Source organism: Lissotriton vulgaris, unplaced genomic scaffold, assembly GCF_964263255.1.
Source record: "Lissotriton vulgaris unplaced genomic scaffold, aLisVul1.2 SCAFFOLD_228, whole genome shotgun sequence".
In the NCBI taxonomy this organism is placed as follows: domain Eukaryota; kingdom Metazoa; phylum Chordata; class Amphibia; order Caudata; family Salamandridae; genus Lissotriton; species Lissotriton vulgaris.
Genome location: NW_028252959.1, coordinates 1,945,048 through 2,089,226, shown reverse-complemented (window position 1 = coordinate 2,089,226; position 144,179 = coordinate 1,945,048).

The window sequence follows — 144,179 nt, the reverse complement described above, 5'->3', positions numbered from 1 at the left end:
TTGTACCGTATTTGTCTCATCATATGATGGATTGGTTTTTTCAGACTCTTGATCTTCTCTTTATACTGTTGTGCAACATTTTTCATGCTGCTGCAACCCAATTGCGACGGTTGCTTCGGTCTTGTAGAGAAGCTTGCCATGTTTGAAGTAAAGTGCTCCCATTTCTCAATCTCATTACAGCCAGTTCTCGAGTGGAAAAGCTGACTAGCCTTTTCCAGTGTGCTTCCATTGGTTGCTACTGAGTATTTTATACTTTTGTGGTTTATTGTATGGACTGACTCTTTGGGCACCGTGGATAACTCGAATTTAGGCTTGATATTATTAAGAACAGTTTCTTGGGGGCAATGATCACTGTCTGCTTTTCCCCCTATATGGAAGGAAACCATGTGTTGAAATAAGGATAAGGAGATAAAAGTATAATCTAGGGTTGTATTGATTCTAGTTGAATGAAAAGTAGTAGCTGGGGGGTTATCTTCAGTAAATCTTCCATTTAATGCTCTAATGTTAAAAGCTTTGAGATCCTGTAATATCTGCTCATCCAGTTTAGTCTGTTTCAATATTTGGGATTTCCCTCGTAGTGGTATGTCCCAGGCTGAATTTTGAGTTAGGTTCTCGTCATCCAATGAGATTCCCATAAGATTGAGATTGAAGTCCCCGGTGATGATAAGATCTGTTGATGGTAATTCTTGTATGCAATCCTCCAAGAACTTACATAGTTCTCTAGCTGCCTTTGATTTCCTTTTTGGATGGACATAAGTGTTGGTCAAGGTGAGATTAGTTCCCCCACTGCTTATTTCTGATTGAGAGATTTAAAGGTTGACTGCCATTGTATCAGAGGAAGTTGGTCCAACTTCTTTGACCGCATGGGCACATGTGGCTGAAACATAGGTTACTAAACCACCTTGAAGGTGGCCGTATTTTTCCCTCCGTATTGCACCAGTAAAAAAACGCAGGAATCCATGAAGGTGCGGGGGGTCTGCTTGCCATGTTTCTTGTAATGCCAAAATGTCAAATGACCTTATGTAGTTGATAAAGTAAGGATCATTCATTTTGGAGGCCAGACCATTGACATTCCATGAGCATATTCTTAGATGATTGTCCTCAGTCAATCGCAAGTGTGAGCCTGTTTGTCAATTTAATTCGTGTTTATTGTTCTGGCGATCCATCTTAGGTCATTTAGCCTGTTGGAGATAATGCCCCATCGTTAGTACTGATAGTACTGTGGTGTTGCAAATTTCTTACTCCACTTGTCCCTACTGCACCCCTAAGTACCGATATTCAGTGCTTGACTGCAGAAGCCTGTTCTCCCTATATAACTACAGGAATTAATAATTCCGGGTATCTTGGTTTTATGTAAGGAGTTAATGTTATCCCCCAGTTTTTTAATGTTTCAGACTCTGCGAGTATTTTGTGTGCGATTAATGAAGTTGTCCATATTGCTTTAGTTTTTTCGCCGCTTGATACATCATCACCTATGAATTCGATTGTAACCAGATCTACGGATGTCACATCTTCCAAGGAGGGAATGTGAGATAGAAGCCGTAAGATGTTGCCTCTGTTCAGTATGTTGTGCCTACCTTTCGATATATAATCTGGACTCAACCATATTGCGTTTGTCATGCTTCTTGAGTCTCCTGGGCTCCAAGACTTTTTGTTGGATTTGTTCGATTGAGTAGGTTCACAACCATTTGTTTCTAACAGGGATTCCTGATTTATGGGCACTGCTACTTCATCTCTTTCTTTGTGTTGAATTGTTTGTTGTCCTCTTAAATGTAACAATTGGCCCTTCTCTCCTTGCCCCGGGGCATCTAGAGTAATTCCCAATTCTTTTGTGGGTACATATGATTCATCTCTTTGTGTCATTCTCCTATGTGTAGATGTAGTCGCTTGTAAAATAGAGGCCAGTTTGCTGTTTTTTGCCTCTATAAGATTACCTCTTGTTTTTTTCTGGCATTTTAGTCAGTGTCCGTTGGACCATTTCGTTCTCAGGCCTTGGTTCCAAGGTTCCTTCACTGACTGTTGTTTTGTAGGCAGTGGGATAGATTTTAGTATCACTCTTTTGTGATTTATTCAGCTCAATTTTAGATTGTGTTTTTTCTTTTTTTTTTGTTACTTGGGAAGTCAAGTGGGTCCCTTCCTGAAGCGTATCTTCTTCTTCCTCATTCTTTGCAATCCCAAGGATTTGCGTTTTCTCAGTTACGTCCTTCACATTGTTGGCTGACTGTTTACTGTTTTTGTACTTACTGCATTTCGTTCAGGGGACCCACCTATGCTTATATCCTTACCGGACTCTAGTTCGCTTTGTACTGGTGGCTCTGACGTCCCAAAAAGACGCTTGAATCCTTCTTGATTTAAGTTTGTTTTTTGATTACAGCTTTTCAGTTTTTTTGCTCACCTTTGTTTTGCGTTCAATGGGTTATCTACTTTATCATCCAATAGATCTTCGGGCAACTGGCCTTCTGGTGTTTTGATTTCTTTAGCATCTGGATCTCTAGACGTTTGAGCCTGGTCTTCCTATATCCCATGGCCTCCCATTTTTTTTTACTTTAGTTGGTACTGTATTTATCGGATCACATGTTTCATCTTCTGTAAGTCTCTCCAAAGATTCTTCGTCTGGGCCCTTCGTGGACTTTTTGATTTGATAGCCCAAGTTGTTCAGCATTGCTAGGAGAGAGGCCAATGTGTCAATAATAGGACCGCATCCACAACTTAAGTTTCCACCTTGCGAGTTGTCATATACATTTTGTAGAAGTGTATTTTATGCACCCAATTTCCCATCGATGGCAACTACAAAGACAGCCAAGGTATCTAATAGCGTCAGTTGGGTGTCCATTTCATCGGATTGGTAATGGAGAGCCTCTACCAAGAGTTGCAATGTTTTTAGCAAGCTAGGTCAAGCACTTTCCTGATTTATAAATTTGAATGGTTCTTCTTGGTTTACTGGATTTTTGTCGCATTTTGTTCTCCTTTACATTCCCCCTCCTTATGTTGATCATGGTTACGTTCAGGTGACCCTCTTGAAGTGTTCCTTGTGGGCTTACTCCTGCGTTTATCCTAGGAATAGGCGGCCATGAGATCTTCCCACTCTTCTTTTCCCAGGTATGAAGAGATTTCTATCATTTGTGCAGAGTCAATTGTTTTCTTGCCCCCTGTTTCTTCTGCTCCCGCTGTATTTGGCATTGGGGTTAGAACTGTTGCTTGTTCATTCTGATGAAGAGATGGTGTTAGAACTACCTGAGAGATTTCTAATCCTCTCCATTCCTCTCTTGCCGTTGTTTGGTCAGAGCTTTGCAATACACATGTTGTTGGAACATCAATTGTGCCGCAGTTTACAATGTTGTTAATGGTTTGCGTCGACCTTCTGCTGCCCACAGTGTCGTTGAGGTTTAGTTTTTCCTCTATATATACTCCCAATGTTCCTAGCGCTTCCATAGGTCTGTGTACTTGGATTAATCCAGTGTCAATTACCTGCTCCTTATCAGTGATGTTAGTGTCATGTGCCATCCGAGATTTATTACAGTGTGGAGTTGATGTAATTTTTAATGCGCTGATGGCTGACATAGTATTAATCATGCTAGAACTTCTATTTTTATTATTAATTCTATCTGCGCCAGTAAATTGTATCGCCTGTATTGGCTGTGCTGGCTGTTCTGGCAGAAGTGGTGATTGAAGGCCCTGTACTTTTCTCACGTTTGGAAAGATAGCATCCCCTGCATTCTTTAAAAAGCAGAATTTTGAATATATTTTTGGCTGGAACGAGGACTGGCAGTTTTTTAGTACATTTGGTTTGTTGATTATTTCCGAGTCTGGAGGCTGCCCACATTTTCGCATCCCTGAAATACTTGCTTCAGCACTTAATTCAATTAGGGAGGCATCCTTCTGTTTTGTCTGCCTCGTTTTCTCCGATGGTTCATCCCTTGAGCCCTCCAGCATCTTGGAGGTTCTCTTTCGCTTCTTTGAGCCTCCTTTAGCCATTGTACCTCCTCGAACCCGGCCTGACCGCAAACTGTTCTTAGGCTGTTCTTTGTCGTTCCCTAACAGTTGACACAACTATTTTGTTTCCTGACACTTGGTGTCCTATGTCTTTTGCAAAACTTGTGTTGAGTTTGGGTGGTAGTGATATGGAAAAAGCAAAGGTAAGGTAAGGTGAGGTAGTTGGTAGATGTTGCAGTTGCAGTATCAGTTGCAACTGTAATTGTTACACTTTCCAACTGTAATTGTTACAGTTCTCCCAGTTAGTGCAGCTATAACTGTTCTTACAGGTAAAACAGTTAATGCAGATACTTTCAGAGCTTTTCAGAACCTGGATAGGCTCTCTGCTTACGTCTGTTTTCCGCAATATCCCCAGTAAAATGCACAGTGCACGACATCTGGAGCCCCACTGTGGTCCCTGGGTGGCTCTATTGACTCTCTTGGCCGCTCACCGCTCATGGCAACATAACTCCTTGGTCCTTGGTCCCTCTCGCTCCCTCCCCTACAGCGGGGATCACTAGGATAGTTGGCGCTATCGCTGCTTAAACTCTCTCATCCCGCTGCCGCTGCAGGAGGTGTTTGCCAGCTTCCGCTTTCCACTCACGGTCTGTATCTGGCGTCTGGCGTCCGCTGTGATTTATAGTGGTTTTGGTGGGGGCTTGATGGAGTTTTGGTGGAATGGAGTTGACTTTTGCTCCCCTTCCTATCGACTCTGTGGAGTGGCTCCTGTAGGTTTTCCTGTCCCCCTCCCCCCACCCCCCAGGCCACCACCTCGCAGATCTGGAGCTTGTTCTGAAACAGGCTGAGAGGGCACAGCCGTGTCAGCCTCGCTACGGTGGGCCGCCTCCACGGGAGGGGCTCAATCCGAAGACACCGCAAAGACACCGCAAAGACACCGCAAAGGCCCACTCTGACGCGGCCCCAATGCAGTCCCCAGCTCTCAAGGACCACAGGGGTGAAGTGACAAGGTGGAGAAACAGAGTGCTGGGCACACTGGAAGCCACGCCAGCCGCTGGGCAAGCACTCCGCTAATAGTGGATGCGATTCCTCACACTTACCCTCTGCCGCATGTCGCTGCTGCTGCTGCCCTCAAAGTCCTCAAGCTCTCAGAGTCCCACAGGCGTTGTCCTGGAGTTGTCCTGGGTTTTTCCTGCAGTTAGCCACCCATGATGTTACAGTTGCTGCAGGGTGTAAGGCTGTAAGTAGGAGGAGCTCCTCGCACCACGCTCCTTACGAGTTATGCGCAATTCAGCCCAATTCAGTCCACTGTGTAGGGCAGGAAGATCCCGCCACTGGCGCTGGCGCAGCTCAGTGGACTGGGAAGGTCCAATCACCAGTCACGGGAGAATTGCGGCAAACTGTGGCAAGATTAGGGCTCAACCGACAACCAGCAGCCGGGAGACCAGGAAAACAGAGTCTGCTGCTCGGGTCCGGGAAGCTCCCGTCGCTTGCCGCCGCTTCCCTCCTGCTCGCCTGCTTGCACAGGCTCAACGGAAAACACAGACTGGCTCGAAGTACACCACTGGCTCGAATCCGGAGAAACACTAGAGCCCTCATAGATGCCATGAAAAGTAAGAATAGATCCCAAATTAAATTAAACAGGACCCTTTATCGAGACAGCACTAAATTCGCTAAGAAGAACTGGGAGCTTGAGAAATGGGATGCTCTTAAAATAGCACTCTCAAATAGAGACATGAAGACGTTCTGGTTTCTAGTGCGTACACACAGTGGCATAGAAAACTCAGTCTTAGAGCCGAATATTGCTGCAGCTGCATGGAAATCTCACTTCCAAGCTCTGTATTCTACCGAGGTAGCCATAGAACCCATAAATGAAATGTCTGTAGTAATCCCAGGGACTCTCATTGAACACCCCCATGGCTTTACTTTAATAGAAGTTTTAAATGCAATCAGGAAGCTTCCCCTTTGAAAGGTCAACGGACTAGACAAGATTCCTGGGGATATATTTCGGGAGGAACCTATTATATGGGGACCCTACTTCTGGGCAATATTTAATGCCATTCTGAATGGCAAGAAGATCCCGGACACCTGGTAAGGGGTTGAAATTTCTCCACCAGTGTTTAAGAAGGGCCCCTCTCTCCTGCCCACCAACTATAGGCCGATCAGTCTGATTGACGTCACTCAGAAATTATTTGCTAGGATTCTCCTCGAGCGACTCCACTCTTGGATGGAAGAGCATGAAATTCTGAGTGCGTATCAAGTTGGTTTTCGGAAGAATATTTCCACTATTGACCAAATCTTCAGGCTCCAATTATTATACTGGAAGATCATGTCATGACCATGGCTGCCTCTATTTGATATTCGTTGATCTTAAATCGTCCTTCGATCTGGTCATCCCGAGCCAAACTGTAGGAGGTTCTTGAACAACTAAGTATCCCGCCCTACCTGTTGACATTGATCATGCGACTGCACGCAGGTAATTTTGCCCAAGTAAGGGAAATCCGGGGAACTGACCCCGCTTCCCAGTCAACAGAGGCATAAGGCAGGGGTGTGTGCTGGCCCCTTCCCCTTTTTATCTCTTTATCAATGCTTTGGTGGCTCAATCAAATGATGTAGTGGACAACGATGCCCCAAAGCTGGTGCATGGTAAGGTGCCAGCAATGATGTTCACGGATGACACCTTGTTGCTATCGAAGTCCCCCATGGGCATCCAAAGGATTCTTGACAGTTTCTTTTTTTTTTGTAAAAACCAGAGGCTGGGGATTAATACATCAAAGACCAAATTTATGGTCTTTAACCCAGCCACAACATCTCGTCCAAATACCTCCTTTAATGGGACTCTGTTAGAGCGGGTGACTGTCTTTGACTACCTTGGTGTCATGTTCTCCAAAAACATTTGAATGGGGCCCGCACCTAGACAAGGAAGCTTGAGGCTAGTGCAGATGGTTGGGGAAATTGCAAAAACCTTTAGGAACTCCTCATATAAACCACCTGGCCTAGTGGCTGAGATATATAAAGCACAAGTTAGGAGTGTAATGTATGGGGCGGAACTCTGGGGTCACTGTCCCTCTGGTGGATTGGCCAAAATAGAGAATACATTTATGAGACAGCTCTTGAGCCTACCGCCAAGCACTCCTCTTGTGCCCCTATGCCTGCATCTAGGAATTAGACCTATCGCGGAGGAGATTGGCCTCAGGCCGCTGACCTTTGGCATAGACTTTGGGCGACCCCTGAATTAGTAGTCTACCAGTCTGAATTTAAAGGATTATGGGACTCCCAGGGGCGGGAAAATAACCATGGTTTGTATATATAAAAGATGTATGCACTAGACTAGGCATTTCTTACCTATCGAGTAACCCAGAGGAAGTGTCCTCGACAATTCCACGACTAGAACTAGTAAGAGCCTATAGATCGCTCAGACTAGCCAATATCCAGGGGAACACTAAACTTGGGCACCTAACTGCTGACCTCTTAATATTAAAGCCCAGTACCTTTGTGAGCCTTTTCTGGATGAAATACAATCTTCCAATGCAGGGAAGCTATATATCCAGTTTAGAATAGGGAGCTTGCCTGTTCATGCTTTCACGAACAAATGGACAAAAACTCCCTCCCTTGGTTGTCCTGTTTGCAATAGCCCAGACGAGTCGGACATTCATGTTCTTTTTTTTTCCCTGGCTATAAAATAGCCAGACGGAGTTGGCTCGTGCCACTCTGTAGAAATCTGGGGTGTAGGCAATGTTCAGAGGCCTATAGAATACTGAGATCTGATACTCACCACACCACAGTTTTTGCCGTGTCCCGATTTCTCAATTCTAAGTGGCATAGGCGTAAGATGTTGTTAAATCTACCACAGCAACCCTAAATAATTCTCTTTGTACGTGTCTCATCTTAACTTTTTAACTTTTTTTAAAAACCTGCTTTTAATTGTTTTTATTCTCTGAACTATTGCTGTAATGACTCGACTAACTTAAAATGCATTGTGGCTATCTTTTATAATTTGCCTTTGATGAATTTTTAATAGTGCTCAAATTTAGCTATGTATGTATTTTGTATCATCTACTTTTTATGGTCTGCATTGACCGAAATAAAGTTTGTTGAATGAATGACTGAATGAATAATAATAATAGCATTAATATATATATATTTTTTTTCCTGGAACAGGCACAACGCATTTTCTCTACTACTGACTCAAAGTACTTTTGACTCCTAAATCATTCACATCCCTTCATTCAAGGAGATGGGACCAAGATTCAGTTGCCTTTCTACAAGAGGAGCGAGGTATATGAATAAAATATGAACTAGAGTCTGAGGGGATTCTCCACTTAGCGGGCATGCATTGCCATGTCATAATTGTCACCACTTTTCAGCTGTTCTCAAATTTTTCCAACAGGAATTGTAGCCGCTCTAACCGCAAGTATTGTGTTTTAGATCTGGTCCAGTTTATCAGACAGAAATCATTGTATCTGTAGTTCCACACAAAGGCCAATTACATATAGACCAAATTCCAAATTCCCCAGTTGGAGTTTATCTTGGGCAAACGAAGAGAGTCTAGTATTTCATTTAGCCTGCTCTCTTTATACGTCAAGAAATTCACATTGCCCCAGTAGCCACTAAATCATGGTGGCCTGTCCTAAAATGCTAATACTAACCTATCTGGGTCTTCCTTTCATCATATACAATCATAATCTCAGACAAAGGTGGTTTTACCATAGAATCATCAGTTCTCTGTGCATTTTACCTGCCTATCGAAATTTTAATATCGATCTGCCAAAGTTTCATAAAGATAAGTATATACGGAGTAGAGATTCACTATTCTTAAAGCCACATATCTGTACCTTGTTGATATATTTACATCTTCAAGGTATACAGATGCAGTGGTTAGAACAGTACATCTGTATTTATGCAATCTATGAATAGAATGTATTGTGTTAACGTCCAGTTGTCTACTCACTCTCTCAAGGAATGCTACAGAACCACAAGAGAGGTGCTGAGTTTGCATCCAAGACCTTTACAAATGGAACAAGAGTTTGACTTTCAACTTTTTTCTCCTGAAAGAAGCCTGGGCAATCGAGGTATGCCAGTGGACCTTGTTCTCTCAGGTACCATTAAGCTGTATTGTACTGCAGCCTTTATATAGTGCTCGTACACCATATAGGGTGTGTGGTTGGAAGAGCATTGCCTTTGACCTATGTGAGAAGTGTTTCCATGTTGTGTGTGGTGACCATCAAGGTGAGGTTGTTTAGCAGTGTGGTGAATGAAAGAAATGTTTGGAATAGAAGAACAATTTTGTATTTCAGATATGCTGGTAGCACTAGTTAGCTCTGCAGGTTCTTTTGTGGTCTTTGAAGTTATTATGGGAGATTCCAGCCATGTTTCTGTATTGATTACTACATCAAAACCGACCACGCTACAATCTTATGGGGCTGGTAAGGTATTAAGAAATAGAGTGTCGAAAACCTGCCTGGATTAACTGTGAAACGGTCCTCCTATGAGATCAGCATGGCAGGGAGATACGTGCATGTCGCAGTATATATCTTCTGGGTTCTGCATGTCACACTAAGTTAGAGTTCTCCACTGGCCAGCATTGTTTGGTTGATCTTTGTATGGATATGAATGCTAAGGTGATTAATTGCAGCATAGAACCAACCTGAGTTCATTCCATCTTACGTCTATTTATCTATTCTCAAAGGGATGGGTGCTCATCCTGTATTTTATCTTGGTTGCAAGCGAAAATGAGACTCCTGGGTATTTAACATAGCAACAGTCGGGGCGTGGTTTCGCGGCGAACCAACATGGCCGCTGGCTAGGGCAGTTCTGAGGACTTCCCTTCGTACCTCATCAATCCGTTATATAAATCCGTGTAAAAGGTGCTATTCCTGAAACCGGAGAGAAAGCAGTGACCAATAACGAAGCCCTGGGCAAAATCGGTAGCTGTGGGCCAGAGATATCCGTGTCGGCGCCTTGGAGCCTACGACGAGGGAAAGCCGGGAGCTCAGGTGAAAGTGACCACCGTATAAGACATCGAGGGTGCCGGCATGCCCTCCTCCCCCACCCTCGGGGGGCCGCAGATCAAAAATGCTAGGCTCAGGCAGTGCCTCTGAACACCCCCAGGGGCCGTAACGACACAGCCCTGCGCTCCTGACCAAGAATTGTAGCCTCTTAGCGAGACCTATCTCATCGGAGCAGGGCCTCGTTTGTCAGTGCAGTGGGCCCTGGGCGTCCACCAGTAACGAGAAGACGGACCCTGCAGCCCCACTGGTGCATACTCACCGGTAACTGAGGCCGGATTCACCACAGCTTTGAGGCCCTTTGTCAGCACGGGGCGCTTCCCAGCAGGAGGGACGCGTTTGGGCATGTGCCCATCTGTTCCTTGCCTTGGTACACTGTTAAGCGAGGGCATTGCCTTGAGCATCCTTGCGCAGTGCGCGTTGGCCTGACGCAACTGCATTTATGGCAGAAAGGACCCCGCAGGGCCAGTGAGACTCCGGGATACAGACCTCCTGGTGAGACCACGAGAATACTGTGCCTAAGCGGGCCTGCCAGGGGCACTCCCATGAGGTTCTTGTACATTGGCCAGACCGGGCATGTCTGAATTGAAAGACCCTAGAAGCTGGTGGCGCCTGCGAGGGCTCTGTCTCGATAAAGCTGCAGTGACACAGGAGGATCTGGAGTGGTGAGGGTGAAGCGGACGCCTCTCGATTGCTACGTGGCCATTGCTACCAGCTACATGAGACCACGGGGAGGGGGAAAATCCCCCTGCTCCCCCCCCCCACCCTAGCACATCTTTAACCCCTGCAACTGGATGGATGAGCACCATCAATTATGGCTAACGGCATCCTGGGACAATAGACACAGTCAGATCCTGTGTTGGCTTGGTGGCCTGGAGTTGGGGCAACCCCGCAGCTTCCATAATACACATATATCGCCGCAGGGACTGAGACTAGTGCCCCTACAGCCAGCAGCATCCCGGGAACCCCTAAAGCTCGCATTTGGTTCACGGTCCCTGCCTAGCAGCTGGATAAGACAGATAGGACCCGGTTAAAGATTCCCATTAGCACGCAGTTGGCCCTGTACTTCTAAATAGACCTTATCATGTCCAACGCAAAGGGCCCCAGAACATCTCAGCAAAGTAGGCTTGATCGCTATACTTGTACCAAAGCGGACCTCCCCGAGCAAAAGGGAGCTGGCGACGAGGCACAGGGCGGCGCTGAGCTGGATCCCACTGAACCTACAATGAAGGACTTGATGGCAGCCATTACAGGGGTCCGCACATCTATCAATACCCTCTCCTCGGAAGTGACACTGGTCAGAGCTGATCTCACAAAACATCGCGAAAAGGTCAAGCAATTGGATTTTCCCACTGCTAGCCTCGTGGAAGACACTTCGAAATTGCAGACGAATGTCAGGGAACTCCAAGCATTTCGTAAGTACACAGAAGACAAGCTGGACGACTATGAAGGGCGCTTGTGACGCAATAACATTCGCGTTCTTGGGGTTCCAGAGAAATCGGAAGACCCTGCTGCAGACCTCTTCATTGAAAACCTTATCACAACAAAGCTGCAACCGAAGGGCCTATCGAATCTGTTTGTAATTGAAAGAGCACACAGGGTGCCGGGGGGGTCATCCAAAGCCGGGAGCCCCCCCGTCCGATACTGGCCCGACTACCCAACTATAGAGACAGCGATACCATACTCCAGGCAGCAAGTGTTGCTCCTCCGATACACCTGGACAACGTTTTTAATGCGTTGACGCTCATTCCTTGATTTCAAGCGCAGATTGCGTGAAAAAGGACTAAAATATGCTATTCTCTTTCCTGCAAGTCTGATAATTCAGATCGATGGTAAAACCCGCTTCTTCGACCTCCCAGAAGTGGCCTCTGACTGGTTGGACAGCCTGAGAACCTCACCGGACAGAACCACAGATGACCACTGAAACAAACGATGGAACTTCAAGGGAAGACGTTCGGATGACTTTGCACCTGCCTGTTTTCTCCACCAGTTGGACTATAGCGGCGAACAATAGACACATCTAAACAATGGCCTATCTACCGCAGTTCTGACCCCTCATAATGTGCGGACTGGGTATTCATCATTTACTGCACCTATACTCTGTAACGGTAGGAGGGGAAATGACGGGGGCCCCACGTTCTTTTTTTAGCAGTATTATTGGGCGACAGACACTCTGCATTTAAAGGATCATTGGCAGTTTTAGGCCTGGAGGGCAGGGGAGCAGGGTGGGGGGTAGTTGGGAGGGATTGTTTTTCTTGGTTTGTTGTTTTTGGCGTTATCTCGACGGCGCAATGCATAAATATTATTACAATAATAGTGACCAGCCTGCTTGTCAATGGGAGTCCAGTGCAACAAAAAAGTTAAAATCATGAATAGGAATGTTAACGGACTGGGGAATAAAATTAAGAGAAGTGTTGTATTACAATATATAAAGAGACTGTCACCTGACATAGTACTACTCCAAGAAACACACCTCATAGGCAACACGTGTAAAGCAATGCACAGATGGGGTTACTCAATGGTAGCACACAAGGGCTTGACATCTAATTCTAGGGAGGTAGGCATAATGCAAAAGAAGTCATTCCCTTTAGCACTCACCTCAACTTGTGTGGATGATCGGGGCAGATATAACAGGGTCACAGGAACTTGGGAGGGCCGCATGATCACCTTTAAGTCCATATACGCACCTCCAGGGCTGCAAGCAGTGACATTTACAGACCTTAGCGCTGTATTACTCACTCTGCCTGAAGGATACCTAATACTTGGCGGCAATTACAATTCAATAATATTGGGTTTGCTGGACAGACACCCCCCTTGTGAAACCCTTCAGGCTGCACGCTCTTTCTTCAGTTTTTTAGAGGCGATGGGACTAGTTGACGGGTGGAGGGTGTATAATCCGGACAAAATCCAACACACTTTCCCCTCCAGGGCACACAACAGTCTCTCCAGCCTTGACTACATAATCGTTCCAGCTCCACAAATAGCAGATATTCATGAGATCCAGCACATGGCCAGAGGTACTTCTGATCACTCGTCCCTATGGGTCCACATAGTTTTAGACCACACACAAGTGGGACGTGTTGCCCCTATTAATCCTTGGTACCTAAAGGAGCCCAAAATACGGAAATACCTAAATAAATCTATCAACGATTACTTCTTGGAGAACGAACACACAGTTGAGTCCCCGCAAACTTTGTGGGAAGCCTTCAAAACAGTTGTACAGGGGTAGACCCTCTCCCTAATCACTTTGCGGCCCACTTTCGAACAGTCTATGGCTCGGTGGCACCATACCCTGAAACAGACTTCTCCGACCTTATTAAGGACATTTCCCTTCCACGCTCCCAGACGCAGACCGAACTTTCTTGGACAGTGCCCTGACCACTGACGAAATAGCAACTGCAATAAGAGCGTTACACCCCAGAAAAGCTTTAGGCCCAAACGGTATCCCAATCGAACTTTACAAGCTCCGTCCAGATAAACTGGCCCCTTATCTAAAGTCTATGTCCGAAGATAGCCTTGAACAGGGATCACTGCCATACGATCAGAGAATAGCCACCATAGTTACTATCCACAAACAAGGTAAACCCAAAACTGACTGCACCTCCTTTAGGCCCATATCCTTACTAAACGCAGAACCTAAAATCTTAGCTAAAGTACTCGCCACCAGACTGATTAAGGTTATAAGGGACTTAGTGCACCCAGATCAATTGGGATTTATGCCCAGAAGAAATACTGGTTTGAATTTACGTAGATTGCACAGGGTCCTGGGCAGGGTGCCGATGATACGTGAGGATGCAATCATAGTCTCCCTAGATGCCACTATGGCATTTGACCCGCTGCAGTGACCCTATCTATTTTCTGTGCTTGCTGAATTGGGGTTTGGACCCGCTTTTTGCCGCTGGATGCGACTGTTATACAGTGCGCTGATGGCCCAAGTAGTTGTAAATAACAGAAAATCAGAGCCGTTCACCCTTAGCCGGGGGACCCGCCAGGGGTGCCCCCTTTCACCTTTATTGTTCGCTCTGGCCCTTGAACCCCTTGCGGCATGGATCTGTAAGGATGTGATGATACGTGGCATGCGCTGGTCGGCAGACTGGGAGGACCGTATCTCTCTGTATGCAGACGATATTCTTCTGTATCTCACGTCCACAAAAAGATCCCTGATTGCAGTATTCGATATCCTGGACATCTTAGTCAGATATTCTGGGTTTCGAGTAAACTGGCAAAACTTACTGCTATATGTCCTTTGGGGGGATCCCCCTCCCCTACCCCAAAACTGTCCTATACCAATAGTTCCAGAAGGATTCAAATATCTGGCCATATATTCATTTCTCTTGACTCCTCAGTCAGATTTGCTCGTAACTTGGCCCCCCCACTACAGATGCTCAGAAGTGATATAGCACACTGTAAGTCACTCCCGCTCTTCCTATTGGGCAAAGCTGCCTTATTTAAAATGATATCCTTACCCCAATTCCTATATGCCCTGCAGAACTCGGCTGATCCTGTCCCAAACTCGTATTTTAAGGAGATTGAAGAGCTCCAGCTAGACCTTCTTTGGGGAGGGAAGCCGCGTATTGCTTTGGGGAAGCTCATGCTCAGCTGGTATGACGGTGGTATCGGCTTACCTGACATCAAAAAATACTACTGGGCGGCACACCTTATGGCAATAAATCTCAGCACGTATGGTCGCTCCGATAACCCGGGGTTTTTTATGGATCGCTGGCTCCTTCCAAACGGGACCTTTTCCCGGGCACTGTACTCTAAGCCAGGTAGATATCCGCTTGCTGGCCCCACAAGCCACACAGTCAAAACTTGGCACTCTGTAATCAAGTCACTCGGGTTGGCACAACAGATTGACTCTTGCCACACCTCTGTGGGACTCGCAGGAACTTGGATACTTGGGTAAATCCAAGGGCTTTGATAAATGGGACCTAATCGGTATCTCCCATATTAGAGACCTTTGGTGCACAGAGGGAGTGAAGCCCTATACAACCCTCCAAACACAGTACGCTCTGGCGAACTCCGAGATTTTTCGATACTCACAATTCCGTCACATATTACAAACAGTATTGCCTAGCACCTCAACCCTGCCGGATGCCTCCCCACTGGAGGATAGGTTGCTAGACGACCACCTGCCTGAAAATTCCATCTCCCTGACCTATCGAAAACTCATAAATAACATGGAGGACCCCCTACTGGCGATACAAAACAAATGGACTGAGGACGGAATCGAACTAGACGATGAAAGTTGGCAGGAAGTGGTCTCCTCCCATAAAACTGTTTCAATCCCGGCATGACTCCGACTGGTGCAACTAAAGATCTTACATAGAATTTATATAACCGGTCCCCAATTGATACACCTGGGAGGGCAGATGGACGGGTCTTGTAGGCTGGGGTGTACGCATTTGAGCACGTTCATGCACATATAGTGGCACTGTGAGGCGATCCAAGAAAATTGGCGCAATATACATACAATCATGAGTGAAACCCTGGAGGTAGAAGTCACACCTAAAGCGCCCAGATGCCTTCCTAATATCTGGGGACCCACCGACCTCAATAATTACACCATGCAATGGGTCACACTTGGCTGAATGATAGCCAAAAGAAATATAGCGCAACTCTGGGGAGTCTCACATGCGCCCAAGGTGGCTGATTGGGAGAGAGATCTGGACTGGTGTATGCTGAGAGAAAAGACAGTTTATGTAGCCCGGGGCTGCCCCCATAAATGGTCCAAGGTTTGGGCCCCCTGGAATGCATATTGTGGCGATATTTGTACCCCTCCATGTGATGCTGATAGTGATGTCCCCCCCCCTCTCTGTGAATTCAGACAACTTGAACTACTGTATTTGTATGCTTATCTGATTGCACTGTAAATCCTTTATTGATCATGGTGAAATTGTACCTTTATGTCGAGAATGTTTAATAAAAACATTTATTTAAAAAAACCATAGCAACAGTCCAGAAGAGGGCTAAGTGGCCTTGGGTGGCCATCCCATCTTTAAAGAGGGTTGGATGAAGGCTATGGATGCAGCAATTATAACAAGCATTGGAAATGCAATAGGGCTCGCATTAGGAAAGTTTGAGCTATTGGTCTTATAAATGAATTTTTTTTTATTTATGTATTATTTTTTAAAATAGCTACATTAATAGCTTTGTCATTTACAATGCCAATAGTTATAACTTTCACAAATGTGACACCTATAGCATTTGTAATGCAACATGTTTTGTATTTACGTGACTTAGATGTATTGATATTACAAATAACAATGGCTTTCAATTTTTTTAAATAATTAATACTTAAATAATTTATTTAATTTGTAATGGCAATAGCTTAAACTTTTGTAAATAACTTTTGTGAAGATTATGTTCAGTGTTTTTTATTGTGACGAAAATCCAAGAACATAAGTGAAATATTAACATCTTTTTGTGACTTGTAATAAAGCGTGAAAGCTTGAAAACAGTTTGAAACATTGAAAGAACATATTTGAACCAGTGATGCTGTGGTTGCGCTGAGTGATGCTGTGGTTGCGCTGAGTGATGCTGTGGTTGCGCTGAGTGATGCTGTGGTTGCGCTGAATGATGCTGTGGTTGCGTGCATCGGTGGAGCTTAGTGGGTGCATTGGTGGAGCTGTGTGGTGGGTGCATTGGTGGAGCTTAGTTGGAGCATCGGTGGAGCTGTGTGGTGGGTGCATCGGTGGAGCTGTGTGGTGGGTGCCTCGGTGGAGCTGTGTGGTGGGTGCATCGGTGGAGCTGTGTGGTGGGTGCTTCGGTGGAGCTGTGTGGTGGGTGCTTCGGTGGAGCTGTGTGGTGGGTGCTTCGGTGGAGCTGTGTGGTGGGTGCATCAGTGGAGCTGTGTGGTGGGTGCCTCGGTGGAGCTCTGTGGTGGGTGCCTCGGTGGAGCTGTGTGGTGGGTGCTTCGGTGGAGCTGTGTGGTGGGTGCCTTGGTGGAGCTGTATGGTGGGTGCCTTGGTGGAGCTGTATGGTGGGTGCCTCGGTGGAGCTGTGTGGTGGGTGCATCGGTGGAGCTGTGTGGTGGGTGCATCGGTGGAGCTGTGTCGGTGGAGCTGTGTGGTGGCTGCATCGGTGGAGCTGTTTGGTGGGTGCATCGGTGGAGCTGTGTGGTGGGTGCATCGGTGGAGCTGTGTGATGGTTGCATCGGTGGAGCTGTGTGGTGGGTGCATCGGTGGAGCTGTGTGGTGGGTGCATCGGTGGAGCTGTGTGGTGGGTGCATCGGTGGAGCTGTGTAGGTGGAGCTGTGTGGTGGGTGCATCGGTGGAGCTGTGTGGTGGGTGCATTGGTAGAGCTGTGTGGTGGGTGCATCGGTGGAGCTGTGTGGTGGGTGCATCGGCGGAGCTGTGTCGGTGGAGCTGTGTGGTGGGTGCATCGGTGGAGCTGTGTGGTAGGTGCATTGGTGGAGCTGTGTCGGTGGAGCTGTGTGGTGGCTGCATCGGTGGAGCTGTGTGGTGGGTGCATCGATGGAGCTGTGTGGTGGGTGCATCGGTGGAGCTGTGTGGTGGGTGCATCGGTGGAGCTGTGTCAGTGGAGCTGTGTGGTGGGTGTATCGGTGGCGCTGGGTGCATCAGTGGAGCTGTGTAGGTGGAGCTGTGTGGTGGGTGCCTCGGTGGAGCTGTGTGGTGGGTGCTTCGGTGGAGCTGTGTGGTGGGTGCCTTGGTGGAGCTGTATGGTGGGTGCCTTGGTGGAGCTGTATGGTGGGTGCCTCGGTGGAGCTGTGTGGTGGGTGCATCGGTGGAGCTGTGTGGTGGGTGCATCGGTGGAGCTGTGTCGGTGGAGCTGTGTGGTGGCTGCATCGGTGGAGCTGTTTGGTGGGTGCATCGGTGGAGCTGTGTGGTGGGTGCATCGGTGGAGCTGTGTGATGGTTGCATCGGTGGAGCTGTGTGGTGGGTGCATCGGTGGAGCTGTGTGGTGGGTGCATCGGTGGAGCTGTGTAGGTGGAGCTGTGTGGTGGGTGCATCGGTGGAGCTGTGTGGTGGGTGCATTGGTGGAGCTGTGTGGTGGGTGCATCGGTGGAGCTGTGTGGTGGGTGCATCGGCGGAGCTGTGTCGGTGGAGCTGTGTGGTGGGTGCATCGGTGGAGCTGTGTGGTGGGTGCATCGGTGGAGCTGTGTCGGTGGAGCTGTGTGGTGGGTGTATCGGTGGCGCTGGGTGCATCAGTGGAGCTGTGTAGGTGGAGCTGTGTGGTGGGTGCATTGGTAGAGCTGGGTGGTGGGTGCATCAGTGGAGCTGTGTGGTGGGTGCATCGGTGGAGCTGGGTGGTGGGTGCATCGGTGGAGCTTAGTTGGTGCATCGGTGGAGCTGTGTGGTGGGTGCATCGGTAGAGCTCTGTGGTGGGTGCATCGGTTGAGCTGTGTGGTGGGTGCCTCGGCGGAGCTGTGTGGTGGGTGCATCGGTAAAGCTGCGTGGTAGGTGCATCGGTGGAGCTCTGTGGTGGGTGCATCGGTGGAGCTCTGTGGTGGGTGCATCGGTGGAGCTCTGTGGTGGGTGCATCGGTAAAGCTGCGTGGTAGGTGCATCGGTGGAGCTCTGTGGTGGGTGCATCGGTGGAGCTCTGTGGTGGGTGCATCGGTGGAGCTCTGTGGTGGGTGCATCGGTGGAGCTCTGTGGTGGGTGCATCGGTGGAGCTGTGTGGTGGGTGCATCGGTGGAGCTCTGTGGTGGGGGCATAGGTGGAGCTCTGTGGTGGGTGCATCAGTGGAGCTCTGTGGTGGGGGCATAGGTGGAGCTCTGTGGTGGGTGCATCAGTGGAGCTGTGTGGTGGGTGCATCGGTGGAGCTGTGTCGGTGGAGCTGTGTAGTGGGTGCCTCGGTGGAGCTGTGTGGTGGGTGCCTCAGTGGAGTTGTGTGGTGGGTGCATCGGTTGCATCCCACACTCATTGTTTCAAGATAAAAGTATGCAACTTGCCACCATGCTTGAAATGCACGCAGAAAGAAAGCTTACTAGTTAGAAAGTATTAGGCAGAAATAGGGTTCGCAATAGGTCTCGCATTTGTTAAAGTTAGAGCTGTTGGCGTAGACAATGACGATGTTTCTTACTTTTTGTTTTTTTAATGTGGAGTAATTATATTTGCATAGCGCCATTTATATTTCCTTCTGCATTTAGCCATATACATTTGTTTACTTTATGTTTTGAAAAAAAATGAAGCTGAAACTTGTTTATTTCCAAATTTATCCAAGCAATCCATGCACAGTCATACTGGGATGTTTGATGGGTTGTGGCACTATAAGTAGCTGTCCGTAACATAATGAAAACTATTCCTAACAAAACATTAGCATTGTAATACAAACACACGTGGATGTCAAAACCTATTTAAGCTTCTTTAGAAAAACACTACGGGCAGATTTACAAGTCCCTTGCGCCACTTTTGCGTCACTTTTAACATCGGAAAAGTGACGCAAAAGTGGCGCAAGGGGCTTGTAAATCTGCCCCTATGCCTTTTTTCACCCCCACCCCACATGCCATCCTTCAAATCAAGCATTATGAATAATAAAAAAATACATATTTGACATTGTTTTTCATATTTTAAAATACACATAGCCTGATAATTAACTCTCTGTGCCTATCTGTTAAAATCGGTATTGCACCGTTACATCGCAACTTTTACAACGGGAGTCTATTACAACGCAACTTTTACAACGCTGGTTCCATTACATCGCATGCCTTTACAACGCATGACATTACATAGCAGATGCTATTACAACGCATACCATTACAACGTAAGTATAGGTAAGTATATAATTTTTTTAAATTTTATTTAATATTATTTTATTAATTTAATGATTATTAATTATAAATAAATATATTTATGTTTTTTTATATTATAAATTAAATTTATTAATTTAAGTAATTTTAAAAATAAGTATGAGTATAGGAGTATATGTTTTGGGGTACTGAGGTGTATGTTTTGGGGTGTTTGCGTATTTTTAGGTTTCAGGGCTGGGTTTGGGTTTTGGGGTACAGGGGTATTTTTAGGTATTAGGGCTGGGTTTGGGTTTTGGGGTACAGGGGTATTTTTAGGTTTTAGGGCTGGGTTTGGGTTTTGGGGTACAGGGGTATTTTTAGGTTTCAGGGCTGGGTTTGGGTTTTGGGGTATAGGGGTATTTTTAGGTTTTAGGGCTGGCTTTTGGTTTTGGGGTACAGGGGTATTTTTAGGTTTTAGGGTTGGGTTTGGGTTTTGGGGTACAGGGGTATTTTTAGGTTTTAGGGCTGAGTTTGGGTTTTGGGGTACAGGGGTATTTTTAGGTTTTAGGGCTGAGTTTTGGTTTTGCGGTACAGGGGTATTTTTAGGTTTTAGGGCTTGGTTTGGGTTTTGGGGTACAGGGGTATTTTTAGGTTTCAGGGCTGGGTTTGGGTTTTGGGGTACAGGGGTATTTTTAGGTTTTAGGGCTGGGTTTGTGTTTTGGGGTACAGGGGTATTTTTAGGTTTTAGGGTTGGGTTTGGGTTTTGGGGTACAGGGGTATTTTTAGGTTTTAGGGCTGAGTTTGGGTTTTGGGGTACAGGGGTATTTTTAGGTTTTAGGGCTGGGTTTTGGTTTTGCGGTACAGGGGTATTTTTAGGTTTTAGGGCTTGGTTTGGGTTTTGGGGTACAGGGGTATTTTTAGGTTTCAGGGCTGTGTTTGGCTTTTGGGGTACAGGGGTATTTTAGGTTTTAGGGCTGGGTTTGTGTTTTGGGGTACAGGGGTATTTTTAGGTTTCAGGGCTGGGTTTGGGTTTTGGGGTACAGGGGTATTTTTAGGGTTCAGTTTTTTTAAAAAAACGACTTTAAATAAATTAAATTAATTACATTATTTAAATTAAATTAAATTAATTAAATTATATTATTTACAATTTATAAATTAATTAAATTACATTAATTAAATTAAATTAATTACATTAAATTAATTTCATTTTTTAAATTAATTAAATTAAATTATTAAAATAAAATAAAATTAATTAATTTATTTTATTTACAATTTATAAATTAATTAAATTACATTAATTAATTTAAATTAATTAATTTAAATTAAATACAATTTTAAAATTAATTAGATTAAATTAATTATAATAAATTAAATTAATTTAATTATATTAATTCCATTTTTTTAATTTAATTTAAATTAATTAAATTATTTTAAATAATTTAATTTAATTACAATTTATAAATTAATTAAATTACATTAATTAAATTAACTTAATTACATTTTTAAATAAAGATATACTTACCTATACTTACGTTGTAATGGCATGCGTTGTAATAGTATCTGCTATGTAATGACATGCGTTGTAAAGGCATGCATTGTAATGGATCCTGCGTTGTAAAAATTGCGATGTAACGGTCTGCGTTGTAAAATAACGCGTTGTAACGTCATACATCCGTTAAAATCAGTAAAACAGAAGAGCTTTCATTACTTTGTTGGCGTGACTGAACAGCCTGGTAGACGCTATGCAGAACATATCAAAAGGAATTACGCACACTATTATTGAAACAAGAATTGAACCTTGTTCAGGTAGGCAACATCAAAGCCACGGCTCTATTTTCAAATTAAAAGAATCTTGAGCAATGTACATATCTGTTTCGATAAACATGACTGTAGCTTTGAGAGAGATAAGAATGAAACACTCCCGAAAGTGTCTGCATTGCCACGGGTGAGCACATTCCACCTGATAAGGTAAGTCTGTTAGCTAAGAAACCCTCTGCACAGATTACTCTCAACTTCAGGCGAAAGGCTGCAAATCTAGTAAGGGAGGTCAGTGTGTTAACGCGCCATATTCAGGCTGTTTGTGAATTGCAGGTGGCTCATATGACATGGAGACTTCTCAGGTGGTTAATGCACCTGCAGCAGAGATCTGAGTACCAGCGGCAGGTTACAAATAAGAATTCTATTAAGGAAGCACACAAGGTTAATGAGACTGCGGCTGAGACATGAATTCTGTAGCTCACGGGTTCTACCTAGAACAAGCTAGCTCAGTAGGCAACAGTCAAAGAAATCTGTATGTAGCCTATAGGCCGCAGTTTAGAAGTGCAGTGTGACAGCTCAGAAAACTGTTTAGACACATGCATGTCATCTTCAAACCACTTTTTAAAACTGAAAGAGACAGCTGATAGGGTTCACCAACCAGCCACACATATTGTTGCATAAACTGCAGGCTGTACAACAGAATTCTAGGTAGAAGATGAGGAAGGCTTGCAAACCATTCCCCAAAGGTTCAGGGTTTTACTTTCAGTTATACACCTCAAAGGGTTAATGCAGCTTCAGTGGATATCTCTTTGTCATCTACTGGTTAAAAGACTCGTAAGACAACTCAGTGGGTTAATGCACATGTCGTAAAGATCTGCATGTATCCTGCAAGTGACAGCATCCAATCCAATAATGCAAACATGAGCGCCATGCCTTTGGCCAACGAAAGCACACACTGAGAGCTGAGAGAGCGTTTGGTTTGTGGCTTGCACAATTTCACTTGTCAGAGATGTATAATACTGGACATCTAAATTTAAAGTAGTAAAGAATGCCGGGGTTGACAATTTAAGATCACTTCTTTGGAGTCAGGATGCACGGATTGATTTTTATGCATGCTATCGCTGTGAGCAGATTATGCAGTGACGGAGGCATTTTTGAGCTGCCAAGCACAGACCTGAAAGCCACTGTTGCCCAGAAACTAAGAATTGGAAAATCGGTTCCCGCTAGGTACTGCGTGTCATGTGTGTGTATAGAAAGCGCCACATCAGCCACTTCCAAGCTCTGTACACACACATGAATTATAACCCAGCGTCTTGGAACTCACCTTCTCAAAGCCTTCTAAAAGACAAAAGAGGTTCATTGAATTTGATCCGGTGGTCGACAGATCTCACCCACAGTGGAAAACCTGCTAAACTAAGCCACTGTGTAACAGAGGTGTCTGCCAGGGCACCTTGCTCACTGCCTGCCACCGACTCACGTCACGTTGTTACGTGCTATAGGACACCTCATTATTGCACTGCATTATAACTTATAACTTATGCTGACAAAAATGCCCTGCTGTCGGCGGTCGAAGTACATAAAGACCAGTATAAAAACGGTGACTGAGAAGAGCAGCATCCCATGAGTGGTGTGTGCAGTGGCTGCCAACATTGTGCAAAAAATAAAGTGAAAGCGTGCAGTAAATAACATGCCCTCGGCATTGCTGTGGTGGGGAGGGAGGTGGGGGGCGTGGAGAGGCAAGAAGGGAAGAATAGGGGAGAGTAAGGGTGACGAGACGCACGGAGAACATCAGCATTTGATGTGCCGGCCGGCTGTGGGCAGTGAATAATTAGGGGAGGAGAAATGCCAGATCGCACGCTGGGGTAAGCTTGTGGAGGGAGGCTGGGGGCTTTGATGCTGTGCATGCGCTTTTTCACGTGCACAGCATCAAATCGCCCGTTTAGTTAAGCTCTGGATAAGCTCCAATATGTCTCGACATCTGCAATGCTTGCGCATTGGCAGAGGTCGAGCCCTAAAAACTGTATTATGATGTTCCAGGGTTTTGTATTGGCGACGGAGAAGTGTTTTATTTTTTTCTAGGAACAGTCAGATTTTCACATCTCAAGTAAACTTTATTTGTTCTTGAGTGCAGCAGATCGTGGCTGAGAGAGAGATGTCCAAAGTTTTGCAGCTTGAACCAAATATGAATATCCTCTTATGTATTCTTTATTGTAAGGCTGTACATTGGTATGATGGACTAGTCTGGAATGAAGATGTCTGGTTTTTAGTACAGTTTAAATTTGATTTGAAGGTGTAGTGCTTCATTTCCTTGAGAGCCTCTGTGCACTAAGTATAGTGCTTTGAACATAAATCGTTTTTCTACTGGTAGGCAGTGGAGTCCTCGTAGGATCTGTCACATGTTTCCTGGGATGTAGATGGAGGAGTGGTTTTGCTTCATCATAGAAGACTATCCTTCCAGTACGCAAACTATGCTTTGATATAGTTTAATAGGTTTCCCACTCTGTATGTGTGCAGTACAGTGCAGTTCACATGGAAAGTTGGAAAAGAGTGCTGACTTTTCAAAACTTGCTTCCATTTTTGTGGTACATATATGAGTCTATAAATGTTAGTACATAGGGATTTTCATCAAAACCTATGGGTACTTAGTCAAGCTCAAATCGGAAACCAGCTGTATATGTACGCACATTGATTGTCGCTAGGGGACCCAGGTACAATTTATATTGGTTATCCATTTACCACCAATGGTCCCATATGTAGTTTTTTTTTAAAGTCGAAAATAGTTTATTAAAAAAGGAAGAAAAATAACATGAGTAACAATGATTGGTAAAGGCATACAAAAGCACCTATACATTACGAAAGAGTAATCCAAAACTGGTGAAGTATAAAACAAAACTCTAAAGAACAAATTAGCATTTTATGAGAGATTTTTGTTTTTGGGGAACGAGGGGAAGAGAAGATGAGAGAGAAGAAGAAAATAAGGAAAAAGAGGAAAAGAAAGAGAGAATGGGGTCCTCATTTCAGGGTGTGTAGTGTAAGATATTATTAAAAGCATCATACAGGCTAATATTTGAGGTACAATATAACAAATAAAACTGTCTGTATTTCATTGAGGATCATAACTATTGATTGAAACTGGATGGGTAACAGAGTGTCTGGATAGAAAGGACACAAATGGCTGCCATAGCCGATCCTGTTTGATCATGAGAGGAATGGAAGTATTATTTGCTCGATCAGGTCTATAACTGTAGCAGATCATATTTCACCATCCAGTATACGAGATTTTAGTAGCATCCTTCCAATTAGACGCAAAGATCTGTAATGCAATGGCTATAAGTAGACCAACAAGCTTTCCAGCTGTTACTTGAGAGTGCCATATTTGTGATGAACTTCCTAGAAATATATATAGCTTTTCAAACAGAATATTTATGGAGCAAATATTGGATACTGTACCCCATACCTGTAACCAGAAAGCATGCACACTTCGACATTCGAAAAACATAAGAAGAACATTGCTGTTATCTTTTTGACAAGACCAACAATTATTATTAGATGAAAGTATTAATCTGTTGAGAGAAGTAGAAGTAAAAAATAATCTGTTGTAAAAAAGGAATGTTTGTGTAATGCTAGCTGAACGTGAAGTGTATTCCATAAGAATTGTGTTAATAAGATATTAAGAGATTTAAAGAATAACTGTGGGAGAGTAACAGGAAGCATGGATTAAAAAAAATTAAGAATGGATATCATCATCATTTTGATGGTGGCTAAGCTTCCCCACCAGGATAGAAATAAAGTAGACCAACGGGCACAAATATCCATTAGTTTTGACTGCATTAAGATTAACATGGATAGTTTCTTTAATAGAATTAGAGTACAAAATACCTAAACATTTAATGTGTTTAGAGTTCCATGAGAAACCTGAGTCTGAGAACATTTCTGGGAAACAGTATTTGATTAAAGGCATAACTTCCGATAGAGAAATATTTAATTTGTAACCCAAGACCTCAGAATATTCATACAGAAGACAAAAGGATTCAGGTATAGTATTCTGAGGTTTAGAAATTTAAAGAAGAATATAATCTGCATAAGCAGTAAATTTAACTTCTACACCATTTTGTTTGTAACCTGAAAAGGCAGAAGATTGATGGATATTTTTTCAAAAAAGGTTCCAAAGATAAAATAAAAAGAAGAGGGGGATAAGGGGAAGCCCTGTCATGTACCATTATGTAGCTGATAGTACTGTGACTGGGTACTGTTAACATAGACAGAGGTAGAGGGGGCAGAATATCATTTGAAAATATATTGAAGTATATGAGGACTGAAGCCATGACAACGTAATTCTCCAAACATAAAATCCCAATTTGCATGATCAAATGCCTTTTCTGCATCTAATGTTATTGCGGCTATAGGCGAGAGAGATTTGGAAGATTAATAGATGATATTTAGAAAAGTTCTGGAATTATCTGAGATATACCTCTCCTTAAAAAGCCCAGACTGTTCCTTGCCAATAAGGTCTGGAATGAGTTCGTTAAAACATAAGGCCAATACTTTTGGAAAAAGTTTACAATCAGTATTTGTCAAGGAAATAGGTCTGTAATACCCACAAAACGACAGGTCTCTATCAGAAGGGTTAATACTATAAAATCCACCAATGTCATTCAAGAGTTTGATATAAGGAAACAGGTCTTGTGTATTGAGGGTGACAGTGTTGTAGTGGGCCGGAGATGATCATTAACCCCTTCGATGCGGCCGCTTTTTTTCCCGTGTGCGGCCGCCGGCCGAACACGGGCGGGCCATGACGAACCCCAGCCGTCATCAGCACACGAGCACCGTAGTGCATGACGGCTGGGGTTCGTCACCAGCATGGAAGGGGTTAAAATGTAGTACTAACATGGATGGCTATTTGATCTTGTAGACTCTCCTTTTACAGTCAAAACTGATACCTACTTATGGAAACATTCCCCATGCAGATCTCTTATGAAGCCTGATATCAAGCTTGTGCATGCAGAGGGAAGTAGCTTGGACATGGGTATTTTTTGTGGGTGAAAATATATTCAAAGAACAGCAAGTCAAATTAAGTATTTATGTAGCATACAAAGAACAGTGTGCTCTTGGTTGGCGTCATCATGGTTACTAGCCCATTCAATTGGATATCTGTGCATAATATCAGGTGTCACTGGTTAATGATGGCAGTATTCAGATAATTTTGGGACAATTCAAGGAAATGTACCAAGATTTATGCATGAACTATGTAGAAACCAGATGTCACACCAGTAAAACGTAGGGTTATACATGGTTAATTTTCAGTGTGTCAGTAGGCACCAGTGTCCTTGAGATGTAGGTCTGCTTACTCTAGTTTATTTTATTGATGGGGTTGAAAATACAGTTGCATCACATTCTATAACTCTACAAACCACTAGGGGCCTCATTAATGAGGTTTTGCCGTAAGGCAGCGACGCAGGCCTTGTTGCTGCGCTGCCCTACGGAAAAAGAAAAGGGCAGGAATGCACCATATCTATAAGATGCGGCGCATTCCTGTCCTTTTCCCCAGAGACAGGGCACAATGGGCGGCTGTGCGCCAACACAGGCACCTTTGCACAAAGGTGCAAGGGTGCCTGTGTTGTGGGGATGATTATTTTTGTACAGGAATGGACACCTTCCTGCACAAAAACAATCACGAGAGTCTTTTTCCTCTCTAGGGCTCTGGCTCTGCATACACTGCGCATGCAGTGTCGCGCAGCGAGAGCCCTATTCCTGGCGTTTTGAAAATGGACCTTGAAATTCCACATAGCTCGTGCGTGTGGATTTCCAAGGTCCATTTTCATTGGCCTTTTCGTGCGTGCTGTTTTTAAACAGAACACGCAATAGGCCATAGGCGGTCGCGTAGCTCCGCCTATGGCCTATTGGTGTCTGGTACGCGCACCAGAGGCCATATGTTTTGAATTATCGCGGCTTGACAGCTGCGATAATTCAAAACATATACTCGCAGAGGCGCGCGCGCACCACTCGCAGGCTTTTTTTTTTGTAGTTCGCGATCGCTTTCGTACGCTTTCACTTCTCATTTCTTCATAATTTGAGTCAGGTGCTCTTGCCACCAGACATAAACGTATGAAGTGGGCCCCACAGATTCTTTTTCACCTGGATCCTTTAAAAACTTAAGACAAGCCTACAGCAAGTAAGAAGTAGCAGCCCACGGTCTGACTGAAATAACGAGCGAGGAACAGAGTCTGAACTCTGCTCAGGGGCACAGAGTAAAGATCAGGAGCCAGAGTTCTAATCTGGGCAGTGATTGAGGAATAGTAGTGGGACTTGTCTTCCAGCACACACAGGGAGTGAGCAGCCACTCCCCTAATTATAGCAGTGGCAGTGAGTAAGGCGTCGGAACTGTAGTGATCTTCTGGGACTGTGAGTGAGCAACAGAGGCATGAATTCTGCGCTGCGCAAAGGGGGTGAGCGAGGAGGTGCTGGAACTCTGCTCCAGTTGTTATAAACAGAGGGGTCCCCAACAGGTGTGGAGTAGGTGAGGAGCATGGAAAATCAAGAATTTTTTTTTAAAAATCAAAAGAAAAATCAAACTTGTTCTAGAGATGCAGTGTTTTATTCACCATGCATTCATGTCATCATAGTCGAGTTCTTTTTCTTAAAAAGATCAAATTACACAAGTGATTCTCATTTGTTCGTGTGCCCATAGAGAGAAGGAGAAGGAAGGGGGGAATGAAGTAAAGTTAACAAAAAGATTGTGACTCACTTTACATTCAATTGAGACAAAGAACATACATTGAAATTCATGTATAAATTCTGAATGATCCCCATCCAATCGGGGTCATATGCAATATACAAAAGTCTAGAAATTTTCAAAAAAGTCAAGCTCCTATGAAGCCGTATAAATCACGCTGGTGGTAGGAGTTGAAATGGGGTAGATAGCAGTCTACGTTTCGACCCAAGGTGTTGTAGGATAGTTGATCCTTACAGTGCGGGTCTTCTTCAGGACATGTGGGGGTAGGGGGGGTTGGGCAAACCTCCTAGGGTAGAAGAAAAATTAAAAGTCAAAACTACTTACTACAGGGCTGCGAGTCCCTATCAAAACCGTAGCGGGAAAATGCCGCCCGGGAACAACGTTAAAAACACTGAGGGCTAACCATGAAAACATATTATCTGCAAATGTGCAGTACATTTACCTGCTGTGAATTACAGGTCGGAGGGTAACAGGAGTGATCAAAAATGACTGCGGATCATAATCTGGGGAGATCAAAAGATCGTAGAGGAAAGGTCAGAATCGTTACGTTGAAACAATTCAGGAGTCGGAAAGGGAACAGATGCGGATTTTACCTTATTTTCAAAAAACGGCTGGGCTAATTCAACAGTCCGTATCTGAGAAAGGAAATGAAGGACCAATGAGTTATGCGTCCCAAGACGAGTGCAAATCGAATATACATTTTGTGGAGAAGCTTACCCGTAGGCACAAGTCTTGCCGTGTCGTAAGGGGTGTCTCGAGGTTGATGGCGTCTCCCGTAACCAGGAAGTAAGACGGGAGGGAGCGTGGGCTGGGCTAATTCAACAGTCCATATCTAAGAAAGGAAATGAAGGACCAATGAGTTGAACGTCCCAAGATGAGTGCAAATCGAATATGGAAGTAGGCTTACAGGTTAAAGTGGAGCCAGCAATCTTTGTGGACGTCCCCAAATTCCGGGAAGGTTTCAGCTTTGTCGCGAACAACTGTTCGCGACATTGGATGGTGTTAGGAATCGAAACCGCCAATGAACAAATCGCCATCTTAACAAAACAAATATCAGATATGAAGGCTGAAATAACAAGTGATTCAACCCTGACTAACTCAAAGGAAGCTCTCACCAAACTTGTCTCCACACTACAAGACTTCGAAACAACGACTATAAAGAAAAAGTTGGAGAAACTTGCCCGAGATCTGAAACTATACGATAAGAAAAAAACGTACCCCTACCTCCAGGAGGAATACTACCGGCAAGACTCGCAGGGTAGATTCACCAACCGAGGACGAGGTGCCTATAGAGGGAGAAGAAATTTCACTACCTTCTCGGACTCGTCCTACAGCTCCGGAGAGGACTCTGAACAAGCCGGCCCCAGTGGATCCTATCGATACCAGGAAACATACGGCCCTTCTTACCAACCTAATTCTTTTTTAGGACAGGGTGGATGGAGACCCCCCCGGGGCAGAGGCAACAACTGGAACAGAGGGTCTGGCAGGGGACAACAGAATCCGAGAGAAGAATGGGACTCCGGCAGGGGAAGAGGGACGAAACAGGTGAATTTCCCCCCCCCCAGGAAGAGCACGGGGAGAGATCGACCCGCAGAAAGAATTACAGATGGTGAGGACTACTCCGTCTCCTGTGATTAACATCTCCAAATACACTCTGAAGGAGGAAGAAATGAGAGTGCTCAGTCGCGGTTTATCATTTGTACCTACCGCCTTACCTAACATCTTTACCACCTTGGCCGAACTTCACAATTTTTTCAGAAAAATTAGACATAGATACTTTTTCCAAGATAGACCAATCCAACGACTCTCCTCTACCACTGGCCTTAGAATTCCATCAACCTTTGTTTCCCCAACCTACGCCATGACCCAACACATCCTGGCCTATGAGAGCCTCGTTATACGTGATGTAAAGAGGATCCTTGATGAAAAGAAATTTATCAAATACAATATTAGCAAAGCAGAAAAACTTGCTCTAATATCCTTGAAAGATAACAAGACTGTGGTCGTGAAACCCGCAGACAAGGGCGGTGCAATTGTGGTTCAGGACGTGGATAACTACAAGAACGAGATCCTGAGGCAACTAGGAGATGGAATCAGCTACAGGAGACTGCCCGGTGATCCGTCAAAAGAATTGGCAAGGGAAATACTTAGAACAACACAAGAGGGCTTGGATCAAGGTTTTCTATCGGACCAAGAGTTTGGATTCCTTAACCAGAAAGACCCACGGATACCGACAATTTACACCTTGCCGAAGGTGCACAAAGACCTGAACCAACCACCAGGACGACCTATCGTCTCCGGTTGCGGCTCTATACTGGAACCCCTATGTAAATATATAGACTTTTTTCTAAAACCACTGGCCGAAGACACTGCAACCTACATTCGGGATACAACACATACAATCAACTTAGTAGACGGATGCCCTTTTGACTCAAGACAAGAACTACTTGCGACATGTGACATTGTGTCGCTCTATACTAGCATACCTCAAGAAGAAGCACTTGTTGTGGCCACACTTGCGCTGAACAAAAGAGTGGCTCCTGTCCAGGTTCCTACTTCATTCATCATTTCACTCCTTAGAATTGCCATGATGAAAAATTTCTTCATGTTTCAGAACCTTTTCTACCTTCAGACCAAAGGGGTGGCTATGGGGGCAGCATTCGCGCCGGACCTAGCCATAATTTTCATGTCAACATATGAAGAAACATTCGTGTTGAATGATATCAATCCCTTCAGACCCAACATACGTATGTGGATGAGATATATAGATGATATTCTCTTAATCTGGACGGGAACAGAGACAGAAGTTAAGGATTTCTTCATCTGGCTGAATAGGAGGTCACAAGATATCCAATTTACCATTCAATTTGATAAAACAGCTATCAATTTCTTGGATATCTCCATCATCGCTGAGGAGGATGTATTACATACAACCCTATTCAGGAAGCCGACGGAGAGAAATTCATTATTCCAATATTCCAGCCATCATCCACGAGGTCTGAGGGACAATCTGCCTTTTGGGCAATTCCTGCGAATTCGCCGCAATTGCAGCAGGAAAGAGGATTATATGGAACAATCTGAAATCCTTACGGTACGACTGACAGAACGCGGCTATCCGAAACGCCTGATCAGAAAAGCCAGGAAGAGAGCATGGTTCAATCACCGGGATGTCTTGCTACAACCCAATGAGCAAAAACGAAATATGGAAAAGCGCCTAATTTGTGTAACCACTTTTTCCACTCAGAGCAACTCAATAAAGAAAGCCATCAATAAACATTGGAATCTAATTTCAGAGGACCTTGATAGCAAAGACCTACCACTACACTCCTTCAAAAAGGCTAAAAACATTCGTGACCACGTGGTCTGTTCACTCCTTGATACCGTGAATGAACCCACCATCACCTCAATGTGGAATCTCCCACCTATTGTGGGTCACTTCAGATGTGGATCTTGCAAAGCATGCCCTGCGACCATACAGACTAAGGAATTTATTCATAAGCAACTACGAGTAACACTCAAGTCACACACCAACTGCAACACCACCAACGTGGTATACTGCATTATATGTCCATGTGATTTACCCTATGTTGGACAGACACAGCAACGTGCCAAAGTGAGGTTTCTCCAACACTGTAGCAGGGTCAAATGTAAGGTACAAGGAGCCCCAATGGTAGAACATTGTATTGAAAAAAACCATTTACCGGAAAGCCTGAGGTGGGTCATCCTAGAGCAGGTCAAACTCGGCCCAAGGGGTGGTAATATAGCCCCTGTTCTGAATGTCAGGGAACTGAAATGGATCAATTTTTTCGACTCTGTAAAAAATGGGTTAAATGAATCTGAAAATACCTTTGCTCAACTGGCTAATTTTTGATTTTCAAATTTGTATTTTCAATCTATCATCAGAAATCTGTCTTCGAGCCTTGACTATATTCTGAGTAGCTGTTATGCATTTAACCGCCCTGTTGGCAGGTTCATGCTGACAAGTGAAACTTTTTATCTAAACTTTTTATCTTGACTTTAACATTTGGATTACAGCATAGCGTGTCTGTGTAATTGCACTGTTGATATACTGTTGCAGATAGGCGATCTAGATATATCTTTGATTGTTTTCATATTCGGAATGGGTTACGCATCTAAACCGCCATGTCGGGCTGGTTCATGCAATCGAGTATCTTTGTTAAAACGCAATGCATTACCCGGAAAGGTCCCATCACGTCCCAAAATCACTCTATAGAATCTATTTTACCTCATCCCAGTTTGGATGCATCTAACCACCATATCGGGAGGTTCATGCGGCCGAGCACCCAGAAATAGGGTGGCCTTTTGCTGACAAACACAACAACTCGATGACTCTGTATACCAGGATGGTAACCTGGCAACCGCTGTGGAGTCTTTTTTCCATCTCCATTAGTAGCATACTTAAGGATTACCACGCCTCCTCCCGTCTTACTTCCTGGTTACGGGAGACGCCATCGACCTCGAGACACCCCTGTCGACACGGCAAGACTTGTGCCTACGGGTAAGCCTGTCCAAAAATTCCATATTCGATTTGCACTCATCTTGGGACGTTCAACTCATTGGTCCTTCATTTCCTTTCTTAGATATGGACTGTTGAATTAGCCCAGCCCACGCCCCCTCCCGTCTTACTTCCTGGTTACGGGAGACGCCATCGACCTCGAGACACCCCTTAAGACACGGCAAGACTTGTGCCTACGGGTAAGCTTGTCCACAAAATCTATATTCGATTTGCACTCGTCTTGGGACGCATAACTCATTGGTCCTTCATTTCCTTTCTCAGATACGGACTGTTGAATTAGCCCAGCCGTTTTTTGAAAATAAGGTAAAATCCGCATCTGTTCCCTTTCCGACTCCTGAATTGTTTCAACGTAACGATTCTGACCTTTCCTCTACGATGTTTTGATCTCCCCAGATTATGATCCGCAGTCATTTTTGATCACTCCTGTTACCCTCCGACCTGTAATTCACAGCAGGTAAATGTACTGCACATTTGCAGATAATATGTTTTCATGGTTAGCCCTCAGTGTTTTTAACGTTGTTCCCGGGCGGCATTTTCCCGCTACGGTTTTGATAGGGACTCGCAGCCCTGTAGTAAGTAGTTTTGACTTTTAATTTTTCTTCTACCCTAGGAGATTTGCCCAACCCCCCCCACCCCCACATGTCCTGAAGAAGACCCGCACTGTAAGGATCAACTATCCTACAACACCTTGGGTCGAAACGTAGACTGCTATCTACCCCATTTCAACTCCTACCACCAGCGTGATTTATACGGCTTCATAGGAGCTTGACTTTTTTGAAAATTTCTAGACTTTTGTATATTGTATATGACCCCGATTGGATGGGGATCATTCAGAATTTATACATGAATTTCAATGTATGTTCTTTGTCTCAATTGAATGTAAAGTGAGTCACAATCTTTTTGTTAACTTTACTTCATTCCCCCCTTCCTTCTCCTTCTCTCTATGGGCACACGAACAAATGAGAATCACTTGTGTAATTTGATCTTTTTAAGAAAAAGAACTCGACTATGATGACATGAATGCATGGTGAATAAAACACTGCATCTCTAGAACAAGTTTGATTTTTCTTTTGATTTTTTAAAAAAAATTCTTGATTTTCCATGCTCTTCACCTACTCCACACCTGTTGGGGACCCCTCTGTTTATAACAATTGAATGCCCAGGTCCCTCTGACTATTTGGGTCCAACCTTGTTGTTTGTAATATGGAACTCTGCTCCAGGGCAGTGAATGAGACGTAGGTGCCTAGGCTCTACTACGTGAGCTGGGTGTAGGAGCCTCAGCCCAGCTCTTGGGAAGTAAGTAAAGCATAAGAGCCGACTTCTGCCACTGAACAGTAAGTGAAGGTAGGTGCTGAACTCGGCTCTATATTAGTAGGTAAAAAGGTAGGCGCCTAAACAGAGCTCTGAAGCAGTTAGTGAGTGAGGTCAGGAGCCAGAGTTCTCTTTTGGGGCAGTGGGATAGATATACAAGCTTGGGTTCATTGCTGGCGCGGTGACTGAGTAGTAGTAGCCCACGTTTTCTTCTTGGATAGTGAGTGAGGTGTAGGCAGAGCTGCTCCGCAGCGACTGACTAGGAGAGTGAGTTCTCTTTGGGGGCTTGGAGTGAGGATCAGATGCCAGGGCTCTATCTGCGACGAGGAGTGAGGAGCAGGAAAGCAGTGCGGCAGTGAGTGAAGATAAGATGTCAGGGGTCTACTGGGGCTGAGAGCGAGGAGGAGAGTGAGTTCTTTTTTGGGACAGTGAGAACTAGATGTCAGAGCGGTACATGGGAGAGCTCTACCATGGACAGTGAGTGAGGAATAGATGTGAGAGCTCTACCGGGGACAGTGAGTGAGTAGGAGAGTGAGTTCTTTTTTGGGACAGCTGCGAAGTGTAGGTGTCAGAGCTCCATCTGGGACATTGCAGCAGGAGTAGAAACCCCATTTCCGTCGTGAGGACATAAGCTTGCACTCTTGAGAATAGGGGTCCATGCGTGTGCCCAGTGGTGCGGTGGGGGGGTGGCTCTGCATGTGCTACCTGAGGGGTCCCCAAGACCCAATCCACTCTGCAGTGTGAGGAGGTGGGGCAGTGGCACCTCCACTGCAACTCACACCAAGGACTGTAGATTCTGGGCCACATTTCCTAACAAGTGGTGCACCATTTTACTGGGGACCGCGCCCCAAGCACATACTGTAACACTGGGACAGGGCAGCGGGGAGGGGCACCCTCCTGCCACAGCACAATCCCCTCTGCAGCCCCCAATATGGTGCTGCGCCTCTGGAAACCACCCTCCTGCAGAGTGAGAGTGACTGCAGAGTGAGAGTGACTGCATGAGTGAGAGTGAAAGCATGAGTGACAGCAGAGTGAGAGTGACCAAGAGTGAGAGTGACAGCATGAGTGACAGCAGTGAGAGTGACAGCAGAGTGAGAGTGACAGCAGAGTGAGAGTGACAGCATGGGTGACAGCAGAGTGAGAGTGACAGCATGAGTGACTGCAGAGTGAGAGTGACAGCAGAGTGAGAGTGACAGCAGAGTGAGAGTGAGCGTGACTGCAGTGCTTTCACTGGGCACAAACACCACCAACCGTCAGTGCACGCTTTCACCGGGCACAAACACCACCAGCTGTCAGTGCAGGCTTCCACCAGGCACACACCACCAGACGTCATTGCACGCTTTCACCAAACACACCCACACCACCAGCCATCTGTGCACGCTTTTACCAGGTACACACACCATCATCCGTCAGTGCACGCTTCCACCAGGCACACACACCTCCAGCCGGCAGTACACGCTTCCACCAGGCGCACACACCACCAGCCATCAGTGCACAATTTCTACAGGCACACACACCACCAGCAATCAGTGCACACATCAATTGTTAACGCATCCACAATTAACTATTGTAGCAATCGCAGTATGGTGCACTTTACTTTTAAACATATTCATCTAAAGCTCAGCGTGCCACCATTGCTACAATTCCAATCCAACCCACATAATTCCACTACACACCACATGCATACACTCCATTACACATGGCTAAAAGACATTGCTATTTACAATGCCATTAGCTCTAACTCAAATAAATCCGAGACCTATTGCATTTCCAATGCTTGTTATGTGTGCTGCAGAATGCAGCACACATAGAAAAAGGAAAAACAAGGAGAAATAAAGATATTTCTCCTTGTTGTGCCTCACTTACCTTATGCCTCCCCTGGGGAGGCATACGTTTTAGGCACTGCGTCAGATTTATGATTTCTCGTAAATCTGGGGCAGTGTTAAAAAGGCATGGATGTTGCTGGGAACGCCCCCAGCAACAGAAATGACTCACCCCTTTAACTCAGAAAACTGAGTTTGGCATAAGTTAGGTATGTATCGACTGCACTATGCTGTCATTCCAAAAAGCAATGCATTGACCTTTGTGATGCTCATAATATTTCAAGGATATCTTTTATAATGGCATATTGGTGAGTACCAAAATTTGTTCGCTCAGTCACAAAGTAATTATGAACAAAAGAACTGGGTAAAGGTGTCTAAGCACAATTGCACCTATCCTAAGTGCTGCCTTATTTAATTTTGTTGGTGCCACGGATCGGAGATTCTATATCCCCTAAATCTCCCAGGACAACAAATTGTCCCAACTTTCAATTCAAACAAATTTTGATCCAGCACACAAATTTCTTTTTCAATTATACAATAGTGACCATAGCTTATCAATCACAGTAGTGCCACTACAAAAGACGCCACGCGGTGGAGCCGGCCGAAATTCACTAATAAAATTTCAACAATTACTGGGCCATCATACCCGAGCGATTCGATATTGAGACTACAGTGCTCTTCACTACAAGAGAATAAAACCTATGAGGAAGTAAGGAAGATTCCCCTGAAGATACCTAGTATATATTGGACTGGACAGAAAGATACATTTCCACATGTTAATATTAGAAGAAGAGCTTTCTTTATTTGCCCTGAAGACGTCTGTGGAGGACGAAACGCGTTGGCTACAGTGCTTTATGAAGATTAAATAAAGATTGAACTTCAAAACAACATCACTGATTCTGCTATTGAATGTTTCACTACTGTGATTGATAAGCTATGGTCACTATTGTATAAATGAAAAAGAAATGTGTGTGCTGGATCAAAATTTGTTCGAATTGTCAGTCACAAAGTAAGTAGCAATTTCATTACTCAAGTTGTTTTCTTAAGTTATCAATCTAGGTATAACAGGTTTCAACGTGCATGTGCTTTTCCCAGCACTGGTGTTCTTTAAATAGCTATTTTTAATGTCTTCCTCACCAGGAGACTTGCTCACAGTAGTGTAATGTGACACTTTGAAAAGGTATAAGGTCAACATTTTCTTTTAAGGAAGCACAACTAAGCCCACAGTATGCAAATCGGCCTTTGTTCTTGTAGAATGATTACACACTTTATTTTATTATAACGTTTTTGTGTTAGGTATTCAACATTAAGCATTGCTTGTTGCATATATTTGATACTACTAATATGCACACTCAGCTCCCGGGAGCTATTATATATTGTAATTATCTGATCATCTGAGTATGGCTATATATCATAAACCTTTCACGTACCTCAAAAACACACCCATGAGAGGCCTTTGTTATTCGAGTTGAGTCTGGTTATATGTTTTTAATCCATTATGTCAGGCCAAGTTTCAATTGTTTTTACAATGTTTCCCTGTGAACATATGTTTGGGATTAATATAGTAATTGTTCTAACCTACAAAGTTTTAAAATTGAGAATTAGATTCGATATGGAGGCATTTTGAATTGAAGATTTGTATGTATCATAATGTTACACAGCAGTGTGCAGGTACTTACGAACTGATCCTTGAGCTGCACAGAACCACCCTCTTTTGTATTTGATGAACCTTTCATTGACTGAATAATCCATACTTTATCATTGGTCAAAATATAAATACATACCTCTGTCTTTTCATCTTCTCTCTTGCACCGGTAGCTGCATAATTCCAAATGGTGTAACCCTGTGGAGCAAGCAATGTTGTTGAGGTGAGTTGCGTCACCTGTAGAGAGTTGGACTCTACAATATCTTTAACAAAATGGTGCATTTCTTCTCTCTCCGTGCACTGGCATACCTTGTTCTGGATACCCTTGAGCCATAGAGCACGTTTTTATTTTTCCAGTAAGAGTTCCCTTCCGGCCCCCAAAATATCCTTTGTGTCTTTTCCCTCTATATATGTGTGCATTCGAAGGCATCCCACATGAAAAGTAGAAATTATGTGGTGATATACATATATATTTTCTGGGTTTTTGCTCAAACCCATACCAACAATGTTTTGGAGATATGGCTGTGTCTAGAATTCTGTGTGTGTTTGCATGGGAACATCCATGGCCCACACATGGGACTGCTCCCTGACGAAAAGTAAGGCACAGCAGCGCAATTGGCTTTCCCAATCCCCATCCCTTTTTTTAAACACTGTAACACAAATAGCCTTTTGTTTGTATTCGTAAAGGTCAGAACTTTGTTTTAGGGTTAGTCTGTATTACAAAATAAACACTAACCCAGATCAAAATATTTGTCAATCTTGAAGCTAATGTCAGATTTGGATACATTTACATACTTACTATAATTGCTGTTATTTTCAATGTGTGAAATAAGTATAAATATTGATATAATCGTATGGTAGATATCTTTATAATATTGTCCAAATTGATAGAACTCCAAACATAATATTTTACTATTTCTTATTTTTCAGAGGAAGAACATCACTCTCTATAAAAAGGAAAGATCTGACAGTGGTGTGCGTGCTGCCTTAGACTTCAGCCTGCCGTCCTTGGCAAAGGATGCCTCCAACGACCTCATGGAAGTTCTGGCCACTTCTCTTCCCATCCTGGCAATGGATGACAATGTGGTGCCGTCTCCAAGAGAGCTGAGACAGACTTCTTCCCAAGCAACATTTGCTCTGCATGTTCCTTTAGATCAAGAATATTCTGAAGGCGGGGGCGTGGCCAGCAACATGGCGGAGTAGGATGCGAGTTTGTCCGGCTCCGGCCCGGGCGAGTGATCCGACGTATTAAAAGGTAAACCAAGGTCCTGAAATACTATCGATCCTGGTCCCTGGAGGTCCTGTTTCCCATCCCCCCCCCCCCCACCCCCCCTCCCCGGCACCTGAAACTGCAAGTACAGGCGGGGACAATCCTGAATTCAACGGCGTTGCAGGTCGGCCTGCAGGCCCGAGATCAGGAGCTAAAATGGCGCACCGGGCCTGCTGAAAGCCGAAGCGGGAAGGAGACGGCGTCGGAGCCCGGCTGTGAGCGGCGGCGGCCCCGGGAGGTCCATCCTGCCTGGCCTGGAGGCACCAAGGGGAATCGGGGGGACGCTGCTCGTCACTCCCCGCCTCGGTCGGCGGAGTGGGGGAGTGTCTTCCCGCTGGCCGCTGATCGAGGCCGAGTGGCCGGAGGTGGAGACAGTGGCTGGCGCAGTGGCGGGCTGGGCCTGAAGGGAGCGGTTAGGAGCCGGCGGCGCTGTGGCTGACGGAGAGGCGGGCGGCCGGCCTGCGCTGCCTGCCACCCGAGGAGTTGTGAGAAGCCCGGCGGAGTTCCGGAGCGGGCTGCCCCCACTTAAGTCCTTGAAGCGGCCGGCCTGCTGGGACTGCCTGAGTGAGGCAGTGGAGGCCCCCTTGCCCTGCCCCCCATCTACTGAGGCCTCCCATCGGAGGAACTGGCTTGGAGACGGCCTGGGGAAGCTACCAGAAGGAGGTATGAGAGGCGCACACATGAAGGGCGGCTGGCTGGTGTCCTGCAGAGAGGAGAGCTAAAGCACCTGGGGAAAAGCGGACAAGTGGCGCCAGCAGAAGCACAGGGCGAGCCCTTGATGCCACAGTTGAGAGAAACCCACCTGGGTCCGTATTGATTGAGAGAGACTTGACTTGGGGGTGCGGAGATTGTGTGGTACCCCCTCTATCCTGGCCCTGAGACCGACCAGGGCCCCCCCAGGCCAGACGATCTAACTGCGACACCCCGCGCTCTAACCACACTAGCCCCTCCCTGGGGCGGATACGCTGATGAGAGTGCCTGCTGTAGGTGGAGGTGGCGGCTGGAAGTGGGAGAGGATTGGGGAGTGGAGGCAGAGAGTCCATTTGGTGAGGGTCCTGGTGCGGCGGAACGGAGCACTGGGCTGGTAGGGATCTAGGACGACCAGTCCCTTAGGGAGAGGGCGACGAAGCTGCGCAGGATGGGCAGGACAAAATACAAAGACCCTAAAACCCTTCGGCAGGGCACATTGGACCGATATGCCAGGTCGGCCCCCCAACTCCCGGAGGAGGACTCTGCCCCACTAGTTCGGACACAGCCCTGCTGATGAACGCCATCCAGGCCCCCTGTGAAGCCTTGGATAACAAGATCGGAACGGTGGGTACGGAAGTGACTCTACTGCGGCAGGACCTCCACAATCTGGTGGACAGGGTAAAAGAATCGGAGACGAGGCTGGGAGAGGCCGAAGACACAATCCAGGAGGAGCTGCACAAGCTGCGAGGGTTCAAGAGGTGGGACGACATTGGTATATCCGTACTGGGGATCTGATGAAGAACTAAAGTCATTCCAGGTCTTGAGGGCGGAGTACGGGCTGCACCACACACAGTACCTCAGATATGCACAACTGCGACATGCATGGCGGGCGGAGGAGGCGCTTGCCCTGCCCTTACCAGAGTATGCCCCGCTTGAAGGACACTTATTGCAGGAATGTGTCCCTTGCAAGATAGTTTCCCTGACCTACAGAACACTGATCAACAATATACCGGATGGGTTGGTAAAGCTCGGAGAATCGTGGGAGCAAAATGTGGGGGAGATGGATATAGTGGATTGGGAGGCAGCCCTGATGCATCCAAGGGAAGACGCAATTAAGTGCCGTTTGCGGCTTATTCAATATAAAATCCTGCACAGGATAAATTATGACAGGGTGCGGTTGCACCGCATGGGTCGGGCTAGCAACACAAATTGTCTCAGATGCGGTCAGGGGCAAGGGGACTATTACCATACTGTCTGGACGTGTCCTATAATACAGGCATACTGGCCTGAGGTTCTGGGGGAGTTGGGTGAGGTGCTGGAGGTCACTCTGCCGTTAGACCCCAAATTGGTGCTGATGATGTAGACTTGAGTTGCCCACTCCTAATCTTTGTAGTTCTAGCATTAGTGGTGGCTAATAGGGACGTGGCCCTGTCGTGGGGGGCCCCCACAACTCAGAGGATAGATGCCTGGAGAAGGGTCATGGATCTATACATGGCAGCGGAGAGAGTCACGTACAAGGCAAGAGGGTGCCCAAAGAAATTCAACAGAGTATGGGGAAAATGGAGCCGGTATCATGGATTAGATGGGGGATTGTGAATGAGAGAGGAGGAGGTACCCGGCTGCACTGGCTGAGTGTGGGGCAGCTTTGGAATGTTTTCTGCACTTTATGGACTCATGGAAAAGCAAGGTACAGTCCTGTCAGGATGACAAAGGGAATATGGGCTGGCGGGAGGAGGGTGGATGGAAGGAGGGATGTGGAGGATGGTTATATATGACATGCCTGTTTTGTTTATGCATCATAAAAAAGCAAATAAAAATATATTTTTTAAAAAAGAATACTCCGAAGTCAACTTCAAATGCCAAGTCTACAGGGCAAAGCAACTGCTGGTGGAAGGGGTCAAGTTGAGGATGGAGACATTGATGGAGTGGGAAAGTATCTGAGCTCCAACAATAAATTCATTCTGGCTGTCAAAGACACACATTCTTAGCTCCAGGGAATTTATGATTCTCTAGTTAAACTTTTGTGACCCATCTAGATTTAATGGGTATGAGGTGGACGAATTTTTGATGTAACTAAAGTATCGTGTGGTAGCCACTGGCATTTACAGACAGCACATTTTCCATTGAAATGGCTTCTAAATTTACACAGACATACTGTTTTACTGTGTTGAAATCGGGTATCAGTGTATATTTATAATTTGTGCATCAATGTCTTGATTTGTTTTAATTCGGTGATGAAGGAACGAGCAAGCAGTCAAGAGTTCAGCTGGCCCGCAGCTACCCCGTAGGGGTGGTGGTGCTGTGACTAGGACACAGTGGACTGCAAAGCGGGGTACATCAGGTGTGATGGTGCTCCCCTATTCTCTGCACTGAGTCTCTCTGTGTGGGTGTCGGAGCATGGCAGGAGGCCCCGATCGAGCGAGCTGGGCAGCTGGGCCCTGTCTTGGAGCTGATGCCTTCAGACCATTAGATGAGGAGAGTATGAAGGGGGAGGGGTGGTTGGGAGCTCTCCTCCCCAAAGCATTGGACGCTGCTGGCAGTCTCGTAGAGAGGGAGGAAGCCCAGGAGGCGAGTGGGCCCTGAAGAGGAGGGAGCAGAGAGCGCCCAAGACAGTGTGGGGCCTGCAAGTTCTCACCTCCCCCGCCATTGGGCCTAGCAAGACTTGAGCCTAGCGAATAATCACCTCTTCCTTGCTGCGTTACGCTAGGCCCTGCCTCCAGCATTTAGAACAAGCCACAGAGACCGTATGGAATGAAGCAAGGGGAGGTGTGAGTGCCCATGGGAGAGATAAGCGTCCCTTAACAAGAGAGGCGACAAGAGCCCCTGGCCCCCCTCTGTGCCATGGCACTGCGAGAGGCTGGTTCTTGAAGAGCTGGTTGAATCTGTGCCCACCGGGCCTCGTAGCTCACGATCTGTGCATGTGGCCTCGGGCCTGAGACTCCAGTGTAACGCTTGATTTGAAATTGGAGAAGTTTGTGGCCTGCTGGTGCAGTAGGGGGGCCTTCTGGTATCGGTCCACAGGAGAAGTCGAGAATGTAATCCTTCTCCCGGCATTGGTCTCCTACGATAGCGCTCTAGAGCTGTGGTTATAGTGGGGCACCCGGGGTCCGGGGCCCTGCATCTGGGTGGGGGGCTCCCTCCCTTGCTCTACTGGCAGAGGTGGAGAAAGATTAGTAAGTTAGCACTCAATGCACGGCAAGACAGACCGGACTGGTGATAATGAGGATCGCAAATGAGCGGCTGCTGCTGGGAGAAGCTGCTGAGGGACTAGTGTGAATCCCGTGCCTTAGACTTTGGGCCTCGCCATATACGTTTATTTGCTGCCCCCTTGGGCGGTTGCCTGTGTCCCTGCGGCCTCATGGCCTGCCTTCTTGGCCTTGAGGGGGTCTTAAACTCCAGTGCTCCTGATTGGACTCTGCCCAGGCACACGGAATGTGGGGGATACCCGCGCCGGCTCCTTGCGGGTGGCCGCCTGGTCTTTGATCCCTTACTGCTCTGGCCCTCCTGACTGCCCGTCTACACCGACCCGCACCATGTCCATGAACAGGGCAAGAAAGGATAGCTCACTCAAAAACATGTTTGTGAAATGGGGGGGAGAAGCCCCAGGAGACTGACTGTGATCGCTGGGGAGCACTGGGTGGACCCAGATAATGGAGAAGGTCCGGTTACCAAGTCCTTCTTAGAGTCCCTCTTTGCATTTCTCAGAGGAGATCTACAGACTAGGAAGGCAGAGCGATCCACAGGCCTCCTGAAGGTTCGCAGCCACTTCAAAGAGGTTGGGGACAGGTTGGCCGCCATGGAAGATCGGGAATCCAACTGAGAGGAAGAAATAGAATGGCTACAACAGGAGGTCCTGGGTCTCAAGGAACAACACGTGGACCTTCAGGACTTGGAAAATCGTTCTGACAGAACAACATTCGTATCCGGGGGGTGCCTACTCATGCTGAGAGCACGAATCTCAGAGAATATGTTACGGGCCTTTTCTGGCACATTCACGGCCTCTCGGATGAGAGGACGCTGCAACGTAATCGAGTGCCCAAGGAGGGGCCCCCCAGGCCCGAAAAGAACCTGCCGCTGACATTTTGATCAGTGTCCACTACTTTCATACTAAAGCCTGAGACTCACGTCTGGTCCAGTTCAAGGGTCACTCGCCTATTCTGTTCCAAGACCTCTCGTGGATGACCCCACAAAAGTGAAGAGAATTCCGCCCTGTCAACGAACATTTGCCCAAAGAAGGCACAGCGTACCCTTGGGGACACCCCTTAAGGATTATCTTTCGCCATGATGGAGCGATACACCAACTGAGTTCCCTCAAGGAGGCCTGGTCCATACTCAATACTGCAGAGCTCTTGGTAATGCCATGATAGGTCCACTCCTCAGCCCGAAGCAGAAGAGATCTGGGTGACGACATGGCAAGGGAGCCCCCCCATCAGAGCGAAACCGGATTCCGAGACCTTGGCCAAAGAAAGGCGATCCATACTTCAAACTCTCTCTGGGTAGACCACCCTTCCAGAAGCTTCATGAAGAAGACAGGACCATCTGGGATCACTCATAGCTGCTAGGTTGGAGGAAGATAAGACGACGTGCTCTGAGAGACGGGACTATTGCAAAGCTGCCTTTATTGATGCTCAACTCAACGGAGGGCTGGGCTCCCTCCGGGAGGTTCCCTGTTGACTGTTCACAACTGGAAGACACTCCACAACTATGGTTCCAAACTGACAAACTATTTTCACTTCATGTTCCAATCAGTGTTATTAGTTTTCACTTCCCTGGGTTTTTTGCTGTTTTCTTTTCTTTTCACTCCTCCGCACCAACCGCATCTGATTTACTTCTGCTGCGGTGCTCTAGTGGCCCCTCACTGCTTGCGCTTGCTGTCCTGTATATAGGGCCCCAGACTAGGGGGCGTCCCTCAGCACTACAGGTCCCCTTCCCATGACCCAAGAGCTGCGTATCCTCAGCCTTAATGTCCGGTGTTTAAACAGCCCAGTAAAGCATGCAGAGGTATTTTCTCTCCTGAAGCAATCAGCTGAGAATGTATGCTTGCTTCAGGAGACCCACTTGCTTTCCAAAGGCACCACCCGCTGCACTCACGCTGGTTTCCCCACGAGTATTGGTCCTCTAACCCCGTGAAGGTGAATGGGATAGCTAGTCATCTCGCCCACAAATTCAATGGCAAACTGATATCCATGATTATGGAAATTAAGTGGTGGGTGCTTGCGGTTAGACTACAGTAGTGTGCCCTTGCTTTCACCTTGGCTAATATTTATGCTCTGAAGGAGCGGAAAGAACCCTTTATCCTCAATGCAGTAGCAGCAGCCCTCACTTCCCCGGATACAGCCATCCTGATCGGGGGGATACTTCGGTCTGGTGATGGACCAAAATTTAGGGATGTATGACGGTACGACGAGGGCTATTACCACGTACCGTTACAACGCTCATGCCAATGCTCCTCCGAAAGAGGAGCTTTCACATCTGACGGCCTTGGATGGCTGGTGGACAGAGCGCTCTGTGACATCTGGCGTCACTACCACCCTTCCTCGAGGAATTATTACACCTTTTATTCAGCGGAACACAAATCATACGCCCGCATTGACCACTTCCTCAGGTTCCCAGCCCTAACAGCCTGTGTCAGTGAGGCGAGCATATACCCCCGACCTCTCTCAGTTCACACCCTGATCACTTTAACTCTAAGGCTCGATATCTCTCTGTCTCGTACTTCACACTTGTGACCAAGTGATACTATGCTGCAATTTCCTCCCACTGTTGAAGCAATATGTACCAGCTCAAGTGGATCACTTCCGCAACAATCCTCATATCCCCAACCCTAACAACCTGTGTCAGAGAGGTGAACATAGAACCCCAATCTCTTTCAAATCACACCCGATCGCTTTAACTCTGCGGCTCGATATCTCTCCACCTCGTGCTTCACACTGCGACCAAGTGATGCTATGCTGCAATCCCCTTCCACTGTTGAAGCAATATGTACTGCACTAGTGGATTACCTCAGCAACAATTTCATCGATGGGGACCCTCTTTCATCGAACTCGCAGGTATTAAAGCTCATCGTGAGGGGAGAATTTATTGCCATTACAGGAACTAGAACAGGCAGTCCCTGAGTTGGAATCGATCCATAAATGTACGGGTGCCCCTAGAGTCTGGTGAGAATTAGAGAAAAAGAGGCTCCTGCTGAAGCGCCTTGACATTTACCAGGCAGAATACGCCCTTTTGCAACTCAAACATAAATTCGAATTAAGCAGTGACCGCTGCGGACGCATGCTGGCTCAAAGTTTCTGCAGGAAAACTCTCTTCAGCTCTGTGAGCTCTGTCTGACCTGCTCGGGGTGAGGAGTCCACACAGATGCCAAAACAGTTGAGGCCTCTAAAGATTTTTATAGCGTTTTATACTCAGAGGGTCCCAAGGGAGACCCGGAGGCTTATCTTCAAGGAGTTCATTTGACACGTTTACCGCTGGAGTTCGTGTCCCAACTTGATTAACCATATGTACAGAGGAGCTGATCACAGCTATCACCCACCTCAAACCTTCAAAGGCGCCATGTCTAGATGGCTTCTCCGTCCAATTTTTTAAAACCTTTTGTTAAGAGCTAGCCCCTTTTTTGACCCAGCTTTTTAACTCCTTTTTTGACTTGGGTTCCCAGACCTGCTCAATGCTGGAGGTGTCCTTTTAGGTGATTTTTAAGCCATTAAAAGACCCCGGGGATTGTGGGTCATATAGGCCCATTTATCTTCTCAACATAGACGTCAAACTCTTCGCAAGTATTCTAGCTGCTCAGCTGAGTCCTATCATGCCAGGTTTGGTTGATCCAGACTAATCCGGCTTCATCCCCACGAGACAATGCGGAGATAATACAAAACAGTTCCTGCAACTCATTGACCTCATTTAGCAATCACAAAGGGAGGCTCTCTTCCTTTCCATCAATGCAGAGAAGGCTTTTGATCACCTTCATTGGCCATACGTGCTTTAACACTCTGCCAATTTGGGCTTGGAGATCAATGTATCACATGGATCTGTTGTATCTATAGCATCCCCAAGGCTTCTGTCTGGTTCAATGGAACTTCATCCTCCATGTTCCCTATACGGTGTCAGACCCAACAGTGTTGTTCCCTTTATCTGCTCCTCTTTGCCCTATACATGGAGCCTATGGTGCAGAGGGTCAGGGACAACCCGCGGGTCTCCGGGCTTTGATTTGGGGTGGATAGTCACGTCATCAGCCTGTACATGGATGACATTATCTTATCCTTGACGGATCCAATGACCTCGCTACCATCCCTGATCAAGGAGTTGCGTGGTTTGGTGAGGTGTCAGGGTTCAAAGTTAACCTCCAAAAATCCCAGATCCTGAACCTCTCAGTCGCCTCTCCGCATGAGAACACACTGCGGGCACGGTTTCCATCAACGTGGGTACAGGAGACCATACCGTATTTGGCCACACATTGGCAAAGAAGCTGGCTGTTAACTATTGGAAGACCGTCTGGAGTACCGATAGACAGAGCGGTGCTTCGTCTCCCTGAGCCGCAGCCAGGTGAGGTGGGGCGTTATCCTCCTGCTAATTAGTGGCGAAACAGCCCAATTGCAGAGGAATTCACTATACACCTAGGATTGCAGATGATATGGTTATTTGTTTTTCATTTTGATTGTTCATGTTTCACAGTGCAGAAGCAATTCACTGAGGTACTGAGGAAGGCAGAGGATAAAAGTGTCCTTTTTTACTGCTGAAACATGTCGCCCTATTTAACATTTGGGCAGATATTTGTTAAAAACTGCCTTTTTTGCACTGGTTTTAACCTTGGGCATTTGAGCGATAGTAATAAACAGATGGTTTCTCTCAGTTACCCAATTTTAAGTCACTTTCGCATACACTTTCGCACTGCAATATCATTTTTATACCCATCCAAGAACACAACCAGTTGACACTTAGGTGCTATCCTAGTGACTCATAATTAGGTGGTGGACATAACCATCAGGTCCCGTGTCTCACCTTTTAAGTTTCACGATGGAAGTACTAAGAAGAAAGCCCAGATGATGACCAGGGCGGTATCGAGTGGCGACTGATGAGTATCTTCATTTATGAGGAGTTCCATTTTTCTTTTCCTTATAACCTATACACTTAACTAATGAGATTAGGTAGTTGCATTTCTGAGGTAGATCTCTTGTTAGACCCGTGGACACTTGTGTTGTAGTATTGTTAACTATGGGGCCCTTCTTGACCAGACTAATAAGACACTTTCCTTGTGGAGCCGTCTGGGATTGTCTTGGACAGGACGCATCACTGCAGTTAAAATTACGTTGCTCCTGTGCATACTTTTTATCTTCCATACCATACCACTGACCCACTTGCCTCCTGTCTTACACACTCTGCAAATCACCATCAACCTGTTTATCTGGAATGAAAGAGGTTGTGTCTCCGTAAACAACAACGCAATTTACTATTCTAACTCTACTGGGGCGTTGTAATGGGAAAAGCGTTGTAATGCTTGCGGTGTACAGCCCCGCATTGTAAAACTTGCTGCAGAGTAAAACAAATGCGGGGTAATGACATGCGTTGTAACGCAGTCGGTGTAAGGGATGTTTACCAAAATATCTTTTATAATGTCCTTGCTTTTTGTAACAAGACACCCTACTCTTGAGGCACCTAGGACGGACCTTAGAAGTGACTTCTATGCAATATAAAAGTAGTTTTAGTTTGGCCACAGTGTTATCTTAAAACCAGACTGCAAGGCATGGATAGATTTAAAAGGACTCCAGGCACCACAGCAGCGCACACTTAAGTGCATCAAGCCAAATGGGGTTTCTAAACCTACATGCCCTACCATATACTAGGGATGTACAGTTAGGTTGTCTGAACCAATTGTAATAACACCAATAACCATATAGCTTTTAAAGAGAGGACTGGCCCTAGGTCTGGTTAGCAGAGCCTAGGACACGTTCAAAGTCAGCGACCTCCATTATCAGTCAAACAATGGGGATAATCAGGGCAAAAAGGATACATTTCCTACAGTCACTGCTCAGAGGGGCCTGGGCACAAGTCAGCAAGGAGATGGGTCTTATAGGCAACCATAAAGAGTAGGCCTGGGCCTATGTTACTTTTTGTGGCATGTATCAGTGAGGCTGACATTCAGGTGTGATCCACAGTAACTCCTGTGTTGTGGGGTTATCTGGGTTGGAATTACTCCTCCGGTGGCAGACTGTTTTCTGGGTGAAAGGACAGGGCAGAGGAGGGGTCACTTCAAAGGTTGCCGCCTCCTCACCTAACTTCAAAGGCTGAGACACTAAGTCACATTATTCCTGGCAATGGATGATAAAAATGGGCGTTTGGGTCTCCCAACTTGTCATCTGTGAAGCAGACAGACATTGCTGTACTTCAACGTCAAGATGCTCCGCAAAATCAGCCTTGTGTGTCCAGGACTGGGAATCAAGGTCTGCCAGTTTCCCAACTGTGTCAGGGGAAATCAGCCTGCGAACTCAAGACCACCTGACCAGGAACCTTAGACACCATCACCTGCCTGCCTGCCAATATCAGAAGAACCCTGTGAGGGAGGAGGAGAGTGCCTTGAGGAAGGAAGGTCCAGTGGGGGATCCTAGTGTGTGAATCTCTGATACAAGGTATGAGAGAATTTAGGTTGCACTGATCGAGTCATCGCCTAAGTACTGACCAAATTCCGCAACCCTGTATGGCTGAGCGGGCCACTGTGGAGAGCAAGGGCCTTGGCCCTGGTTACATCCCATGCCAAGAATGAGTGCCATCGCCATGTCTCCATGACGAGCAGCTTGTGTTGACATGTGTGCCTGGAGCCCTGACTGAGGCATTGAGAGCCAAGGGACCTCCCTTGGCTCATTTGCTGGATCAGAAGAACTTACTGCATAATCAGAGTAGCACTACCAGCTGCCCTGCCCACTGTAAGCAGACAGATGCTCTTTACCAACAACCACTACAGTCCACTGCAATGCTGGAGTTCTAAACGGTTCCAGGGTGTTCCACTATAAACCACCAGAGGAAGCAGGTGAGACTGATCACCGGGCCAAAGGGCCCAAGAAGGACTTGCTGTACCTCATAGCACTGAGGCGCTGGAACATTGACTTTTTTTAATGCCATAGTGGAACTTCTAAGACTCATACTCATAGCTTGCCCTAGCCTGAATGTTACCTATCATAAATGGGCAATAACCATGACTAGTAGATAGGGAATTGGGACTCAGAATTGTGCCCAGCATAACATTAGTATGTTAGCCTTAGGAGGTCTGTGTGTATTGTTTTTATGTGCAAATTTGACTTTGTGTTCCTATCTAAATACTACTTTTGTCATAAAGGGAGCATTTGGCTGGGCATTGATTTATTGCAGTTGCTGGAGGTATTTTGAGTTTTGAGCTTTGTTCATCTTGCATCTTCCTCCCTCCCCTGAGAAGCCTTGGGCTGCTGGACCCGCATTACCACTGAGAGTCAAGTGCTGAATGGGTACTTGGCCCAGATGCTCAAGGCCCATAAGAGACCGGGCACAGGACATCAGGAGTAAAAGGCCTCAACCTCCACGGTTGGGCCCAGTAACTTCTACTTGCCCTCTGAAAGAGGCAGTGACATTTGCACAGTATGACAATCCAGGATAAGTGATTTAGTGTATCAGCCTTGCAACTGCATCAACGAGGTGTTGCGTCTAGGAGCATATCCATGCCTTTGTTTTTCTAACTTACAGTTGTTTAAACAATTATATGCTAATGTAGATGTGAATGCCCATTAACCACACATTATCACAACATATTGTTAAGTAACATAAGACAGAACATAGTCCAACTTGCCATAACTATGACCAACTCTCAAATAACAAAACCAGATTGATATTGTGAAATAATTTGTTACACATGTGTACACTGTTTGTGAATGTGGGCATACATACGTTGAAATGTCTTTAGGTGTTATATTATTATACTTTTCTAAATCCCGACCTCCCTGATCACTATCTTGCCCCACTCGACAAGTTCAATTGGTTCCTAGGGGTGGAATTAGTACTGTAGATTGTGCCACTATTTACCTCTCCTTCGCCCTCTTTCATCAACTCTAGCCTGGCCTTAAAATATGCTTTTAATGAAAGGGTGATTTTTTGTGATTGGTGATTTGGTTGCTTCTGATTCTCTTTTGTTCTTGCTATAGTCCCGACAGCAATTTTAACAGGTGTAGGTCTATCTACCGATTTCCTACTTAAGTTCATTTTTTCAGTGTGTCGGGTTTTATATGCTTAATTGGCAGGCTTAAAGTAGGGTTAGAGGATTTCTCGAGCTTTGGGGTTATTGAGTTCACTGTCCAAATAGATTTGTGACCTCAGAGCATATCTGTTTCTCTCTGCCCCAGGAAGTTGCTCGCACCCACGTGAGACAGTCTCCCTCTCTCCCCAAGTTCACTCCACTGCTCTACCTGTTCCTGTGGTGACAGACTAGCCTCACGTAGGCAGGAACCGGAAGGGCGGGACCGGAAGCGGTAGGCGGCCATTTTAGTTAGTTGGCGCCGACCGCGGGAAGAGGCAGAAGTTGTTCCCGGCGCTCCGGTGAATAAAGAGTAGTTAACTTTCACAAGGCTTAGTTGTGGTTATTTGGGGCTTCCACAATGGCGACGAGGAATGGGATTTAGACCCTGCCCCCCAGCCACCGGAGCTAAACGAATAACAGTGGTAAAGAACACTCGGAATGAACACCGGAGCGTGGCAGTGGACACCGAACGGTCTTCATCGGTAGCCCAGCTAGCTATCACAGACCGGCGTAAGCAGAAGCAGAGGTGCGCCACGGGGACGTAGTGCAAAAGACACACAGAAGGTCCAAAGAGCCGCACACCACCTGCAACAAGGCGCCGTCCGGCGCTGTCCGGTGAAGGTCCACAGTATTGCAGATAACCTCACCCCTGGCCGGAGGCCCTGCCCAGCACGCTGGCGGCGAGGCAGCCATACGGGGAAGGGTCGACAGAAGGAAATGCAGACAACAAGAACGTACAGCAAACGCCAACACCTGGCGGGAGCGAGTCGGAGAACGGTGCTGCAAGCAGTGAGCACAGTGACGAGGACGTTGACCCGCATCAGCCACCGGGTAGCCCACCGGGTAAGAGCGCACAAGTGCAAGCAAATACTAGAGGAGGCAACAAGATGCCCGCTCAGTTCACCTCCCTCACACAAATGGTACCGTTCGTGGCGAAGAGCAGGGAACCGGAAATGCAGTGGGAGGACTGGAAAAGGTACTTCCTTAACAATCTAGAAGCTCTGGAAGAAGAAGGTGGGGCTCCGTTCTCGAGTCCGAGGAGGAAGAAGATATTGCTGCACAACTGGGGTCCAGAAGGGATCAGGGTGTACGACACCATAGTCAAGGGCACAAGAAATGCGGCGGACACGGACGTGTTCGGTCATGCCATCGCAGACCTAGACGCACACTATAGGCCAGTAGCTTGTGTGGCAATAGACAGACACAACTTCTTCCAGAGGAAGCAGAAAGGGGGAGAATCGGTGGACGAATATGTGGTGGCCCTACAAAATCTAGCTTTGACGTGCAAATTTGGAACGTTGCACGACGACCTAATCAGAGACCAAATTATTATGCACACGTCCAGCACTCACATACAGGAAAAGTTGTGGGTCAACGATGATGCTCCCCTGAAAGAAGTATGGGCCATGGTGAAAAAGGCGGAAATATCTAAGAGATGTGCGCAAGCGGCCCGGAAAGACGCAGGAGGAACACAAACCGTGTGTAAAATTACTACACCGGTAAGGAACGAAAGAGTGAGGCCGAGAGACCAACAAATGGGACAACACGGAAAACGGACGCCCCTATCTGGACATGCAGAACAGAGGACTGGCAAGGGTGGCAGACCGAGTTGTTATAGATGTGGCAGCATGTCGCACTTGGGCAATGATAAAGCATGCCCCGCATTCAGAGCCAGGTGCTCATTCTGTAGCGTGTTTGGACACTACGAAAAGGTGTGCCGCCAAAAACCCAGAGGAGCCAGGGTAAAATACGTGGACCAGGAACAACAGGAAGAGGTAGAGAGCTAGGAAGATGAGGGGGACTCGGAAGAAGTCCTCTACATCGATGTACAAGTACTAGAAATGGATGGCGAAGAAACAGACAAACCCAAACTCACGATGAGCATTGGAGGAGTGTCGATGGAAATGATCGCCGACAGTGGAGCACCCATCTCCATAATACAGAGGAAGGTCTCGGAAGAGAAGTTCGGAGCTAATAGGGAGGAAAGACTACGCCCAATGGATTTGAGGCCTGTAACATATACAGGACAAAGAATCCCAATGTTAGGGTATTGCCCCTTGTTGTTTGAATTTAGAGGACGCCAAGCAAATTGTAAGCTATACATTGCCGAGAAAGGGTCGTCAGTGCTCAGCTGGAAAGATCAAGGAGCACTAGGCATACTGTTGAATCCAGGCGGAGTAGAGAAGATCTTATTGATGGACAGAGAAGGAGAAAGCAATGGTGGGTCCTGGCAGGAGTCATACCCCAAGGTTTTCAATGGTCAAATTAGAGAATTGATCAAATACAGACACCTTATAAAGCTGAAGGAAGAAGCAACACCTGTGGTCCACAAAGTGAGGAACATCCCGTTCCGGTGCAGGGAGGCTGTACAAGCAGAACTGGACAGGTTGGAAAAGGAAGGAGTCATTAGAGCCATAGAGAGTGCAGAATGGCTTTCGCCGCTGGTAGTGGCTCAGAAGCCAAATGGAAGGGTGAGACTATGCGTGGACGTCAGAGAGCTCAATCATCATAGTCAACAAGTTTCCATTACCACGTATCAGTGAGATGTTGGCAAAGACCAAAGACCAAAGGCAAACGTTGGTTCTCCACAATAGACTTGTTGTCAACCTATCACCAAGTCAAATTGCAATCATCGTGCAGTCACCTGACGTCGTTCATAACTCCCTTTGGATGCTATGAGTTTGTACGGATGCCGTTTGGCCTGGCCTCAGCGGCGGCAGTATTCCAAAAACTTATGCACCGACTATTCCGGAAAGAAAAAGGGATCCAGTTCTTTCAGGATGATATCCTTTCCATGGGTGAAACAAAAGTGGAACACGATGAGAAGCTGCACATGGTACTACGCACTCTGCAAGAAAATGGACTGACGGCGGAATGGTCAAAATGTAAGTTTGGAGTACAATCTGTCACATATTTAGGACACAAAATGAGCGGTAATGGGATTGAACCTAAAAGATCAAATATGCAAGCCATTTTGAATGCTCCAGCCCCGATCAAGAAGGAGGATGTCCGGTCATTCTTGGGAATGGCTGAATTTTACAGCAAGTTCATTCCCCACTTCGCCACAAAAACTCATTACTTAAGGCAACTGCTGAAAGAGAAGAACGGATTCCAGTGGAATGAGGAGGAGCAGACCGAATTTGAAACTCTAAAATGGGAGATGAGCAACGCAATTCCCCTCAAGGGATTTGACCCAGATGCGGAATCGATATTAACTACAGACGCGAGCGACCGAGGTCTGGGAGCGGTGCTAATGCAGCGGTCAGAAAAAGGGGAAATGTCCACAGTATGCTTTGCCTCAAGGTCCCTGGCGCCAAATGAAGGGAAGTTTAGCGTCATTGAGAAAGAGATGCTGGCTGTTGTTTGGGCGATGGAGAGGTTCAGGCAGTATCTGTGGGGCGCGAAATTCCTTGTGAGAACTGACCACAAACCGCTGGTCAAGGTATTGACATCCAGCGGACATGCACACGCCACCCCGAGGATTGCCAAAATGACACTGCGTCTGTTAGACTTTGTGTATGTAGTAGAACACATACCAGGACCGCAGAACAAAGTAGCTGATTTTCTAAGTCGAGCGGCAGCCATGGAGACGGCAGAAGAACAGGAACGCCCAAGGTGGGAAGGATACTTGGTAGCCACCATTCAAGACCTGGAAAGGGTGATTAGCGCACAAGACTGGGAAGAGGCCTACAAGGCAGACGAAGACCTGGAGGTGATCAAGGGATATGTCACATGGATGGCCAGAAAAGAGGCACTTAAAGGATACCCTGAGACGGTTCTGGGAAGTGAGAGAAGAACTGTCTTTGGCAGACAACTCGATATTTCTCCTGAGAGGCGACAAAGTAGTCCCACCGCAGGGCATAATTGAACATTTGTTAGTGCTTTTACATGAAGGGCACCAGGGAATCACAAAAACCAAGGCCTTAGCTAGGCAGGCATACTGGTGGCCGGCCATCGATGCCCAAGTTGAAAGACATGTGAGAACATGCGAGTCGTGCGCCAAGGCCGACAAATCCCAAAGCGTTATGAGACCAGCGTTAGGAAAATTCCCGATACCGGCGGTCCATGGGAAATGGTGTCAATCGACATCATGGGACCTGTCCTCAACAAGGAAGGAGTGCAGAAGTACGCCATCGTCATGGTTGACAGGTTCTCCAAGTGGCCTGAAGTGGCTATAAAAGAGAAAGCGGACACTGAAGCGGTGATAGACTTTCTGCGAAATGTTTTCATCAGGGAAGGCATCCCCAAAGTCATTACTTGTGACAATGGACCGCAGTTTGTGTCTTCGAAGTGGGAAGAGTTCACAACCAGGAACGGCATTGTGGTGAATCACACCCCCATCTACCATCCAGCGGGCAACGGTCAAGTTGAACGTTTCAACAGGGTGATTATGGGCACAGTCCAAGCGGCCATTGATGATGGACTGGACTGGGAGAGAGAATTACTGAAGATGCTATGGGCCTACCGCATCACTCCAGGTAGCACGGGGTACAGTCCCTTCAAGGTATTGAGAGGAAGGGAGGCCTTCACGAAGGACAACATGGCGTGGAGGAAAATGGTGGTACAGAGCAAGTGGTCACCTGCGGTGGTCAGGGAGAACCTGGAAAGAGCGCAAGAAGTGTACACGGAGCACTTCAATAAGACACAATGTGCAAGGAGTGGAGTTGGAGAAAGGCGACTGGGTCCGGGTAAAGTCAGCCATCCTAAGAAGGAAAGGGGAGAGCAAGTTCTCACCGCCCCTACGAGTAGTAGAGCCGTATGCCCGTTCGGCATTACTTAGTGATGGAAAAATATGGTCGCAGGACAGGATGGCGAAATGCAGCAAGATCTTGAAGTGGAATGCGGAAGTGGACCAAGACATTGAGAATGTAGGAGAAGGAGAAGAAGAAAGTGATGGAAGGAACATGGGAGATGTAGAAGAAGGAGTGAAGCAAGTGGAAGAGAACAGCACGGGAAGGAAAGGAGGAGATGGAGTTGAAGAAGGAATAGAAGGCGGGAGCAAGGAAAGATCGGACAGGGAAGTTAAGGAAAGAATCAGAGAAGAGACCAGTGGAAAGAGTGACCAGGAGGTGCAGAGTGGCAAAATGAAAGACTGTGTGAAGAAGACGAGAGCAGGAAGGGAAGTAAGGATTCCGGTTAAGTTCAAAGACTTTGAAATGGACTACAAGTAAGGACTATTAACTTTGTTGTGTCATTGGACCAAAAGGGATGAGATATGTGGTGACGGACTAGCGTCATGTAGGCAGGAACCGGAAGGGCGGGACCGGAAGCGGCAGGCGGCCATTTTAGTTAGTTGGCGCCGACCGCGGGAAGAGGCAGAAGTTGTTCCCGGCGCTCCGGTGAATAAAGAGTAGTTAACTTTCACAAGGCTTTGTTGTGGTTATTTGGGGCTTCCACAGTTCCCTCTCACTTAGGGCTTTCTGAGGGCAAGTCAAAGGAATACACTTACTCTCCGAACCCAAGGGGGAAACATCCATTAATGCATGCCGACTTCCCGCAAACACGGTGCACAGTCACTGCCTCGACCACTCTTCCCCTACTCTGCTTGTGCTGACTCTGCCCTCGTTATTGGTGCACGCATCTCCGTTCTTCGAAAGAGTGCACCAAACCACCCTGAACCTTCTGAGTCGTGCTGCGTCATCCACTGTACGCAAGCGAGTTTTGTTAATTTTCATCAAGAAAAGCAGAACAAGTAAAAAAACAAGGTAAAGAGACCGTTCCGTTTCCGTCTTCACTGCATATGATCAGGGGTCGCTCCCGACCGGCCTCAGCCGACCGCCATGTTCCCTCTTATTCTATTCTCACGAGCAATTCATTTCTGGCCCTAGAGATGGCAGATTCAGAGCAGGGTGGGGAAGATGTAAGAACTAAAGAAGGAAGTGTAGTTCCGACTGAAGCTGAAGCCCCAACTGAAAAGGGATCAGAGGTAACAGATACCCTGCAGGACATGTTAGGCCAGTTAGCAAGAGAGATCAAAGAGCGCTTTTCAATTTCTGAATCAAATCAGAAAGAGATTCAAGCTAGTTGCTCAAATCTAGATGCTAAACTTGAAAGTCTATTTAACAACAAGGGGTGGTGAAGGACAGAGTTTCTGAATTAAGCAGAATACTCTCACCCAGTCAAGAGATCAGAGCTAGATCCAACACCGTTTTTTAGCTCACTGCACCATCCCAGCTCAGAACTTGGCTATATGCAAATTAGTGGGAACAGGGCAAACCAAACTACCAAGCCAATTCTTACACTGGGAAGGAAACAAGCTTCCAGGGACCGGTTTCTGGCATTTCAGCCGTCGTCGGCCCGGCTTGCTTGAATCCTGATGGTGCAATGAGCAAGGGACTCACATCTGAGTATACCCTTCCATGCTTAGGGTGGACAAAATATTTAACAACAAGGGGTGGTGAAGGACAGAGTTTCTGAAATAAGCAGAATACTCTCACCCAGTCATGAGATTAGGGCTAGATCCAACACCGTTTTTTAGCTCACTGCAACCATCCCAGCTCAGAACTTGGCTATATGCAAATTAGTCTGTTCCTGTCCCAGTGCATGATGGGAACGGGGCAAACCAAACTACCATGCCAATTCTTACACTGGGAAGGAAACAAGCTTCCGGGGACCGGTTTCTGGCATTTCAGCCGTCGTCGGCCCGGCTTGCTTGAATCCTGATGGTGCAATGAGCAAGGGACTCACATCTGAGTATACCCTTCCACGCTTAGGGTGGACAAAATATTTAACAACAAGGGGTGGTGAAGGACAGAGTTTCTGAATTAAGCAGAATACTCTCACCCAGTCAAGAGATCAGGGCTAGATCCAACACCGTTTTTTAGCTCACTGCACCATCCCAGCTCAGAACTTGGCTATATGCAAATTAGTCTGTTCCTGTCCCAGTGCATGATGGGAACAGGGCAAACCAAACTACCAAGCCAATTCTTACACTGGGAAGGAAACAAGCTTCCGGGGACCGGTTTCTGGCATTTCAGCCGTCGTCGGCCCGGCTTGCTTGAATCCTGATGGTGCAATGAGCAAGGGACTCACATCTGAGTATACCCTTCCACGCTTAGGGTGGACAAAATATTTAACAACAAGGGGTGGTGAAGGACAGACTTTCTGAATTAAGCAGAATACTCTCACCCAGTCAAGAGATCAGGGCTAGATCCAACACCGTTTTTTAGCTCACTGCACCATCCCAGCTCAGAACTTGGCTATATGCAAATTAGTCTGTTCCTGTCCCAGTGCATGATGGAAACAGGGCAAACCAAACTACCAAGCCAATTCTTACACTGGGAAGGAAACAAGCTTCCGGGGACCGGTTTCTGGCATTTCAGCCGTCGTCGGCCCGGCTTGCTTGAATCCTGATGGTGCAATGAGCAAGGGACTCACATCTGAGTATACCCTTCCACGCTTAGGGTGGACAAAATATTTAACAACAAGGGGTGGTGAAGGACAGAGTTTCTGAATTAAGCAGAATAGTCTCACCCAGTCAAGAGATCAGGGCTAGATCCAACACAGTTTTTTAGCTCACTGCACCATCCCAGCTCAGAACTTGGCTATATGCTAATTAGTCTGTTCCTGTCCCAGTGCATGATGGGAACAGGGCAAACCAAACTACCAAGCCAATTCTTACACTGGGAAGGAAACAAGCTTCCGGGGACCGGTTTCTGGCATTTCAGCCGTCGTCGGCCCGGCTTGCTTGAATCCTGATGGTGCAATGAGCAAGGGACTCACATCTGAGTATACCCTTCCACGCTTAGGGTGGACAAAATATTTAACAACAAGGGGTGGTGAAGGACAGAGTTTCTGAATTAAGCAGAATACTCTCACCCAGTCAAGAGATCAGGGCTAGATCCAACACCGTTTTTTAGCTCACTGCACCATCCCAGCTCAGAACTTGGCTATATGCAAAATAGTCTGTTCCTGTCCCAGTGCATGATGGGAACAGGGCAAACCAAACTACCAAGCCAATTCTTACACTGGGAAGGAAACAAGCTTCCGGGGACCGGTTTCTGGCATTTCAGCCGTCGTCGGCCCGGCTTGCTTGAATCCTGATGGTGCAATGAGCAAGGGACTCACATCTGAGTATACCCTTCCACGCGTAGGGTGGACAAAATATTTAACAACAAGGGGTGGTGAAGGACAGAGTTTCTGAAATAAGCAGAATACTCTCACCCAGTCAAGAGATCAGGGCTAGATCCAACACCGTTTTTTAGCTCACTGCACCATCCCAGCTCAGAACTTGCAGAAGATTTGGCTTGGTAGTTTAGTCTGCCCTGTTCCCATGATGCACTGGGCCAGGGACAGACTGATTTGCATATAGCCAGGTTCTGAGCTGGGATGGTGCAGTGAGCTAAATAACGGTGATGGATCCAGCCCTAATCTTTGGACTGGGTAAGAGTGGTCTGCTTAATTCAGACACTCTGTTCATCACCACTCCCTTTTCTGAATCGTTTTTGGCCACTATAGGTGTGGCAGGGTATACTCAGACATGAGTCCCTTGCTCACTGCACCATCAGGATTCAAGCAAGCCGGGCCGACGACGGCTGCAATGCCAGAAACCGGTCCCCGGTAGCTTGTCTCCTTTCTGGTGAAGAATTGGCTTGGTAGTTTAGTCTGCCCTGTTCCCATGATGCACTGGGCCAGGGACAGACAGATTTGCATATAGCTAGGTTCTGAGCTGGGATGGTGCAGTGAGCTAAATAACGGTGATGGATCAAGCCCTGATCTTTGGACTTGGTAAGAGTGGTCTGCTTAATTCAGACACCCTGTTCATCACCACCCCCTTTTCTGAAACTTGAAAGTCTCGCACAGCTCACTCAAGAACTAGAAAGTAATGTTCTAAGTCTGCAGACCGCAGTGCATGAAAACCCCCAAGAAATAACGCACCTAAAATCGAGAGATAAGATGTTAGCATATAGGATGGCGAGATTAGAGAAATAGATAAGTTGTGTATGCAGACACTGCTCATACATCCCCTGGTGAGGCACTCCGGGGGTGATCAACACTTTGATTCACGGTGTAAGCAAAAAATCTTAGTTCATTTAGTTCATTTGGAGTTTTATTCAAGTGCTTGGCTTTGATATTCACAGCATATCAAGAACAGCGTATATCCATTAGTTGCGTTAATGAACTGTCTCCAATGCATTTCGGGCATGAAATGCCCTTGGTCACGGAGTGTTCAACATAGCGCGTAGCGGAGCCTGCTATCCTTCTGGTTCTACAATTGCTGATATTGAGGTTGAGTTGGCGTGTGATGGCTACGAGGGGGCTCATGTAGACGTTGAAGAGGGTGGGGCTGAGCGATGATCCCTGTGGTACGCCGCAGATGACTTCGGTGGCCTCGGATCTGAACGGGAGGAGGCGGACTCTCTGGGTTTTTCAGGCGAGGAACGAGATGATCCACTCCAGTGCCTTCTCTTGGATTCCGATGTTGCTGAGGCGCTGCACTAGGGTGCGGTGGCAGACAGTGTCGAACGCTGCGGAGAGGTCCAGGAGGATGAGGGCCGCTGTTTCCCCGTTGTCGAGCAGGGATCTGATGTCGTCAGTGGCTGCGATGAAGTAAATAGAGCAGAGATAGAAGCCTGGCCCAGGAGAAGCAGATCCCTAAATTATCCTTGGAACAGCAGGGTTATCTTTCTGGGGCAATAACAGGTAATGAGATACTTAAAGCTGTTAAGAAAATAAAGAAAGGGAAAGCAGCGGGCCCTGATACAATTCCCGGCGAAGTATATTCAGGAATTATTGACAAGATTGTTCAAGTCTGGATAAGATTGTTTAACTCCATTTTTTTGGAGGGCTTGCCTATTCCGGAGTCATGGAATAAAGCAGTTATAACGCTCATTTGGAAGCCAGGTAAAAATATCCGTCAATGCCAATCATTCCGCCCATTTCTTTACTTAATACCGATTATAAAATATTTACCAGTATATTGGCTGCACGTATTAATAAAGTAATTGGGTGTACAGTACACGGAGATCAAAAGGGATTTATACCCGTGAGGAATTTGAGGGAGTTAAATCATGCCTTTATTGGTACATAGACCAAGCTACAACAAAAGGTCTTCCACTGGTGATTGTGACGGTAGATGCCGCAAAGGCATTTGACCAGGTCAACTGAAGTTACCTTAAGGCAGTGATGGATCATTTTGGTTTTGGTAAAGCAATGATAGCCACTCTAGAGAAGATCTATAATAGTCCACTTGCCCGTATTCTAGTGAATGACGACCTATCATCTCCTGTGACAATAGGAAGAGGGACAAGGCAAGGCTGTCCCCTCACGCCCATACTTTTTGATCTATATATTGAGCCGTTTGCTCAAAGTTTGAGGTTGAATGAAAGCATAAAATCATTTGTCTATAACCTTTTCAAGGAAAATCACGTTATATGCAGATGATTTAATGCTCTTCACCTCGGATGTGCACTCGGCTTTACACCAACTATGACAGAGGCGAGAGATTTTGGCACTATTTCCGGATAAAAAATCAATGAGGAAAAAACGGAAGTAAGGTGATGGAACCAGGATGAAAGTGAAATAAGAGCTGTCACAAAAATGAGTTACTTAGGAATTTATATAACTGGGGATCTTGGAAAACTGAAAACCGTAAACTTTGACAAGGCAAGTCAGGAAGCAGAAAAACTGTTAAAAAGATGGCAAAATATTCCTTTATCCCTTTATGGGCGCATAAACCTGGTTATCATGTCCTTCCTACCAAAAATCACCCATCTGTTTGACAGCATCCCCCTAAATTTTGAGAAAAAAGGTATACTGGTCCTACAAGGGAAAATAACGTCTTTTATTTGGGCCAATAAGGGAGTGCGTGTTTCCTGGAAGAAGCTGAGAAGGAAGATTGGTGTAGAGGGGTAAAAGCTTCCTGATATACAATTTTACTGTTGGCTTTTTCAAATTAAAAATAATAGAATGTTGTTATTTCGCCCAAGTGAGACTTTAGTTGGGGGCATGTATAGAGCAATGCTTCTTGAATACTCAGAGGAAGGTTTTTTGTATAAATTCGGGGCCCCAAAATATTTCAAAAAGGTTAGACTAAAATGCCTCAAGGCGGCGGCTGAGACCTGGTTTGAAGTTAAGTCTGCTGTAGGTATTCAATATTGTAGCCCGTGGTCATACATTTGGGAATCCCCTGGCATTCCCGAAGTTATGTTAGACTCCCTTGCAGAACCCTTAAGATGGAGCGGGGTAAGCAGATGGGGGCACTTGTTAGTTGAGTTGGGACTATTTGAATCATAAGACCCAAGGGAAAATCTCTAAATTTAAAATGGTCCAAATAAAATCATGGATGAAAAATCAAGACGGGATAAGTAAAAATTCTAACCAAATGGAAATAGACCTACAAGATCTGCGGACAAGAAAGAAGGAACTGGCATTGTGGTATTCACATCTACTTGCGGCTGCCAACGAAAGGGTGAAAGCTCCCTCTTCGCCATGGGAAGGATACTTGCCGGACGTGGAGTTGGGAGAGTTATGGCAAGTATCTATATCTACACTTTACATGATAGTTAAATCTGTTGCTTTAAGGAAGAACCACTTTTTACTCTTCATAGCATATATTGGACTCCAAAAAATTGGCCACATTTAAGAGAAATGGTGATTCCAAGTGTAAGCGTTGTGGAAGAGCTGGCGCAGACGACATACATATGTTTGCTACCTGTCCAGAGCTTGAAGCATTTTGGCTGGATGTTGGTAAGACCATTTCTGTGGTGATTGGCACTAGAGTGCAGGTAAGCACAGAACTAATTATGTTTGGGATAAGGCCGCAAGACCTAAAAACATTGTGTCTTAATGTAAAACAAAAGGCATTTAATGTTTTACCTAATTTTAATAGCAAAAAGGGAAATTTGTAAAGTTTGGATCGAAAGCTCCATCCCCTCGTGGCAGGAGTGGAGGCGCTCAGGGACCTTCTTTGAGAAGGTGGATAAGAGAGGACCTGGTGGTGCCTCTGGGGGCACAGTATGGGATATATTTTGTACAGAGTAAACCACCGGTCCAATGATTACAACTTCTCATAGCATCGGGCCGGGGAAGTAAGTTACATAATTGGGGGCCCAACAAACAACATCTGTTGTTAGTCTGTTGCTTAAAAAAGAAACTCCAATATACTAGGCACCAGGGTCATCGTAACGTGGAAGGTGCTTATTTTTGAGAATGGAGTGGGCTTGAGGACTAATAAAAGACATAAAATAATAGAAGTTGTATTATTATTCAGATTTTTGTTGACATACATCACAGGTAATTTATAGGAAAATATATATAATTGAATTGACCTTTAATTATTACAGCCTTTAAAATGTACATTACAAATATTAACAACGTTCATATATTTTAGCTGATACATTTAAGTACATATTATTAAATTATATAAATCTGCTTTGTACTTTACATTATATATAAACATTACTTTAATAAAAATTAAACTCCTATTATTTTCGGTAAAGAGAGAAAAACACTTGGTAATGTTTGAATACATCCTTGTGTTAGCTTTGTTTGCTCTAAGTTGGCAGGGTATGCCCAGATGTGGCACCCTTGCTCACTGAGCCACTGGATTCAAACTAGCTAGGCTGATGAGGGGTGTTACCTCGAAACCGGTCCCAGTATGCTTGATTACGGGGTGTACAGTCAAAATATCGAGTTTTTAATATCGAGTAGCAAAAATATTGAGTAAAAAATATAGAATAGGCATAACATCGAATAGACAGAATACAGAATACCAAAATATTGAATAGAATAGTATTAATATCAAATAGAATAGCATTAATATCGAATCAAAAATATGGAATGGACAAAATATCGAATGGACAGAATATAGAATACAAAAATATCGAATGGACAGAATATAGACAACAAAAATATCGAATTTGAGGTAAGTAAGTTAATATTATTTTTAATATTTGCGTAATATAATTCTGTAGCGGGTTGTGGGTTCGTAGGGGAATAGGGTGGGAAGAAATTTAATTATAATTGATTAAATATGTTAATTTATTTATTGGCATTTATTTTGAATTAATTGTTAATTAATTGGTAATTAAAATATAATTGGTAAGTAATTTTAATTGATTAATTAATAAATATGTTAATTGTTGTAATTTATTTTCTGTAGCGGGTTGTGGGTTTATAGGGGAATAGGGTGGGAATTAATTTAATTATAATTAATTAAATATGTTAATTTATTTATTGGTATTTATTTTGAATTAAATGTTAATTATTAATTGGTAATTAATTAAAATATAATTGGTAATTTATTTTAATTGATTATTTGATAAATATGTTAATTGTAGTCATTTATTTTCTGTAGCGGGTTGTGGGTTTAGAGGGGAATAGGGTGGGAAGTAATTTAATTATAATTAGTTAAATATTTTAATTTATTTATTGGTATTTATTTTTAATTAATTGTTAAATAATTATTAATTGGTAATTAATTAAAATATAGTTGTTTTGTTAATTAATTTTAAATAATTGATTAATTGATAATTATGTTACTTTTATTAATTTATTTTCTGTAGTGGGTCGTGGGTTTATAGGGGAATAGGGTGGGAAGTAATTTAATTGTAAGTAATTAAATTTTTTAAATTTTTATTTTTTGATCTAATTTTTTATTAATTTTAAATTGTTAAATAATGTATTGTTAGTTGGTAAATAATTTGTATTAGTAGGTAATTATTAATATTAATTAATTTGTATTTGTTTTTTTAATTGATTAATTAATATATAAAATTGTTAATCATTGAAATTAATTTGTAATTGGTATTAATATTTATGTTTTTTTATTTATATATGAAGTATTTAGTTTCCCTACTTTTGCACTCACTGGAGTGGGAATAGTAATTTTTACCCTCCCACTATCCAATGCTTTCTTTACTGTTGCACTTAATGGAGTGAGAATAGTAATTTTTACCCCTACGCTATCCAACACTTTCCCTACTGTTGCACTCTTTAGAGTGGGAATAGTAATTTTTACCCCTACGCTATCCAACCCTTTCCCTACGGTTGCACTCTCTAGAGTGGGAATAGTAATTTCTATCCCTACGCTATCCAACGCTTTCCCTACTGTTGCACTCAGTGGAGTGGGAATAGTAATTTTTACCACTACGCTATCCAAAGCTTTCCATACAGTTGCACTCTCTGGAGTGGCAATAGTAATTTTTACCCCTACGCTATCCAACGCTTTCCCTACTGTTGCACTCACTGGAGTGGGAATAGTAATTTTTACCCCTACGCTATCCAAAGCTTTCCCTACTGTTGCACTCGGTGGAGTGGGAATAGTAATTTTTACCACTACGCTATCCAACGCTTTCCATACAGTTGCACTCTCTGGAGTGGCAATAGTAATTTTTACCCCTACGCTATCCAACGCTTTCCCTACTGTTGCACTCTCTGGAGTGGGAATAGTAATTTTTACCCCTACGCTATCCAACACTTTCCCTACTGTTGCACTCTTTAGAGTGGGAATAGTAATTTTTACCCCTACGCTATCCAACGCTTTCCCTACTGTTGCACTCAGTGGAGTGGGAATAGTAATTTTTACCACTACGCTATCCAACGCTTTCCCTACTGTTGCACACTCTGGAGTGGGAATAGTAATTTTTACCCCTACGCTAGCCAACGCTTTCCCTACCGTTGCATTCACTGGAGTGGGAATAGTAATTTTTACCCCACGATATCCAACGCTTTCTCTACTGTTGCACTCTCTGGAGTGGGAATAGTCATTTTTACCCTCCCGCTATCCAATGCTTTCCCTACTGTTGCACTCACTGAAGTGGGAATAGTAATGTAAACCTCTACGCTATCCAACGTTTTCCCTACTGTTGCACTCACTGGAGTGGAAATAGTAATTTTTACTCCTACGCTAGCCAATGCTTTCCCTACTGTTGTACTCTCTGGAGTGGGAATGGTAATTTCTACCCTCCCGCTATCCAACGCTTTCCCTACAGTTGCACTCACTGGAGTGGGAATAGTAATTTTTACCCCTACGCTATCCAACGCTTTCCCTACTGTTGCACTCACTGAGTGGGAATAGTAATTTACACCCCTATGCTATCGAACACTTTCCCTACTATTGCACTCACTGGAGTGGAAATAGTAATTTTTACCCTCCCGCTATCCAACGCTTTCCCTACAGTTGCACTCACTGGAGTGCGAATAGTAATTTTTACCCCTACGCTATCCAACGCTTTCCCTACTGTTGCACTCTCTGGAGTGGGAATAGTAATTTACACCCCTACGCTATCCAACACTTTCCCTACTATTGCACTCACTGGAGTGGAAATAGTAATTTTTACTCTCCCGCTATCCAACGCTTTCCCTACTGTTGCACTAACTGGAGTGGGAATAGTAATTCTTACCCTCCCACTACCCAACATTTTCCCTACTGTTGCACTCACTGGAGTGGGAATAGTACTGTTTACTGCTACCCTATCCAATGTTTTTTCTACTGTTGCACTCACTGGAGTGGTAATAGTACATTTAACCCTCTCGCTATCCTATGGTAAATATATTGTATTTTTTTAAATTAATACTATATATATATATATATATATATGAATTCCCGTTTTCTCGTTCAGAGAAGTTTTTTTGCCTCATGCACTCCCGTGTCAACAAATAAAGTGCCAGCCACAGAGGTTTCACTCGATTGTAGTTTTAATCAGCAATCAGCAACCAGCAACACCTTACGCGTTTCGGTCTCAACAGAGACCTTGCTCACAGGTAACTGAATTGACATTGTTTAACGTTTAAATAAAGTGTTTTTTTTAAGGAATTACATCACATCCTGTTTCTCACACAGGCTTTGTGGGACATGTAGTTTCCATTTAGGTTATATCACAACAAATCAATGAAAAGCCATTCAAAGGTCACTCTCTTTGGAAATGAACTCAATATAAATGATATATGCAAAAGTTAAACCCAAAATAAAGCCCTCCGGTGGGCATTTCAACACATGCAGAGAGTTAATGCCTACTCTTCATCATCATATATACATATCAAAAATTGGCAAAAAATAGATATAAAATGTGACGTCATCAGCAGTGCATTGCGGGCGCGCGAGTTATAGTTAGCTGAAGTAACTATAACGGGGGAATTTCATTGGTTTTATGTGAGTGAAATGACCAGCTAACTAAAACATGTGTCAAACCTATGTTTTTTTTTGTGAATTTCATAGGTTTTGTAAATGCTACTTCCTAACTATAACGTGTGTAAAACCTATGGTTTTTTCAGTGAATTTCATAGGTTTTTTAAATGCAACTTCCTAACTATAACGTGTTTAAAACCTATGGTTTTTTCAGTGAATTTCATAGGTTTTTTGAATGCTACTTCCTAACTATAACGTGTTTAAAACCTATGGTTTTTTCAGTGAATTTCATAGGTTTTTTGAATGCTACTTCCTAACTATAACGGGTTTAAAACCTATGGTTTTTTCAGTGAATTTCATAGGTTTTTAAAATGCTAATTATTAATTATATCTTGATTACAACCTATACTTTTATCAATGAATTTCAGTAAATGTTTTCATCGGAAAAAAACAGTTTTGTATCATGTGACCCTGCCCGGGTCACGATACATAATGGGGAGGGACCAAGCGTTCTTTGCTTGGTTTCTATTTTGTCACGTTATCGAGGGCTCCTCCGCTACTGGGATTGTTGGATGTGGACGCGGAGAGCGACGTGAGCAAGTACATTGCAGAGCGAGGCTTCGTTCTGCTACCTGGCAAGGATATTCGGGTGTGCGGGAAGAATTTTCGGGATTATGAAGTCTTTTTGAACTATGATTGTGGATATCTGGGATTTTTGCGGTACACGGCTGTGTGCTGCCTTCTAAAGACGTTCAACCACAGCATTTCCGGGTGTTGTGTAACTCGTGGACATCGTTGTTTGGAGTTCGGGCCCTTTCACGGAGCTGCTGTTCCCGGGCTGTTTAGGAAGGAACTCTGGGTGTTTTTGAGCTACAGTGGCCACTGTATAGGGAGTAAAGTATTTTTGGGATATTGTGAAGGATCAACAACAATATCAGTGGGGTTTTTTCTGTCGGAAGACTTTTTCACCAAAACGACAATTTAAAGCGGGAAGTTTTCATATTCTTTCTTCAAGTTACACGGTTATTGGATTTGGGACCCAGATTGAGGAACATTGATCACCCCTATTGGGTAAGAAGGTGGGAGGAGTGATTGGAGCATATAGTGGATGTGTGAGCTGAATTGAAAGAGACTTCCCTGACTGCTGCCTGGGTAACCTCTATTTTCATTCTCTTGTCATCCTCTGCAGTTGTGTTTTACATGAGGATATCTGGGATTGACGTTCAGAAAGCCAATAAAGAATTGGGTCCATTGAAGTCGGTCCTTCCCTTGTTTGTTTTATCCCGCCCTCTCCCTGCGCTCAGAGTGTGGTCTTTTGGCGTGTTTTACATTGCTAGTCACATTCTGGGTGGGGGTAGCGGATCGGGTCCATCATCGCTCCTGCAGCGTGGTTCCGACAGGTGGGTGATAATCTGACAAAGTAGCGACGCTTTTTTTCAGGACAATTATGCAAAAAAGCGACGATACTTGGGGCATATTATGAAGGAGATGTAATACATTATCATCGGTTTCATCGACACGATACTGCCGATAAAACGACGATAATAGCCTTCTTAGTATGTTCTACGAATTGCAACCGAAACCTACGTTAGTTGTCTTTACATCTAACATTAGGTTCGATTGCAATTCATAGAGCATATTATCAAGGCCTTTATCGCCGCTATATCTGCAGTTTTTTGTCGATAAAAGCGGCGTTAATGTTTTGCCTATCCTTGAAAATATTCCCCAGCACCTTCTTGAAAACGGCATTACATCGCCTGCCGTAAGACCACTTTGCATATGTTGCGCACAGTATGTTAATGACATGCAAAGTGGGCGTACGTCAAAGCACATGCAAAATGTGGTTGGAGGGGAAAACACCCTATCACGAAAAGAGGCGTTGCGAGAAAAAGAGGTGGAATAAACTTGTTTATCGTAGGACTGCTAAAACTGCTCTAATCAAGCATTCGGCAGCGTTAACATGGGGGTGTGGAAAATAAAACTGAATCCACCCCGTCCCCTAATTACAAGGCACACATTACTGCATGAAAACAACGTTTGTTTTCACGCGGTAATGTTAACTACCGCCGGCTGTTACAGGATTTACTATCACATATGTGTTCCCATTTATATTAACTCACTAATACAGCGGAAAATTCCACCAATAGCGTCGATATTTAGAACGCCGAGTAGCGGCGGTTTTTATCACTTACGAGCCTTACTATTATGAAGGTTTATCTCCTAAGTCTCTGATTCTCAAACTGTGCACCGCGACTCCCCTGTGCATCGTTATGAGGTGCCAGGGGCGCCGCGCACATTCTAGAGTGACTAACCGTCCATAAATTCCACGGACATCCCTACCCTGTTATCTGTAATTGTGGCCATCACAAGGAGCTGCGCTGCTCCCCTCTGAGAGGCCTCAATCCCACTGCTGGAGCGTCCTTGCACTCCTCCAGGAGCACAGGAGCAGCCCCTCCCGCCCATTGAAGTTCTGTATCGGGCTCATTGCCACTTACTGAATGAAAATGGGGCACTCAAGCATGTTCAAGTATGTAGCGCTCCTCCTGCTACAGCATACAGAAGGGATTGTGTTAGGTATAAAAAAGTGAAATGCCCACGCTACAATGATACAGAACACTTCCTTTAAAGAAGCCTGTGAAATAAGTTTAAAAGATCAGGTTAACCTTCTTTTACTCTCTCATCATTCTTGAACATAAGTATTTACAATATTATATTCAATAATGCCATGGTTGCTGCTTTTTTATTTTAAGAAATTAGCAACCATTGACAAAGCCAATAGTCATGGCTTCTTTTTCGTGAGAAAATACTTGCTATATTATATATCTGCATAGAATGACAGAAACAACATAACACCAGTCGGGCGCAACACTATACTAAGCGCAGATTTTTAGCGTAAGTGTTTTAAACTGTCCTCTGAATTACATTCAACACTCTCTTTGAAGAGACTCCCCCATTTTTTTAACACCTCTTAAAGCCCTGGAAACAACACCATTTAACATTTAACATCATTTACCTACAATGTTTTCATATATCTGCGTTGCTGAACTGACTCAGTGAAATGTCGCTGATTTCATGAAATTACTTTTAAGGCGCTCCTTATGACAGTGCACCCAATCCTGCGTGGAAGTACTCACATAAAACATGACACTGGTATGACCAGGATAGACAAAGAAATAACACAGTGATGGAAAAGTAACAAAGTAAAACTACATTTCTTTAAAAAACATAGTATCTGTGGAAGAAAAGTAAAAATAAGGTTATAATCTACATTTCATAAAACAAAACAAAGTAGGAGTGAATGAAACAGAAAGTGAAAGAAAAAAAGACTGAGGGAGAGTAAGAGACAGAGACAGAATGTGTAGTATATAAATCAATGAGTAAGATAATTAATTGAAAGAGATAATAGCACTGAAGGAATGACTGTCTAAACGAAAGTAAAGTGAGAGAGAAAATGAGAGTATGATCAGTGATAGTACACAAAATAAACAGTCTCTTAAAGAAACAGACTAAGAGTACGGGAATATCTTAAGGAGATAGATAAAATAAAGGAAAAACAGTAAGAGAAACAGAGTGAAAAAGGGTGAGTAACAGAAGATGAACGGAGTAGAAATAGACAAGGACTGTAAGACACAGATAAATAGAAATGAAGTAGGGTAAGGGAAGTAAACTATGGGCCTTATTTATGAAGGCCTTGCGCCGCCCATGCGTCACTTTTAACATGGGAAAAAGTGGCGCATCGGTGGCGCAAGGCTTTCATAAATAAGGCCCTTTACATTTAAGTTTAAGAATGGAGCATAATTAATGAAAGCATCGTAAGGTAACAAATATTAAGGTACGGTAAGACAAACGAATTAAGATTCTAGAAACAAAGGTGATACAAGGTCAATAAAGGTGAGTCACCATGAGACAACAGAAGAAACAAACTGAAGAGATAGATAGACTGAATAAAATAGTGACAGAAAAGATGTTAGAGAAACAGGAGAGAAAATTAAACAATGCAAAATGTGGATGAGTTAAACGGAATAAGCGTGACTGAACAGTACTGACAAAGGAAGGGCATGAAAAGAATAAGGATAAGAGAGAGGCAGAGGAAACTCTTGGATGTTATTATTTGTACTTACCTTATAAATGTAATATCTGTGGAATACAATAAAAAAAATCTGTTATAATACATATTTCTAAATCCAATGTAACAAAATAACTTAAACAACATATTACATGGTTTATTTTTGCTGTCCTCAGAATATATTGATTTTCACTATAAACAGTGATTTCAATAGTAATCATCATGTAACAGCGGGGAAAAAAAAACACAATCTAAATGATTGTGTTTAAAAAAACCCGTACAAGATCTCTATACATAATATAAATACCTGAAAAAAATATGTCTTAAATGTTTTTCTATAATTCGCAATTTCTTGAGTAAGCACAGTACATCTTCCACAGTTACAAACTAATTAAACCATACCACTCATTTTTAAATACGTCTCAACAAAGCTCCGTGCAAGTATGTTCTTAAAACATTTATCTTAAGTACACATTTTCTTCTCTCATATCTTTCCGCGTGGCCAAATACTATGAGTTAACTCATTATTTTTTAAATACCTCTCAACAAACTTCCGTCCAAATATGTTCTAAAAACATTTATCTCAAGTACACATTTTGTTGTCTCATATTTTTCCGAGTGGCCAAATAGTATGAGTTAAGCAGTTATTTTCTCAAATTACTTAATCTTAGTCTTATCCATTCTTTTCTCAACCTTTCAAATAAAAATTTGAACGTGTTCTGTACCATCAAACATTAAGTAAACTTGTACCTGATGCTATCACTATGCCAAATACAAATTTAATTTCTAGATTTGCACACCCTCAGTCACATGATATTTCTAAACAACAGAGTTTCATATCTTTACAGTATAAACCTTTCTACACCAAGTAATTTTACTGAAATTTGGGTTGCAAAAATAGCAGATAAGAATTAGTTAAGTCAAAAGGCAAACGTTTCTTAAAAGCCAATTGACTATCATTGCAGAGCGTCCAGCCCGTTGGAGACTTCAATTAAGCTGTGTAATGTCCTGATGATGTTGAAGGCCCTTCATGAAAAATAATGGCGACAGTTACAAATGTTCTTCTAGAAATAGATACTTGAGAAGCCACAACATTTTTTATTAAAGTTGACAATTTACTCCCATCAGCTCTGCATCGTTGAAACATTAAAATTACATATTGTCCATTTCTGTGGATAAATAATGTTGATAACATTTCAGAGTTACATTGAGAGCAGACCATGTTCTGATGCGCATCTTTAACTAGTTTATTAACCACTTGGATGCTAATGACAAGGGTAACTTGTCATGCACTGCCCATTCATTTCAATGGAAATCTCATTATAGGGGCCTGATTCCCTTAGCGTCCAAGTGGTTAAAGGACACTTCTTTACAGTCTGGTAATGTTAAATATATAAATCTTTCAGTGTGTATATCAGTAGTACTTGAAAATGAACAATTATCACAATTATGTTGCCATTTATAAGAAAGGCCAAAAAGACTATCAATATCTACACCTTCATCTTCCAAAACTGTAAGCATATACATAATAAATTCCTGACAATCTTGCTGAATATTCTGAGAAAATTGATTTAGTCCTGCACATATGTCTAAAACATTCCTTAGTTCTGAAACACTTGCTACTTCACTATTACCACTGCTACATTTTTCAAACACAGAATTTAACGAACAACAAAATGTTTTAGAAAAAAAACATTAACTACTACATTTGCATAACAGTTGACACCAGACCTATTTTCAAACTTAAATCCATCAATCTGTTCAATACTAACCTTTTTCTTACTACTACCAATGACAGCTACATCTTTTTTTCTTCGTTTCTCTACTACTTCAGTACATTTTTCCTCATTTCTCCTTTTTTGACCAACCATATACTTTTCAATTAAAGGATATTGAGGTAAACTTGGAGCATATTCTCTTCTTAACCTATTATACTCCTTCACACAATTTAAATCCGCACTAATCTTTGTCTCATCAAAATCAATTAGATAAAGTCCACATAAAGTTCTAACTCGAGATAAAGCAACATACGCCATACCCTCTTTGAATACAGTGCTTCCAATATTTACCAAAGCACAATCTACACTTAAACCTTGAGATTTGTGAATAGTCACTGCATATGCCAAACAAATTGGAAATTGCTTCCGACGGACATATAAGTCTTTCACAAGCAAAAAACAAGTTGAACAGCGACTGAATTGTTGAACTTCCTCAATTCCATCAAATTTGATTCTTAAAAATTCAATCTCATCTTTATTTGTGTAATTGACAAAACCAACAACATTACCCATTGCTCCATTTACCAAACCTCTTTCTACATTTAAATTTCACCGTAAAATAATCCGACAATTTAAACATACATACAGATTTTTTTCTAAGCCACCAGTTTTAGATATAGATTTCTGAAGAGAATCCAATTTTAACTTCAACTTTTCAGACAAAACAATAGTACTACCTTCATGCTCTACTCTATCTTTAGCTTCCAGTTTCTTAATTTCTTGATTTTCTAACTTCAACATTTTTTCATTGAAAACCGAACATTTTTTGAGAGTTGGCATCAAGCATATGACTGACTTATCTGCTACCTCTTTACTATATATTTTCTCAGGTACATTATCTTCATTAGGAAACAGCTTTGAAAGTAATCGTGTTCGTAGAGTTTCTTTTGCATCTTCAGTTAGTTTTCCAATCCTTATATCTTGAAGAATACTTCCATATTTAGTATCCTTTGCCTGTTGCATATTTTGAATCAGTTCAGTATATTTGAAATGTGACCATATATTAACATTTCCAATACTGCCCAGGCACTTTCTGGTCTCTTCATGCGTAACAGTTTCAAATACAGGTTGTCCTTTCACAGGAGTTAGCTGCAGTAGGTCATACATGAGCATTCTTTTTTCTCATGACGAAAGCCATGCTCAATGTGCTCTGTCACTTCATCATATATCTGTCTTTGCTCAAAATTAAATTGCTTCTTCAATTCTTCTAAGTTTATTACTTCCTCTTGACCTTGCTTCATTGCCCTTTCCACCTCTCTCCATCTCATCCATGGCAGTGGCTGCTTCATTTTGGATAATTGGTTGTCCCAGTGGATCTTGACTTAATGAAACCGAACTTTGACTACCTTGTGAACTGTCTCTAGCAATCTCCGCTGCAATTGTTGCTTCTTGCTCTATTTCGTCATTCAACATTTGGAGATAATTACTGAAAACAGGACATTCGCTACTACTTTGAGATGCGTTAAATGAATCTTCATAAATAACAAAGTCACCAAGTAGTTCCTCTTCTGTACGCCATGGTTTAAAGAGTTGCAAAAGAGCTAAATAGTAAAATTCTCTTTTGTCAGGTGTTTCGCAACTCAGTTTTCGGTGATTAATCAAGTGTCCTTTTCTTTGTTTCACCAGACATCCTTCATGTCCAATTACAGCGTGTACACCTTTATCAATATTCTCTGTAATATTCCTTTTAAAACTGTAGTTTTGAAGTATTTCATACAGACAAATGTTTTCAAGCAGAGTACTTCTATTTGGATAGTATGTATCCAACATATTTGTTTTCAGAATGTCTGTACTGTTTGGTTCTTTCTGTGCTAAATATTCAATTTCTTGCCCAGGTTTCAGAACACGGTTTCGTGTTTCTTCAAGACCCAAACTCACCCACAGGATAGTTCTTGATTTTGCATAAAGACTTGCTGATGATAAGCGATCACAACATTCATATGCTCCAATTTCTCAATGAGACAACATCTTCAAACTGTACGTATACAATTTCTTGCTTAGGCTCTTTTCATGAGAAATGTCTTCCCACATCTCCTTCAGTTCCGTCTTTTCAGATTCCGTGATGTAAGACGTTACATATCGAGCCACAGCAATAGAGTTGTCTGCAACATATTGTATGTCCATATTAGCATTCCACATGGACAAAATGACTGGGTTATAGTCATTTATATATTTGGACTCTTCACCTCTTCTTAAATTGTACGTATTTTTAGGTGACCTTCTTGTGATGTTATGTCGCAAAGATGACATCAAATTGTTGACTCTTTCTTTGGAAAGTACCGGTCGTGCAAATCCAAAACGACATTTGGTGTAGAATTTAGTCTTTGATTTGAATTTTTGCCGACAATATTTTCCACAACGATGACTTTGAAAGCGTAACACTTTTCCTCTTAAGTCCTTATCAGTTGTACTATTAGGTATGTCACAAGTGGCATATTGTTCAATAAAAGACAGTACAGTCTCATCCGAGTCTGTTCCAAATTTAGGAGCATCCTTGATCCATAACAGCATATGAATATGAGGAGCACCTCTTGCTTGATATTCTTTTCTCCAAAAGAAATCCAGTACTTCACCAAGAGGTGGATTTTTCTTGTTTGTAATAAAAGACATCATAGCTTCAAATCAATGATTAAAATATCTGCAAACATTAACCGGATCCAACGAACACAGTTCTCCAGGTGTCTTGTAGTTTATATTTTCCATGTTTGCATTCGCCTCCCGAAGAAATTCAAGTAAATCTTCCCAAACATACTCTGCACAGCTTAGAGTTAAAAACCATGTAGGTGCTCCTAAGTTTCTAAGCATGCATTTCAAATCTCCATGACGACGGTACCAATACTCATTAGTACCACGCTGACAAGCCATTAAATTAATTAGGTGTGAATCCAAAACATTATCTTTCTGTTGCACTTTATCCATAAATTCCTTTGCTGAAATATTTTGCAGATGCACTCCACTTTTTAAGATATGGTTTACTGCATAAGAAAGACCAGATAAGTCACTCTCAAACAGAAGATGAAACAAATATGGAATGCATTGGCGAAACCTCGGATCTTCTGCATATAATCTTGTTGTCCGGTACTCAGATGCAGGAATCTGCATAGGTCGATCATCATATCGTGTACCTTCACCTGTAGGGAATAACTGTGGGAAACAACGACCTTCCAAACTTTCTTCCCATACACTAATAGGATTTCCTTTTGCTTTTTTCATCTGAAATAATTCAATAGCATTCCCTATTGCTTCTTTGGAATGCAGTGGATGAACACTGTAATGCTCATAAATTTCTTCACTTCTGGATAAGTCAACTTTTTCAATTTGTCCAATAGACAAATCATTGTCCTCTTCTTCACTTACTTCTTCTTCTTCTACGTATACATTTTTATAGTATTTATTGTTTTTGACTAAATACAACGTTGCCTTTTTGACTTTTCTAACATCCACTAAATCTTGCCAGATTTTCTTACTCTTTGTAGGTACACCATTAACTAGAATAACTAGAGGTTCCTCTTCTACATTTTCAACACCAATTGTTTCCATATTTTCTTAAATCAAGTGGCAAATATACAACTCTACCCTTTAATCCTCTTTGTAAATCTGAAGGGTTTAATTTGCCAGTCTTAGGGTCCATACGAACAATAGCCTGAAAAGGATGTACACATTGAATCAAAATAGTCTCATAAGTATTTAAATCCATCAGTTCTGATGGAATATTTATCAACTCAAGATTATTATGTACAGCTCTAGCAGGCATTCTATTTTCATTTAGTTTATTATAACAATACTTACAAATACGTTGCTCAAAACCCAAATCAAAATAGTTTTCTACCAACAAATAAGTTGCAAAATCTTTCCACTGACTATTATTTTCATCTTCACTGTTTAAATATAAATCAACTAACCTAGTTTGACTTTTGTAATGAATGCGTCAACAACACACACAAGGAAAATTTGGTTTTTCACCTGCAATGACCTTAAACTTTGTTATTTCCTGTACAAAATTTTCAGTATTAAAATTTCCAACATTTTCTAAGACATTTCCTTCTATAACTATATCAGTTTCTGCATTGTCTTCATCTGGACCAAAATAACTTACCTCAATTTCTGCACAAATCTTCTTAACATCTAATTCACATCCATGCAAAAGTGCACTATTTAACTGTTTAAGTTTAAGTGCTGGACTTTTTGCATAATACAACTTTCTCACTAATTTTCTCATTTTCGTATGATGCACTGCTAACATCCTGAAGTGATGAAACACACTCTGGCATTTATTTTAGAAAGACAAGCCAGAGAATGGCCTTGCAGACCTATTTTTTCTCGCACTCTGCAATGGTCTAATTCTTGCAACATTACAATTTTTTTAAAGACTTTCCTTAGTGTACTTACGTAAGAAATTGCGAAAGAAATCAATTGAATCCTGTCGTACACTGCAAATGCTACTACAATTCCAACTGTAAACAGGAACATTAGGACGTCCCTCTAAAACTTCTCCAGCTATCACCTCTTCTGCATTTCTAACCACAATTTTCTCTTTCTCAATAGCACAACCATCCTTCACCTCATATGCTCGACCACTGGTGTCAACTGCATGCAACAAATCGTTACTTTGAAAGTAACTCTCTTCATTAAAAAATGGCTCAGAAGTTGAAATATGCATCCATTTCCCAGAAAACACTTTACAAAAATTACTTCTATTTATGTGTTTCTTCCATTTACTCTTAGCTTTTAAAACTCTGATTGCCTTATTTAGTGTATTTATTCTATTAATTACTAAAATAATTTTCTTTTTGTCTCAAACGCGCACTCAACAACATCCTCTATATGTTTTTTCTTCTTATAAAAAGCAGATTTTCTTTTAGAAACTTTTTCCTTTTTTAATAAATTCGAAACTACTCAGTTATAAAACATACGCTTCCTGATTTCCGTAAACTGATTCGTACGTGTTTTACTGTAGATATTTTCCTCTCTGCTGATTTCAAAAACATTTCTAGCATTACTCCTTGTAGATACTGATACCTGTTTTTCCTTTTGAAGATTATCCTTTGCATTTTTCCTTTGACATAATCTTTTTAAAAATTCCTTGGTTTTCTTACCAGGAGCACTTTTCTTTTTATCCGTCCTTTGTTGTTTTGATAATTCTTCTAATTCTTTCCTCTTCAAATGGTATGTCCGTTTATACAGCTTTCTTTTTTCATTTCTGGTCGGCATACCAATTTATGTTTCTGATGAAAATGACAATCTGTAAAGAACAAACATAACAAATATTATAGTTCGCTACTAGCATATAACATACAAATTATAATCACAGGTTCATTTATAAGTAGAATAAAGACAAAGAAACAGTCTCTGAACAGAGTAGGAAATCCTGTAGTGAATGTTGGTTCTAAATTTATGACAGTCCATAGCTGTGTCAACATTATAGACGTATTTTATGATTCTAATTTTTAAAGCATACAAACAGTACACTGTTTTTCAAGAACTGTCAGTGATCCTAGTGCTTTTATTTTTTTTTTACTATAATCTCTTATACACTTCATGAGAACATGTATTGTCACCCTCATAAAGCAGATCAACGACAAATAGTACAAGAAAACTGTCTTCAAGAATGCTTTAGTATTCAAAATAATTTTATTTATTTAAAAGTTCATATTTTAAAAGAACGTGAAGCATTATTTCATCGGGTACTTCTTCAGATTGATCACCCTCATCCTCCAAATTGTCCTCTTCCCCTTCCACCATCTCTAAATAGGCACTGTCCAATGTTTTATCCATAAAGTCCTCATTTTCATTATTATTTTCCTCCTCAAAAACTCCATCTAGTAATTCCTCCAGAAGATCATTCGCGATTTCAAAATGTAATTGACTTTTTTCTGAATAATTCTCCATTTTTGTAATTTTTTTCTTTTTTCTGTATCCTTTAAAAAAATATAAAGATTAAAGTATATCTTTTTCATAAATAGATAACTTAAAAGTACCTTTACTCATTTTTAAACTACATACATTTTTATACTTTCTAACTCATTAACTACATATATTAAGATAGCACCTTCCTCTTGTTTGAAAACAAATTGACACTATGAGCCTAGACATTAACACTGTTCCTTTTTTTCATTAAATAATTACTGCTGTAAAAAGACTTCTTCTTCTGGATATCACAACTATTGATAAACTTTATAATTGATTTGTAGGGATCCATATTCTGAGTTCACCACTACAAACTGCTATTCAAACTATATACAGTCTGAAGGAGAGGCTCACATTGTACAAGCCATAACATTCACTTAACAGATTACTACTTCCCACAGAGACAGTTGCTTTTATGTTTCAACAGCATACTCAGCATGTGAATTTCACAGCATATACAAAATTTCATGCTAACCATGAGGAACCATATCATAATAAAGCTCTGCAAATCTATGCAAAACACTGCACACTGATAGTACAGTCACAGATATGCAGAAAAGATGCCCATCACACCAAGAGCCATATCATAATACACCTCTGTAAATAAAGAAAAAAGATTGCCAAAGATAATACAGCATGAGTTAGAGAAATAATGAATACTTAGCAAGAATTATTCCATGGAAACAGCAATGAATTATAGTCAAAGGATAGATGAACCTGAACTGCATCGAAAAGAACACATGCACCAGGCCCATAAAAATATAGTGTCAACTGTCAGTGGAAAAATATCTCAAAATACATATCTAGTACAAGCCGATACAGACATGGCAAAAACAGTAGATAAAATCATGCACCAAAACCGAAACTTTGCAAGTATTCTACAAAATCTTACTTATTATTTTAATTTGCACCCCAAAAAATTGCCTTTCAAAAATATCAACTCACCTGAAAAAAAGAATGTGATTGCTGAAAATTCGAAAACGTGGAATACAGGTTGTTGCTGTTCAGCACCAAACACTATAAAAAAGAGAAATACTTAAATTTAATTCACATATTACAGACATATTTATTACACAACATACACCCATTGTAGCAAACAACAAGCCTAACAGATAAATTCCCTAAGATTCTCTACCATTAGATATCCTAATGCCTAACTAAGTTCAATAATTGTTTTTTCACCACATCAAATAACTAAATATTAAATAAAATATTAATATAGAGTAGAAAAGAGACACAGGACAGGAGAGATATAGAGTACAAGAGACATAGAGACAGTAGGAGGGAGATGAACATGCAGAGACAGACCAGCATTCTAAGCACAAATGGAGAGATAGAAAAATAACAGGAGCAGAGAAAAGTCAAAAAAGAGAAGGATGGTACATTAAAATAAAAGATGAACGTAGAAAGGGAATCACAGAGTATAAATAACAGGCAGAGCACAAAAAAACAAAAGGCAGGAGGCACAGGGACAGAGAGGTCAGCAGGCAAACACTACAATAGGGTGAGAGAGAGCAGAAGCAACACAGAGATGGACAAACAGAGCAGAAGAGAGAGAAAGATGGAGAGAAGAAGAGTGAATAGGAGGCAGACAGATATACACCACCATACAGAGAATGTAGGAGGAAGACTGAGAACAGGACACAGAGAAAGATACAAAACGAGCACAAGAAGGAGAGAGATATCACAAGGGAGAGTGAAGGTAACAGTGGTTTCAGGCCAGAAAAGAAAACAATGACAGAAATGAATAAATATAGAAAAAAGCACAACAAAGACAGACAGAGCAAGAGAAACCAAAAGAATAAGACACAAAAGGCCTCATTTATGAAAGCCTTGCGCCACAGATGCGTCACTTTTTCCCATTTTAAAAGTGACGCACCAGCGGCGCAAGGCCTTCATAAATAAGGCCCCATGTGAGGGAGAACAACAACTGCATAGAGAGAAAATGTATGAGAGACAGGAACGGTAGAAATCACAGGATACGCAACATGGAGAAAAACTGCACAGTAGACAGAGCTAGCGGACGAGCCAGACACACTAAAATATATGAAGTAAGCAGCACAAAAACAGTATGTTGAGAAAAAGAAAACAGCAACACAGATATATGTATACTGAGTCCACTAACTTAGTGCAAGAACGTTTCTGTTACAGGAACTTCTGCATAACCTCATACTCACAACTCTTTGTTTCCCTTTAGCCCCAACCCTTTCCCCTCTGACCTCTCACCCACCAGTGCAGCTCTCGGCCACAAAGCACACTGTAAATTTTGCCCTCCATATTTTTACATATAGGTATGGTACAACACGTAACATCATACCTACAGAAACTGAGTACTAATACCTTTGACACAGATTCATAGCTGCACAAGTTAAGTAAAAAGTCTGCCTAAGCCAGGGCTCAAAAGTGGAGCCCGATAGACAGAAAGCCTACTTTTAAAAAACTGCCTAGGTCCGAGACCCGAAGAGACCCGGCCAACTTAAAGCCCTGAAACTATCTTAATGTCTCCTGTCTCTTTAAACCTTTACATTTCACTTTCAAACCACGTTTGCTTTCCATGACACACGTTTTTTTTTCAGTGTTCCACATTCAACACCTAGACACTTTTCCCTTTTTAGTATCCGAACCCGCAACTGCAACATGGCTAATGCACAAATTAATTAGTCTATCTTTCGCGTTTTTTCAGTGTTCAAATTCTATAAATTTCTTCACATAAATAGATACGAGTGGCTCAGTACCTCCTACAGTCATAAAACCAACTCGCTCCCTTTCACTTTCAAATGCCTTGGACACAGCAAAAAAATGTCGAGCAGATTTACAAGCCCCTTACGCCACTTTAGCGTCTTTTTTAACATGGGAAGAGTGAAGCAAAAGTGCCGCACGGAGCATGTTAATCTGCCCCTATATCTCTATACAGATGAGTGTACTGAAACATGTAATTAGTCGTTCACATCCAGGCACTTTCAATTACATGTCTTATTTAACTAGAAGCGCTGTAATGTTGCATGTCTTTTCAAAGATACACCAGTGCGCGCTATAATGCCGACTTTTTCCTTATTCTTCAACCGTGGTAATTTTTTTTCATGCAATGAGAATTATTTTGAGTTTTTAAACGACAAAGCTTATGCTGTAATAGTCACTCTGCATATACTTCCCGGTAAGAATGTAGTTTATCCACCCCCGCATGGGAACCTTGATGTTTCCATCTGGCCGCGAATTCCGGCCTTGAATTCAAAGTTGAATCACAAGACATGAACAACAGCCTTATTGTCACAAAAACAAGTTACCCTACCATCTGTTCACAAACATATCTCTTTAACTTAGCTAATATTCACAGAGAAGTGCATTTCTTATAAAATAGTGACCTTCCTTTACAATTTGCTGAGGTGACTCCCATAATCTTTAACGCATCCTCCACTTCAGGGCAGGCCTATTTTTTTTATAACTACTAAGCAATGGTTTAGTGACTTCTTTGCCAGAAATTATTTGAAGTCATTCTGCTACTCTTCACTCCATAGTCGCCAACCTATTTTTCTGGACTTCCTGTTCTACTACCAGTGACTGCGGCTTTTCTGTTCCTATTTTGTTTATTACAAAATGAATATCCGTCCTGTCTTCGCAAACGAGCCAGAGCACTTAGAACTATTTCGCCAGAGGATGCTTGAATACTATGGCATCCTGCCACTTGCGACTTTGAGTGCGTCATATGCATTATCATTTCGATTTTCCTATTTCACCTGTGTTCAGCCTGTATTTCATTGCCTGAACTGTGATTTCATGTGGGCCCTGGACTTATGTCTCTGCAACTTGGTATCTCCTGAAATGAATTACAATCATCTCATGAATCCGTTAATTGATCATGAACAGCTTTGTTCCGACGGAGGGATTATGGCCTTTGCAGCGATACATGGAGTTCTGGGTCATTGGAATATATTCGCAGAGGCGAAAGATTTCTTGGCACACAGCTACATAGAAAAGACACTGAGTTGTCCTCTGATGGTACTAGAGGCTCCGGTAATTCAAGAGCATGTATGTTCTTTTCCTCTTTTCAATTGGATGGCTGACATGTTTTCGGATGATAACAGTGACTTCCTTTTAGAAGCGGTTGCTGCTTATTTCGCCTACTCAGTTGTTGGATGACTCTTATGCAAGCCATTGACGTCTACATTTTTTTTCCCCTCCCTATCTTTTTCACGTTTTCTTGGACTTCTTTTTTTATATGAACAGACCTATTGGCTTTACTAACAGTGGACATTACAATTTCGTGCTGGTCAGGTTTTCGTGTTTTATGTGGACACATTTTTTTTTCCTCACCTACTCCATTTCAAACTAAACTTTTTATTGAACTCTAATTTCAACACTTCAGTTGCATATCTTATCTTATCTTCTTTGAAACATACTCGGAGCAAAGCAGGGTAATATATGCTACATGTGCCCTGATTATTGTGTAAAGTTAGCATCAGTTTTTTATAAGTTTAAACGGCATTTTCCCTTTCAGCTGCTCATTTGCGCCTCACACACCTCTGCTGCTTTACTTTTCCATGTACTGAAATATTTTCAATTCATACGACAAAAATATGTTCTTACACTAATATTAGCCTTACTTTTCGAGCTGTATCTCAGATGCAGTACTGAAACCTTCAAAAGATATGTCAATACAGTAGTTCTTCTCAACACTGATTTTCGAACGTTCCAACAGATAGCATACATGCTGCTCCAACCAACTTGTCGCTTTTGGCGCGTTTTTTTTTCCTTACACAATAGCATAACAGAAAGTTGATAGTGCTTCGCATGCAGAGAGCTGATTGTTAATGAGCTGATGTCTAACCACTAGCATTTTCAGGTATCGTTGCTAAACTTAAAGTCAAGACACCTTCTTAGATTTAATAAAATGTAATATACTTCCTCAGAACGTAATTTTGCTAAACCGTATTCATTTTACATCATACTATGCTTGCACCGTTTGTATTCTATGGACTAGTGACTATGCCGATTACTTTGTTTCTTACAATATCTGTACTCGTATTAGATAAGAAACTTGCCTTGAAATCAGTGTATTACTGAATAAACATTTCAAATATACACGTTCTCTCTTTTAATCCATATTCTGAACTGAAATTATTGTATACTGAAAGAATATTCATGTGTTCCACGTAACCTTAGCTGTACTAAGTTCATGTTTTCTTTTGTTGACCTGAGTTACTCATACTAGAACCCGCAGGCCTATGACGGCCCGTCAAGCCTTTCTTAGCGGGTCACGGACCATGCAAACAATCCTACCTCTGGTAAGAAAATAATTTATTACTGTTACCAAGCACTGCCGCAGATCCGCTTCACTCACAGTGTTAATCACTGCTCCCCCGCTTCTACAGACCAGACGCTATGTCATATTTCACTACTTATCACGTTTTCATCTCCAGTATAACAAACACTTCTCCGCCAGCCACCAGAGAACAGAGTGGAAAAGCGATGGCACTAACAAGTCAAATACGACATACCCTCTGCTCTGTAGAGCCAACCGAGCGGTAATTGTGAAAGTAGACATTCACTAGCGCTTCAAAAAAGCATCTCAATTATATAAATAGTTTTTTGTAAACCTGGCAAGTACTTTGATGCGACTATCTGTGTGTGCCTGCAGAGCAAACTTCCTCAGCCCGAACTGAAGGCAGACACAGACAGACACACACGCACTAAGATAACAGAGGGCAACGGAGACGGAAAGCAGGAGGGGGATAAAGATGGAGTCAAACGGCAGGAGGGAGAGAGATCTATGTATACTGGGTCTGCTACCTCAATGTATGAAGCCATGTACTGCACGAACCTGTATACAACCTCATAAACACAAGTTTTTATTTTATTTTACTCGGCCACCTCCCCCTCTCACCTCACCCCCACCAGTGCAGCCCGCAGCCACAAACCACACTGTAATTTTGTCCTCTGACAGAAATTTTATGAATACCTTAAGCATTAGCAGTTTTTGACGACGGTATCACATGTAATGTACCATTTCTCTCTCTATCTGCATTATCTGTGTCTCTGCTAATACCATTTTTTCATCTCAAAACCAACTTCTCTGATTATATGGAAACGCTTCAAAATCACACAAATTATTGCTGTCTATTTTAAACATATTTTATATTCCATTTTTTGCTGTTCACCAAAATTATATACAAAACTATAATTTACACTTGAAAGAATGTGAAGAAAAGGCGCGCAACCCCCATTAAATTCACAGGACTTCAGGCCCCCACCCCCCTCCCGTCTAGTGGGGCAGCCCAAGGTAACATATATATTCCAGATACACACAGAGCCGCACCTCAAAGTTTCACATATCTGTAAACATCCATTTGAATGTTAATTAGGCCTTGCAGTTGTTTTACCCCTTCTAAAAGCCCCTGCAGCTTTACTCTGCCTACTAATTAAACATTCATGTACGCCTAACATCATTTTTTAAATTTCCCCCAAAAAATTTTGTTCCAGTTTCTTCTCTGACTGACAGTGAATTAAAAAACTAACAGTCAAAGATTACATAAGAACATGACTGAAGACCATTCAGCTTATTGACATTTATTATTCAAAATTTTAAACTAATATTTGCAAACAAATAATGTTGTTAAAGAGTGATGAAACGAAATGGAAAAATAGTTTTAAAAATACAAGACATTGTCACAGTGAAAAATGAGGTTACTCAGAGACTGTGAGGAAAATGAACCAATTATACTGACTAAACCACATTTTACGGTACATGACAAAAGAAACAGTTACAGACTTACCTTTACCAATGCTTTGCACGATGTAGAACAGTGACAGTCACAAAACAGATGTTCGTTTGACGGAACTCTCAATAATGCTTCTATCACTGCAACCAAAATTCAATGGCACAGATATCCTGTCAATACAGACTCATATATTTCTCTTCAACCAATCATATTTGTTCCCGCACAATTTTAAAATCAAATTAACATTTCAGTTGGTTCTCCCTTACAATATTTTTAAAGTCACATAAAGGTCACCCATCACCCACTGCCTTCTCTGGCTGTTTCCATGGTAACACCTCATTCTGCACCTGGCTGAAGGCACAGGTCAAAAGTTCATATCTCAACGTTCTACATCAAACCAAGAATGCTGATTTCCCTCAAAAAACACCTGCCTATCCACTCCTTTGTTACATGTCATTTTCTTTTACACCCAATAGTACTTTTCGTTTTACATAAACATTAACATGCAACCTTGAGGTATTAGAATCAACCAATCATTTTTAGTTTTTCAACCACACCAAGGCTCATTCAATTATTTATCCTGACTTTCAGCTTCTAACTGCCATTTCACTTCCAGAACGCATCGGAGTACTACTGCATCTGCCTTGAAAATGAAGGTTTGGCTTTTAGGACACAGCTATATTCACTGGAGTGGAAAATATTCAGCAAACAGACGCATTTCCAACCTTGATTTACCAAATGTGCAGATAACGTGGATTGGCCAGAGAGGATTGAGATGTCACCAATTGATACCATTGGTGAAAACTTTTATGCATCTCCCAGAACCTGACCTTATAATTGTGCACTGTGGTGGGAACGATCTAGGCACATTGACTGGGGTAGGTCTGGAAATGCTTCTAAAAGACACCTTTCGGCAATTGATGACACTTTTTCCTCGAACTGCCTTGGTATATTCCAATATATGCCAAAGACAGAAATGGAATTGGTCCAATCAACATTGTCCACAAATTGAGAAAGCAAGGAAACATGTAAATAAATCTGTTTCTGCTTTCCTCAGAGATTATAGCATGGGTTCTATATACCACAACAACTTGCGTTACAACATGCAAGGCATCTATAGGAGAGATGGTGTTCATTTCACGGATGAGGGAAACAGAATCTCTGCATCGGTACTTACTTATAAGTGCAGAAAAAACTCAATTAACACAAGGGCTCTTTTAAGGGCCACCTTATATCTAAACACTTAAACTTCTGAATTATCTCCATTTTCACAGTCTTGTGAATAGGTGTCCGCGACCGAGTGCGCGCACCCCGCAACTTTTTTTTTCTTAAAATTTTTTTTTATTGTCTCGTTCAAGGGCCTTACTGCACCCCCTGAGAAAACCTACGAGGCCAGACAATCTCTACCTTGTCCCCTTTCCATGTTCCAACGCTTTGAAATGTACAATATATTCACTCGCACTAACAAAATGGCGGTCAACACTTCCTGATTTCCTCCGAATCGAATGTTCACAGACGTCACACAGCAAAACAAAAATTCCGCTCGCGCGCAGCCGCATTAGTGCGCGCACCCGAGCGCCCTTATAGATATATAATTGAGTTCAACTTTAATTTTCTCAGCAACAACTGAACGGATTTACACCATTCAAACAAAAGCGTAATCTGCGAGCCGGACTCTACCTTTTTGCCAAATTTCTTATAAATCCATTCAGCCGTTCGAGCTGTAGCCGTGTCTAAACGTCCTACGGAAAATAACATGGAGAAAACATGTTTTGGGACCCCCCTTTTATCTCAGCCCCCACTTGACAAATCCCCCCAAAACTTTCAGGAAAGGAGCGCAGCGGACCGAGCCATCTTCTTTGAGAAATTCGCAAAGATTCGTCCACCGGGGCCAAAGTTAATCCAAATAGAATGTTGCGGATTTCCTATGGAAACTAGGTCCTAACTATAACTACCTACTGGCGACCGCCAGTATATATATATATATATATATATATATATATATATATATATATATATATATATATATATATATATATATATATATATATATATATATATGTGTGTGTTTAAATTTTTTTTAAATTATATTAATTATCTATTAGTTTTTATGTTATTTAAGTATTTTAAGTATTTTTAAGTTAGTTTTATTTATTATTTTATTAATTTTAAATTACTTTTAACTATTTAAAAAAGTCGATATTTTGACTGTCTATATTTTTAACATTACTATTTTTGATTCAATATTTTTGTACTTACCTGTTTGGAGATAGGAAGTCGATATTTTGGTAAAATTCCAGCATTTGTTCCTACACAATGCCACGCATCACCATTATGCTTAGTATTGTGCCAGAAAAGTCAAGCAACATGTCACAAAACATGATTAAGAACGCGGTCACAAGGGAAAGGACACTGGCACATTTTTCTTCGTAAGATTCAGCTTTGATAGAGCGTGGAGTGGTGTTTGTGTAGTCGAATGGAGTTATGCATTATTTGCCAAAATTGCTAACAGTGGGAGGGTAGGAAAAGAATACCCTCTTAATGAACAGAAGGAATGTCTGAGAGGGTCACCACACACTTATCCAATGTCAGTTACATGCAACAGACCGTCCAGTGGGAGCAGGACCATTGGAGTACAGGTTTGGTGCTTTTGGTAAGTCTAATAACTTTTTTCCCTGTGAAAATGAAGTAGGTCATGGTAATAAAGTTGTGCGTAAAATACAGATATTTGAATTGTAATTTGTAAATTTGAAAAAAGATTGTTCATTTGATGTTTTCAAAGAATATAAATATGTAACGCTTGAATTCTTATCAAATACTTTTTTTCTGTCTATAGTCCTCCTCTCTGAGATGCAGAGATTGCTTTCTTTAATTATCAATTTGGCCTTGGTAAGTAAACAAGAATTATTTTACATTTAAAAAACAACATTTCGATCAAGATGGCGACGGAGTAAGACGTGCTGTTTAGTCCCTCCGGCGCCTCCGCCAGCTTAGCCTTGTTATAGCCCCCGGAGCGGCACAATTTTGGGGCCCTTCCCTGCCGCTGTGAGTCCAGAACCGGAGGGGAACGATCCGGCGGCGGAACTTGCCTCCTGAGAGGAACGGAGCCCCCATGATCAACCACGTGCGCCGAGACAAGGGAAGGCCTGTGATCCCCGGCCTAGAGTTGGAAGAGCGCCGGAGTCGGCGAATAGCCGTGCCCCGGGGTGCCCCTGGCCCCGGCTCGAGCGCTTTGCTCCCCCGGCGGATGCTGCGGGATCCAGTGGACAGTGGAGGCGCTGCGGGAAAACCACCGCGAGGGGGTCTAGGAGCGGCACCCTGCAAAAGTGGGGTACTTCGACACGGCGGCGTTGCCCCTCCCCCATCTCCATCCAAAACCCCACCACGGGAGGCCCGACCGGCAGCAGGAGAGCTCGACAGCACTACTACGTTCCCGGAGACCAGCTAGGGCCCCCAGATGGTAGCGGAGGTGAGCAACCTCTATAGCACGGTCGGCGACCGCCGGGGACCTGCGCCTCGTGGCCGCGTGGATGCTGGCCTCCTGGAGAAGTGAAGCCCGGAGGGACGTTAGACGCGCAGCCCCTGCTGAGCGGCCGGGAGAGTGAGGCCAGGCTGCGGGAGGCTCGCAGCAGACACTGCCCCCGGGCTTTTGGGTGACTGGAATCGAGGGACAGGCCCCTCTTGCCCATCGTGCCCCGTGCACGGAGCTCCTTGGTCTCCCCGGGCCTCCCTGACATAGCCCGACTCCGGGCCGGCGGCCTACCTCAATCCGGAGGGTGGTGGAGTAGCTGAAGACCCGCACTGCGGCGAGCGTGCACCTTTGGCGGAGGTCTGGCCGTGCTCGTTGGTCCGGCACAGCAGCAGGAGTGGTTTGGGATCTAGACGGAGCGACGCCATGTCTAACAAGACGCGCAAAGAGAAGCCGGAGAAGCCGGGCAAAGACGTGCCCCTGAGGGGATCCCAGCACGCGGCGTCTCCCGGCCCCAGCGTCTCCCCGAAGCCGAACGATTGGGAGGCCCCCGCCACCAAGGCTTTTATGATGGAACTTTTTGCCTCCATTAAGGACGACATCACAGAGCTGCGTTCTCAGCTGGCCTCGGACTTGAGGGAAATACGGAGAGACGTGGATGGAATCGGCGAAAGGGTGGCTACACTGAAAGATCACGACTTGAGTGTGGCCAACAATGTGCATCAACTACAGCAAGATGTGATCCGGCTCACCGAGCAGAATTTAGACCTCCAGACCCATGCGGAAAACCTAGAGAACCGGTCACGTCGGAACAACATCCGTATCAGAGCGGTGCCCTGGGACAGGGAGGCAGGTGACCTGAAGGGTTATGTTGAGGCACTCTTCTTGCAGGTCCTGGGCGAAGACGACGTTACCGAGATCAAGATGGACAGGTTCCCCAGAGTCGGCCTGCCAAGGCGCGGGGGCATCCTCCCCCCGATATCCTGGTCTGTGTTCATGATTTCCAGCTTAAGGAACGCATCCTTCGGAAAGCCCGGGATATCTCGTCCTTCCAATTCCGGGGCCACCACCCCCAGCTCTTCCAGGATTTGGTAGCGTCGACACTTCAGAAAAGGCGTGAGTTCCGCCCTGTGACCACCTACCTGCGAGAACGGAATGTGTCCTACTCCTGGGGGCATCCCTTCCGCCTTATCTTTAGATGGCAAAACAGGCTGGTTCAGGTTCGCTCTTTGCAGGCCGCCAAGGACCTTCTGGGCCTGGATGACACTGTCCCTTCTCCCGAGGGCGGGAGCTCCCCATCCCGGCGACGACAACGCTCCCCTTCTTGGCACAGAGTGGGCGGGGACACAGAACCAAGAAGGCCTGATCGTACCACTAGCTTGCAGGAGAGGGGCGCGGCAGTCGCCACTGTTGCCTCTGCAACAGTGCCATCATCACAAGAGAGCTCTGGGGAGGCCTGAGCCTTGCAGCGGAGCTTGGACGGCGCCGGAGGGGCTCTTCTCTATCAGGTACCGTGGGGAATTTTGTACTTTTAAGAAGACACCCCAGTCCGGCCCATGGAGGGCACACCACAAGGTGCCCCCTCCCCCGCCCCATCGGGGCGAAAACTGACGTCTACGTGAGGGGACTATTGTGCCTGATGTTCCTCTTTGATTTTGGGGGGGAGGGATCTGGGGATTTTGTTGCGGGAGTAGGGAGGGGGGTAGTTGGGGACAGTGCTGGGACTGCACTCGGGGGGGTGGCGACCGATGTGTGCTGTCTGTGAGAACTGTTGTTTTTGGATGTATGATACATGTGCTCCTTGATAGCCAGGACCTGGGCTAAGGTGCTCACTGGGTCTTTGATACTGATAGAGACGCCCTAGTGTTGCTGTTGGGATGGCTTTCGGTGGGGCCTGAAGAGTGGTTCTGGTGGATGATTGGGTGGGAGGCGAGGCTTGCTGGCGGGATGCGGGGTGGGGATGGGGAGCGGAGGGGAGTCTGGCTGCCTGTGGTGGGGAGGGGGCTGGGGCCTATTGACGAGGTGGAAGCAATGCGGTTGATACTAATAGGTTGTTATGCCACTTAGTATTGGCACGTGGAATGTGAAGGGCCAGAACTCTCCACAAAAGCGCCAGAAAATTTGGAAATACCTGAATGACCATCAATTAGATGTGGTGGGTCTCCAGGAGACCCACTTAGCGCGCAAAGATGAGCTCCGGCTCCGGCACAAACACTTCCCCCTCATTTACAGGTCATCTGCCTCCACAAAACACAGTGGGGTGGCTCTTCTGTTTCGGGCGTCCCTTCACTTTCAGCCTATGGGAGTGTGTTGTGATAAGGAGGGTCGCTGGTTGATGGTCAAAGGATTGCTGTATGGCAGGCTATGCACTTTTGTGGTGGTGTATGTCCCCAATGCCGGGCAGAATAGCTTTCTCCAGGGGCTGCTGGACAAGGTTGGGAACTTTGTGGAGGGGCACCTGTTTCTAATGCGGGATTTCAATTTGGTTTGGGACAAGGACCTGGATGGCTCCCGCACTCAGAGAGCAGATGCAGGCGTATTTTCCAATGAAACGCAGCGCCTTATGGGGGACTTGTGTTTGATTGACGGCTGGCGTTCTGTGCACCCCCAATCCCGAGACTACACCTTCTTCTCCCATGTCCACCATTCCTATTCCCGCCTTGAACACATCTTTTTGAGCCAAACCCTCAGGGGAGATGTCCGCGACTCCAGCATTTTTCCACTCTCTGTGTCTGATCATAGCTTGTTGGTCCTTGGGTTGCACTGGTCGGTGAGAGGGGACGCACTGCGAAAATGGTACTTCCCGGCTGCGCTTGTCCGGGACGACATGTCCTGCAAGGAGCTGCGAAAGGCCATCAGGGACTTTCTGGCCCTCAACCCGGTCTCGGACACGTCCGTGTTCAATACCTGGGACGCATGCAAAGCTTCGCTGTGGGGCACCTGCCTAGCTCTCAACGCGAACCTTACATATTGAGAAGGAAGGAACGGGAAGAACTAGAGGCGGAACTTGCCACTCTGGACCAGGCACGCAAATCAAACCCTTCCAGGCTGACCCTTCGGCCATTGACGGCTGTGAGGGGGAAACTAAAGGCCCACTACAATAATCGAGCTGAATTCACCCTGCTGAGGCTACGGCGCCTCTCATATTCGCAGGGGAACAAGGTGGGAAAGCACTTGGCCCGCCAAATTCGGGACAAGAGGGAGAGGGAATACATCGGGGGGGATCCAAGACTCAACGGGGACCCTGCAACACCGAGATGAGGATAAGGCAGGCCTTTTTGGCCGCTTTTATGCAGCACTTTACACGGGAGATTCTCTTGACCAGGAGGCCCAGAGGAGATACCTGGCTGATCTCCCCATACCTCAGGTTTTTAAGGAATGGAATGACCTCTTAGCTGCTCCCATCTCCAGAATAGTAGTGTTGTATGCTATTAAGGCCCTGAAACTCCATAAAGCACCGGGACCAGACGGCTACACTGCTCTTTTCTATCAGTCGTTTGCAACGGAGTTGTGCGACTATCTGGTCTCCCTCTTTAATGAAATGGCTGACACTGGTAAAACCTCGGGGTCTATGGCCGAAGCCGTGATCTCCGTTATTCCCAAACCAGAGAATGACCTCTCCAAATGTTCGTCATATCGCCCGATAGCCCTCCTTAATATTGATGCTAAATTATACTCCTCTATCATTGCATGCAGACTCCAGGACTTAATGCTGGCTCTCATTCACCCGGACCAGTCTGGGTTCATCAAGGGCCGGCAGACCCACGACAACATGAGGCGGGTGATTCATCTGATAGAAAAGGCCACTAGGTTTTGCATCCCGGCGGTGCTGGTGGGTCTTGACGCGGAAAAAGCTTTTGACCGCGTGGACTGGGGATTCATGTTCCACACCCTGGTCGCCTTTGGCTTCTCGGCTAAGTTCATATCAATGATACGTGCAAACTACAGCAATCCCCGCTCTAGAGTAATGATTAACGGACATCAATCCGCTTATTTCACACACTCCCGTGGTACCAGACAGGGCTGTCCCCTCTCCCCCCTCTTCTTCGCTCTGAGCATTGAGCCACTGGCGCTAGCGATGCGGGAGCAGGAGCAGATCAAGGGTCTCCCCTTTACTGGTGAGCAGCATAAAATTTCCCTATTTGCGGATGATGTATTGTTATCGGTGGAGGAACCGGCTCACTCACTACCGCATATCCAAGCAGTGCTATCTGGCTTTGAAGGGGTGGCCGGTTTCAAGGTCAACTTTGATAAATCGTATATCCTCAATCTCACTCTTCCTATAGCGGAAGTGGAGCGGGTGCGGCTGCTCACGCCTCTGCCTTGGGCGACCGCCTCTCTCTTATACCTGGGGGTCCGACTGACACCCTCCATAGGGTCACTGTTCTCCGCGAACTTCCCCCCATTGCTGGCGGCGGTGCGAGCAGACTTGGACCGATGGAAGCCAAAGTATATCTCGTGGCTGGGCAGGATCCATGCTCTTAAGATTGTCCTCCTCCCAAGTTTTTATATCACTTCCAGGCCCTTCCCATTCCGATAGACGCGGACTTCTTCTGGCGCCTTAAGACCTTGATGCTGCGCTTCATTTGGCAGGGAGGGCGGGCGCGGTTCTCCTTCGTAACTCTGCGACGACCGCGGAAGAAGGGGGGGGTGGGCTTCCCCGATAAGCACCTGTACTACAAGGCCGTGCAGCTACGGGTCCTGGTGGAATGGTCCCAACAACTCTCAGAAAAACACTGGCTGCACATGGACAGGAGTGTCGCTGGGAGATCGATCTGGGACCTGGCTTGGAAGCCCAAGGTGGATAGGCCCAAGAACGCCTACATTAGTACACCCACTAGCACCGTCCTAAAAGTTTGGGACACGGTCTCTGGTGACGACCCCTGGACTATGTTCCCATCCCCCTTTACACCCATACACTTCAACCCGGCCTTTCCGCCGGCGATGCAGGAAGGCCCCTTTCAACTATGGAGAGAGGGAGGATGCAGGGCTCTTAACACACTTGTTCCATGGGTCTGCCCCACTCACTTTTACCAACTGCATGAGAGATTATGGGGTCCCGGCCTCTGAACGATTAAACCACATCCAGCTCCTTCACTGGGCCACCTCACCGGGAGTGGGAGATGCAGCTACAAGACCTCCATCCCCGTTTGAGGCCTTTATCCTACGTACTTCCACCATGAAAGGCGCGATCTCCTTCCTGTACAATTTGCTGCTAACCACTGCCGTGTCACCCCGTCCCCGCTACATGGGGCAATGGGAGGAACTTCTCGGCCGGGATATTACAAATGAGGAATGGAGGGGTCTCTGGCGGGACATCGCTGCGCACAATCACTCGGTGGATTTGAGAGAGGCCCACCTAAAGACCCTTATGGATTGGTACTTGTACCCATCCAAGCTGCATCGCATATTTCCGGCCTCCTCGGACAGATGTTGGAGGGGCTGTGGTCTGCTGGGGGACTTCCGCCACATTCGGTGGGATTGCCCGATCATCCCCCCATACTGGGAAGAGATTCTGTCCCATATCAAAGACATGCTCGGCTATCCGATACCTGATTCCATAGCTCATGTCCTACTGGGTCTCCGAGACCCGGTTCTCGAACATCAAACAAGAGCGGACAAACAAATCTTGTGGCTCTGCCTCGGAGCCGCCAAACTCACCTTGGCTGCAGCCTGGAAGAAACCCTACGCCCCGGCGATATCCCTGTGGCACGCGAGGCTATGGGGATTACTAAGCATGGAGCGAGTGGCGGATATCTTCCTAGGCAACTTCAAGAATTTCCTGTTTCGCTGGGGCCCCCTAGTCCGCTTCCTTTCACGAGGCCTACCTTCTGCAGTCTGCCCATCCGCAGTGCGCGCTCTCCACCTCTTTCAGATCTAATCAAGGATGTATGAATGTGGGAATGATTGTAACTTGATGTCGCCACCACCAGGGGGGTGGGTAGGGAGGGGGATTTGGGGGGGGGACAGTTAGTTTAGTTACATGTTGCGACGCCCCCAGGGCAAATGGAGGCTGCCAGAATTTTCCTTTCTTTTTGCTGCACTGAGTCCCTCGCCTTGGTTCCACCACCCTTCTTCGCAGGGCTGCTACTCTTCTGAGATTCTGGAGGGGGATTGACTTTGATTTCCTATATAATTACCATTGAACACTGATTCCTCGAACTGCACTGTGATAGCTTTCTATATTGCCTCCTTTATGCCTTTAATTTTGCCTCTTCAACTGCCCCCTGAGTGGGGAACATTGCGGGACTGTCGCTTGTCTTCTTTTTTTCCCTGTTATTTTCTGCAATATAAAATAAAACTTTTACACACAAAAAAACATTTCTACTTTGTATAATTTTCTCACTACATAGTGCAAGGGTGTCTGTGTTGTTGCCAAGATAGAGTTTGTGCAGGAAAGAGAACCTTCTTGCACAAAGAATATCCTTGGAGTTTTTTCTACTTTGTATATGAAAAGAGGAAACAAAAAGAAGAAATAGAGATAATTCTCCTCCTTCCGACAGCCTTGGACAGGTGCCTCATCGTGTTGCAAGCCCATATCTACGACTCATTGTAAATATGGATTTGTGATAAAATCCCTGGTTGATGAGTCACAAACGCACATGGATTACCCATGGAATGCCTTCTTGATGAACAGTAACACAAGGCAGAGCAGTGCGTTCTGTTGGTTTTTTTTTAATTAAACACTGCAAATTTAGGTTTGCGCTGTTTTGTAGATAACTAAATTGATATTGCACTGGGTATGCGTCAAAACATTTGCACATTTATGTAGTAAATTTGTTTATAATCTGGACCTTATTATGAAGTGCTGCTTATGGTAGTGTCTTCTTGCACTTATAAAATGTGGGATGCCATGGTCCTCCTCAAACAACCTTGCTGCGTATTGGTAGTTTTACCATAATGTGGTAAATATACATTTTAGGCTGGAGGGCTCAAATGTCTAGTTGATATTTTATTAATGCAGCATGTACAAAAATATTCTTCTGACTCTGTAAGATTTTACACAAAATTACTTAAGTGCTGGAGCATCAGCCTCTGGTAAGCACGGCAGGCAGCACACGGCCATAATTGATATCCGCACATTATCCTACAAACTCAAAATATTATGAGATTTTAATATGAAAAAATAAAAATTATAGATTAAAAATTGATTTAAACATTTGTTAATAAAAAAGCAAGATAGTTGCATGAAAACGCCATTGTGTGACATTGTTTTTTCTAAACCATGAAATAGTGGCAACATTGGATGTGTGAAACATTAACAATGTTGGAAGAGGTCACAATGTGAACTTTGCCAAATTGTTACTCTGACCTATTCATTGTGTAAAGGCGACAGAGTGAGGTTCATTATACATCCATGATTACAGAGGCTGGATGATTTAGTTAGTCACGTATGTAATTTTCACAATTTCAAAAGTGTATGAATGAATATTTTTTATTAATATGCCCAGATTTAAAATGCTTTTGCATAGCATTAGCACAACTCTTTTAACCCATATCCCACCCCAAATCCTAGCTTGAATTTACAGCGTATTAAAAGGGTTATTAGTGCTGCTTGGGTAAAAAAAAAATGCTTTGGGCCGTCTTGCGTTACCTTATGTCAGTGAGACATTCCATATGTGGTACATAGCCATTCCCAGGCAAAAAATAAGGATAGTTTGTGTGCACAGAAACAATCTTGACCATAACACTGGCAACCTTGCACTAGGCAGTTAGTTAAAAGTGCACCAGCGCAGACAGAAAAACTCAGAACTGAGCCATTTCTTTGGTTATATGCTGCGGATCTGCTCTCTCCCATTGCTTCAACGCAGCACAGCAACGTGACTCATTTGGCCGCATTACGTAAAGTCTATGAAAAACAAGGCCTTAATTTAAAAAAGTTTACACTGTGCAATTTGACTTTGTGCCATCAAAACTATTACTCGTGATATATGCAGATAGTTAACAAACTAAAGCACACCAGTTCAAAAGGTATGATGGGATGCATTAAGTTTGACCGAGGTAAGTAATTAAAATGCTATAACTGTAAACATTAGTGTAACACAGGACCCCAGCAGGCTCAAAGGCAGCTCCATTTAGGAAGTGTCATCAGTATTATGATCAAAAAATGAGACTGGTACATTGTTGTGTCCCTGTACCTTCAGGAGTCATTAATTATTAATAGCTTTAGATTGGATTATCATTCATGCATACAACTTTCAGCAGATGATTTGATTCATAACTGAGGTCACTCCTCAGACTGAAGTTCCAAGACTATTTAATTATTCCGTAGGTCACACAAGAGTTTTGATGAAGCTATTGACTTTGTAAAATTTATGTAATTCAGTTACCCGTATGTGAGGTTTTTCTTAATCAGTCCATGAGCGATATTGTAATAGTGGGACATTATATATTGTGTTACATTAAAAAGATTTGCTATGTGGGTAAGCTACTGTTCATTTTGAAAAGAAATGTCTTGTAATGTAGTGAAAATGGAAGCCACATTCATTATTTTAAAGATTAGCAAGACCCCTGACCTACTGGTCAGGAAACTGCTCTCCCCTTGCTCAGCTCCGTCGTAGAGTCTCTGCCCCCTGTGCTGCTTCAGGTTGGTGTTTGAGGCCCTCCTAAGCTGCTCTTCGTGCTGTGCAGTCCTTCTCTGCTTTGTGTTCAGGCTCTGCTTTCCTTCTGCCTGGCTCCTGCATCCTTGCCCTTGCTAATCTTGCCTTATTTTTGCCTTCTTGCCCTTTTGTCTCTCTTGCCTTATTTGCCTTTATTTTTGCCTTTTCCCTTAGCTTTCCTTGCTCTCCTTCTGACATTTCCTTTTCCCTCCTTCCCGCTGCCCCTACTGCCCCTACTGCCCCTACGGCCCCTCCCCCCTGCCGGTTACGGCTCCCACCTCCCAGCTGCGCTTCCTCCCCGTCCCCTACTTAATGGCGGCCGCAGTGCAGCCACGCGCAGAGGATGAGCGGCTGGTGCGCCGAAGGGGCGCCAAAGGCAAGCCTATCTGCGCCCGGCTGCAACCAGCGCCTGGTTCTCCAACCTCCCACCACTACGACTCAGCTGCCCTCCACGCACTCAACCCTGGAAGAAACAACAATTGCCATCTGTCAACGCCAAACACCACCCACAGCCAATTCTCCTGCCGTCACTGCCGCCGCACCTTCACCCACCTCCGAACCCCCATGGCTACCCCCCAACCACGGGACGCCAGCACACTCAAACCCCTGAGCTGCATCCTCCTCAACGTACGCTCCCTGCACATGCAGTAGAAATCTGGGACATCCTCAACACCCAGCCACCAGATGTTGCATTCCTCACAGAAACTTGGACCAGCGCCACCTCCGCCCCTGACATCCCTACCATCATCCCTGACAAATACAAGATCCAGAGGAAGGACTGCCTCAACCACCCGGGAGGAGGACTCACCTTTGCACACAAAAACTCCCTCCGGCTCACCACATCCAGCACGAACGACTCCTCATCTCCCATGGAACATCATAATTTCCAGATCCAGATCACCCCAGAACGACCCAACGTGGCACCCTCGCCTATAGACCTCCCAGACCAACAAACCACTTTCGCCACAACCATCACTGACCTCATTGCGCCCCACGCCATCACCTCCATGGACTACATACTGCTCAGAGACCTGAACTTCCACCCCGACAACCTCAGCGACCCCAACTCCACCACCCTCCTAGACAACCATGCCAACATCGGACTGAAGCAGTTCGTCACCAAGCCCACCCACAAGGCAGGACACACCCTCAACCCCATCTTCACAGGAGGGAACAACATCCCCTTCAGCCATACTATGCAACCCCTCTGGACTGATCACCACTGCGTATACTTCTCCTTTTCTAAACCAACCGCACACAAATCTACTACACGCCCCAGGAATTGGAGCAAGGTCACCGAAGAGCTCCTCAACTCCACCCTCAACCCCATGCCCCCACCCGCCACGAACGACGTCAACTCTGCAGCCCACGAACTCCACAGATAGATCACCGACTGCATAGACAAGCTCGCCCCATTCCAGAACTCTGACAAACAGCGCGCCATGAAAGGCACCTGGTTCACCACTGACCTCCGAGAATCCAGACACACCTGCAGAGGTCTCGAGAAAGTATGGAGAAACAGCAAAAGCCCGGAAACACGGACCAGCTACAAGAACGCCATGACAGAGTACCACCAACGCATCAGATACACCAAAAAGAACTTCATCCAGGACAAGATACTCACCAACTCCAGCAACTCGAAGGAGCTCTTCTGCAATTCACCAAACCCACCAGCGAAGCCTCAGACATCACGCCCTCCCAGGACCTCTACAACAAACTTGGCTCCTAACTCCATCTCAAGCTCAAGTCCCTCTACGGCAACTTCAATAAACAGAAACCCGACTCCAAAACCTCACCTACCTCCAGCAACGCTAGCCAGCCTACCATCTCCGCCTGGACCCTGGTTACTGCAGAAGACACCGCCACAAACATAAAGAGCATTCACTCAGGAGCACCCTCGGACCCCTGCCCACCACACATCATCCACAGAGCTGCAGCTGCCAAAGCACCCGAACTACGATGCACCATCAACTCCACCTTCGAAACTAGCACGTTCCCTGATGACTGGAAATGCACAGAAGTGAAGCCCCTGCTCAAGAAGCCCTCCGCTGACCCGACGGACCTAAAAATCTACAGACCTGAGGAGGAGCTTCGCAAGCATCCGAGATGGCCGCGTGAGCACAGGGCTTGCCACCCTTGCCACCCTTCGCACATATCCTAAAAGATATCCTGATTCTGAATGCGGGTTATTGGAGATGAACTTCGGCTGACATTTTTGCTCTTTTTAAAATTGTATTTGGACTTCGGGAACCGCAGCTACATTGATCTGAACTTTTGAGGCCCACCCCATGGCGAAGCCGGGGGCTTGACAAGCTAGGACGCCGGGAAGTCGTTGAACAACAACGGCCTGAGTGGCTCCCCCCAGCAGCCTTGAACCAACTTTCAGTTTAGTTTTTGGGTCCTGGCACTATCAAATCGCAAGACGGTTCCGGTCTGCCCGAGGTCCAGCCTGGCTCTGCCTCTTCATCGTGTGCCAGCGGTCGTGAGTGCTTTTGTATTGAGCTACGTTGTTACCTATGCCACTTGAGACCACTTTTGAATACTCTGGTGGTCTGCTCGCGAACGGCCATTTTCACCAGGTCTCGCCGGCCCCTTCGGGGCACACTTTCCAAGATGGCCAACATGGCCGACAACGAGAAGCGGAAAACCAAGAAGCCTCTACGCGGGGGACCGGTCCAAACTAACATCATGGACCGCTATACCCATCCTAAGGGGTCCCCCGGTGGTACCAGCTGTACTCTGGAAGATGCCAAGGAAGACCCGGCTCCGTCGACCAAATTGACTCTCCAGGATGTCATAGGCGCCATTGCCAGCATGAAGGCTTCCATTTGCCAGCAATATGAAGCTCTCGCTCCTAAAATCGTCATGGTAGCCACCGATGTTACCCTGATCAGAGCTGACTTGTCCAAGACCAATGAAAGGGTCAAGTCGCTAGATTTAAAGACCTTTAGCCTCACGACCGATGTGTCAGACCTACAGACTGAAATCGGTAATCTGCGATCCTCCAACGACCTCATGGCTCACCGACTGGTGGACTTTGAAAACCGGGCCCGACGCAACAACATACGCATCATTGGTGTCCCTGAAACCCATGAAAATTCTGCAACGGATCTCCTGGTGGAAGACATCGTCCTAAATCACCTCGCCCCTACAGGTCTGAGCAAATTCTTCGCCGTGGAGCATGCCCATCGATGTGCCGGGTGGGAAACCGAAGCCGGGTGCCCCTCCGAGGCCTATCATTGCCAGGCTTTTTCATTTCAGAGACAGAGACGCTATCCTGCAGGCCTCGAGGGTGGGCGGCCCTGTAAAGTTTGAAAGCACAACAGTGAGCTTCTACCCGGACTTCACCCAGCTTGTTCAAAGGCAAAGGATGGGATTTCAGGGAGTGAAGCGAAGACTGCGAGACGTGGGCCTGAAATATGCGATGCTATTTCCAACTAGGCTTCGTGTCGAATACGAGGACCGGACGTTTTTCTTTGCCCGTCCTGAAATTGTTAGTGACTGGCTGGATGCTCTACCTACGCAGAACGATCAAACTGAGCACCCTGGTGGTGCCGAGGGTGGTGTGCCGGAGCAAGAGTGACACTGTGGTTCCCGACTTCCGAACATTTGACTTATCACACAGCTGGGTTTGATGACTCTAATACTATTGTGTTTCACTGATGTATGCCCGAGGGTGGCGGGGGGAATGAGACTCTTTCCTCCTCCGGGTTTCTTTTTGTTGACTAGTATAATGTCAGGGCGACAGGCACACTGCAAGTTGGGGTGGCTTTTGAGTCTAACGCAGGGGTGCAGGGTGGGGGTGTTGTAACGGGTCCAAGTTGTGTGGTGGAGGGGGGAGTTTGTGTGTTTGTTATTTTCTCTCAAGGCAACGTATTATTTTCTTCTTTGATCCGGTCATTGTGTTCTTTGTGGGGTGGATTCTGCATTCCTTACCGGGATGGGGGGTAGTAGGTTGAGACTAATGTCTTGGAATGTCAATGGGTTGGGTGCTACGCAAAAGTTTCCGGATCCGGTCTGACGCCTGGGGATATTCTAAGGTAAGGAATCTAACACTAACGTGTTTCTTTCAGATCTGCGGTGCTTACATGGCGTCCCCGCAAGGGCGGCGTCTCTTCATGAGCCGGCCATTTTGGCTTCCTTAGACGCCACGATGGCCTTCGACACAATAGAATGGGCGTATCTCTGGGCCGCTCTCGCGAAATTTGGTTTCGGTTCTGGGTTCATCGGGTGGGTGAAACCTTTATATGAGATTCCGCTGGCTCAGGTAGTCGTTAATGGCCGAGTATCGGACTCCTTTACCCTCGGGAGGGGTACACAGCAGGGCTGCCCGCTGTCCCCCCTACTTTTCGCCCTCGCTCTGGAACCACTGGCTGCCTGGCTGCGATGGGAGCCTTCGATAAAGGGTATCCAGTGGACCCCGGATTTTGAGGATCGCATATCGCTTTACGCAGATGATACCTTGTTGTTCCTCACGTCCCCCCAAAAATCGCTGAATGTGTTGTTTGACGTGCTTACTTCGTTTGAAAAGAACTCAGGTCTCGTTATCAACTGGACTAAATCCTGTGTTTATGTGCTTTCGGGTGGTCTCCCTCCTTTGCCTCCTAGATTTCCTATCCAGGTCTCGCAGAAGGGATTCAAATATTTGGGGATCTTCATATCCGTAGACCCCGCTGTTCGCTACGAGCGCAATCTGGTCGCCCCTCTTCAGAGGCTGAAACTGGATGTTATGCGCTGGCGTAGGTTGCCATTGTCACCACTCGGGCGCGCTGCGCTTTTTAAAATGATGTCCCTGCCACGATTTTTGTACGCGCTCCAGAATACGTTCGATATTATTCCGGCGAGCTATTTTCAAGAGGTGGAGAGCTTACAGAGGCGGCTAGTCTGGGACCGACGTGCGCGTATCGCCCTTGCTAAGCTAACGCTCCCCTGGTACGACGGAGGTATAGCGCTTCCGGATATCAGGCGTTATTATTGGGCCTCTCAGCTGAGTGCGATTAACGACGCAACATATGCACCTGGTCCTAACCCGGCATTCGAGATGGACAAGTATCTGTTACCGGGCGGGAACTACAATAGGGCGCTTTATTCTAAGGTAGTAGGGAGGAAATTATCTGGACCTACCAAGATTGCTGTACGAGTCTGGCATGATGCGATTGTGGCTTTGGGATGCAGAGACCGACTGACCCGTGAAACCCCTTTATAAGCGTCTGAAAGATTGGGATGTCTCTGGAAAACGAAAGGTTTTGAGAAATGGGACATGATTGGTATTAACAGGGTGGGCGACCTTTGTGCCAAGGGCAAAATTAAGACCTTTGAGGCATTAAAGATAGAATACGAGTTGAGTGACGGGGAATTTTTGAGGTATGCGCAGATTCACCATGCTTTGACCTCGGTTTTCACTGCGGGCGTCGACATCCCTGAGTCCTCCCCGCTCGAGGATCGGGTGCTTGATGGTCATGTGCCCGATAGCACAATTTCATTAATATACAAGAAGTTGATCAACAATCGGGCTGATCTACTTGTACGTCTCAGGGAGGTTTTGACTGGTGACGGTTTGGAGCTGGATGACGAGGACTGGCAATTTGCGTTATCTTCGCCTAAGGAGGTGGCTATACCTGCCCGTCTCCGCCTTGTCCAGCTTTAAATCCTCCATCGTGTGTATGTTACTGGTCCGCGATTGGTTCGTATGGGTTATTCTCCCGATGGGTTATGTAAGCGTGGCTGTAGAATGGTTGGAACCTTCCTTCATATAATTTGGGAGTGTCCGGAGGTGGTTGCGTTCTAGAACTGTGTGCATGCAGTGATGGAAAGGGTCACTGGAGTGGTATTACTGCCTGAAGCCAGGCGCTGCCTGTTGAATGTGTGGGAACCGAATGATTATAATGTTGCTCAGACCCAGTGGGCGACCCATAGGAACATGATTGCTAAGAGAGACATCGCACAGTTGTGGGGTTCCCAGCGGCCACCCACGGTATCGGTATGGAAGGAAAACATGGATTGGTGTATGTTTAGAGAGATATATGTGGCAAAGGGTAGACCTCGGAAATGGAATAAAATCTGGAGCCAGTGGAATGCCTACTGTGGAAATATATGTACGCCCCCTTTCGTTGAGATCTCAGATGTCTCCCTCTCCCCCTGATCCGACATTCCATGTATCTTTCACTTTGTGTTATCATTGACTTACTTCCCCGCTGACCCCCCTACTCTCTGTATTAGTTATATGCTGTATAACACTGTACTCAGAAGTCCTTCCTTTGTGAACACATGTCCGTGCGTATTGTACTATTGCCTTGTGTATTGTTCCTTCCTTTTCTTTTATTCTTCTCAATAAAATTTATAAACAAATAAAAATAAAAATAAAATACAGACCTATCTCTCTCCTCCCCTTCACAGCCAAAGTAACTGAGAAGATCGTCAACATCCAGCCCACAAACTTCATCAAAGCTAACTTCATCCTCAACTCCTCCCAATCCAGATTCTTCAGGAACCACAGCACGGAGACTGCCCTCCTACCCGCCACAGACGACACCCGCACTCTCCTTGACCAGGGCCACACAGTGGCCTTCATCCTAAAAGACCTCTCTGAAGCCTTCGACACCATCTCCCACTGCACACTCACCGCCGACCTCCACAACGCCGGAATACAGGGAACCACACCGGCCAAACCTAAAGAATCAGACTATCGCCCTTCCTTTCCGAACCCACAGAGATCAGCTGTGGAGCACCCCAAGGATCATCGCTCAGCCCCATGCACTTCAACATCTACACGGCACCCCTTGCAGCCATCGTCAGACAACACGGACTCAGTATAGTATCCTATGCGGACGACACCAAGCTCTTCCCCTCCCTCACAAAGGAAACCGACACCACCAGGCTCAGCTTCCAGGAAGGAATGAACAACATCACTTCCTGGATGAGCAGCAGCTGCCTGAAGCTCAACTCAGAGAAGACAGGAGTCCTCGTCCTTGGACCCAACCCCTGCATGGGACAACACCTGGTGGCTCATCGCCCTCGGCAACCCCCCACTCCTACGGACCACGCCCGCAACCTCTGCATCATACTCGACTCATCCCTCACCATGACCCGACAGATCAATGCCATCTCGTCCACGTGCTTTAACACCCTCCACATCCTCCGCAAGACCTTCAAATGAATCCCCCTCCAATCCAGAAAAAACATCACTCATAACTAGCAGACTGGACTATTGAAACGCCCTCTTCGCCAAAATCAACAAATCCCTGCTCCGAAAACTCCAGACCATCCAGAACACCACAGCCAGACTCGTCCTCGGCATCACACAACAAGACCACATCACCCAGCAACTACAAGATCTCCACTGGCTCCCCGTCGAGAAGAGAGTGACCTTCAAAGTACTCACTCACGCCTACAAATCCCTCCACAACACCGGACCCCAGTGCCTCAACGAAAGAGTCTCCTGCTCCGCCGACCTCGCCCTTGCCGAAAACCCTCACACCCACAAAGCCAAAACGGGTGGAAGAGCCTACTCCTACATTGCGGCAATGGCCTAGAACGAACTCCTGCTCAGCATCACTCCACCCCACTCTGCATGTCTTCAGGAAGAGCCTCAAGACCTGGCTCTTTGGCTAAGATGTAGCTGCATGTTCTCCCCACCGCCCCTCCCAGCACCTTGAGACCTTCGTGGGTGAGTAGAGCGCTTCACAAATCCCTGATTGATTGATTTAAAAGAAAATGTTTCATTGCAAATAAACAGGTCAGCTTCTGTTTTAAATAAACAACTTTATCTCAAGATCCACTTACACAGTTATTTTGGGCTGACAGACTGGGTTTTAAACCAAGTAAAGGGAACACATGCCTGAGAACTATTATCTTTGTCAGCCTATCACTTGTAAAGATTTGTGGTCCCATAACATTAAGATGAGAACAGCTACTCTGGCAAAAGGAGTGTATGAGCAATATGAGTTATATAAAAACACCATCATGGCTTGTGATCTGAAAGCTATGAATCTGTACATTGATGCTAAATAACATACATAGAGAAGAAGAAGAATTTAAAAAAAACAAAAAACTAGTGTGAATCAGCTTAGTTTAAGCTTATTCAGATTTTGTACATCCCCTATAAGGAGTTAAAGCAATAACTAATGGATTTATTAGAAGATAAACAATATTTATATATACATTTGAGACAAAAACACTAATATACACCTGTGTTTTTTGTATTTGAAATTCACGCTTGTAATGGGAGAAGTTGATAAATTGACCTCAGAAATATAAGGACATACAGTCCTACCATAGCCGTCTGACTTAGCAAAATTAGGCTAACTGCATTGTAAGTCGGTAGGGCTGCATAGAAAGGATTTAAGCACAAAGTTTTAGGAACAAAATTAACTTACAAAGTTTTGTGTGTGTGACTTAAATTTATGGTGTTTTAAATATTCAAATGTTAGACTATAATGGTATTGCAGATAGTGGTACAATAAACTAGACTGTATGTGTAAAAATATAGGTACAGCAATAACCTAAATACAAAAAGGTCGAAGAACAAAACATGTAGTTTAACATATGCTTCAGAATTTAGATAATGACCAAACAAATACATTTATTTGATCTAATCATGGCCAAAGTTGCAACCCAGTGAGTTTAAGATACCTCAGTAGGGGTGAATTGAACACAATAGGACTGAAATGTTGCAATTATAAGATACATTTAAGACTGTATAGGTTACAACGTTTGCTAAACAATAATTTAATATATCATGTCATTTATTCTACTCTCAAAAAACGAATTCAAGGTTGTCAAACAGGCAAACAACTGCAAAAACACCTGCGCGCTCTCTGCCAATCCCCCACCCTACCATTGCCTGGGGAATATTTATTACACACACCGTTCAGTACTGTGAGTCCATTCCATTGCAGATTATCAATTCCGGATGGCTTGGTAACCTTTTTTCTTTCCTTGACCAGCATCTACTCAGTTCAGGTTCACCCGGTTCTCCAGGCACAACTCCCATTCCTAAGATCTCTATATCTTTAACTCCTCTCCTGGAGGATCATCATTCCCACATTTTTTCAAACTTCTTGGGGCCTCCTCTTCCCTCATGTCTAATCTTTTCCCTGTCGTAGCATAATTCATTTCCCACTCCCAGTCTTGCAGCTTGGGCATGTTGTGCTTCCCCAATTCTGTGCGACTTCTCTTTATGCCAGCAGAAAGTCTAGTTTAATCATCAGTTTTTTATAAAATGTTGCATCTGATTCTCTCCATATTCCCAGTATCACTGGGGTGCCTGTACACCAATATGTGCTCTGGTGGTATCTTCTAATCTTTTTGCTCCCTCCCAAAATGCTTGGTGTTTTGGGCACTCCCATAATGTATGAAGGAAGGTACCCTTCTGACCACAGGTACGTAGGCTCATACCATCCCTCGCCCTAACTAATCTGTGTAGGAGGGCTCTGGTATAATATACTCTATGCAGTATTTTCAATTGGATCAGGCAGGAACGTGCTTTAATTGCATCGTCTCTCTGGAATTTAAATGCCCCCTGCAATTGTCATTGTCTAGTTCCCCTACATCGCTTTGCCAATGTGCTCGCTATTGGTTTTGTTTGCCTTGCATGTTGCTCTTCAGTGTGTTGTATGTGAGGGAGATGGCCTTTGTGGTCATGTGGCCATCTACTAGCCTTTCCAGAGTGGAGTCTTCTTTGGTCTCCTCTCCCGTGGCTTCAATGGATGAATATGTTTTTTTGCCCATCAGTTTGTAGGTTGGCAAAAGGAGTCGCTATCCAAGCCTGAAGCCCATATCCTTGATCACACAACGAAATAAGAAAAGATCAGAGATGTTATTGATCATATACAGAGCAATCAATATCTAACGTATTACATACACAGGCAAAACATGAATGAAACATTAACATATGATACTCTCAAAAAATGTGTAAGGTGAGATGATCAAATTACATTTAAGACTTTGAATCTGTTAATGTGCATTATGCTAGTCTGAACTTAATATACAATTACTGAACATTGATGGCATGCGTCTACTAAATTTGTAAAAACAAAGATACAAATTATCACAAAATAGAGAGTTGATGGTACACATAGATGAAGTGTCATAGATTTAATATCACCCCACATTGTAATATAAATTAGATAAAAAGTTTAGCTTATCGCCTAATTACCTTACAAATTACCTGTAAATATTGCAAGTTTAGATATAAAAATACTAAAGCAACATATTATATAACTCTAGAAGAACAAAGATATATATATATATATATATATATATATATATATATATATATATATATATTCCAAAACTCGCAGTCCCAAATTTAAGAGAGAGCCAGGAGAGACCAACATGACGTGCATTGGATGATTTATTGGTCTCGAAGACAGCCTGCAGTCAAAGACACTGGAGGTGAGCAAATCTCACAAAGTTCAACCAAACGCGTTTCGAGTTTCCTCTTCGTCAGTGGTTGTGAAGAAAATGCAAGGGACAAGCGATTTGTGGGTGCTTCAGCTCATAGAACATCTCCCGCCCGGTTGGGCGTGGCTGCACGGCCTTCTGGGAGACGTAGTCCACACCATGTGGCAACCTCAGTGGGTACGCTGTCTCTTTATGCCATAGTCCTCAAAGTTTACTGGTACATCACCTCAGGTTCTTTGTGATGCTTTGTTGCTGGCATTCCCAATGTTGACACGCATCATACTGCATAGACGCGTGTTAACTCTCTTCCGCTTTTGGCCGCATCTCCCGACGCTGCCACGGACCCGCTCATGTGAAGCGGTCGGCTCTCTCTAACGACCAGGGCAGGCCGCCAAACATTCCAAAACTCGCAGTCCCAAATTTAAGAGAGAGCCAGGAGAGACCAACATGACGTGCATTGGATGATTTATTGGTCTCGAAGACAGCCTGCAGTCAAAGACACTGGAGGTGAGCAAATCTCACAAAGTTCAACCAAACGCGTTTCGAGTTTCCTCTTCGTCAGTGGTTGTGAAGAAAATGAAAGGGACAAGCGATTTGTGGGTGCTTCAGCTCATAGAACATCTCCCGCCCGGTTGGGCGTGGCTGCACGGCCTTCTGGGAGACGTAGTCCACACCATGTGGCAACCTCAGTGGGTACGCTGTCTCTTTATGCCATAGTCCTCAAAGTTTACTGGTACATCACCTCAGGTTCTTTGTGATGCTTTGTTGCTGGCATTCCCAATGTTGACACGCATCATACTGCATAGACGCGTGTTAACTCTCTTCCGCTTTTGGCCGCATCTCCCGACGCTGCCACGGACCCGCTCATGTGAAGCGGTCGGCTCTCTCTAACGACCAGGGCAGGCCGCCAAACATTCCAAAACTCGCAGTCCCAAATTTAAGAGAGAGCCAGGAGAGACCAACAGGACGTGCATTGGATGATTTATTGGTCTCGAAGACAGCCTGCAGTCAAAGACACTGGAGGAGAGCAAATCTCACAAAGTTCAACCAAACGCGTTTCGAGTTTCCTCTTCGTCAGTGGTTGTGAAGAAAATGCAAGGGACAAGCGATTTGTGGGTGCTTCAGCTCATAGAACATCTCCCGCCCGGTTGGGCGTGGCTGCACGGCCTTCTGGGAGACGTAGTCCACACCATGTGGCAACCTCAGTGGGTACGCTGTCTCTTTATGCCATAGTCCTCAAAGTTTACTGGTACATCACCTCAGGTTCTTTGTGATGCTTTGTTGCTGGCATTCCCAATGTTGACACGCATCATACTGCATAGACGCGTGTTAACTCTCTTCCGCTTTTGGCCGCATCTCCCGACGCTGCCACGGACCCGCTCATGTGAAGCGGTCGGCTCTCTCTAACGACCAGGGCAGGCCGCCAAACATTCCAAAACTCGCAGTCCCAAATTTAAGAGAGAGCCAGGAGAGACCAACATGACGTGCATTGGATGATTTATTGGTCTCGAAGACAGCCTGCAGTCAAAGACACTTTCTCCTCCCGTGGCTTCAATGGATGAATATGTTTTTTTGCCCATCAGTTTGTAGGTTGGCAAAAGGAGTCGCTATCCAAGCCTGAAGCCCAAATCCTTGATCACACAACGAAATAAGAAAAGATCAGAGATGTTATTGATCATATACAGAGCAATCAATATCTAACGTATTACATACACAGGCAAAACATGAATGAAACATTAACATATGATACTCTCAAAAAATGTGTAAGGTGAGATGATCAAATTACATTTAAGACTTTGTATCTGTTAATGTGCATTATGCTAGTCTGAACTTAATATACAATTACTGAACATTGATGGCATGCGTCTACTAAATTTGTAAAAACAAAGATACAAATTATCACAAAATAGAGAGTTGATGGTACACATAGATGAAGTGTCATAGATTTAATATCACCCCACATTGTAATATAAATTAGATAAAAAGTTTAGCTTATCGCCTAATTACCTTACAAATTACCTGTAAATATTGCAAGTTTAGATATAAAAATACTAAACCAACATATTATATAACTCTAGAAGAACAAAGATATATATATATATATATATATATATATATATATATATATATACATGTCTAAAATATGACATCCTTACCAAGTATGAGGGATTTGCCCTGGAAGCACGGATTTATAGTGCAGTGTCTGAAGATGTAGGCATCATGGGCTCTTCCAGGATATTTAGCTACTATATCGCGAATTGACCACTGTAGTTCACAATAACCTGCACATGCCTGATCTAGTAACTGGAAACCTGGAGCTGTAATCTTCACTGTCAGAGATCTTTAAAGACGGTGAAGAAGTAATAGCATTCTCTGGGTTCTCAGACCAATTAATCAAATGCTGAAAGTGAGAGGAGTCTTTAGTAACTGCCTTCCCAGGATGCTGGGCTGTCACCATATGTTCCTTGGTATAAACAACGTGGAAAGGTGCAGCATCATAAGAAGCATCAGCTTATTTTTCTTCGCAGTTGGTGGGTGATCACTAGATCTCTCATCTTAGACTCAATGTTCTTTGCATTTCGCCTCTTGTCAGCATAGGCTTTCATCTTTTCTTTATTAACCAAGCCCTTCATTTGAGTTGTATTATCACCTCCTTCTCTTTTTTTGGTCCATTGAGGTAACTTGGTTGTCATTGCTCTTCCAAACATCAAGGTTGCAGGACTTTCGCCCGTGGTCGAATGAGGTGCTGAATGATAGGCTTGTAAGGTGGAATTCTACACAGTTTGCAAATTGAGCCTCTGCTTTCTTCAGCGTGCTCATAAAATGCTCAACAAGACCATTGGCATGTGGCCACAAAAGTGTACTCTTCTGATGCTTTACGTTCAGATCCTCCAGAAAATCCTTAAATTCTCTGCTGTTGAATGGGGGCCATTATTAGACTTCTAAATGGCTAGAATGCTCCATGTTGCAAAAATGACGTCAAGTCTCTCAATGACCAGCTCATGAGTTGTGGATGAGAGACCCTCTATTAATGGAAAGCGAGTGTACTCATCCACAATCACCATCAGATGATGTCCATTGTCAAGTTAACCAAAGAAATTGATGGCTATTTTCTCCCATGCATGCTTAGAGTTATGACATGGTAAGAGTATACTGCGTAATGTTTGCAGAGAGGCATTTACATAGATGACAGGCCTTGAGTTCCTTTTCAACCCTCTCATCTAAATATGGAAACAAACTTGATCTCGTAGAGCTCTCTTGTTGGCAAAAATATCATAATGTCCTTCCAGAGCCACTTCAATTATCTTCTGTTTTAGACTCTCCAGAATTAGGATTATCGACCCTCACACTATAACTCCTTCCTGAGTTATAGACAGTTAACTTTAACATTTTTGTACTTTTGGTATTCACCATCACTGGTGAGAGGTCGAGCAAGTCAGTTCGACAAATGATATGTAATTATATCTTTCAGCTTCAGCATGTCATGTTTGTGGCAGTGATGATCTGAGCTAATGATATGGCAGCTGGCGTATTATACTTTACAATGAAATTAATGTAGGCTTCAGCCATCTTGGATGGAGTACCTTCTGGAAAGGTAGTCTGCAGGGTTTTGATCTTTCCCTGGATGATGTACAATTGTGTACCTGGATGAAGTACAATGGTGTAATCACTCTCTTGTAATTGGAGTCCCCAGCTTTTAATGTGAGGAGGCATCTTGGCTTTTGGATTGCCAAAGATAGTCAATAAAGCTTGATGATCAGTTACCAGCGTAAAATGCTTTCCATACAGGAATACAAAGAAATGTTCTCAAGACCATACCACGGCCAAACGTTCTTTCTCAGATTGAGAGTAAGCACGTTGTGTTTGGGACAAATGTCTGCTGGCTAATGCCACAATATGCCTTAGAGCAACGGGGCTAGCATCAACAACAACCTCTGTGTGAAGCTTTGGATTGAAAGAGGCCATTTCAGTAGCAGTTTCAATGTCTTGTTTGATTTTCTTGAAACCGCTCACATTCTTGGGACCACTTGAATAAAACATTTTTCTTTGTTAACTCTCGTAAGAGAGCACTTATGGTCAGAAAGTCTCATATGTATTTTGAACAGTAACTTGCCATGCCAAGAAATGAATGTATCATAGAAACATCTTGTGGGGGATCAGCCTTTTACAACGCTTGTACTTTAGCTAGATTGAGTGCCATTCCGCCAACCAGAAAAGATATGGTCAAATAATTTTAACTTGGTCATGTGAAACTCACACTTGTCTGTATTCAAAGCCAGGCCTGTATCAGTCGGTAAGCGACATAATTGGGTGAAAGCTTTATCATGCTCCTTTTCTGTAATCCTGAAAATCAATATGCAATCTCTATAGTTAAAAGCATTCACAACCGGCTGTATGACACGTCAAATGATGTTTTGAAAACGTTCTGCAGCCGATGATACTCCAAAACAGAGTCTTTTATATCAAAACAGACCGACGTGTGTAGAAAAGGTTGTAATATACCAGCAATCTTCCTTGAGTTCCAACTGATCATAACCTTTATTTAAAACAATGCGAGAGAATACCTTTGCACCATTTAATTGCATTATCATGTCAGCAATATGTGAATATGGATGTCGTTCTTGTTAAATTGCCTTGCTTGCTTAGCGCATATCAATGCATATACGTATAGCTCCTTCAGTTTCCATTTTGGGACTACCATTATGGGAGAAACCCATGGCATTGGATCAGTTGAAAGCTAAATAATGTGTAACTTTACTTCCATAGTCTTTAGCTTTCCCAAACCATGAAACAATGAAGGAAATTGACTTTCTATTTCATGGTGAGCATTCAGGTTGTATTTCACAGAAATTAGTACTATATTAGCAGCGGTACTGAAACTGAGCAGACTGGCACTTGCTTCTGTACCTTGAAGCATATGGATGGGTGCTTGTACCTTCGTATTCTTGTTTTTCAATGTTGCTACAAATGCACATTGGCTTTTTATGGGCGTCGATGCAGCCCAAATATACACTTTGGTTTTTGATGGGGTAAGTCGAGGTAATGGTATTTCTCTTCAGGTATTATGTTTATTGATGGGCCACTGTCAATAATAAAAGATAGTGAGCAGTCATTTATTTTTAAAGTTATTTATGGACAATGTTTGTATGACTTTGGTGCTTTGGTATGTTGACTTTTCTTTGCCTGACATTTTTTCTTGCATGCAGCCAGTCCAATATGTGCTCTTTTCTCTGAGATAAACATTGACATGGCACAACCATCTTCCTCACTTTCACTGGCTACTGAGAGAGACGAACTGTTTGACAATGATTTAGATGACAATCAACTTAGTTCAGTGTCAATTTTCCTCAGTTGACAATCCACATCTTGCACCCCAGCCTTCCAAGCTTGCATCTGATTCCACAATTAGATCTGCATTCTCTCCAAAAATTGCTCGCCCATTCCACGCTTCCATATTCCTCAGCCACCAAATCAACTCCTGTCTTGCTTCCTGTGAAAGACATACACTCTCTGAATATCTCAAACCATTCCTTAAATGGAAAGCCTTCAACCTCTGTAATGCCCTGTAATGTAAAGGGCCTGGAAATATTGTTTGAATTGTAGAAGACAGAAGTCCAACTATGCGAGCCAACATTCTTAAAGAGATGCTGTTCATTTTCAATACATTTTTCAATTCTTTCCGAATTCTCTTTAGTTTTTCCCTTGGAAGTTTCAAAACAGCTTCCACCGTATCTACCACAAATCCTAAAAATTGTGTTTGTTGACTGGGTACACTTTGAGATTTCATCCTGTTCACTTCAAAACCTAGAGACTCAAGCAACTCTATCGCTAACATCGTATGAGAAAGAAGAGTATTCCTGTCCTGGTCCATTATCAAAATATCGTCTATATATATTATCATTCGAACATCCATCTCTCTCAGAAAAGCCGCCACCAGCCGAAGTACCTTCGTGAAACACCACTGAGCGGATGACAGGCCGAAAGGTAGACACACATACTTCCACAACTGGTCTTTCCACACAAACCTCAAATATCTCCGATGCTCTTTCCATATTGGTATTGTAAGATAAGCATCCTTTAGATCCAATCTTGTCATCCAATCTCCTTTCAATAGATGTATTCCCTCCATTTTGAAATGGTGATATACCACCCAATCGTTCAACTGGCGTAAATGTACTACTGGGCGCATGCCCCTTTGTCTTTTTTCTCCACCAGAAAAATATTGCCTATAAATCCTTCCACACAATCTCTCTCTCTTACTATTGCTCCTTTCCTTATTAAATCTTGAACCTCTAAGTCTATCAGCTTCAATTGTTCTTTTTCGAAAAGCATACGATTTGGTACCATTCTTTGAACTGGTTTTGCTATAAATTCTATCTTGAAACGTAGAACTGTTTCCAACACCCAAGGGTCCTTTGTTATTGACCTCCAAACCTCTGAAAATTGGGCAAGTCTGCTACCCAATTTTAAGTGGATAACAGAAGGGTCTTGAATTACCACTCGAGCCTCTGCCTCGTCTCTCTCCTCTATGGTATCTTCCTCTTGCACGTTGTCATTGGGGAAAACATCATCCTCCGCGAAAATATTGTTGACCCTGGTAGCCTCTAACTCCAAATCCACGTGAAAGAGCCTCTAGTGATTCCTTGTCCTCGACTGGGGAACCGACTCCGCTTTCTCCTGGCTGAGCCAAAAACACGCTCACTAAACACCTTCATTATCTCTCTCTGAGATTTTGGTAGGCTGCTAAATGCCCCTAACAACCTTGATACATTTTTATAAATTCATCTCCAAATAGGAGACCCTTAGCCAAAGGTCCTTCCTCTTTAGCTTCAAGGTCTACCAACTTTGGGCCAATTTTTAGTAACAAACTCTTCTCTCAATAGATACAGCCGTATTTGCGTTTCCTAATAAGCATACAACCCTTTGAACCCATTCACGAAGTTCATGTACATCAATATTGTTTTTACCAACATAGGCCTCTTCTGCCATGTCAAATATTTTTTAAACTGGTCCAACAACATCTAATAACCTGTCTTGACAAGATTTGAACCCTAGATAAATTCCTTTCCTTGGGTCACGACCCCCTTTAGCAATAAATGCAATCATTTTTGAGTCGAGTTCTGGTGTCATCAACACCTTATTATCGACAGTGGGTCGAGGGCACTCAGATCTGAGTCTAACTCGTACTTCCTTTGAAATTTCCCTTCTGATCCAGTATTCCAAATACTGAGCAACATGATCAGATGGAGACCACTCTGGTGAAAAAGGATGTTTTATAAATAACGGGTCAAACATGTTATCACCCAATGGATCTTTTATACTTTTACTCTCTGATCCTGTATTATCATCTTTTTTTGCTCTTCAAACCTGTATCTCTTCGTCAGAGTCAAATTCTGAACTACAACTTAGTTCTATCTCTGCACTCTCAGAGGAACCCTCACGCATCACATATTTACAAACATGCTCTACCATAGTAGATCTTGATTTCTTACCATGTTCTTCTTTTGAAGAAACATGATTCCTTTTCCTTGAAGCCTTCTTATTACTACAATGCGCAGTTTCATTCTCAGGAGCTGACCAAAATCTTTCCTCCTCTTGTCTTCCTGACTTAGATGCAGCTAACAACTCTAATTTCTTTTCTATCCTTAATGAGACTTCTGTCGTTATTTTTTCTATAGCTTTATTTAATTTCTCCTCTAGAGTTCCTTCTCCTTGTTCCATATTTAAAACTCAAAATCTTGTCATAACAAACACTTAACCTCAAATTATATTATTTCTATTTTATTCTTCTTTAAACTATATATTTTATTTCAATTCCCAAAGTAAATCATCTTTCTAACTGTTATTTTAATATTTATCTCCGATCTCCAAAACTCTCTACACACCGTAATGAACCGCCTCACGAAGAAACTGACTGAAAAACATTCTGTGTCTCTCGTTCACAACGTTGTTGCTAAGCAACCGACGTCTTTACAGAAGCTTCAAAGAGACAAACCATTTAGTTTATTGTGCGCATAATGTAAACGCGCGATCCGAAACATTCTACCGAAGCCGTCAGAAGAAATGCTTCTTCGTCACGGTAAGCACGCGAGCCTAGCTCGTGACCTTCAATTTCAAAAGAGCTTACGCGTATGGCGCTCATCAACTGAATTTCTTTTTAAACCCGCTATCTGGCTAAAAATACTGAAATAACACTTAAATAAAATCAGTGGCGGCTGGTGACATTTGAAAGAGGTGGGGCGTAAAGTTCGTAATGAGTGCGGGTGAGCGTGCGAGCCAAACCGTCATAAGGGGGTCTGGGGGGGGAGGGGGAGTTTTGCAAAAAGAGTGGGCAATTGGTGCTTTTTCAAGCATATTTGAGAAAACAAGAGGGTTAATAAATAGATAAAGAGACTTGATATGATAATGACATAGGTAGGTGCTTATTCAGTATAACCACAGAACTTCATAATGACATAACCATGCTGAGTACCCCGCATACGTTAATGCATAGTATGCTGGGAAAATCACATCAGAGAAAAATTATTGAAGAGGCCCCTTAATATTTGAATGTTGGCAAATACATGTAAGGCAAAAATAACCATGCTGGAGTTCAGGTGATTATGCAGTTAGGAGGCCTTTAAATGTTATCTTTATCTTGTCACATGCACATGATTTGCTGGGGAGGTCAAAGACAGAGGTGAAATGTCAGGCAGTGTCTTCTGACAAATTGCTGCTTTTCTCTTCTGATTGACATTGATGTTTGCTCTGACTGCAAAGTGAGAGGATATTGTTTTGGGAAACAAATGTGTGACAATCTTGCTGCTTGTGCTAAAGGAGGTGTGAAACTGAGGAAAAGGCTGTATTATCAAAACATATTTGCAGCACAGTAAAATGTAATAAATGCCTGCTAATAAACTGTACATATGTTTCAAAATATATCAACAGTTAGGAAAAAAATAATTATCCGTTCAATTGACTGAAAAATGGCAGATGCATGCGCAATGCTTGTAAAATGAGACTCGCTCATCTTTGAACAATAGATACTCTGTGAGAACCAAGCTAATCTAGAACAGAGCACCAAACCAAAAAATGCAACCCAAAATAAGACGATCAAGAAATACTCTACTTTCTGGACTGTCTTGTAGCTACACTTCTAGCGAGTTACTGCCCCTCACAGCCCTCAGATCAAGGCAAGAGGAAAATCCAAAACTGAAGGTTTCATGTGTTTTTAACTAGTCTTTCCGGTTTCATGAATACAAACTACTGTAACCTTTGATTTACCAATCAACCATGTGCCACAAAAGAATAAAACCATTTAATGACAAACACCAAAAACATTACTATATGATGATGTTTTATGCCTGGAACAACAACACCCCTGACGTTGTGCATGTTATTACAACCACAGAAGGACAATTGTAATAAGCAAAGTCTAATAAAAGTTGCATTAATTATAACAGCTCTAATGACGTTCTTCACTGCCTGCCATCTAGACACACACTCAACTATATTGCTAACCTCTGAAACCACTCACATCACCGAACTTCATTTACATTTGACATCGTAACCACATTAAGTTGTAAATGGGTCATAAAAAGCTCTCCTAATAACAGCGTTATCGCCAATGTAAGTTAAAATGAATGTACAGATCTAGCTAGGATGAGAGGCTGCATTGGAGCACCGGTTTCTGCAGGAGGAGCTTAACAAAAAGGACTGCTGTGCTGTGATTTTGTCAGTCATTAGTCTTCTTTGTGATTTTTAAAGGTGTCTAAAGGCAGGCGCGGGCAACCTTCACTAGTTTTGTTTTCTCCTTTGTATGTTTGGACTTGCACAGCAGCCAATTTGTTAAAGGGAAAATCAAAACTACTGGCACCAGAATACGACGTGAAGACTGGGCGTAACACTCGCGCCTAAAGCCACATACTTCTGGTTCTTTTAACCCAAGCGGTTTGCAGAAAGTAATGTGCCCTGCAACACAATCAGCACTGCACTGGGGGTCTACAAGCACGTAGCCCCCAGAATACCTTCTTGGACACCATCATCCGGAAATTCGAAGGGCAAAGTAAGTGCTGCACACACCTAGTTGTTTGCACCAATGCCAAATCTCATTATGGTAAGATAGCACAGTGGACTAATTCACTGACTGCTGTGAAGATGTGTAACACGTGTAAACATTGCCGCAAGGAGGCCTTGAGAATCTGCGATATATCCTGGTTTACGCAGTTGACCGATATTCTCTGCACCTGGATGACACGCTTTACTTTCACTCTCCGTGCCTCATTGCCCTTGTTTATCAACACTGCTGTGAGCGCTTGGAAAAGGTTTTGCATCTATATTTAAGTTAAAAAGCGCCATTATATTTAGTGTGAAAGGATCAAACTAAGGCACTTTTCAAGTCTATTTGCGAAGTTGCTGTTTAGGTTTATATTTATGGCGCCATGAATTAATAAATAAGACACAGCGACAGTCACTCAGCACTGGAATATATAAATCACAGCCCTTGTCCCTATCCCGGCCGATGTTTTCTTGTCGCCATGTTTGTTGGCCGGGGAGAGGGATCGGGGTAATTATAGCACAAGCATTGCACACCTGGGTGATCGCCATTTACAAAAGTAAAGCACCCGCTACACCTTCCTTGACACATACCTTAGTGCGTGACCCCGCCAGAGAAGTGGGAAGCAGCAGGCCGTCTGGACCGTCCGTCAGTAGTAGCAGCCAGGCACTGGCCAGTCACGCGGTCCACTCTACTGGTCCTGACTCTCAGACTGAGTGAGTCACTTCTACTTTCACTTTAGTTGTGGCACTGGCAGCACTGTCTGGTGCGCCACGCGCGAAATGGCCAATCACCTCCACATGGCTGGATATAGCCGTATGTGATTGGCCATACAGTGCGGGCCGAATGCAGAGCAGCCAACACCCATGCGCTGCAACATCCTGCTGCAGCAGCCGCCAATCCTGAACAGCGCCACTGCGCCAGGATTGGCTAACGAGCAGGTACTATTCTGCCCTTAATGAGGCCGAGGCCCCGGGTCCCTGCCACAGTCTCTAGTGCTATTAGGGGGTTGGGGGGGGGAGTGTACCAGTCTACGCATGCGCGGGCCAGGTGAAATAATTAGTACTCCGGGATTTCACATGCGCAGGCCGCTCGCTGCTTCCACGCTATACTCTTTTGGTTGCCTGTTACTCTCTGCCTCAGCCCCGCCCCCCACGGCCCACTTCCATGTGAGATGCCTGATTCTGTCGGGCTTGTCCCGGGGCGGTAGTGCGCAGTGCGGGAGCCTGAGTCACTGCGCGCCGCTCAGATTCAATTAATTTTTCAAATCCTTTTTAATTCTTGGTAAGTTGGCAGTGCAGTCCTCCAGCTAGTGGGGCAACGCCCCAACGCCCCCAATGGACGCACCGCCACTGAATAAAATTACTTCTTTTACTCACTGTCTGCAAACAAGAGCTTTCCCATCTTAATGTTTCAAAAACGTTTACAAATCTTAAACCGCTACAGACCAAAAAACGCATTTGAATGTTACTTACCTCAAATTTAAGTTAAAACGTTTGTTCTGCTACACAAACCTCACAAAAATGTATTTTGTTTTTACAACGTCATAAATAACTCTAATCATTAAATTCATATATATATATATATATATATATATATATATATATATATATATATATATATATATATATATATATATATATTTCTTTTTTTTGTAAAGAGTAAAATTAATTATACACAATCAAATTCAATTGCATTTTCTTATACCATACTTATATTAATTAATTTACATTTACCAAGCCACTAGTTCATAAATTACCATCATCAAATGTATCAATTTAAATTGTACTTATCTCTTTGAGCAGCAGCAAAAAAAGAAGGAAGAGCAGATGATGTAGAGGAGTTTTGTTAGTATTGGAATGTTCTTAGAGGTTCTGTATTCTTTATTCTAAGAACATGATGTTTATTTCTTGCTGCTGAGTGGTAGCAATAAAGGAATTATTGCATAATGTTGGCCTCGTTGTCGTGCCATAAAATCTTGAGAAATGTGCCTAAGCATGGGAATACAATTGTGCTGCTGAATGGCAGTAGGTAAAGTATGTTCCAAATTGATGTTTAGTTATGTCAGCTATACAGAGAAGTTTAAGGGATGAGTTAGTGGTGATCACATATGGATCGGGAGGCTGATGATTATGTTGAGACATGCAGGGTTTTCAGATAAAAACTGGAAGTGTAGGAGAATGCCCTTGACTTTAGTGGCTTTTCCAGAAGGGCAATAGGAGCATCTGGACTTGGATTTGAGGTTTCACTGTTCAGTAGAACGTATAGTATTGTTCTTGTGGGTGATATTCTTCTGGATTATTTCAGATTTTTTAGAATCTCCAACTGCAATTTATTTGAAGTATTTCTAAAGCGGAAACCTACTCAAAAGGAAGCAGAGTACTTCATAAACAACATAGTTAAAATGGAAACATTGAATGACAGTACAGTGTAGACCCCCTAGGAGCAAACAAAAGAGGTGGTTAACCACCGAAGTATATTCTGAAAAGATAACTTCTTAGATGCTTTGAGAATGCAAGGTGATTGGAATTCATTCTAATGTGATTAAGAATCTAGTTGTTTCACAATCCAAAAGTTATGCAGTAGAAGTCTTGTTTTGATGTGTTGCCTCTTTTAGCTTTAGGGATTTTCAAGATTAGATGGTTTCTGTTTTTGGTGTTGCTGTAGCTGCTTGTAATTTTGGGCTTTATTTCAAGATTGGTGTATGGGAAACTGTCACAAAGTGGGCGATATAACAACTGCATTATAGCCTATGACACTTGTAATACAGTAGACAGGATATCGGTCACGTTTTGACAGAGAATCCTGTGTACAAAACTCTAAATAGGGCTCTTAGGGATTTTCAGGTACGATAGAAAGCCAATGTGGAACACTCTAAGTGTTGTACATTCTATCCTGAATTTGATACTGGCTTCGAGAGGGAGCCAGTAGAGACGTCTGTAGGAAGATGGCTCTTTATGTAGTATACCAAAAAGAGGTATACTGTGCAGAGTCAAGGTATCTATTATAAGTGGACAGGGGCTTCCTCTGGCAATCCCAAAGTACTCTCTTAGGGGGTAGTGTGGTCGAGCAACCTTAGACTTATCAGAGGGGAGTGTTAGACATCTGCAAATACACACCCAGTCAATAAATGGTACACATGACTCAATAAGGAGATCCAAACCAATTTATAAAAATAACACATATCTTTATTTATATTTAGGCATCAGAATCAATATGATCAGGTAATAACGTTTTGTAATAGAAATACTTTCAGGTTTCAAAAACCGACACAGTGCAATTTTTATCGGTGGCAATCTTATCCAATGGGGAAAACTAAATACTGCATACAGGTATAGTACAGCGACTTACGGGACCAATCTCCTGGACTTAAGCAGAGGATCGGACAAGGTCCAAGGCATCACCAAGTGTTCACACCACACGGCACTAGCTTGGCCGGGTGCAGAGGTGCAATACAGCGTTGGGTGCCCAATGTTAGTCCATGGGCATAGGTCCAGTTGAAAAGAGGCTGCAGGTTTGGACCGGGAGACTAGTAAGGCTGAACCAACAGGGGGGCTCAGATCTTGTGATGCTCAGGGACGTGGGGGCACCTTTGGTCCTCTTCTTCATGGGGGATGGGTGCAGAGGTGTCTTGAGACATTGGATTTTCATCACCGGGAGCACTTGTGGTCGAGGGGACCTGCAAACAGAGGCTGCAGGTAGCAGCGGTGAGTCCACAGTGGGCAATTCCAAGATGGAGTTTGTCTCTGGAGGACCAGGGGATCACGCTAGCACCTTTGGCCCACTTCAGCTCGGGCTAGGCAGCATGGGTTTAGTGGTGCTTTCTGGTGTCAGGTTTTGAAAGGCCGGAGTCCTCTCAGGTCTCTATGGGTGCCTGCAGGATGCAGGGAAACAGCTCTGCTGCTCCACCAGAGTTCCTGATTCGTGGGTGAAGTCCTGGCAGCCCTCCAAGGCTTTTTAGAGACAACAGCAGCTGCAGGAAAAGTCATCTCTGGTGAAATTGTTGAGGACAGCAGACAGGTCATCGGGGTTGGCGCCAAGTCAGTTGCTGGTCTTCTGTTCTTGCTTCTTGCGACTCATTCATATCCGTCTTCTTCTTTCAGGTCAGCAGGATACCTGGTGCTAGGGGCTCCCCTAAATACTAGATTTAGAGGCATTAGGGTAGTGTAGAGAGGTAGCCAATGGGCTACTTGCCCCTTGGGTCACTAAGTCCCCTATATAACCACTTCCGGTGGGAAGTGGGCATAACCCTGTCCCACAGGTCCTAATTCTGCAATCACAAAGATGGCGGACTCTGAAATGTCACATTCACTTCAGGTAGCCCACCTTAGGGGCAAAAGTAGCCTGAAGATGAGCACGCTTCCTGGCTACTAATTTTCCCACCTGTACAGGTGTTTAATTGGCCCTAGACAGGGGGGCCAACATCCTCTCTTGTGAGGAAAGACAGATTTGCATTCCAAAGGGGGTGGGCTCTTTGAGGCCTCCTTGCCTTAGAATGCTAATTTGCAGGCTATCATGTGGGAGCGGGTGTAAACACCTTCTGCCCGAGAGGCTTTTTTCTGAACTCCTGAGAGTAAATGTCCTCACCCCTGGGGGTCAGAAACTCATCTGTGGTGGCAGGCTGGTTAGGACAAGTCACTTAGCACACTAAAAATTGGTCGGTTTTCAGGGAGCATGTATTATTAAATCCTTCACTGTATTCAGTGTGGGTTTGTTAGTTCAAGGTGTTTGATTGTTTGATACCAAACTCCATAGATTTCAGTGAGGCCATCATGTAGCTGGGGAACTCGTTTTTACCAGTGTCCAGCACATGTACTTAGAATGGCTTCCATGTTCACTTGCTCTCGCAAATTTGAACTGACCAGCACAGGGGCATATCTTCTCACGCAAGTATGTCCTCACATGTAATATAATTAGGGCTCCCGGTTTTCCGCTGTTACGGATTTTTACATATAAATACAGATGGAAAACAAGTTTTCCTTTATCTGTATTTATATGTAAAAAAATGGGAAAATACTAGTACATTTTGTTGTGCTGCAATCTGGTGTCTCCCCCTCCTTAGAGGGTTGAGAGGTGTAAGCCTCCTTCCCTGGCAGATACGGAGCTGCCAGCCGCACCCGAGCACTTCACAGGTCTTTGAAAGACCATTTACTTGTTAATGAGGCTTCACCCCTTTTAGAGCCCCTGCCAGAGTGAGATTAGGAGCCTCTATTCACACCATTGTTGTGTGAGTTGTGGCTCTTGTACCATGTGCTGAAATGACGCACTGGTAAAATCATTTGTAATTATTTAACGCACACACAATCTGTGTTGTTTAATGAAACATTTAATTTCGCTTCATGCAGCCTGCCTGTTGGAATGCAACAAACATTTTAAGAAAGCGTTTAAAACATGGACCATGTTTTAAATGCTTTCATAATATCTTAAAATGTTTGTTGCATTCGAACAGGCAGGCTGCATGAAGCGAAATTAAATGTTTCATTAAACAACACAGAGTGCGTGTGCATTAAATAATTACAAATAATTTTTCCAGTGCGTAATTTAAGCACAATGCGCGCTGTCACCAACCAATCGGATGCCCTTGGCTGGTGGATTTTAAAAGTGGTGGGGCAGTAAATTTTAGATACGAAATGGCAATACACACACAGAAGGCGCAGGTCTCAGTCTTCAACACAAGTTCAGTGCTGATGTGTGAAGCGGTTTCAGTGCCTAATTTATTTTTTTAAAAAGGGTGCCCGGTCCAAAACTTTTGTCCAGCAGCCACAGCCGCGTCTGTAGAATGTCAGGTGTGCAGAATACGAAAGCTGTGTAGTTCTGACTTAATTTCATGCCTCTTTCATACCCCACCAGACACTCTCTGCCCCTTTATTTCATTCTGTCACGTTCTTTTTCTGCCATGCTTTCTCGTATTGCTGGTGTTTTTCCATCTTGCTCTTCCCCTTCTTTCCTCCGTTTGTGTTTTTCTATGCTGCTGTAGGTCAAAATCTGATGAGGAAATATAAGTGTAAGTTCCCTAGAAATGAGCGCCGATGGGCACCATCTGTAACCACAAGCTCAAAATAAACACTGATCAGTTTCTTCTGTCGCATCCATGGTATTCAACATGGTAAGAATACATTTTGGGTTTTCACCCAATTTTCCTATCACTTTGATCAATCTGCGTAAAACGTTCCAGGATTGACTATAAGTGAATCAGACTATCCAGGGGTAATGCATCTGATGCAGAAATGAATCTGCAGCCTACTGTTTTGCAGTTTAGCAGGTCTGCCTTTTAGCAGGTCTGCCTCCGGCTTTCATCCTGCAAATGTTGATTAAATAGGTACCAACCACTGGGTTGGGTAACGGTACCGCCTCTTACTCTGAAGCTGCAATAATCATAGCAAGTGTTTCACGAAAAGAAATTGTTCTTCTTAATATGTAAAATATATCACATAAAAACAAAACTCCCACCTTAGGAACTGACTATGGCATGAGAGATCCCCCCAGCGTGAAGGGCCAGCTGAGTATGTAAACACAAAATAAGGCTTTATGGTCATGAAGCTGTCTTTTTAAGCTGAGGGTCTCCAAATAGTGGTGCAATGAAGGCGGACGTGGGATGTGTGCACTCCTATTGTAGAGTACCACTGACAGAACAATGAGTACAGAATATATATCCTTATCACTGCAGGCAACAATGGGAAATCGTGTACGGCTTCATTTGAAAGCAGTTTTAAATCTCGGTAGGTGCTGTGCCCGTTATAGTGGTTCTCCTCTGAAAGAATTCCTTTTCATTGTTTTCACTGTTCATTTCCTACGGCTTTCTGCTCGTCTTGAGTGGCTCCATTTGGTCTTTTTATTGCAGCGCCAGGAACGTGATGATCACAGCCGTATCAGGAATCAGGTTAGAGCTAAGCTTTAACCCTCTTTTCACCCCTGCTCCATCCTGACTCCTGATAGGGCCTGGGGCGATTTTGTCTCACGCCTGTGCACGCATCCATTCTTAGACAAGCTGCACTGCAAAGAGCATGCGCAGCAGGTCTATGGGTTGCGAATGTGTGAAGACGGCTGAAATGAAAAGCGCTCTTCACACATGTGCAATACATGGAGATGATGCACCCCCTGCCCTGTGTTGCTCCTCTGTGCACTTCCGTTGACACCTGCCCAGAAATGAAAGCAAAACGAACTGACAAATCTGCCAGTTCGTCTGTTTTTATTTCTGGAGGCTGGAAATGCACAGAGTAGCTTTTCTCTCCTCCTGTGTGCTGGTGATGGGAGGTCGCCGCCCTTGCACCCCCTATGGACCAGCCGCCACTGCCACTGTAAGAATTCCGCACAGGGAGAGGAAGGAACGAGGCCAGACTGCAGTATAATAATGACTGGTACCGCATTGCCCGCACAACCTGCTAAGTGGCAGGTGCTGGCTGTGCTGATGTCCATAGGGGACAAAGCTTAGCTAACGCAGCATCTGACATCTATACGTATTGATCTCTGTGGATCATTAATCTGATACAACATGAAAACAGTCACACTCTGTTACATGGTATGTTTGTACATGCGCTCGAACGAAAATGCTTCTAAAGCGTGTCACGCGCGACGTGCAGTGTGTGCGTCAACCTGCAGTGCCAGGCGTGTATTAAACAAAAACCGAATCATTACACTTAACACAGCTCTGCACGTTTGTATCATGGGAATTCAAGCCAATAGGCTTAAATCTTTTAAACAGGAACAAAGAGTGGGGATTAAGTTCTACCCAACTGCAATCTTCCTTTCGCCCCAAGCAGGAGTCTAATGACCCAACATGAGCTGTGTCCTGCCTGCCTCCAGGCCTTCGACAGAGATCACAGATTGGGGCATATTTACAAGCTCCTTGCGCCGCTCATACGTCACTCTTTGTTCATTTTCTAGGGTGGCATTAATCATTTCGGACATAGGGCACAATGCTGTGTGTACTAGCCTGTCCCTGGACAGCACGCTGGGGAATGGTGCATCTTCTTACGTCACAGGGCATGGCAAATCTTTAGCAACATACTTGAAACAGCCAAGACGCACCACATTTTCGGTTCAAGTAGTGAAGCTTGCCAGTCTCCCTGGAACATGCTATGGGCAGACAAAGGAGTAATAAACAAGCATTTTCAATGCAATAAGTCTTGCATTTACCAGAGTTTAAGCTATTGGCATTGTAAATGAAAATGCGTTTTATTTATGTTTTTTTTAAAAAACAGATAAATAAAAGGCAAAAAAGAATGTTCCACAGCGGATCAAGCAACCAGCACCTCTATTTTCCAACGTCCCTCAAAGTGTTCAATTTTTATGTGCTGACAACCTCCAGGACCTGCTGTGGTTTGGTCCCACTGGAAATCCAGACGAAGACTTTGGGAAAAGAGTGGAGGCAGCACCAAGTATGAAGTAAGAAAGGACCACGTTGTATCAAAAATTATATTTTCCTTTATTTTTTCATTTTTAGGACAGCTAACGCATTTCGCTCCCCAACCATGGGAGCTTCGTCAGGGCAAAGATGTTGGTAGATCCTGATGCGACGCAATAACGTAGACAAGGAAACTGGTCAATACAGTAGCAAGAGATTCCAATATCAAGATTCCTATATCAGGACAAAGATGAGGACAACGTCACGGGCTTTAAGGTGAATCTCATCAATAGTCAGGAAGGTAATATTTCAAATGTATCCAGTATCAAATTCCTATATCAGGACAAAGATGAAGACATACGTCACGGGCTTTAAGGTGAATCACATTGGTAGCCAAGAAGGTAGTATTTTAATTGTATGATAGTATTGTCGTCTTTTATGAGAAGCGAAGAGCGTGTGTGCAGACCTTGATAAGCTGCTAACACAAGTGCTCCAAACTTCGTAATGTAACAGCCATGTGACTGGCGCGCGGGATGTTTAAAAAACACACCCGACCGGACTCAATCTGTTCTACCGAATCTGCCACGGGCCGCTGTTGCATTACGAAGTTTGGAGCACTTGTGTTAGCAGCTTATCAAGGTCTGCACACACGCTCTTCGCTTCTCATAAAAGACGACAATACTATCATACAATTAAAATACTACCTTCTTGGCTACCAATGTGATTCACCTTAAAGCCCGTGACGTATGTCTTCATCTTTGTCCTGATATAGGAATTTGATACTGGATACATTTGAAATATTACCTTCCTGACTATTGATGAGATTCACCTTAAAGCCCGTGACGTTGTCCTCATCTTTGTCCTGATATAGGAATCTTGATATTGGAATCTCTTGCTACTGTATTGACCAGTTTCCTTGTCTACGTTATTGCGTCGCATCAGGATCTACCAACATCTTTGCCCTGACGAAGCTCCCATGGTTGGGGAGCGAAATGCGTTGGCTGTCCTAAAAATGAAAAAATAAAGGAAAATATAATTTTTGATACAACGTGGTCCTGCCTTACTTCATACTTGGTGCTGCCTCCACTCTTTTCCCAAAGATAAATAAAAGGCATTGTCATTTACAATGCCAATAGCTTAAACTAGCATAAATGCGAGACCTATTGCATTGCAAATGCTTGTTCTCTTCTGCACACACAAAACATCAATCCTCATAGTAATGGCCAGGGACAGCTTTAGTGCTGGTGGGGCACAATTGGGTTGCAGCTGAAGGCAGTGTGAGTTTCTCTCAGTGGGGCAGTATGGTGTTCAGTGGGGGAAAGGATGTGGCATTCTGCCGATGACAGAAACTGCAAGGCTCTGAAACAAATGGCTTGTGATAGCACATTTAAGCATATTTGGGACATTTTGCAAATGGCAAAGTTTTCAAATGAATGTATAGTGTTGACCAATAAAAACTGAGCGCATGTGTGCATTGTCAATTTATAATAAATGTGGAAAAATACTAGCTGTAGTGCCGTCTTTTTCTTGTGGCAAAAATAAATGTGGATAAATACAGACGGAAATGGCAAAAAAATAAACACCATAAAACCGGGAGCGCTAAATATAATGCACCTGCTTTAGGGCTGAAAGGCCTGCCGTAGGAGTGAGTTACAAATATTACTTTCAGTTTTGTCGTGTTTTCACTTTTTAGAGCGCCTTGTCATGCAGTCTGCAGTGGCAGTCTGTATGAGTTTGGTGCTGGGTCCCTTTGAGTGGCACAAGATATGCCGCAGCTCTTAGGGACCCTCTTTAGTACCTATGCTTTAGGTACCAGAGGGACCACTTACAAGGGACTTACACAGGTGCTTGCTAAACATTTGTCTTATTTTTGGGAAGAACATTGGCACTGGGGTCCTGGTTAGCAGGAACCCAGTGCACTTCAGTCACACTTGCATCAAATACCAGGCAAAAAGTGGAGGGACTACTCCAACAAAAAAAACAACCTCCTGCAACATCCGAAGATGGTCTGATTTCTTGGCTCCTGTAACCAATCAGGTGCAGAATGGAGGATGACTTTTAGAGATGCAACAGTAGATTTGAGAAATTTCACCAGGATTGAATTGCCTCTATCAAAATGGGTGAAGCTGGAGTGTTGAATGTTTTGCATGAATTTTTACCAGAGATTGGTTGCCTTTATCCACCACTACAAGGGTCGATGGAGAGAAATTAGTTTCATGGGCAACCCAAAGAGGTTTACAGAACAGTGGCCCAGCTCATAAGGAACTCCAATTCTACTAGCCACAGGCTAGCAAGCATATAAATAGAATTATGTGTCAAGGAAGGCAGACTGCAGTGACGTGTAATTCGGATCTGAAGTATCTACGCCGGTGTACTCCCTGAATCCAGGATGGGTGCACTGGGTTAGTAAATGACACGTAGATTCAGATGCTCCTAGAAGGGGATTACATGGTTAAATAACTCTAAAGGATGGAGGATAAGGCACATGATGCATGCATGTCAGTCAAGGTTATTGAAGAGACTGATGGTCATTTGATCCAGATTAGGAAACCTGGGTGTTCTGAGAAGGGGTTGTCCAAGTTTCTTGATCCACATTTGGCAGTATGGGTGCATAATTATAAATGGTGGAATAAATGAAGGTAGATAGTGTGGTTAAGAAAAGTGACTGTTGGTAAGGGAAAGTGTCAGCAATGGAGTTAGTGCACGAGATTCTGATGAGTTGAATGAATCCTGCTCACTTTACCACTGGATTCAAGCTAGCTTGGCTGATGAGGGGTGTTAGCCAGAAACTGGTCCCAGGATGCTTGTTTTCAGTCCAGGGAAGACCTGGCTTGGCAGTTCGGATTGGAAAGGTTCCCATGAGGAACAGGGTCAAGACTGATTTGCATATGGCTGGGTCTGAACCGGGGTGGCAAAGTGAGCTAAAGAACGATGATGGGTTAAACCCAGATCTGTGACTGGGGGTGAGTGTCTGAAAAGTTTCAGCGCTCCGTCCATCATCTTCTTGTGTTTGAGTATGTATATGTTGCCTGGGCTAGATGGAACAAAAGTCGTCAGTGGTGGCTAGAAGGAGCACGAATACGGTGATCTGGTAGTTGTTTCTGATGCCTCGACTCAAGCTGGTACTTCTAGGGGAGAGAAGTTAAAGAGGACTACCATACAGAAATGTATAGACTTTATTTAGAGGACAGTAACTTCTCATCAACCACTATAACAGCAAGCTAGCCGTCAATATGTAAATAGCAAAACTACGGCAAGAGACAATGAGATTAGGAGAATTTCAATTCTGCACTTTCTATATACAAGTCCGACTTTCTGTCTGCCTTTCAAAAGTCAGGAAACTGACACTTCATTTGGTAAAGGAAATAAATACGTTTTAGCCAAACCCCGGCTTTGACAATAGGCCCGATACGCTTTTCTCTACCCAGCAGCCTTCCAGCACACATGCTAGAATTGTACCAGCACAAATCTTTTCTTCATTTTCTGTACAAGGCAGGAAGGAAAAGGTCACCAGATATGTTAGCGCAAGAAATCATAATTTAGTTAAAGGAGGAAGTAATTACCCACACACATAATCACCCCAAAACCACCAGCCTTCCCCTCCAGGCAAATAGTGGAGACATACTGTAAATTTGTCAGAGAATGACAGATCTGGAACCTGATCCTGGAAACAGACGCATTTATATGAAAAGGTAACACGTGATGTGGGAGTTTAACGGATTTAGTGTGTTTTATTGCTCCTAAATGTTTGCCCATCTGACTCCTGGGCGGCTCTGCTGCGCGGGGAAGCCCCGAGCCTCGTCTTGATTGGATTAGAAAACAGTGGCGGCTGGTGACATTTGAAAGAGGTGGGGCGTAAAGTTCGTAATGAGTGCGGGTGAGCGTGCGAGCCAAACCGTCATAAGGGGGTCTGGGGGGGAGGGGGAGTTTTGCAAAAAGAGTGGGCAATTGGTGCTTTTTCAAGCATATTTGAGAAAACAAGAGGGTTAATAAATAGATAAAGAGACTTGATATGATAATGACATAGGTAGGTGCTTATTCAGTATAACCACAGAACTTCATAATGACATAACCATGCTGAGTACCCCGCATACGTTAATGCATAGTATGCTGGGAAAATCACATCAGAGAAAAATTATTGAAGAGGCCCCTTAATATTTGAATGTTGGCAAATACATGTAAGGCAAAAATAACCATGCTGGAGTTCAGGTGATTATGCAGTTAGGAGGCCTTTAAATGTTATCTTTATCTTGTCACATGCACATGATTTGCTGGGGAGGTCAAAGACAGAGGTGAAATGTCAGGCAGTGTCTTCTGACAAATTGCTGCTTTTCTCTTCTGATTGACATTGATGTTTGCTCTGACTGCAAAGTGAGAGGATATTGTTTTGGGAAACAAATGTGTGACAATCTTGCTGCTTGTGCTAAAGGAGGTGTGAAACTGAGGAAAAGGCTGTATTATCAAAACATATTTGCAGCACAGTAAAATGTAATAAATGCCTGCTAATAAACTGTACATATGTTTCAAAATATATCAACAGTTAGGAAAAAAATAATTATCCGTTCAATTGACTGAAAAATGGCAGATGCATGCGCAATGCTTGTAAAATGAGACTCGCTCATCTTTGAACAATAGATACTCTGTGAGAACCAAGCTAATCTAGAACAGAGCACCAAACCAAAAAATGCAACCCAAAATAAGACGATCAAGAAATACTCTACTTTCTGGACTGTCTTGTAGCTACACTTCTAGCGAGTTACTGCCCCTCACAGCCCTCAGATCAAGGCAAGAGGAAAATCCAAAACTGAAGGTTTCATGTGTTTTTAACTAGTCTTTCCGGTTTCATGAATACAAACTACTGTAACCTTTGATTTACCAATCAACCATGTGCCACAAAAGAATAAAACCATTTAATGACAAACACCAAAAACATTACTATATGATGATGTTTTATGCCTGGAACAACAACACCCCTGACGTTGTGCATGTTATTACAACCACAGAAGGACAATTGTAATAAGCAAAGTCTAATAAAAGTTGCATTAATTATAACAGCTCTAATGACGTTCTTCACTGCCTGCCATCTAGACACACACTCAACTATATTGCTAACCTCTGAAACCACTCACATCACCGAACTTCATTTACATTTGACATCGTAACCACATTAAGTTGTAAATGGGTCATAAAAAGCTCTCCTAATAACAGCGTTATCGCCAATGTAAGTTAAAATGAATGTACAGATCTAGCTAGGATGAGAGGCTGCATTGGAGCACCGGTTTCTGCAGGAGGAGCTTAACAAAAAGGACTGCTGTGCTGTGATTTTGTCAGTCATTAGTCTTCTTTGTGATTTTTAAAGGTGTCTAAAGGCAGGCGCGGGCAACCTTCACTAGTTTTGTTTTCTCCTTTGTATGTTTGGACTTGCACAGCAGCCAATTTGTTAAAGGGAAAATCAAAACTACTGGCACCAGAATACGACGTGAAGACTGGGCGTAACACTCGCGCCTAAAGCCACATACTTCTGGTTCTTTTAACCCAAGCGGTTTGCAGAAAGTAATGTGCCCTGCAACACAATCAGCACTGCACTGGGGGTCTACAAGCACGTAGCCCCCAGAATACCTTCTTGGACACCATCATCCGGAAATTCGAAGGGCAAAGTAAGTGCTGCACACACCTAGTTGTTTGCACCAATGCCAAATCTCATTATGGTAAGATAGCACAGTGGACTAATTCACTGACTGCTGTGAAGATGTGTAACACGTGTAAACATTGCCGCAAGGAGGCCTTGAGAATCTGCGATATATCCTGGTTTACGCAGTTGACCGATATTCTCTGCACCTGGATGACACGCTTTACTTTCACTCTCCGTGCCTCATTGCCCTTGTTTATCAACACTGCTGTGAGCGCTTGGAAAAGGTTTTGCATCTATATTTAAGTTAAAAAGCGCCATTATATTTAGTGTGAAAGGATCAAACTAAGGCACTTTTCAAGTCTATTTGCGAAGTTGCTGTTTAGGTTTATATTTATGGCGCCATGAATTAATAAATAAGACACAGCGACAGTCACTCAGCACTGGAATATATAAATCACAGCCCTTGTCCCTATCCCGGCCGATGTTTTCTTGTCGCCATGTTTGTTGGCCGGGGAGAGGGATCGGGGTAATTATAGCACAAGCATTGCACACCTGGGTGATCGCCATTTACAAAAGTAAAGCACCCGCTACACCTTCCTTGACACATACCTTAGTGCGTGACCCCGCCAGAGAAGTGGGAAGCAGCAGGCCGTCTGGACCGTCCGTCAGTAGTAGCAGCCAGGCACTGGCCAGTCACGCGGTCCACTCTACTGGTCCTGACTCTCAGACTGAGTGAGTCACTTCTACTTTCACTTTAGTTGTGGCACTGGCAGCACTGTCTGGTGCGCCACGCGCGAAATGGCCAATCACCTCCACATGGCTGGATATAGCCGTATGTGATTGGCCATACAGTGCGGGCCGAATGCAGAGCAGCCAACACCCATGCGCTGCAACATCCTGCTGCAGCAGCCGCCAATCCTGAACAGCGCCACTGCGCCAGGATTGGCTAACGAGCAGGTACTATTCTGCCCTTAATGAGGCCGAGGCCCCGGGTCCCTGCCACAGTCTCTAGTGCTATTAGGGGGTTGGGGGGGGGAGTGTACCAGTCTACGCATGCGCGGGCCAGGTGAAATAATTAGTACTCCGGGATTTCACATGCGCAGGCCGCTCGTGCTTCCACGCTATACTCTTTTGGTTGCCTGTTACTCTCTGCCTCAGCCCCGCCCCCCACGGCCCACTTCCATGTGAGATGCCTGATTCTGTCGGGCTTGTCCCGGGGCGGTAGTGCGCAGTGCGGGAGCCTGAGTCACTGCGCGCCGCTCAGATTCAATTAATTTTTCAAATCCTTTTTAATTCTTGGTAAGTTGGCAGTGCAGTCCTCCAGCTAGTGGGGCAACGCCCCAACGCCCCCAATGGACGCACCGCCACTGTTAGAAAATGCTGTAACCGCACTAAACTGCACATGGCCTGCTTACCCTAATCTTATAAGCAACTCTACCACGGCGTAATCCTTTTACCAGTAATGAGGCTCTTGTTTATCACACTTTCTAGATCTGCTTGAAAACTGAACATCTGCTGTCCAGGAAACCCAACTTGCAGAGGGGTTGGCGCTAGGTGCTGTGAGACAATGGCAATGCTGTTATTCTTTTTAATCAAAACGAACCTCTATTAATCGACATCTACCTATATGCGAGGCAATCGGACCCTTTAAAATGTGTGCTTTTTCATTAAGTATATATGTGACCTATAGAGAAAAAATGGACGAAAATGGTGTAGGGGGCGATTGTGTGAGGCGCATAACGGATGGGACAACACAACAGGCTGCCATACTATATTTGTTTACTCAGTTGAACAAAGCACAGTGTCTTACAAGGGATGTGCCCTCGAGTGAATTCTAAAATTTCTTTTCTTCCTCAATAATAACAATGAACACAGTTTTTTTGCACGTCACTGGTGCATGCATAGTGTATGCTGTATTCCATGCACGTCCATCACATGGCATATAATATATCCTGAGACCCTCCCTCTCTCCCCCCATAATCATGCTGTGAGAGCCTCAGGGGGTTCATCCAGCTGTCAAAGCTGAGATGACACTCCTTTTGCTTGAAGATATATCCCAGAGCTGTCCTTTCTGAGGGACCGACCAGATTTAAGATCATTCAATGTATTGTTTATATCATTGTTTTCTGTCTCTACTAGAAATGATCGTGCTCAATGTGTTTGAAATGCGAGTTGACATCTCTTCATCTTTCTGAACCAAAAGGTTCCTCTTTGTAACATACATTTAGGTGTTTGGGAGTATATGAAGATGCTGGGCCAGTTTAAGCAATCAGCAGAAAAGCTTAGTCACAGATTGTTAGTTTTGGATGCCACAGAAATGGTTAGGACAATCAAACAACTTGATCCGAGTGTTCCTAGAGACTTTTGGGGTGCTTCTTAAGAATCTTCCCCATTCCCTATCACTAATGTTTTCATGTCCACTGCCCATTGATTCCTCATGGATCCCAGCAAGCATTTTGTCTGCGCTATCATTGTCCGGTATATATCACCATTTATTTATTTGTAAAGTTTTATATAGCGCGATAACAGTTGTGTACCTGCTGCCCCTAATGCAAAGCATCCTTACTTCTTGCTTTGGGGTTGTTCAGGGAGCCCCGTGTTCTACAATTTTTGAATCGCTGCGGTATTGGATCTATGGAGGTCCCTCAAGGATGCCATAATGCCCCTCTAGTTCAGAGAAATCGAAACATGTTCCATCTTCCAGTTTTATTTAATTCATCAGAGGTTTCAAACAGGTATTCTCTGTAATTATATCATTGTTATCTCTCTAGTAAATGCACTAATTTCCCCTTTTCATTGTTTAGTGTGGTCTGAGGTTGGGAGTGGGATTTCTTTCAGCACCCTTGCTTGACTAGATATTTCCCTGGCCAGTGCTGGCTGTATCCCACTGCTGTCGTGATACGTGATATATTGCCCATGTATTACATCATTACAACTTTCCCACTCTGGTAGTTCTGAAGACGCTGTGCCTTCTTGCTCCCTAAAATATCTCTGTATGTCCTTTTCAATTCTATGTCTAAATATTGGGGCTTGACGTGCATCTACTTTCAGTCTCCAGGTCAGGATAGTGGTTCTGACTGCTTCCCAGTTCAGAGTCATAATCAAGGGGTTCTGGTCAGAATGAGTCCAGGCCAAATATTCAGCGGATGTCATATGTGTGTAAAGGGGTAGCAGTATATTTTGTCTTTTTGTCCTTTTTTTTGTCCTTTCGTGTTAGGATTGTATGGCCACCAGGGTTTATTTATTTATTTATTTATCTTCAATGACACCCCACTTTGCTGTCCAGGCCCCTACTGCTCCTGCAGTTTACATTTTCTGTGAAGTAGGCAAAGGTGTCTATGTTGGAAACACAATCAAAGTCTCCTTCAATTACCAGGAGGTATTGGAACACACCAGCCAAAGGTTGTGATATTTTGTCAAGGAACATGGGTTGATCCACACTGGAAATGTGTGCGTTTACTGGGGCTATGTTCCCTCCATCGAGTCAGCCCCAATAATCAGGTATCTTCTCTCCTTATTTCTAATCTCTATCGTCGGTCGCAATGAACCCCTTACTGAACCCCGATGAATATCTCCCTAGCACAGGCCAACCAATGTGGTTGAAAGACCTCTCCCCTCCAACTTTTTTTGTTAGGCATTTGCTTCAGCTTTTGTGACGGTGTGGCTCCTGTTGGAGTGCAGGTCGGACCACTCGTCTCTTAATCTATGATTGTACATTCCAGGTGAGTATCTTCACTCTTCAGTAATCATGGTACAATTTGTATATATTGTGTTTTTATGTATGTCCCCCTTTTCCCCATTCTTTCTCCAACATCACAGAGTTACTTCACTATTAAGACCCCACTCACCGCTGACTTTAGAAACATAACCACAAATTTCAGAACTAAACTCAACTGTCATCTCTCTGAACTGGTGGGTTGAGACCACCCCATCCAAACTCAGTGCACTCAACATGACATTCCACTGACCCCACTATCCATTAGACAATCAGCGAAAGAAAGGGGAGTGGTCGGTACCCAGGAGAGATGGCCCCTGCCCACTCGCACCACCCAAATGAATGATACCAATCAAACACATTACAAACTCCTCAACAACTGGCCTTTGTCATTTTACTGGTAGCCATGGTCTTGTCTCTGCACCCTGCACTATTCGGGGCAATCATCTGCTGCTCTCTGGGTTATGTTGGGGAACGTCATGCTGTCTTCTGTGCCGCGCGACAAAGTCAATGTCAGTATTGACTTTTGTCCTGATGATTCCTTAGTGATGACGGATCAAGAGCCCTCCATGAGGGTTGCTGCAGCCACCACCATCTTGCCTCTTTCCAGTCTCACTTGTTGTCAAGATCTGCCAGCCCAGGTTTTCCATTCCTGTGCCTTTTGTCACCTGGGTCTAGGCCTGTCATTCGAGGAGAGGGCGTTGCTAGCTTCTGAGCTTTATTTGTCAATTCATTCCCAAACATTATGAGGATCTTTGAAGAAGTGGGTCTCTCCATTAATCATAACTTTAAGCATCACTCGGAAGAGAAAGGCATATTTGATCTTTATTTCTCTGCCTTCTTTCACTTTCATAAAAGACCCTCTTTGGTGTTAGCAGCTGCGTAGGCTGGAAATATCATAACACTGCAGCTTTCTAAGATACTGTGAGGTACCACACACATGCTTGCTGTAGGATGTAGTCCCAGTTGCTATAATGCAGATGCCTGGCTATCACTGGCCTTGGTGTGGCCCCGGTAGGTGGTGGTTGAGTCTGGACCCTTTGGACACATTCCTGTGCAAAACATTGTTAGGTCTTTAGCTTCCACATCTTGTTGTGCCAAAGCATCCAGTACAAAACCTTACAATGTCTTATTGTTTTCTAGCAAGCCAACCATCCCTACATTAGTCCTCCTGGCCTTGCTATCAAAGTGGCCTGTCCCACATTTCAGGAACAGGAACGGTTCCATCAGGTTCCTCTTCTGCATCAGGGGTTCCTCTGTGGCTAGTTTCAGTTCCATTACAGCTTTCTAAGCAGCATGGACTCATTCTGTTATTTTTCTACAATCATCTCTGATCTCTGAAAAACTATCGCCCCATCTCGCTCCTTCCATTTCCGGCCAAAGTCATCGAGAAAGCTGTCAACAACCAGCTCGCCGCATTCCTCGAAACCAACAAATCCCTCGACTCTTCACAGTCCGGCTTCCGAGCTAAGCACAGCACCGAAACCGCCCTCATCGCAGCAACAGACGACATTCGAACTCTACTGGACAATGGAGACACAGTCGCCCTCATCCTCCTCGACCTCTCCGCAGCATTCGATACAGTCTGCCATAGCACCCTTCTACAGCGCCTCAAAGACATCGGAATCCAAGGAAAAGCTCTGGAATGGATCACCTCGTTCCTCTCCGGAAGAACCCAGAGAGTCCGCCTTCCACCATTCAAGTCAGAGGCTACTGAAGTCATCTGCGGAGTACCTCAAGGATCCTCACTCAGTCCCACCCTCTTCAACGTTTACATGAGCCCCCTTGCGGCCATCGCACGCCAACATAACCTCAACATCATCTCCTACGCCGACGACACTCAACTGATCCTATCACTCACCAGAGACCCTAACACGGCCAAAACCAACCTTCACGAAGGGATGAAAGAAGTAGCCGAATGGATGAAGCACAGCCGACTGAAACTGAACTCAGACGAAAACAGAAGTCCTCATCCTAGGTACCTCCCCCTCCGCCTGGGACGACTCTTGGTGGCCAGAGGCCCTTGGAAAAGCACCCATCCCGACGGACCACGCACGGAACCTGGGCGTCATCCTGGATTCCTCACTCTCGATGAACAGACAAGTCAACGCCGTTTCTTCATCTTGCTTCAACATTCTTCGCATGCTCAAAAAAACTTTCCGCTGGATCCCCACCGAAACCAGAAAAACAGTCACCCACGCTCTGGTCACGAGCCGACTGGACTACGGAAACACCCTATACGCCGGCACCACCGCAAAACTCCAGAAGAAACTACAACGTATCCAGAACGCCTCAGCCAGGCTCATATTAGACATCCCGCGTCAAGAGCACATCTCTGATCACCTGAAAAACCTCCACTGGCTCCCCGTCAATAAGAGGATCACTTTCCGACTCCTAACCCACGCACACAAAGCACTCTACGAAATCGGACCCGAATGCCTCAGCTCACGACTATCCTTCTACACCCCTTCACGCCAACTACGATCCTCCAACCAAGCCCTTGCCACTGTACCTCGCATCAACAAAACCACCATGGGAGGTAGATCCTTCTCCTACCTAGCAGCTAAAACTTGGAACTCACTTCCCCCTCACCTTCGTCTCACTCAGAACCACCTAGCATTCAGAAAGCAACTCAAAACATGGATTTTCGACAAATAACTCCCCACCCTTCTTCAAGCGCCTTGAGACCCTCAGGGTATGTAGCGCGCTATACAAATTTCTGACTTGACTTGACTTGACTTGATTAGGCTGTGGTCTAGTGTGACTGTGAGTCTTTTTCCCAGGGAGTCTCCAGGAGCGCGCTCAGCATCGTCCCGGCTTCCCTTCTCACCGCTACAGGCTCTTGTGACCCGTTTAGGATGGGCCTGCCATCTTCAAGGCCCTGTTGCTGTCATTTTAAGGGCAGCACAGTCAGGCCTGCACTTCAGCCGTAGAGCGGAGGCGGCTGCAGCGTTATTCCAGGATCGCAATATGGGACCCACTGTTCAGTACTCCTTATGTTGGGTAGCAAAGTCGATCCAGGGTATGGATGCCCACCAATAATGAGGATACCGCCTGGATGGCAAGGGAGGTCAGGAGTGCTCATTGTCTGTTCCCCACTTCATGGCATCCAAAATACACCCCCACTAAAGTCTAGATAACTTGAAGACATTCTCACCATGGCACAGGAACCTTACTCTGCTAGAATTCAGGCTGCATTCTTCAACCATTCCATGAGCCATGAATCTGTTCACCAGAAGGTGCGTTGTGAAAGAGATAAAAACTCTGGGGCTTATTTACAAGCCCCTAGTGCCGCCGGTGCATCACTTTTAATATGGGAAAAAGTGAGGCACCTGCGGCGCAAGGGCTTGTAAATAATGATCCCTATGTTGCGGTTTCCAAAGAAGCTTCATCATAAGCTGGAAATCAGCTTCTTCGTGTGGTGGCTACCGCGTGCTCACATGAGACCTGCAGGAGTGAGGGTCACTTCAGGAAGGTGTGCAAATCCCATGCCTCAGACGGCTCTCACCCAAACTTTGTGCTTCTCCAAAACTTACAACTGCATCTCCAGACCAACTGCAAAAATTGAGTCTTTTTACTCAGTAGATTACAGCCCAAAGTAAATCTAATATCCATTCTCAGAAGCACCAGAATGAATCACCAGAATGAACACAAAGTAAGAAATGTAAACGTTTCCCTGTAGGCAACAGCATGATGACCAAAGGTGATGACGCAGCATGTGATTGGACGGGAAATCCTTTGTATGCTGCAGAGATAGCATGGAGTGAATGTTCGAAATTCGCTGTATACGAGCACTGAGCAGGAAACCATTTTGGAACTCCAGTGTGTGTAAAGCCTGCAAATAGGAGTTAGGAAAGAGGCATGTTGAGTAGTTTGTGTAATGGCACAGTCTGGAAATTTTTTAAGCCGCCCACTGTTTTTTAAGTGCATCAGACCCTTGTAATTGGACAGTGGGAGGAATCGCACTTTGATGTGCAAAGGATTTCTCTGACATTCTCCTGCTCTGCTTTCCTGCCCCAGAAGCATCACTCAGAATTGTATAGTGGGTACCAGGCCCAGCTCTGTAGACTTTTTGTGGCCTTGGTTCTTCCCTTTAGACAAAATACATCAAACTCCAGCTCTTCTTCCTTCTGATTCTGCAGATCCAAGTGTATCACTAGGACGAATCGAAACAGCAGCACTGAAACAGAAAATCTGAATTTCAAGAAATTCACCTACATGGAGAACCCAGATATCAAAAAAGAGATAGAGATCTCAGGACCGGTTCTAGGCAAGTGGAGTGTGGGCAGTGGTACAGGGCCTCGCTTCAGGGAACTACCCTAGAGAGGACTACGCCAGCCTGTGACTAGGAACACCTGTCCGGCTCTGCCAGAGTGACGTGGCCTGCAGTGCTGGCCTAAAGTCTACGTTTGGCTGTAGTATGTGGGGCGACATCTAAAAGGTGATTTATGTGTGCCATGACACGAGACTGAAGGGGGCCTCTAGTGAAGACAGAGCAGCTGCAGGCCCAGGATAGACTCTCATGGTACCCGCATCATATCTCCTCCCTCTCACCCACTGAGATGCTCCTGTAGAAACTTTCGTTGAAAGTCTGTCTATGCTAGAGTCAAATCCGTTACATGTCAAGACTTGTGTAAGTCTCTCATTTACATGTAACTGAATCTTTTACATCCTCAATGGCCTTGCGTTAACAGGTCTGATGCTCTTTTCTTTGTGAAGGGTTTAATTTCAGTGAGCTTTTGAGAGAGGAGGAAAAGTGAAGATCTAGAGACAGCAGAAGGCCATGAAATTAGACGAAAGAGGGGTAGAAAGAACAAGAGGACACAGCAGCGTTTGGTATCCTGAAAAGAATTAAGAAAGAATTGGGAAGACGTGTCTGGTGTAGGATGTATGTATGTCATGGCTGTTCCCTTCTGGTGTAAGGAGGCGAAACAGGTGGGATATGATGGGAGAGGACGAGAGAAAGGCATCATATGGCGACAGAGGAGGTTAAAGTGAGAGAAGTGGTAGTACACAAAGGGAAAAGGAAAAAAAGGGAAAAGGAAAAAAAGGGCAAAAAGAACAGAAATGCAAAGAACCGAGGGGTGAATAAGAAGGAAGAGACAAGAAGAAAGGGAAAAACAGAGACGTGAAGAGAGACAAGGGAGAAAGACAAGGGAGAAAGACAAGGCAGAGGAAAAAAGTGGAGAGAACTAAGAAGAAGGGCAGAAGAGCAAGACAAGAGGGAAATCAATAACCGGGGTGCAAGACATGAGCAGAGGGGGGAGAAAGAAGAGACATTGGATATAAGAGGATGTGAAGGAGAGCATTTAGAAAGAAGATTCAGGTGGAGAGAGTGAGAGAAGCTAAGATAGATAGCTCTACTTGTTTAATTTTAGGTTTTTCGCCCCTAAAAATCTCCAATGGGACTGTGGAATTGCCAGCAAAGGCTAGGCTGTGCATAACACACATCTAGCTACATCCAGTTGGGTGACTCATGGGCTAGAGACTCGTTGCTAAAAAAAATATGGTTGTTCTGAGCGTTATGATATTCAATCTGGTGAGACAAGCTTAACCTTTCACTCTAGGAAGTTGGTAAATTTAGCACTATTGTTAACACTGGCAGCCCTTACAGTGGTCTTCTCTAAAACCTTTTGCCTACTCCCCTCCAGTTTGCTGAATCTCGTTTTTGTTGGATTTAGGAGTCTGTGCGCTTTACCACAGCTAACCAATGCTAAAGGGCTTGAGCTCACTACTTAAAGCATGGCAACATGATCCTACACCTGATTAGCACATATAATTTACTTTTAGGTACCTAGTAAAGTTGTTCAACATGTATCCAGAGCCTGAAAATTAAATTCAACTATTGGCCCTGCACTACCTATTGTGCCACCCACTTACGTGGCCTTTTAGAACATGTCTCAGGGCTGCCATTGCAGCCTACATGCAATTTTAAACTACCAATTCAACCTAGCAAAATAAACCTTTATTCAGGCCTAAAACTCCCTTTTTAATACATATGTCACCCCTAAAATAGGCCCTAAACAGCTCATTGGGCAGGGTGCACTGTATATAAAAAGTTGGACATTTTTATTTAAGTTTTATATATCCTGGCAGTGAAAAACTCGCAAATGTATTCTTTACTACTGCGAGGCCTACCTCTCCTATAGGATAACATTGGGTTACCCTATTACATTGAATACATGATAATGTTTGATTGGGAGAAGATACAAATGTCATGGTTACACAAAAAAGAATTGAAATTTTAAATGCACTTTAATGGTAAAGTCGGATTTTGAATCACAGTTCTAAAAATTCCACTTTTAGAAAGTTGGCATTGTCTTATCCTATCTGTTTTGAGTCTGTAGCCTGTGTCCTGGGTCACAAGTGCAGTTGGATGTTGGCCTTTGTGTATTCCTCCCAGACAGTGAGACAAAGGGGGAATTGTGTTGGCAGATAGCCCATCCTGTCAATATGGGAGAGGGGGAGCTATTCCCTGCCCCAGCTCTTCAATATACTTCTTGATCTGTGCACACCACAGAAGAAGAACTGCCCTGCTGTCTGAGAAGGAAGACTGGACCTGCTCCCTTCATCCCAGGCTACCTTTAGTCACTCAAGGGTCAGTTGACTGATCTCCTGTTTTGAGCTACAAGCTCCAGAGGTCTCCCTCCAACTGCCCAGCTAACCTCTTGCAACTAGAGCTTCCCGAGCCCTGCTGGCCTCTGCTAGAGTGAGTTCTTGATCACAAAGAGACACCTCCCTTGGTCATGGACCCTTTGCTGGCATAAGAATGCACTCCTCTGAAGAAAAGGACGCATTCCTGAAGTTTTGAGCTCCTCGTGGCTACAAACGAGCCTGTTCACACTGAGATCTTTCCACCTGTGACACACGCAAACACGAAGCTCCAGAGAACCCGACTCTTCATGCTACAGCGACCGCAGCAACGACTGGCAAAGTGAGATCCGCGCTACAGTAAAGTTAGCCCGTGGTGACTTGCCAATGCGAAGCTACAGCAATGACAGTCTGCGATGCCCACCAGAACTGCTCTTTGCGCTACAGCGAGGAACATCCACAACGCTCTCCTCTAGTTGCGGCCTCAGCCACTGCGAAATGGACCCTTTGTGCCAGAGAAGGTAACTTTTTCAGTGGGACTAACCTGGTCCCTGGCCCGTGCTGCATTATAGTCGGCCTGAACTTGTGACTTTCCCCATGTCTAGCATGACTAGATGACCGCGAGTGTTACTTTGACTTTTAGGTGCTATACTAACCTAAAACTGATTGCATAGTTGTTGGTTGGTCTCTAATTATTTATTACATTTTACTCAATTTTTCTAAGTTGGTATACGATTTTTCCGGTGCTGTGCTTTCACTTTATTTCTGCTAGTGTGCTGGATAAATACTGTACACATTGCCTTTAAGTTAAGCCTGATCGCTTTTGTGCCAGCTACCAGAGGGTTAAGCACAGGTTAATTTAATGACTTTTGTGGGTCACCCTGACAAGGATTGTGTTTGCTGCTTGAGAAGGGTTTTTACACCCCCCCCCCCAAGCCCCAACAAAAACCCAATTTTCTATAACTATAAATTGGGTAATAGTTACATAAGCTATTTTCATTGTTTAGATACAACAGAAGTGGGCAGTTACAATGCTACACTAAAAAAACAAGTTATAAAATTATCCTTCCCCAGCTCAACCTCTTTTTTGGGTAAACTGGCCCTGCATGCCTGACTTTCCTCTAGCACTTAACGTCGGCCAGAGAAAGGGATTAAGGGTAACTTTTTAAAATGTTAATTAAACTATTTTAAATGACTTCATATAAATTTGTAAACATATTATGTTTAATAACTAAGTATTAAAATACTCCACACCCTATTGCCCAATAACCTTAACATGCAACTTTTATAGTTATATTTTAAATAATTAAAAACATAATTAAAAGATATATTTTTATTAACTAAAAAAATTGCTTAACTTTACATATATGCTAAATTAACTTACAACATGCTAATTTAATCACATGAACTAAAAACATGCTGAGTACAAACATGCACGTTAATGGCAAGTGGAGTAAACCTTCCTGCGGAGTGAAGATCCTGTGAAGATAAAACTGCCAGCCATACCCAAGTAATATCATAATTACATTACAGGAATTTGTGAACAAGTTACTTACTTTGGTAAAGCCTTATATGGTAGAGACTCTTGCTAGCTGCAGATTCCTTACCTAAGATTTATCCCAAGACGTCAGCCTGGATCCGGCAATGTTTTTTAAGCAGTGTTCTTGCTTGCCGGTAGGTGGCGTAGTTCAGTTTCGCATGGCGCCGTCTTCGGGAAGTGACGTGTGCGGTGCCTATATAGGCGCCACCCCAGTATGATGATATTACTTTGTTTTTGTGATTTTCCACACAAGGAGCACAGAGCCACAAAGAACACTGACCACTGATGTGGAAATCTACAGCAAGAAAGGAGAACAGCCCTGTCCCTAAAAATTAGTTTACAGAGTGGGGATAATGGTTGGGTTGGTAAGGAATCTGCAGCTAGATAGGGTCTCTACAAGATAAGACATTAGCGAAAGGTAAGTATCTTGTTTATCTGATGGAGATTCTAGCCACAGATTCCGTATCTTAGAATAGATATCCAAGAAATACCTACCCGGAGGTGGGTCTGCAAAATAATTTCACACCAAAAAGTCCCAATGGGCAAAGAGCCCATTCCTACGGACCTGACTCTCCAGGCAGTAGTGCTTAGTAAACATGTGCAGAGGTACCCATGATGAAATCTGACACCAATTTACATATATAAAACATATTTTTATCTTAC